The sequence below is a fragment of the Musa acuminata genome, chromosome BXJ2-1 (assembly GCF_036884655.1).
Source record: "Musa acuminata AAA Group cultivar baxijiao chromosome BXJ2-1, Cavendish_Baxijiao_AAA, whole genome shotgun sequence".
Classification (NCBI taxonomy): Eukaryota; Viridiplantae; Streptophyta; class Magnoliopsida; order Zingiberales; family Musaceae; genus Musa; species Musa acuminata.
The window spans coordinates 6,718,148-6,819,753 of record NC_088338.1 but is presented as its reverse complement, the minus strand read 5'-3'; the positions used below and the strand labels follow the sequence as shown (position 1 = coordinate 6,819,753).

Sequence of the window (101,606 nt, the reverse complement as noted above, 5' to 3'; positions counted from 1 at the left end):
AAAATATCATTATTTCGCATAAACTCAATTCGGTTTGGTTGGATCGATTTTTTAAGGATAATTTAAAAAAAAAACTCTATTTTTGTAAAAGAACTCACTATTTAGAATCCCTTCTTATTATTCACAACTTTTTGCTATTTATATTTTTAAAAAATAATAACATAATATTTTACTATTTTTGATCTCTCTAGTTCTATTTTTGCTTTTTTTTTTTCCAACCTCGCCTATGCATCTTACTACACAATTTAGAAAGGCACAAAATGATATTTTATAAGTTAATACAATTGACTTATAAGATAATATCTTTTAGGCTCATAAACATAATTTTAAAAATATTAAATCATTATAATAAACATCAAAAACTATTTCTCATATTTTCTCTTTGATCTAAGCTCATCTCATTTCATCGGCTATCATTTTTTTATTAATTAAGAGGAGGGTGAGATGGAGAATGGAGAAAAAAATGATTATAAGTATGGAGTGAAAAGATTTTACTGAAAATTTAAAATTATATTTATAAATATTCAAAATAAATAACTTAGGAATATTCAAAATTATGGATTGAAAGGATTGCGAATACTAATATCCTTTTTTAAAAAATTTATTTAGCACCCATTTTTTAAAAATTCTTATGAATTATTTTTTCTTTAAAATAATAATATTGCTCTTGTTAACCATTGCCTCCGATCAGTGTTGTTGTCCATCGCCTCCGCTCAGTGTTGTTGTCCATCGTCCTCGCCTCCTCTCCTATTACCCTTTACTATCATCCTCCCTCTATTAGCGATGATGGTAAATGAGAGTGAGACTATGGAGGGGATCAATGTTAGATCCAAATGAATGAGCAGAGAACAACATAGAGTGTTGCATAGGCTATAGGAGAGTCAAGGAGGGAACGAACATGACGATCAAAGTCCACCAATAAGACAAGATCAGATGAGAAGAGCATGGAGGCTAGGGAGAGGATTTGAAAGCGAGCTTAGGAGATGATCTCCCACCATGATTGCATAGTGCTTGATGTGGGCGCGTTGTTGCCTCCCCTATTAGGGTTTGACATATGATTGGTTCTCTATGATATTTGTAAGAATTTTTGAAAATTGATATGCTATACAGGAATTTATCTAAACTAGAGTTTTTTTCAAGAATTTATCTTTTTTTAAACTAAATTGATTATAGTATTTCATATAAAGTTTATAAAATTTATTATATGTACACATCCCTTTTCAAAAATCCATTGGAGTTTAATTTTATATTTTTTAATGACTTACATATTCATTGGATCAAGTCATCTATTTAAGACTAAAGCAAAACATCTTGAAACATATTAATTATTGATGTTTGATCATCATTTCCAACTTGATGTTCATGATTTTTCTATATAAAATAAATAAATAAATAAATAATTTCATCAATCATGCTCTGTAGAAATCGTCTAACGATCTTGATATTACAAAGATGATATTTATTACTCCTAAAATACTTTTAGTAATTCTTATATTACAAACATTATATGCTACTGATACATGAGAGTGTTTTTAAATCAAAGATTGATCGAGGATTAGAGCATAGTGTATAACCACAACTACATGCGACACATGCGTACATCCAATTAAGAGAAATTAGTCTGTGCATATATTCTACCAAATAGTCAATAAAAATAATTAGCATTGAACTATTGTGAGAGTGTTTTTATAATAGACTCTTGGACTGTCGTTGTGCGTTTTACTCAATCTTGATTGTGATCATGAAGCACCTTGAAAATTTTGTTACCAATGGAATGATATCATTCGTGAGGTAATACGTACTTATACATATTTTAGGAGAGATTTTCCTCAATCATGCACTCAAAGCATTCAAATATGTGATTGATTTTTAAATCAAAGATTGATAGAGGATTAGAGCATATAAGGAATGTAAAATTATTATTTTATTTTTGTCTCTATCATGATCTCTTATCATGATCCTACAAGATTAAGCTTTCATCAAGGATGCTAATCTTAAATCGAAACAACTAAAATATCCTACAAGCGAGAGACTTTGTGAGAGAGTCTACTAATTGGTTAAAAGTATAGACGTGAGAAACACATATGTGATATTTAACAATTTTATCTCTAACAAAATGAAAGTAGATGAGAATATATTTTTGTGAAAGTAGAACACTAGGTTAGAGCATAGGTAAGTGGCACTTATATTATCATAGTGTATTGTTGGAGTATATTGGGAGGTGATGCCAAGTTAGTGTAATAAATTGGTGATCGAGTTTAATTTTACACTGGCAATACCTTCGTATTCAGCTAAAATAGTGGATTTTGCAATTGTGTTTTGTTCTTAAAACTCTAACTAATTAGTTTGCTCCCAGAAAGATAACGTAGGCTGATGTAGATGTTTTATCATCAATGTTGCTAGTCATAGGTGCCCTACAAGCTAATCACGTGAGTGATGACACGTGTGACATGATACATACTTCTTTTGCTTATTATTATTTATTGATACTTTTCTCACTTTATATTATCTGTTGCATATATTATGAAATCAATGGATATGTACAATAGGAATCAGATCATGATGAGATCATGATAATGAGACTGATTCACCTTTAAACACAGACTTTAAAAATCTTAGTCGTAGGTTACTCGAAAGAACATCGAGATAACCAGATAGATTGGTGTGTTATATACATGTCCATATGATGGATGTGCCAAGTTTCATAGCTACTCATGTTGGACACCAAAGATACAGTATAGGTGCTTATTGGAAAATAGTTCACTGATTGATCTACTCATCGAATGCTAGATGGTTGATAATATCTCATTGTCAAACAACGATTCCGTCATCATAGTTGTGTATTTGGTATTCAGACTTGAGACACTAAGGATGCCTTATATGAGTACTTTACTCTTTAATATCAGACTTATTGGTCTGGAAGTTTCAGATCTAGTACAACTGGTCATCGGGAGTGGTAGCCAAACTTACAAGGGTAATTAAGTATCGATAAATGATCATATGCTCTTATGGTTATGAGAGAAATATCTTGTGTTATTGCTCAGACAAATCCCTGACCAGGGTTATTCAGATTGAGAGAGAAATAGTTCATTGAGAAAATCCAACTAGAGAGACTCAATTAGAAACCGTATGGGCATGACAATACCATGCCCGATATACGATCGTTGGGATATTAAATGGATAAGGAACTATAGATACATGGTAACTAAGGACAAACATGTCTAATAGATTGGATTCTCATGTATCATCTAGGGAATGCAACGAAGTGGCCTAGTACGTCCGTAGTCGATAAGTCAAGTGAATTATTATAAGAGATGATAATTCACCGAGTTAGAAAGAGTTCTGATATGTATGACTGATCCCTTCTCCCCCCTCCCTGCAACCTCCTATTCTCCTCCCTCCCTCTTCTCCTTAACTAACAGCCCCAGTTGGGGGCATATGGATAGCAAGAAGGGTTAATCCCTTCTCGATCATGTGATATGCGTGGAGAGAAAGATCATGCAACGATTTGAGGAGCGTCTTTGTCACATCTATCATATGGATCACAACTAGAGATAAAGATATATGACTTCCTTCATCCTCTCCTATAGATCTGCAAGTTTTCAGAAATATATAATCTCCCTAGGTAACACATCTTTTATATATACGTAGTCTTTGATTTTGTGGGTTTTTACGTACCAATCTTCGTATAATGACAATAAACCCTTTTATACGGGAAATCTATTATTTTATTTTTTTATTCTTTCATTGCCCATGTGATGCTACCCTATGTTTCTCAATAAGTGTTGTCTGTCCGATCAGCATTAACAAAGGCATAGAGATAAAGTGATGAGTATTTATAAAGAAGAAGTTCATGATTAAATATCCCTTAAAGATATTCCAAGACATATTTTAGTATAGACCAATGTGTAATGGAGGGCCAATGCATGAATTATGATAATTTCTTGAGTTTAAATAAACTATTAGAATATATAAAAGATAAAACACTAAAGAACCAATTACTTGTTAGTACTACATGAGATTCATAGTAGGGTAACCATCGTATAATTTAAATAACTCAATGGTAGAGAGTAGGGTAGCGACTTCTTTAACATTTAGTATAGTCGTCTTCAATAATAGATCTTAAATGTGCTTCTTTTAAGATAAAAAAAACCCTTAAAAGTTGTTTCCACTCCTAGAAAATAGTTCAAGCTTTCTAGTTTTTTACGAAGAATCGTTCTATTAATTGCTTAAAGAACTACTTGATTTCCATGAAATTATTGTTTATAATAATAATGTCATTAATATAAACTAGTAGATATATATAAATATTTATTTATTATTATAGGAATAAAAATGTGTTAGATTTAAAGTTGATGAAACTGATTGACCTAAAAAAGGAGTTAAGTTCGATATACCAAGCTCTTAGAGCTTGATGAAGTTCATAAATAGCTTTTTGTAATTTACAAGCATAGTTTAGATATTAAAGGTGGATGAAGTCAGGGGGTTATTACATAAAGATATCTTCAATTAAAGTCTCTTATAATAAAGTATCATTGATATCTACTTAGCATACATGCTAATAACCAAGCTTATGATAAGTTGAATTATCATTCGTTTAGCAACTGGATTGAAAATCTTTGTAAAATCAATACATAGTCATTAGTAAAACCCTTTAGCTACTAAACACAGGATCCATCTGGGTTCTGCTTAATTTGAAAGATCTATTTACACCTAATGATATTTTACGTGAGATGAGATAGTATAAGGGTGCATGTGATATTATGGAGTAGAAAATCATATTCCTCACATATGAATTTATACCAGTGTGGAGATTTTTGAATTTGGGTGATGATTATAGATTTAATATGGTCAAGTGGAGAGCTTATAGTATTATGAAGATTAAGGATTTGACGTAATTTGAAGATATTATTTTTTTAGCATGTTTGACATGTGATATCCAAGCTCAGCGATATTATTTAGTTTTGTTAAATGTATTAGAATTAAAGAGTTAGTGATATATACCTAATTAGGTTGATGCACTTTAGTGTCATTTGTGGTATCGAGGGCGTTGCTTTATCGACTATTATTGAGTGAGTTGGTAGAAAGAAAGAAATTATAGAGGAGGTGAGGTGCTATTGAATTGGAGTAATAAGAAGTACAAGTCTAGAGGAAAAAATATTTATTGACAGTGTGAGAGGTGCACTTGAGAGGGTTTGAGGTGACTAATATTAGTTAAAGAACAACAGTTCAGAAGAGAAAGGTGGGCTCGATAAAAATAGCATAATGTGATATAAAGACATTTTGAGTATGAGGGTCATAGTTTTGAAAATTATTATGTTCATGGGAGTACCCAATAAAGAAGCAATGCTTGATCCTTGGTGTTAACTTATGTAAAGTATATGGGCATAGCTAGGGATAACATAAATAACTAAATATTTTAAGTTTTTAAATATTTGAGATTTTATAAAATAATTTTTTAAATGATGACTGGTGTTGTAAAATCAAGATGAGTATATAATTAATGAGGTATATCGTAGTTTGAAATGCTACTAACCAAAAGATTAGTGGCGTTGAAGCATAGTGCAAGTGGATGAGATCGGTTTTAACTATATGTCAATATTTTTGTTCCATATAACCAACTAGTTGATGTATATGTGGTGGTGACTTAAGATATCATATACCACATGATGAGAGGTAAGTTATTAGAGCTTAGTATTCACATCTTCTATCAAAGTAAATTATTTTAATAGTGGACTAGAAGAATGCTTTATCAACATTAAAAAAATAAGTAGAGACAACGATGATTTCATATTTATGTTTGAGAGAATATAGTCATATATATTTAATGAAGTAATATATGAACATGATATAAAATCTAATATAATCAAAGGAATTGATTATGTAAGGTCCCAAACATCAGTGTAAATAATTTCAAGTGATTTAGTGCATGATATGAAAGATGTTTCAAAAAGTAATATGTAACTTTTGTTACTAAGACAAGCATCACAATGACTTAACTCTATTTGACTTAAAAGTTAAAAGGGAGCAACCAGAAATTAGTTGTTGTTGAATGAATAATAATGGATGATTAAGGCGATAATGCCACATATTGATTAAAGCAGTAACTAAAGCAAGAGTGATTTGTTGGGTGATTTATAAAATTGACGACTTCTTGTAGATGTATTTATTCTATCCTTGGATTAAGGATATCCTTATGCTTAGATTTTTTATAAGAAACGAGTTAGAAAAAAACTCAATAGAGATATTATTTTATTTATAGAATTGAGAAATAAAAATAAAATTTATTTTGATCTAAGATGCATATAAAACATCATTGAGTGTAAAAATATTTGTATGTGAATTGAATATTATGGAACCAATGTGAGTGATATGATTCCGTTATCATCACCAAAAATGATATCTTTATTGTCTCTATGATCGATATAAATGGATAAATTTTATAGGTTAAAAGTGATATGATGGAAAGCACCGGAGTTAATAATCCAATTGCTTATACGAGTAATCGTAGTAGTTATGATATTTGCTTACGAGCAGTTGAGTGTAGCATTATACTTAAGTCAAGATCGATAAACTTCTACTATTTATCCAATTTTGTTATAGAACTAATAGATGACTTTTTGCTGATTCTTATTATTGGGAATCAGAACTGCTGATAATTGTAATGATTATTATTAAAGTTATTTCCTTAGTTGTTTGGGTTAAAATTATCACTATCGTTGAAGAGTTGATGGTATAATGGTGGATGATGACTCTATGTGTTACCTATGTGTGTATGAGACATCTTGTTTAGTCCCTTATTTAAGTTTTTATTGCTTTGATCATTCTTTGTTTTGTATTTTTGATTAAATTGAGCTATAATAGTTGGTATGTCTTCCCCTTTTCTCATTTCAGATACATTTCATAATCAATTAACTTGTTATATAGTTCTTCAAATGCTATTGGTAAGTCACGTAATTGAGTTGCGGTTATTAATTCCTTATATTCATCTTTTAAGTCATTAAGAGTATGAACAATGACATTTTCATCACTTAAAGAGATGACATATTAATATCAAATCATCAATAATAATTTTTATATTTTATATATAATTAGCAATAATATTTTCTTCTTATGTTATTTTTATCAGAGTAGATAAAATACTAAGCATGCAAGTACAAGAATGATTCGCAATAGTAGTTTGTAACTTGGACCAAGCTTCTACTGCAATGCAAAGATTAGTAGTACTATAGAGCCAACAAATTGAGGCATGAATGACTTGTAGAATAAGATGATTATTTCGTATCCATAATTTATAATTAGGATTTACGATGAGTTCTTCTTGTATATAGATTTTTTTTATATGGATAACTAAGAGAGTCATCGATATAGCATAATAACCATATCAAAAAAGAAGATTGGTGAATTGTGCTCATTAAAATGCACAATTGCCATATTTAGAGAGCTTGAAGGGGATTAAAGTTTTTACATTAATAGATATTGCTATGTAAGTTGACATAAACTATTATTTTCAAAAAAAAATAATAATTGAAGCATCATAAAAGAGGAAGAAAAGAAGATATTATGATCAATAAGAAAATTTTAAATCTGAGAAGTGCACATAAGGGATTTGATCTGATGGGAGATCAAATTTGAGAAGTACACAAGTGAGGATTTAAACTGATAAAATATGTGAAACTATAAATCTGGGATATGTAGAAGGAGGCGATCTCTTTCTTTCCCTCATGAGTCTTTCTCTCGATCACGAGGGCTGATGGTACTATTGGAAGAATGGTGGAAGGTAGTGAATTATTGTCGAGAGGTCGATTGTAGATTCGATGCACTAATGAGTTTTGTGGTTGATGAGAAGTAGATGAGGATGTCGGTGAAGATGTTAGGTGATCGGTGGTAGCGTAGGAGTAGAAGGTACGTTGACAAAGCAGAATTAAACATAAATAGTAATGAAGGATCATTGAAGAAACAAGTCAATCAGTAGAGGAGGTTGATTAGATCAATAAGGTTGAGTAAATATACTATAGAACAGATCACACTAGGAGATCTATAGGGAGGAGTTATGCTTCTTCGTTTTCGATTCAACACTAGAATTTGAAAGTGAAAAGTAGAAATTGAGAGTTATAAAATAGTAACAAGGAGAGTGAGGCAAAGTGTGCCTTGTTTGAAGCAAGAAGGCTTTGATATCATAAAGGATTTGAAGAATTTATCGTGAAAGAGATGATATTATTCATTAAGGTAATTAGTATTTATACAAGTTTTGAGAGAGATATTTTTCTCAACATGTACTCAAATTATACATTCAAATCATATCCTCAAATCAGTGATTGATCCTTAAATCATAGATTGATTGATGAATATAACATGTAAGAAATACAAAGTTATCATTCTATATTTGTCTCTATTATGATTTTCTATCGCACCTAGCTCAATATTTTGATAATGATTTAGCTAATTAAGTCACATGACATCAAGATGTCACCCTATATGACCCAAAAGCATTGGACACATGTCATATACATGTCAACCTAGGTGATACTAAGTTGTCAATCACCTAGCATTATGTTGGGAAGAAACATGTTAATGCGAAATAATTCTTTTCCCTCTTTGTGTATCAAAATAGGTTCATCATCAAAATACCAACTTGATATTAAAATACTAATATCAATCAGCACAGCATAAATAATAGAGCAATAAATCAATCACATAGTGAGACCAAATCTTTTTAACGTGGAAAACTCAATGTGGGAAAAACCACGGGACCGTAGTCCACCTCAAACTTCCACTATCAATAATAATGATAACAGGTTTACTGTAGGTCTTCTCTAGAATAACTAGAGGATCAGAATAACATCAAGAACATAGATCTTGGCTCAAGAATAGCATATCTTCAGCACATAAGTGGATCTCCTCCAAAGAGAATTCTAGGTCTCACAAAGTGGATATCGTAGGAAAGTACATTAGAGAGGGTAAACTGTAGATCAACACCGTTAGGATTATAGAGTTTGCTGCAAGGATTCTCCACATAAAATTTGGGCCGAAACTGACAACGTTTGGCCACCGATCGTCAAGCAGAAAAACTCAAAAACCTTACTTTCTCTCTCTATTTCTGCACGCCGCCGCACGTGCAGGCTCTTACTCTAATCTGACCCTAATTTCGTTCTCTCTAATCTCCAATTAGTTGATTTGGGCTTATGGTTCAAATTGTCCAAGCCCACATATGGACTGGACCCAACACATTATTATGTTGGCTATATAGTGATGAGATGTTGGTAACATTCTCATTTTCATATCACACACCCCCATCACTTTTTAGTTTGTTGAGTGTAATGAGAGAGAATAATTGAAATGACTTAGCTTATTCCATCGATATTAAGATAAATTGTTCAAGTTATCAAGAGATAATACGTTCAAAGTTGTATCATTGAAATACGCTTTAAACCAACTTGGTCGTATGTCATTGGAATGTGTTTTAGGCTGATTCAACTATGCATTATTGAAATATACTTTAGGTTGATTTGGTCATGCATCATTAGAATCAGGCTACCTTAAAAACTTAGCCTCTTCTACATGCGTGTGTCATTTTTGCCCTAAACTTCGATGAGTGTATTGTTTTGGCAATTTGTTGAATTTTACAAGATTTGATTTGTGAAATTCTATAATGATGGCCTGACATTATGTTCGTATGATTTTTTATAAGGCATCCATGTGGTGATTCACTATGTCATCGAGGATTTAGAAGATCATCATGATTGCTTTGTATCACTCTTGAGCAATTGATTAATAATGATACATTACATCATCTATCATTTGAACCATTGGACGATTAGCCAACTGGGAGACCAAGGGTCATTTGACTCCTATAAACAATAGACCACTTTCGTTTGTTCTACTCATGCTTTCAAAGTATTTTGGAGCATTTGATAGATTTGAAACATTCGGCTCTCAGAGAGCTCCATACTTTTCTCTACTCCATCTTTACTAAAGGTTGAGATGATTTCCTCTTCCAATCTAACTCTTCCTCCCACGTATGGGGCTTTGATGATTTGTTGATTTTGACCATCATTAGTGTTAGCAAGAATAACTTTCCCCTCTAGTTAAGGGGTTAAAGTGTCTATGTCAAGGGAGACCACCACCCTTTCGGAGACAAGTTCTCGTATAGTGAGGTCTCATGATCTACGATGAGATTTTTTGACTTCGACTATCAGATCTCTACTTATGCCCTTAGCATATTAGGAAAGCCTTCAATATCCTGATCGAGCTTTAGTTAATTGCTCCTCAGCTAAGTAATTCAATATATATGTTGCATCGTTACTTTTACGCCTCTATTGATGCCCTAGAGGTATGACTCAAATTCCTCTCCATTTCCTTGCTAAAGTTTTCAATAATTGAAAATTATATCTTTCACATATGATGATGAACTCCTAGCACTATCTTATTGCTTGATATTACCCCATTGCTGACCTAGTTGCATGTATGCTGTAATGTGTGCCTCAAGAATTCAGCTTATTTCCTCTCTATTTGATCTTGCTACAAAGTCAAACAAGCTTCTTCATCTCACAAATGATAAAAGAAAGATATTCTTTGTTTCTTCGTAGAGGGGTTGGCCTGTCAACCTCACTTGAGCCATTCAGAAGCTATATAACGTCGTCCCAAAATTATATGGGTTAGAAAAATAGCAACATCGCCAACTTGCTCTTATCTTGTCCAAATCTACTATCATACTACAGATGAACAAGAATTGGTTCGTGAACTATGTTTTAGTCCTATAGATTGAGGTCAATGTCCGAAAACTCAACTTTGTGCCATTTTATTTTTATCTTTATAGATTTAACTAATTTTATTTTCATGCAAACATAGACCTTTATACGAAGGTCTTTCAGGCTATCAAGAGGACACAACAAAATGGGAGGAAGTAGACCATTTTCCACCCAACACTTTGACTCTCTAAGGCGAGGTAACTGCATGAGAGTAGATGTAGGAACAACCTCCACTTGAGAGTTAAGAGCCTTCCTAAACATCACTCACCGAGACTTGATTAGGCAAGCATCCTACGAGATCTCCACCTTTGTTATCGAGTTAGCTTGAGAGGGGAGGACGGCTCATCATCATCCTCATGACAACTCGAGTCCTCTCGAGCTAGGGGTTGGGCTTCGTGGATGGTGAGAGAATATAAGGTTAATGTGCTTCTCATGGTTCATTGATCGAAGAAGATTAGGACTTCAGAGGCTCGGGGCTAGAGTAGAGTAGAGGAGCATGACTATAGAAATATGGAATAGATGAAGTATACGATCATTGTTGTACCATTTAGGCTAGTCAGGGAAGGAAGAGGGCCTTATTCTAAACTATCCCTACCAAGACTTACACCTAATGAGTTAGATAATTGAGTGTCTCTATAGGGACAGTTATGATGGGAGCTAGTGGAGTTAGTTGTTAAACGAGTGATGGTATGTTAGCTGGTTGATCTAGAAACATACGATAAAAGTTTAAAGGTTTGAGAATTTGGAAGGTAGGATTTAATGTAAGCCTAACATTCAGGCCAGAAATGCTTAAGCTCGGGAGGATTAGACTAAGGAGGTTTAGAACTATACAATTTGATCATGGTAAGTTCAAATCCTCTTGATTGACCTAATACAAATCGATAAAATTTGTTCTGAGTCATTGAGAAGGCTCTCCTTATACACCAAGCTATTAAGTCATTTTATAATTATCAATTTTAAATTTTTTGAGTTGGAAGCCAATTTGATCCGTTCATCCAACTCTAAAGACGTTGAATCTTATAAAATTAAGTTAAAATATTTTCGACAAATACCTATTCGATATTTTAGTTAATAATTAGGATAATTTAGAAAGAGCTCTAAAGTTATGTTTAATAGAGTAGCAAACATATTTTCGTTATTTTTTTATAGTGGATTATTATGACCATTACTCCCATTGGAGAAACAGTTGCACGTTTTACTCAATATATGGAGCTCGATTATTTGATAACAATTTTACTAATTAACTCGATACAGAATATATATATATATATATATATATATATATATATATATATATATATACAAGTCAAAGTCGTCCGCTTTACTTAATTTTATGCATCATTCTATCCAACTAAATCATAGTTAATAATTACATGTGAATAAATTAATATCTAAGCAATCATAAAAAATTATCATTTAAATTGAAATAAAATCCTATGAATTTGATAGGTTACAAGATATAGGGATGCTATGAATTTTATGAAATATTAATGATATGAGTTTTATTAAGCAACAAAGATATCAAATAAATATTTGAATACATAAAATAAGAAAAATAAGAAAAATACAACCAACCATCTTTAACTCCCTCACAGTCGACCTAAGATGTGGAGGGAGAAATATCTGTTTTGGTACGTAGTTATATTTCATTTTAACTTTTATATTAACTGAAAATTAAATTATTTATTCTTTATTCAAATAATTTTAAACTAATAATTATTTAATGATTTATAAGATGTATTTCATATCACACTATAAGAATTTAGGAAGTAATTAATCTTTTGTAATGTGAGTACATCTCCGTTTCAATTGTGTTAGGAAAATAATTAAAGAGGATTGGATGGATTCTCCACAGGTAATGGAAATCGGTCCGCTTAATTTGGGAGGCCCAATTAGCCCCTTTGTTGTCCGAGTTCGTTCCAGATCAGTATTCAACGGCTCAGATCCATTTGCTGCGGGATCCGAGGGGAGGAATAGGTCACCTGGTTATCACGTGACATCCCGGTCTATTAGAGCCACGGGAAGCGTATTGGAGCCCTCGCTCTTTCTGCCCTCCTCCGAGAAACCCTAACCAGCTGAGAGACCACCCAGCGTCGACGACCGCCATGGGATCGAGGTCGCAGGAGCAGGACGGGGCGAGTCCAGCGTGAGTTACTTCCTCGATCTCTGCTTGCGCTTCGCCGTTCCCCTGCTTTTAGATCGATCTTGCCCTGACGCCTTTCGTTTCCCTCTCTCTTTTTGGCTGCAGGAAGATCTTTGTCGGTGGGCTTCCCAAGGACACAACCATGGGTTCGTTTGCTTCTGGATCCTCTCTTTGTTTCCATTTCGTTTGCTAATTGTTGCTTCTAGATCCTCTCTAGGGTTCCTCTGGCTTATTATTCTGCTCTTTTATAGTTAACTTCAAAGGATGATACCTTGTTTTCGAAGGCCTAATTGCTCACGTACTTAGGCTAAAGGTTTTTCATTAGGTGTTTACATGGTTGTGCTATGACAGGTCAATGTATTTTAGCTTAGCAAATATTTTTTTTTGTGCAACAACAACATGAAAGGAGGGCTTTGGTTATCAATCATTTTTAGAACAAAGGGGTGCTCATGTTACTTGGCTGGGCTCATCAAGTTGTTCGAGGAGGAGAAATGCTGTCTCCACCATGCAATCAAATAAGCACAATGCCTACACTCTGCTATTTGTATATATGCAAGCCAGTAGCATGGCCTTTCAAAACAGGGGCAAGAACTTGAATCAACAAGCCCGTAATGGATTCTAGAAATTAGCATTCAAACCATAGTTTTTGGAGTGTTCGTCTCAATTAGCCCATTAGGAACATGTTCCTTTGTTTAGCCATGTCCTAGAGCTTTGGATTGATATGCTGCTCCTCATCTTTCTTTGTTTTGATATTTTTTTTTCCATCCATGATGGAGGCATCATTTTTCAGTTCAGATTTTGTGGGTTTATTCCTTCTGTTTGGGCCTTTATTTCTGCCTTTTTTAATTTTTAATTTGGGTTATTTATTTGTCTATCAATTTTATAATTTTGATATACAATCTATCGTATTTGACTCTTGCATAATAAAGGGTCAGTCTTAGTCATCTCCTTGAATCTATTCTCGTTTGGCACTCTTCTTTTTTGAACTAACTATATCAATTCTTGGCACCTGTATAACCTTCATTCCATAACCTAACATAGTTTATTCATGACATCATATTCTCTTTGTTTTAGCTTTTGAAGTTTCATCTTTTTTTATGGATGTGTAGTGGTTGAAGAATCCTCTCTTTGTTGTTTATCATTCTTCATATTTATATGATCCTTGTGTAGCATCTGATGTAGGATTTGAATTTTTTTCTTTCACTTTAATTATTGTTTATATATATATTTTTTGGTCTGACATATCACAGCAACATTCGAACAACATTTTGAAAAGTATGGAAAGATAGTGGATAAAGTGATAATGAGAGACCGGAACACAAACAAACCAAGGGGCTTTGGATTTATCACCTTTGATGACCCTTCTGTTGTTGACAAGGTTATCGAGGACACACATGCTATCAATGGGAAAACAGTAAGTCTGTTGTCTTATTGTTTTATATGGTCTGCTGGTAACCTTCTGAGCTTTTAATTGTTTTAATGGGTTTGCTAGTTTTTAAACACATGCTTGTGCTGGCTAAGTGGTTCCTTTGTGTGGTATAGGGAATTACCTTTGTTTGGTCTGCCATTTTGTTTTTTCTTTTGAGACCTTGTTATGCTGGAAACAATATATCTGAATATACTGATTGGCATTTCTTTCATTTAGCTCTGTGCATTACTCAGTCTTTGCTTGCCCACTTTAAATTTTCTCCTCTTCAGCATATCTATGAACATAATTTAGTGTATAAATTTTATTAGAAGTTTCAGGATTTGTTGACAAGTTTCATAGACAAATCCATTATTTATTTTTTGTATGCAGTGTATCTTGATCATGTTTTCCATTGGCCTTGGATAGTACAGTATCATTTATTGTACAAATATTTTTCTAAGGGCAGTCTGCTTTCATGTAGAATGTAGCACTATCCCCTGTTTTGGGTTTCCTTCCGTATCCTTTTTGGGACATTCCTTGTCATTGCATTAGCTGTATTATGTTAATATGCAATATTAACATTAGCTGTATCCTTTTTATTCCTCACTGTAAAATGTTAATCGAGGAAAGAGGTTTATCTGAAACTAAAACATCAACTAGCGTGAGCATGAAATTTTGCAGTCTTTGATGGAATTTCTTTTTTTTGTTGTTGATTTGAATTAGAACCTTTTAGGTGGGATTCATTCAAATAATTTTTGGTTTTTGGCTACCTTGAGAATTAACTGAATGGCTTTACATTTTTATCTTTTAGGTCTTTCTTACTAGACATCTGCAACAAAGAACTAATTGAAGTTATTGTTGGATGGTGGTTTTATGTAAATCTTGCTTTCATATATTTGTTGTATTGAAGTTACCTCTGTGAAATCAATTCAGTTTAGGCTTCATTCAGTTTCATATTGATATGAAGAATTATGAGAAGTAATGTCCGATGGTTTGTTTGATTTGGTAAATCAGGGGAGCTTATTGAACATATACACGGTCTAGTAGAAAAGAGGATTTTGTCATATGCCTTCAATCAATATGCATAAATATGGAAGTGTACATCACATGTGAACCTCAACTTATGGCTATGTGAACTTCAATGTGTGTGAGTGATTATTATACATTGCAATATTGAAATGTTGTTCACATGAAGATGCATGGCAAGAACATATAATTAAATGTCATGTTATGTTGACCATATTGCAATGACCTTACTATGTATAAGTAAGCTGATAAATGGTATACCGCCCTATATGAAAATTTAGTGTTTATTTTTTTTAAGGTTGTACAGACTATATTAGTATTACATGAGATGGTACGGCAAATCGGTTTTAGGTGTGGTCCCAAAATTTTAAACTGGTTTGTGCCCTTAGCATTTAGTGCAAAAGGATGTGTTCTTATGAGAGCTTTTCTGTGGGTATAGTTCAGAGACGGAAGTTGTCTTTATGGCTCATATCTCTCAATGCCTTGAATTGTTTTAATTCATTCTACATGACAATGGTTTGATTGGTGATTCTTTGTGATGATGCTTACTCTTTTTGTATTTTTTTTTATAAATGCTGGTGAGAATTCTTCTGTTGATCATCTTAGTTGCCTGTTCATGATGTCATTGATCTGTATTTTGCAGGTTGAAATTAAACGAACCATTCCAAAAGGTGCAGCTCCTCTGAAGGATTTCAAAACGAGGAAGATATTCGTTGGTGGGATACCAACAAGTCTCACAGAAGGTACTTTGTGCTTACCTTTATGGATAGCAATTTGGCATTCTTGTGAACAACAATTGTCTTGAACATTTGCTTTTCTGGAATTGACAATGCGCAGATGAATTCAAAGACTTCTTCTCTCAGTTTGGGAAGGTGGATGATCATGAAATCATACGTGACCATACAACCAACCGTTCTCGAGGATTTGGCTTTATAGTATTTGAATCAGAAAAAGTTGTAGATGATTTGCTAGCAAAAAAAGGAAATATGATTGATCTAGCTGGTAGTCAGGTGAGCCTAGTGCAATGTCTAAAGCCAGAAGCTTCAAACCGTGCAAGCTTGGGCATGTTCCTCTACATGGAATATCATTTATTTCAAATTCTACTAAATTACTCCTTCCTATTATATTTGCCACTTATTTCTATATTGTTATGGTTAATGATATTGCAATATCATAGACTTCCATAATTGTTTAGTATAACTGGGATTAGGTTGATGTTTATGCTTTGTTGTAGGTGGAGATCAAGAAAGCTGAACCAAAGAAACCCTCCAACCCATCATCTGCTTTTGGTAGTGAACCTAGGGCCCGTCACTTTGGCGATAGTTTTGGTGGATATGGCAGCTATAGTGGTTATGCAGGTGGTGCTTATGGTCCTTCCTCTTATAGGACTCCTGGAGGTTTTGGTCCTAGACCTGGGGGTTATGGTGGTTATTCAAGTATTTCAGGTGATTTTGATGGTGGATATGGTGGTTTTGCTGGTGGCTTAGGGGATTATCGGACAGAATCTTCTTTTGGTTATTCTAGCCGTCTTGGTTCATATGGTGGAGGGTATGGCGGGGGATACGGTGGAAGTGGCTTAGGTGGTTATGGCCGTGAAGCTGGGGGTTATGCTGGTTCTAGCTACAGTCGTGGTTATGAATCACCAGGTGCAGGCTATGGCTCAGGTGGACTCTATGGTGGCAGGGGAAGCTATGGTGGCGGTGCTGGGCGATACCACCCATATGGAAGATAGGAAAAGATGCGGTGCAGGTCCCTTCTAGTCTTCGCAATCAGGTTGCACTAGTTTGCTGGATGTATGATGGTCTGGTAGACATTCATTTAGTACAACTTAAGTATTCTATAAGGATTGAGATCATTCTGGCTAGTTTATTATGTAGATTTCTATAAGGCACCTGTAAACATTTAGCAGTCTGAACTAGTACAGCCTCTATGGGTTTGTGTACATTGTCTGCTTTTAGATATATAGTGTGCATCATCTGATTATGAGACACCTGTAACATCTAGCAGTCCTAACTATAGAACAACCTCTATGAGACTATAATCCTGGTTTGCTTTTAGATGTCATTTCATTTAGCAGTGAGATTTAGTGAATGACCCTTTATGTTGGTAGATAGTTTAATAATTTCTTTAATAGCATTCCATTGGATATACACAGTAAAATTTTCAATTTCATCTGTTTGTTAGTGCATGCTGTCTTGCTGAATATAAGAACCCATGTAGCAACTCTACTTTTGTATTGTTGGATCTATTTTGATTTTCCTTCCTTCCTCTGGAGTTGTCATGGAAACTTCACTGGAACCTTTGGTTCCACATGTTCTTGATTTTTAACCCATGGTTAAACCTTTTGGCGAGGCCACGTCTTCAAACCATGTCTTGCTTCCGCAATAACGTGTACTCCTCTGAAAGATTAGCTTATTTTTTTGGGGGTTATGTTAGCAAATCCTTTACTGGCAACTGGCATTAAGACTGATGTTCTTCTGTGTTCCTCTTGCCCGATCAGATAGATTGTCCAATCAGTTTTCATCTTTTAGAAGATGCACATGTTATGTTGGTGCAAGATGGGAAATTTTCAGTGTCGCCGTATGACTTGCTTGTTTCTAATTCTATTTGGTTTATTCAAAATGTCAACAGATTGTTTCCGTTTTCCATTGGCACTACCAGGTTTTGGACATTGTTGGGTGTATACTTTCCTTCTGCAATTACATGGATGTTATTCCTGTATATATTCCTACAATGACATGGATGTTATTCCTGTATATATATTCCTACAATTACATGGATGGTACACCAGGTCAAAGATATATTAGGAAAATTCAGCCACTTATTTCCTGAACCTACATGGTGTGGTGCTGGCTCTATTTTTCTTGTGTGAATGGACCGACTGCCTATTTGTTGTTTACATACAACACAAGCCCAATTGAAGAAAACGAGAGGCACTTGAACTTGAGAGAACGCCAAGATCCTATAATTTATTGCTCGGGTGTTCCTCAATTTGGCTCATCATCATAATGTCATATCATTTCTTCGTTTCTTTTCGGTATGAGCTGCCATTATAGAAAAGTTTGTTGCAATTGCTAACCTCACCACCTTGCTGTCAGCTTCTCTTTTCAACCTCACTTAAATCGTCATTAGTTCTTTTCCGTCAGATTGGCAATGCCTTTTCTTTGTTTTTTTTCTTTTTTTGAAGATTTACCTATAGAGGGAAAGTTTTGCCTTTGGTATGGGGTACTTTTCCTTCTTTCACGGCAAAAATGCGAGGAGAATTCCTTGCGTTTCTATATGAACAATTAGTTCATGGCTATTTCTTTGGCTTTTAGGCTGCCTTACCCTGTTATTTTGCGCTTTTTTTCCTCTAATAAATAGGTTGTAAGATTATGCTTCAAAATTTATATTATTCTTTAAATATGATATTTAAAGAATTTTTTTAAATGTCATATTTAGATTTTTATATTTATAAAAATCATCTTAGAGTTAGCTGTATGTAACTCCATATCAACAAGTTGAACAATTCAGATACAGAAATACGTTTATATGCATATTTGATTTTATTAAAATTTAAAACAGTTGTAAATATTAGAGCTTTCAGGATTTTTTCTTGACATTTAAAAAGGTTTTGTCCTGAATTTTCCTTGTCACATGCGATTAATGTAGTATAAATTGTTATTGATATCGCTGCAATCACCTTGAAAACTCTCATTATCCTTGATATCACCATCGATCCCAAGCTTCTTAATGAACGTGTATATAATTTCAAGGGAGCGTTGTAATTTGTGACGGAAGGGTTTGTCATCGATTGTATATTTTGACTATAATGTATATAAATATTCTTAAACAAACCCGGTTCATAGAAACTAAAATTTTCTTTCACTCATTTAAATGTGTTTCTGAGATAAATAAGATGGTCAAGACTCTATGTATTATAAAATCAATTAAATATGCAAATGGCTACTCCAGGGTTATCTAAAGAACAATACGTAGTTACAATTCTATATAAACTCGAAGTTTAAGTGTGATTTAAATACACACAAAATCAGAATAATTCGTCAATTTTCTTTTTCCTTAATCCTATCAATTCGAACACTTGTTCTTCGATATTTGGAGTAACCCCATCAGATTAATAAAGAATTATTTGAAACCACAAAGTTATCTCGTCCGTCTGTTTCCTACTCCATTCATATAAATTTTGATCGTCATCCTATTTCTTTATTAGACTTCAAAATTGTATCATAAGTAATAATAACAGTAATGATGATGATAATAATAATAGTAATTTGGAAAGATGATCGGCGTATAGGTCGGTCGTATTCGACTTTTAAAATAATATTATTGTTTTTTTGATAAAATGATAATACTAATACTAATAACAACAACAACAATCGCAATAATAATAGTAATTAGTTTAGTGCACTTAAGCTAACAATACTTTCCCTACAGAGTTGTAACTCGAGTGACCTCGCTCGGATGATCAAAATTACTATCAAACAATAATAATAGTAATAGAGGTAATAATAATAATTAACTATTGTAATTATAATTATAATTCCTTGTAAGTCGACGCAAAAGGAGGCAGCCAACTTTGGCGGGCAAATGCAGAGGGCAAAGCGTGCGATTACATCTTCACCAGATGTTGGGTTGCCTTCCATCATTCCCACTCCGTCTTCTCGTCTCCCAATTCCATGCATTCTTATTATTGGCGTCGTCAACCCCACTCTCCCCAGTATAGTCTCCCAACTCCCATCGACGCTGATGCGGAGGCGGAGGATTGGTGGGTCCGTTCCGAAATGGACACTGCCGGGGATAGCAAAAGAGGGTTTGGGGAGTTCCAATCGGCGAAGGCAGCGGCATTAAAGGGGAGTCGCTCGAGTTCGGTGCGCCCTCGCTATATATCGGGGCCGGAATCTTGGGCACAGAATTATCCTCCCTTTGCAAGGGAGGAGGAACGGGAGAAGGAGACGACGGACATGGAATCAGTTGCCGATGAGTTTGCTTCCACTCACCCTTATTTTTATGAGGATGAGCCTCTCGTTGGTACGCCCTAATTCTCTTCTCCTTCCCTCATTTCCTCCGTAGCAGACCGAGAATGAGTTCTGCCTCATTTTTTTGATGTGTTCTTTTAGATGTATTAAGAAATGGGGTTTTCAGAAAAGATCAAGAGAAGAAGAAGCAGAAGAAAAATTATTCTTTTCTTTGGTTTTTTTTTTCTTTCTTTCTAATTTATTTGAAATAAATAACCTTTCTATAATAGAAAAAAAAGAGAGAAAGAAAAACAATTCTTTAGAAGATAAAGAAATCTCTCCTCTTTTTTTTTTTCTTTCTTTTTCAGATGTAGACAGAATAGATTATGCAAAAACAATTCGTTCTTTCTTGTGCTTATTTTAGAATAATAAAATATAGATGAGTATTGGGGAATGAATAATTATAAACTTGGATTTGCAGCCTTCAGATTGTAAACTTAGTTAATGTCCTCTCCAGCAATAAACATACTCTTGCATGTGAAATTGACATCCAAATCAGACTAGTGTTCAATGCCACTATTCTATTAAAATATTAAATAAAATGATTTTGATTTTGAAGTTTTAATCAATATATAAGTTTCTATTTGGTTGAAGTCAAATTATTAAGTTACTATGCATACAATTAGAACAGAGAGAGAGAGAGAGAGAGAGAGAGAGAGAGAGTAAATCAAATGGCTAAAAGGGTCAGAGACTGTATATTATCTTCTAGTTTTGAAACGTTTAATCTATTCCCTCCTTTATGACCTAATGAACGCTGTGGTGTTGGCAGAAGAAAGCCCCATCGAGCAGGTGAGGCTCACAGTCCCAGTCACCGACGACCCAACGCAGCCATGCCTGACCTTCCGGACATGGACCATGGGGCTCATCTCCTGCGTCCTCCTGGCCTTCGTCAACCAGTTCCTGGACTACCGCCAGAACCAAATCGTGCTCTCGTCGGTCTGCGTGCAGATCTTGACGCTCCCCGTCGGCAGGGCCATGGCCGCCACCCTGCCCACCACGCCCATCAAGGTCCCGCTCACCAACTGGTCCTTCTCCTTGAATCCCGGCCCGTTCAACCTCAAGGAGCACGTGCTGATCACCATCTTGGCCAACGCCGGTGCCGGCGGCGTCTACGCAGTGAACATCGTCACCATCATGAAGGCCTTCTACCACCGAAACATCAACATCGTCGCAGCGTTGCTGCTGTCGGTGACGACACAGGTCTCGGTTCCTCCTCCACGCACGATCTTTGTAGATTCTAATGCCTAAAGCTGAGACTCTGGTGTCCGTGATCGAAACCTCAGTTGCTTGGATATGGATGGGCTGGACTGTTCAGGAAGTACCTGGTGGATTCACCTTACATGTGGTGGCCAGGAAACCTCGTCCAAGTCTCCCTCTTCAGGTGATTCTGCAATGCATTTGTAGTATCCCTGCATCAAGCCATTGAATTCTCTGGTCTGCCATTGTGGGCAGAGCACTACATGAGGAGGAGAAGAGGCCCAAGGGTGGTGTGTCAAGGTTCCAGTTCTTCTTGATAGTCATCGCCTGCAGCTTCGCCTACTACGTCGTCCCCAACTTCTTCTTCCCTGCCATCACCTCCATCTCCGTGGTCTGCCTCATCTGGACGAAGTCCGTCACCGCGCAGCAGATCGGTTCCGGGCTCCATGGCCTCGGCGTCGGTTCTTTCGGCCTCGACTGGTCCACCATCTCCGGCTTCCTTGGCAGTCCCCTGGCTTCACCAGCGTTTGCGACCTTCAACGTATTGGCTGGTTTCATCGTGCTGGTCTACGTCATCGCGCCCATCGCCTACTGGACCAACGCATACAGCGCCAAGAACTTCCCAATGTTCACTTCGGGCTTGTTCGACGTCGATGGGAAGAAATACGACCTCAGCCGTGTTCTTGATCCGAAGACCTTCTCCTTGAACGTACAGGAGTACGATAGTTACAGCGATATCCGTCTCAGCATCATGTTCGCCATCTCCTACGGGCTCGGCTTTGCGACATTGACCGCCACTCTCTCCCATGTCTTCTTCTTCAATGGCTCGTGCGTATCTTGTTGCTCGATCTACCGCTATCCACATATCCATCTTCCGTGGATTCGATTCATATCTTTTGCTGGACAACGTGCAGGTACATCCTGACACTGTGGCGTCAAACTGCATCCAAGGCCCACGACCATTATCTAGACGTTCATGGGAGACTAATGAAGGCAAACTACGAGGCAGTCCCTCAATGGTGGTTTCATATCGTTCTGGTCGTCGTCATGGCGCTGGCCATCTTCACCTGCGAAGGGTTCGACAAGCAGCTGCAGCTTCCTTACTGGGGTGTCCTGCTAGCGATGGCCATGGCTTTCGTCTTCACGCTGCCCATCGGAGTGATTCTAGCGACCACGAATATGGTTCCTTCACTCTCTGCCCTCTCGACATTTACGTCTGATCTTACGTTCTGCTGCTCGGCGTAACATGCTTTGTTTCGCCGGCGCCGCAGGAACCGGGATTGAACGTCATCACAGAGATGGTGATAGGTTACATAATGCCAGGGAAGCCTTTGGCGAACGTGGTGTTTAAGACGTATGGATACATAAGCATGTCGCAAGCACACACGTTCCTCGCCGACTTCAAGCTGGGGCAGTACATGAAGATCCCTCCCAAGGCCATGTTTATTGCCCAGGTTAAATCCATACATCTGATGGTTGTTTGTTCTCTTTTTTTTGTGGCACGACATGCACGGCAAGAGTTGTTGGAATGCTGATCTGCTGCTGCTGCTGCCTTGGGAACTAATGTTCTTCAGCTGGTGGGAACCGTGGTCGCGTCTGCAGTCTACTTCGGGACGGCATGGTGGCTTCTCGGCACCGTCACGGCCATCTGCGACACCAGCAATTTACCGGAGGGCAGCCCGTGGACGTGCCCCAACGACGCCGTCTTCTACAGCGCGTCCATCATCTGGGGAGTCGTCGGCCCGTTGCGCATGTTCGGCCCCAAGAGCATCTACTCCTCCCTCAACTACTACTTCCTGGTGGGGATGCTGTTGCCGTTCGCCGTCTGGCTGCTGGCGCGGACCTTCCCCCGGAAGAAGTGGATCAAGCTCATCAACTTCCCGGTGCTGCTCGGGTCGACGTCCATGATGCCGCCGGCCCACGCCGTGAACTACACCTCCTGGTTCGTCGTCGGCATCTTCTTCAACTACTACGTGTACAACAAGTACAAGAGCTGGTGGGGGAGGTACGTATACGTGTTGTCCGCCGGTCTGGATGCCGGGACGGCCTTCATGGCGGTGCTCGCTTTCCTCACCCTCAACAACTACGACATCTACTCAGTCGACTGGTGGGGAGGGGTTGACGATGACTACTGCCCCCTGGCCAAGTGTCCGACGGCGGGATCCTATGTGCCTGACGGCTGCCCTGCCATTCAATGACGATGGCATAAGGGGAGGAATAAGAGACGCCAGGATTAATATAGATTGCCGATGACAATTGGTCGCTGTTATCGATTTCGAAATGCATGATGTGTGCAATCTTTATATTACTTATCTATCTATATCCCACCTCCTCTCTCCTGTATAAGAGAGACTTTATTGTGAGAGCGTGGGGAAAGGGAGAACAGAGAAAAAGGTAGGGAAAGGGAAAGGAAATTGAGAGAAAGAGACGGGCAACAAGAAAAGATAGGAAGAGGGAGAGGAAAAGGAAAGAAATACAAGATGAGAAAATAAGAGAAAAATAATAAAAAATAAGAGAAAGAAGTTTTGTTAGGATGGTAAGGGGGCGGGGAGAAAAGATGGGGGAAGAGGGAGAGGAAAAGGAAAGAAATACAAGATGAGAAAATAAGAGAAAAATAATAAAATGAGAGAAAGAAATTTTTTTAGGATTAGGGGGGGAGGAGACCTGTCGGTGAATTTTGTTAGTGCTTTAGAAAAATTTCAGTTTGAAAGTTTGACCAATGAATCTATATTGAAAATGTGATTAACAAAAAATATAAGTAAGGATTATAAGTAAATCAGTATTCAATAGGAAATCAAGGCAAAAGAAGTAATGTAAATTGATTTATAGTGATTCGATCGTCCTACGTATATTCCTGATTTCTCTTCCTTCGAGCCCATTAACTTTTACTACTGATCTTCTTTCAATATGTGAAGATCAATTATCCTTGTTAAAACTCTTTCTAATTTTCACATGTTTAAGAAATAACTCTTATACTCATTTTTTACGAAAGACCTTATATTCCTTAGAATAATTTTTTAAGAGTTTATAATATTTTAAAATCATAAGTTTGTCATGCTTGTCAAACAAGCATGAGAGAGATATTTATAGGCCTCAAATAGTTTTAGAAATGGAGCTAATAATTCAAATTCTCGGGTTGTTGGGGGCATTCGAGGTACCACCGCCTACTTGGGCAATACCATTACCTAACACAGCCTGAGAGACAATGTTTTGATAGTACCACTATGAGTTTGAGTGGTACTACCATTTTGTTAAAAGAGTACAAATCATATTTTTAAGCTTATAAGAGATTTCACTACTTGGCCCAATCTCCGGTTACTGAATTGGCCTTCCATTAGACTCAATTCAAGCATAATTCAGGCCCAATGGGCTCTTAATCAAGTTTGTATGGTTATACTCAAAACTAACTCAATTACACACTTAAACTATTTTAATCAAGACACAAGACTATAATCTTGAAGCCTATATTGTCCGACATATGATTAGTTCATCCGGCATTTTATTCGAACTTCCGGCATATCGTCCTTTCCTTCGGTGTATAACTTGATTCATCGGCATATTGACCTCCCGTAACATCTGATCTTCTTAGCGCAATGTTTGATCGTTTCTATCATGATGCCCGATTTCAGACATAATGAACTTCGACCCAACGTCTGATTCTCCTACTTCAATTGATATATCTTTCTGTGATGAAATTTGTCTTGTGTCATTTTTCTCAAATGCTCATTAGTTCGTATACTTTTTAATGATTTCATCAACCAAATCCGGGATTCAATAAATTTAACAAAAAATTTAATTTTCTATTAAATAAAGACATAATGTTCTTATTTAATTTGATATTTATTTAATAATAAATAAATAATAATAATATCTATTTTTGGAAGAATAGAAAAAGAAAAAAAGTATCAAAAATTATATTTTATGTCGATGATATGCGATGAGGATAATGAGAATAAGCATCCGATGATTCAGTCTATTTTACTTTTAAAAGTCGGAATGCATGCATTTGAAATTTGCTATTGTATATAATTTGTATGATTTACAAACTATTTTATTATTTTAAAGTATTGTAAAAGAATTTCAATGTTCATAGAAAAGCATATAATTTGAAGAGTTATTATTTTATAACTATTTATTGATTTATATCATCTAAATTTATATAAAATATTTGTTCAATATTATATTTAAAAAAAGATTAAAAAAATCTGATTATTATTAGTTTTGAAGGACATGATTTCACTAGATTTGAAATGATACGCAAAAAAGATTTATTGAAACTTTTAGTTTTACAAAAAGTAATAGATATATTATTTTTTATTATATGATTATTATATAATCGGTATAACTATAATTTGGATCATATCAATAAAGGTTATACACACACACAATTTATGAAAACTTAAACTTTATATATATATATATATATATATATATATATATATATATATATATATATATATATATATATACATATGTATATATATATATACATATGTATATATATATATACATATGTATATATATATATACATATGTATATATATATATACATATGTATATATATATATACATATGTATATATATATATATATACATATGTATACATATGTATATATATAAATATACATATGTATACATATGTATATATATATACATATGTATATATATATATATACATATGTATATATATATATATACATATGTATATATATATATACATATGTATATATATATATACATATGTATATATATGTATATATATATATACATATGTATACATATGTATATATATATATACATATGTATATATATATATATATATATATACATATGTATATATATATATATACATATATATATACATATGTATATATATATACATATGTATATATATATATATATATATATATATATATTTAAACCATGACTTATTAATAATATTTTTCAAAATAAGATACATTTAAATATATTTTCAGAATGAAACCATAGATATAACTGATATCACATATTAAAGGATAAATATTATAATGCAATGACTACTATTCATATAAATATAATTAATTGTTCATAACATAAATATAGCTAAGTTGTGCATGTAAGAGGAGAAGTCATAGTAGCATCAATGGTTATGACCATATTATATTATGTGATAAGACTCAGAAACATGTTTAAGCTATATGGTATAGATAACACATATATCTCTAAATCAAAGATATAAAAGAAATTAGCTTGAATAAATATTAATATTTAACCCCAAAGGTATGGTCCAAGTCATAGCCCACAATACATTTGTCATATCATGGAAAATAGCACATCATTTACTTTTTTCCAAATTAGGAATTAGACAAATCTTTTCATATATCTTTTTAAAGCCATATGTTTTTTATTTTTATTTTTTAAAAATATAATGCTAAATGAACATTTTCATATAAATCAGATGACATAAATAAATAAATACTTATACCATAATAAAATAATTGTTTAAATTTTAAAATCATCAACATATAAATCTTTTGGCAATGCTTTTAGATAATAAAATGACTTGTAATTGATGTAAATCACAAACATTTATGAACATCAAACGCATACATTACTATTTTAAGAATAAAATAGATGAAGTCATCTACCAAAATATTATGATCTTTTCTTCTCTTTTTTTTTCAATATTATCATTTTTCATTCTTTTATTGCCTTCATGATATAAACATCCAATTAATTAGGAACACCAAGATTCTTGGACCTATAATCTAAAACAGAAATTTATTAATAAGAATATAATAAAAAAATTATAAACAAACCTCATCTGATATGAAACAGAATCCTTTATGATTTGTTTTCTTAGTTTTCTTTTCTTTCTTTTTTTCTTTTTCTTTCTTTTCTCACTTCCTCACTTTCTCTTCCTCTCCTTGCTTGCACGATCCCCTCCCCCTTCCCATTTTCTTTTTCCCCCTTCTCTTTCTTTCTTTCTTCCCCGATCACTCCTCTCTCTTTCTCTCTCTCTCTTCTTTCCACTTCTTCATCTCTTCATTTCTTCTTTCTTTTTCTTGCACTCTTTCTTCTTCCGCTTCATCTCTTCATTTATAATAATAATAATAATAATCATCACCATCATCATCATCGTAAAAAACAATCACCGTTGTTATGTGTCTCGGGCTGGTTTCTGGGAGACCTTTTCAACATCAGTAGTAATAACTTATTCCAAAACGGGAGGGTAAATGCAGGCGATAAATGGAGTTCACTTATACTCCAACTGAATTGCTTGGTCGGCCTGCTTTCTAATACACCCAATGAACATACCAAAGCAGTACTCCAACATCAAACCACCCCCGAACAGCCTCGGCTGATCGTGCATTCATATTTATCCTTCGTTCTAACGACGTGGCGGTGCAGGATTTGTAGATTCATTTATTTTCTTTCGTGGTCGCTTCGTTCATGGCTGATAAGGAAAACGCATACGTATGATTTTGGGAAGGTTTTGCTGGAGGAATCAGAACCGAATCCTTATCGTGCGGTTTGATATCTACAAGTATCGGATTGGAATCACGAATTGCAAAGGAGGAGAAAGAGCGAAATGGGATCCGTCGCCGATGAGTCCCGGGATCTTGGAATTACTGGTACTCTTTGTTTCCTTCTTCCTCTTTCTTGTGGTTCTTTTTTACGTCGATTGAGGCTACGAGTGTAGAAGAATATATCTTGGTTTCGACTATGATTTGTGTTTGCGGATTATTGCTTTGGTGATGGCAGAGGAGACCTATGACAGCCCCATCGAGCAGGTAAGGCTCACAGTGCCGGCCACCGACGATCCGAGCCTGCCATGCTTGACCTTCCGAACATGGACCCTGGGGCTCGTCTCCTGCGTCCTGCTCTCATTCGTCAACCAGTTCCTGGGCTACCGGGAGAACCAGATCTCCCTGTCGTCGGTTTGCGTTCAGATACTGGCGCTCCCCGTCGGCCGAGCCATGGCCGCCATCCTGCCCACAACGCGGATCAAGATCCCGCTCACCAACTGGTCTTTCTCTATGAATCCTGGGCCGTTCAACCTCAAAGAGCACGTGCTGATCACCATCTTCGCCAACGCCGGTGCTGGCGGCGTCTATGCAGTGAACATCGTCACCATCATGAAGGCCTTTTACCATCGCGGCATCAACATCATCGCAGCGTTGCTGCTATCGGAAACAACCCAGGTCGGATTCCTCTATTCATATCAGGCCATGCATGCCTTCACGACATGATCCTTTTCTCTCGTACCAGTAATCTCATCTAACTCTCTAATACTCACACCTTGTGTTCGTTCGTGCGAAACCTCAGTTGCTTGGATTCGGATGGGCCGGACTGTTCAGAAAGTACCTGGTGGACTCACCGTATATGTGGTGGCCGGGAAACCTCGTCCAAGTCTCCCTCTTCAGGTAATTCTGCAATGCATTTCCCATATCCGTACATCAGCCTATTGAGTTCTGTTCTGTTGTCGTGTGCAGAGCACTGCATGAGGAAGAGAAGAGGCCCAAGGGTGGCGTGTCAAGATTCCAGTTCTTCTTGATAGTCATCACCTGTAGCTTCGCTTACTACGTTGTTCCCAACGTGCTGTTCCCATCCATCACCGCGATCTCCGTGATTTGCCTGATCTGGAAGAAGTCCGTAACCGCGCATCAGATTGGTTCCGGCCTCCACGGGCTCGGCGTCGGGTCTTTCGGCCTCGACTGGTCCACCATCGCCGGATTCCTCGGCAGTCCCCTGGCTTCACCAGCGTTTGCTACCTTCAACATATTAGCTGGTTACATCTTCCTCGTCTACGTCATCGTCCCCATCGCCTACTGGTCTAATGCGTACGGCTCTAAGAACTTCCCCGTGTATACGTCGTCCTTGTACGACGTCTACGGAAAAAAATACGACCTCAACCGTGTTCTCGATCAGAAGACGTTCACCTTGAACATCACTGAATACGAGAAATACAGCGATATCCGTCTCAGCATCATGTTCGCCATCTCCTACGGGCTCGGCTTTGCGACACTGACGGCCACTCTCGCACATGTCTTCCTCTTCAATGGCTCGTGCGTCTCTTCCTTCCTCTGCTATGCTTATATCTTTGCTCTTGTACTGTATTCATGCGTGTTGCTCGACCTGCCACAGGTACATCCTGAAACTATGGCGCCAAACTGCATCCAAGATGCACGATAATTACCTAGATATCCATGGGAGACTAATGAAGGCAAACTACGAGTCCGTCCCTCAATGGTGGTTCCATATTATTCTTGTCGTCGTCACGGCACTGGCCATCTTCACCTGCGAAGGATTCGGCAAGCAGCTTCAGCTGCCTTACTGGGGTATTTTGCTTGCCATGGCCATGGCTTTCATTTTCACCCTGCCCATCGGAGTCATTCTTGCCACCGCCAATCAGGTTCCTCCACCTCTGCCATATATAAATATATATATATATATATATATATATATATATATATATATATATATATATATATATATACACACACACACACACCTTAGCATAGAGCATAACGTGCTTTGTTTCTTTGGTGCTGCAGGAACCGGGACTGAACATTATCACAGAGATGGTGATAGGTTACATAATGCCAGGGAAGCCTTTGGCGAACGTGGTATTTAAGACGTATGGATACATTAGCATGACCCAAGCTCACACGTTCCTCTCCGACTTCAAGTTGGGGCAGTACATGAAGATCCCTCCAAAGGCCATGTTTTTTGTCCAGGTTAAATCTATTACTCTTTAGTTCATTGAGTCTCCATTGTATCTCCACGGCATGCACATAAACCTAAACCTAACTGCCGTTGCTTCAGCTGGTGGGAACCGTAGTCGCCTCTGCAGTCTACTTCGGGACGGCATGGTGGCTTCTCGGCACTATCACGTCCATCTGCGACACCAGCAAATTACCGGAGGGCAGCCCGTGGACGTGCCCCAGTGACGCTGTCTTCTTCAGCGCGTCCATCATCTGGGGAGTCGTTGGCCCGTTGCGCATGTTCGGCCCCGAGAGCATCTACTCCTCCCTCAACTACTTCTTCCTCGCCGGGGCGCTGGCGCCGTTCTTCGTCTGGCTGCTGTCTCGGTTCTTCCCCCAGAAGAATTGGATCAAGCTCATCAACTTCCCGGTGCTCCTCGGAGCGACTGCCATGATGCCGCCCGCCCACGCAGTGAACTACACCTCCTGGTTCGTCGTCGGCATTATCTTCAACTATTACGTGTACAACAAGTACAAGAGCTGGTGGGGGAGGTACACCTACGTGCTATCGGCCGGTTTGGATGCCGGGACGGCCTTCATGGCCGTGCTCGCTTTCTTCGCCCTCAACAACTATAACATCTACTCCGTGGCATGGTGGGGAGGCGAAGCCGACGACCACTGCTCTCTCGCCCGATGCCCTACGGCGGGATCCTACGTGCCCGAAGGCTGCCCTTCCTTCCAATGATTGTGCTTTGGATTGTCCTATTTTTACGTCATCTGCTTTATTGAAATATAGATTTCTTATATTTTGTGTGTACATTTTTTTTTTTGAAAAAAATTAGACTGAGTTTTAATGGTCAAACAAGTTGCTACGTGGTGTACTACCGCTCCCAACAAAAAGAAAAGAACGTTGGCATTGCAGTGTCTTGCCAAATAAGCTAAAGCATTTGTAAGGTTGTTGGATATTGATTGGAAATATTTTAATAGTGAATCATAGCCGATCAATTAATCGTGCATTGATGCACAAAATGAGATTGGCTATAGCTTATCGGCTATAATCCATGGGAGATTATTTGGGTATGACTCCCCATTTAGTCGGGCAAGACGTTAAAGAGAGATGTTCGAGTCATTATAGGGTGACCCCTCAACTGATCAAGAATAAAAGTTGATTCTTAGCATTGGCTTGGTTGATATTTTTTTCAAGAATGCTTAGCACTCCAAAAGGAACCTCGGACTGACTTGTGTGCAAGAGGAACCATATTGAAAAACTTCTCTCGATGCTTGTCTTTAAATAGGAAGCGCTCAGGAAATCAAACCCTTACCTCGGAATCACCTCAAGTCCACCTCAGAGCCACTCCAAGTCTACCTTCGAGCCATTTGAAGCACCTCGGAGCCACCTCAAATACATCGAGACCACTTAAAGGGGGCCTCGGAAACTCTTGTGCCTTCGGGTTTGGCTAAAGTCGGGCTAATTAAAACGTCGACAGTACTTTTCCTTAGCATGGCATTAGAAGAAGGGTTTGAATATCATAGAAATTTTCACCCGCTAACCCACTTAACAAATGCTCCAATGAGGAGGCTTTGCTCCAACCCATAATACCTTTACTTGAGGGGTAACTATCCGTCTTCCCTCATGTGGATGTGTCTACTTTTGCTCAATCACTGGAGCGTTATTGTCGTCTATTCAATGATCCATTCTTTCACCTCTAGGAACGAATACGAGCCACCTAATTATTCCTATCGAAAAAATCTTGAATCTCACCCACCAGGTACAGACGGTCACGAGCATGATGCAACCTATCATCCTACTCTTGCCACAACTAGCTCAATAAGTCATGCCACTATCTCAATCATGGTTGTTGTCTCACCCATCGTCGGCATCCCCATCGGGATTGCCCCAACCGACTCGGCATCGACAACTCAAGACCATCCCTAGCCCGTTAAGCTAGCAGTGAAAGGAGCACCCTGCTCACCGATAGTAGAATTAGTGCACTACCGCATTAGTGTCCTGCCTTGTTCAAATCAATGACCCAATTGATGGATTTGATGGATGACTCCTTGAAGGTCCAATTGCAACAAATAGACTAGTGCTTAAATGAGATGCTTTAGTTGTTCCAACAGTCTAAGAGAGAAGGTTTAGTTGTTGTCATCTCGGGTCACTCCCCATTCACTCAAAGCATCCAAGAGGAACTGATCCCGACAAATTTTTAACTTCCATCAGTAGAAGCCTTGGACGGTAACTCCGACCTAGTGGAGCACACTATCACCTTCATGCTCAAATGTCTTTTTATGACACCTCAGATGTTTTGATGTGCCACGCGTTCCCAACAACACTGAGAGGCTCGACCTGAGAATGGTATAGCCACCTGAAGCTACTTTCAGTAGGTTTCTTCGCTCAACTCGTAAAAGAATTCAAGCTCAACTTCTTTAGGAATATGTTAGTCATATGTGCCCTGCAAGCAAATCATGTGAGTGATGACACGTGTGACTTGACAAGCAGTCTTTTTTATTTATTATTATTATTTGATATTTTATCACTTTATATTACTTGTTGCTTTATTATATTGTGATGTCTATGGATCCGTGAAATGAGAATCAGATCATAGTAAGATTAAAATGATGAGACTAATTCACCTTTAAACACATATCCTAAATAATCCCGGTCATAGGTTACTTGAGAAGGACATCGAGGTGACTGGATATACTGGTGTGTTGTATACATGTCCGTATGATGGATGCAACTGGTCTCATGCTGCTCGTGTGGGGACACTAGAGATATAGTACGGGTGCTCGTTTGAGAATGAGTTTACTAATTGATTCGCTTATTGAATGCTGGATGGTTGATGATACTTTATTGTTAGACAATGATTCCGTAGTCCCAGTGGTATATCTGGTCCTTATACTTAAGACATCAATGATGTCTTATATAAGTACTTAATTCTTTGATACCGAACTTATAGGTCTAGAGGTTCCAGATCTAGTACAGCTAATCATCGGGAGTGATAGCCAACCTTACCAGGACTATTAGTGTCGATAGAGGATCATTCACTTTCGGTGTCATGAGAAGAATATCTCATGTGTTCTTACTCAGACAAATCACTAGTCAGGGTCATTCGGATTGAGAGAAAAAGAGTTCTCCGGGAGAATTCGATTAGAGCGAGACTCGAGTAGAAACCGTATAGGTCTCATAGCACCATGCTCGATATACGGTCATTGGGATATTAGATGGATGAGGGACTATATGTATATGTTAACCGATGACAGACATGTCCAATGGATTAGATTCCCTTGTATCGTTCGGGAACTGCAGCGTAGTGGCTTAGTACGTTCGTAGTTGATGAGTCGAGTGAATTATTATAGAGATAATAATACATTGATCCAGAAAGAGTTTTGAAAGATATGACTAGCTCGATATTGGGTCTAGAGGGTCATATACATATGATAGGTATTGCAATGAGTGGAGGTTGAAATATCCGTCGGAGCCCATATCTTATTGGATATCCAATAAGCCCATGAATTATTGGATCTTATAAATGAGATTCATTAAGAGTCAATGAGAGATTTTTAGATAGAGATCCACTAATTTAAGAAGCTTAGGTAGTTGGATGAAGATCTAATACCCAATATGGCTATATCCATTAGGGATATGTTGATAGGGAACCTCTATAAATAGGTGGGAACTAATAGTTCATTGGCAAGAGTCTTTTTGGGTTACCTCTCATATTCTCCTCCCCTTCTCCTCCTCAGATAACAGACTCGAAATTTTGAGGAGCATTGTCACAATCCTGCTGTGTGGATCACCACTGGAGAGGAGGACGCTTGACCTCCTTCACCCTCTCCTAGAGATCTGCAGGGATTCACGGATATACGATTACCCTATATAACACAATATTTTGTATACGCAGTTTTAAGTTTCATAATTTTTACGCACCAATCTTTACAGCATGACGAACACATCTTTTGGGCAATTAGGAATTTTATTTTTAATATTTTTCCACTGCGAATGTGATGTCGCCCCCAGATTTCCCTACAGAATATATGTATAAGGCTATCTACAAAGATACTATTCGGGCTCAAACAAGCGGAGGAAGAAATCCAAGGCATGCAGTAAGCCCACTCATCCTTCGAGATTCAAGGTTTTATGTTAGGCCTTAGGCTTGCTCACTTTTTCTGGTCATTGGTAGAGAGGTCATTGACGACAGTGCTAGAAGTCCTCCAAAGAGCTAATTAGTATCTAGTCGTAGAGGCAATGATCTCAAATAAGCATGAAGAAACTCACAAAATGCCATGGTAAAAACAACCATCTCTAACTCTGACCTCGAGCTCACCATGATGGAAGAAGCATGGTCGACATGAAATATCTTGCCCGAGATCCAAGTTAACCTCCATAAACATGATAAGAATCGAAATCTTCTTGTAAATAAAGGAAAAAGGATTCTTAAACGACCCTTCGACGATGAGGACGTCCTTAGAGAGGAGGAATAAATCAAAATATTATTACTTCCATCAAGATTATGGCCATGATATGGAGGAGTGTTGTGATTTGAATGACCAGATCAAGAAGCTCATTCATTAGGGGCACTTCGGGAGGTTTATTTGAAAACCCTAAAAATCTTCTCCCAATTCGCAAGGTCCAGTGGAAAGATAAATTTAAGTCATCATCAGTGGACCCATCTCGGGAGGAGACAGCTTCTCGATGCTTAAAGCTTATGCCTAAGCCACAATTGAAAAATGCCTCAGGTTAGGACAAGGCATGAAAATAACTTTCAAAGAAGAAGAGATGGGGTACCTCGACCCAAACTATGACGATGCCTTGGTGGTCTTCATAAGGATGATCAACACTTGAGTAAAGAGGATAATGATCAATACATGTAGCTCTATCGACATACTTTATTTTGATGCCTTTAAAAACTTGGGTTATTAGCTAATGACCACTCCCCTTTGGTGTCTTTGTAGACGGGGTTCACGAGTGACTGTATCTTGAGAGCGTGCGGCCCTCCATGCTATAATCTTGTGTTTCTTCTTGGACCACATTGACACCATCATTGTGACCCAATTGAGGTAGATCTAGCACCTTCAAAGATGGTTCTCAAGCAACTATTGAGGTCAAACAGGGCTCCACAACACTCGACATGGAACTAGGCTCCTTCCTCTTCAAGGCGTGTAGGTTCATACCTGGATATAATCCAAATCAAGATTAAAATGAAGCTCGAGCTAAATAAGGGAATGTTTAGGTCATACACCAAGGGGTCGGGCTGAGACCCGCATCAATCACTCAATCTTCATCCATCTTCTAGATTGTTGTAGAAGAGTAAAGAACATCCCTCAAGCAATGCACATAATCTGCTTGCTCATTCGATGGGAAGGGAGGGGTGTTATTGATATTGCACACTGACCAAGTGAGGGTAAATCCCCAGTCCTGGCTTGTTCTCACAAAAAAGTAACCTTCCCTTCAACCTTTGTTATTTAAAGGGGTGCCACTCACTTTCGAACCTTTTCAGGTAGCCAAGTAGTAGTCGCTCCTCCCTTTATATGGTCAAAAACAAGAGGCGAAGAGGGTGCGGGTTGGGATAATATTGGCATAGTGGCACTTCTCGATGAACACTATGAGATAGTACTTACTACAAATAGAACGCCATCTAAGAAGGCAAAATCCTCTATCATTAGAGGCAGGACACTATTCCTATGTAGAGGGGAAGATGGAGCCCCACCTCGAGGGTGTCATAGGACAAACAAAAAGCCCCTGAAACTAGGCTAAAGGGGTGCTGATAGGGTCAGGGAACATGTAGCTTGAAGTCTGTCGGGATACAATTCTGGGATTGCAGGCAATTCAGAAGAGGTGTGTTCACCACTAAATCACAATTGTAGGCATTCCTTATGGACTCTAGGTCCCGAAGAGCCCTTTGGTTTTTGAAAGATGCCTTCTCCAATGAGGATGATCTGACTTACTATGCCCTTAGATTGCTTGAAGATGAGGCACGAATCTCAAGCGATTAATGACTAAAGGACCCAGAAAAACTAGTGTGAGAAAGAAGGGACATCCTGAGCTAAGATAGGAGAGAAGAATTAATACCAAAATGTGAGACTTGAAGACCAACCCGCCCTACCGATATAAGGTGGGGAATGCTCCTATGAAGATCTTGGGGGACGAGACCAAGAGCTCTTAAGATTTTAAAGGCTTTGGACTCTAAAGGCTTAGGTGAAGAATGAGTCCTCTTTCTTAGTACGCTGGGGGGAAGGGATTTAAGAAAGAGTTGTCGATCTCTCTCCACTCAAGATTGAGATTAGTGTTGCCTCAAGGGTAAACCCTTGAAGGTTCCAATGATAGAAAAGTCTGAAACTCGCTATGATGGAGGGGAGCCTTGAGATCCGCTACAGCAGGAAAGACCAAAATATGCCATGGCAGAATGGGACTTTGAGATACACTATAGCAAGAAAGCCCGAAATACACTGCAATTGATTGAGACTTTGAGATCCACTATGATAGGAAAGCCTGAAATCCATCATGACGGAGTGCAGCTTTAAAATTCGCTATGATGGGAAAGCCCAAAATTTGTCACGGTGAAGTGTAGCTTCGAGATCCACTATGGTGGGAAAGCCCAAAATTTGTCACGGTAGAGTGGCTTTCAGACTCGCTACATTGAGAAAGCCCAAAATCCACCATGGTGAAGTGCTGCTTCGAGATCTGCTATGATAAGAAAGCCTAAAATCTGATAAAATATGAAATGTAATTACAGAGTGTGTTTGAGATAATGAACTTGATGACTATTTATACATATTAGCGGAGAGGATTTTCCTCAACTACTTAGAGATTTCCTCATGCAGTTGAGGAAATCTTATATGCTATCATGCCCCCGCAAGATTGAGCTTCTATCAAGGATGTCGATCTTGGACCAATACAATGAAAATAATTTGCAGGCGAGAGGCTTTGTGAGTGAGTCTACTAGTTGATCAGCCGTATGCACGTGAGAAACATGTAGTTGATGTCTGACAACTTAATCTTACACGAAGTGGAAGTCGATGACAATACTTCAGTAGTAGGGGAACCTTGTGAAAAAGGGAGAGGTACAATGGAGGGAGTGAGGAGCTGCTAAACCGGGAGAGAGTGTGGATCCTGAGGAGAATGACCGGGTGGTGTTGTGGGAGACTCGTTTGTTGAGATCGATAGTGTACTCCAGTGATGTATAGTTGTTGGAGAAGGGCGCACAGTATGTGACTCAAGGTTTTGAAATGGAAAGGTAGACTCCACAAAAATAACATGATGTAATATAAAGATTTTTTGAGTTTAGGGTTCGTACCATCGAAAGACATTATGTTCAAGAGAATATATAATAAAATAACGAGGCATAGGGACGTAGCCATATATAACATAAAAAACCAAATGCTTTGAGTTTTTGAAGGTTTAGATATTTGTGAAATAGTTTTTCAAATGGTGACTGGTACTGAAGGACTAGAGTGAGCATACGAATGTTGATGTTTGCGTTCAATAGAACCAACTAGTTGAAGAGTATGTGAGGGTGACTTAAGGTATTGTATACCACCAGCTAAGAGACAGGATATGAGGGATTGATTTTCAATGCCTCCGTTAGAGTAAACTATTTTGATTATAGATTGAAAGAAGTTTTCGATCAACCATCTAAAGTTAAAAAAAATTATTGAAACTTCAGATTTATGATAGAGATGGTATAACCATGTATACTTGGTAAAGTAGTCTACGAAAATGACATAAAATCTAAACTTATCAAAAGAAGTGATTAGGGCAAGACCCCAAACATCAATATAAATAATTTCAAAAAAGTATAGAGCATGATACGGAGAATATTTCAAAAGAGAATCTATGACTTTTATTGCTTAAATAAGCATCATAATTAGATATAATGCTATTATTTTTAAGAGTAAGTTAAAAGCTTTCGGAGCTCCGACCGTAGTGCTAGCATCGCTGCTTGAGGACTTTGCAAGTGTAGCGGGAGCGACGACAACAAAGACCACAATTTCTCATCGACGAGAAGATAAGTATTGCTCTAAGCCAATGACTTTGATACCATGATAAAATATGAAATGTAATTACATTGTGTGCTTGAGATAGTAAATTTGATCGTTATTTATACATATTAGCATCCTCAACTGTTCAGAGATTTCCTGCAGTTGAAGAAATTATCTGCTATTAATATCCACCATGACGGAGTGTGGCTTCGAGATCTGCTACGACAAGAAAGCTAGGAAAATATGACTATGGTGAAAACCTCAAGCCAAACATGCGCAGAACATGTAAGTTAAGAAAATATGACCCATGTAACCAGATCCACTACGACAGAGACCATGGCCTAAACATTCCCGAGACGTATGAGTTGGAATAACCCGACCCATGCTATCAAATTCGCATGGCTAGAATCTTTGACCAAACGTGCCCGAGGCATATGAGTTGGGAAAACCCAATCAATATTATCAGATTCACCACTGTGAAAGTCCTGGGCTAATCGTGCCCGAGGCGTTTGAGTTAAGAAAATCCAATCCATATAACCAATATCTATTACGACAAAGATTTGAAGTCAAATGTACCCGATGCTTATGAGTCGAAAAAACCCGACTCGTACCATCATATTTGCAATGACGAAGACTTCAGGCCAAACATGCTCGACGCATGTGAGTTCGACCCATGCTATCAGATCTGCTATGGCGAGGACGCTAGGCTAAGTATGCCCAGATAAAAGTCGACCCGCGCCATTCATATCCACCATGATAGATACCATGAGCCTAGCATGTCTGATATACGAGGATCAAAAAGTCTGAACCATGCCTAAGGAAAAGAGGACGAATTAAGTACCGCACTTCAAACCAAACCCCACAACATATCTTTCGAAAGATAAATAATAAAAAATATTTTGATAATCAATCATCATCTATCAATAATTGTCTTAAAAGGCGGTCTCAAAGGCGTTGACGGAAAGAAAGTCTCCGATCATCGTTCACTTCTATCACTTCATCTCTTCTTTCTCGTCTGTTTTCACAGCCGATCCTTTATTTCTTACCTTTTCATTTCTTTTCCATGTTCTCTTTCTTCTTCCCCTTCTCTCTCTCTCTCTCTCCTCCTTTCTCCCTTCTTTCTGCCCGATCTCCCCTCACCCGAAGCCCCTCTCTCGTGCCGTTACGCGAGAAGAGAGACGGTGGGGAAGAAAACCGATTTCTGATTTTTTTTTCACATTTTAGTCCCTGAAATTATACTTACTATTTGATGATGATGATGATAATAATAATAATCATAAAAATAAATCCCGGTGTCTCGGGCTGGTTTCTGGGAGACCTTTTCAACATTAGTAGTAATAACATATTCCAAAACGGGAGGGTAAATGCAGGCGATAAATAGAGTCTCCAACGCATTCTAATGCACCCACTGTACTTACCAAAACAGTTATCCAGCATCAAACCACCCCGAACAGCCTCGGTTGATCGTTCATTCATATTTATCCTGCGTTCCGATGACGTGGCGGTGCAGGAATAGTAGATTAATTTATTTTCTTTCGTGGTTGGTTCGTTCATGGCAGATAAGGAAAACGCATACGTATGTTTTTGGGAATGTTTTGCTGGAGGAATCAGAACCGAATCCGTATCGTGCGGTTTGATATCTATAAGTATCGACTTGGAATCATGAATGCAAAAGGAGGAGAAAGAGCAGCATGGAATCCGTCGCCGATGAGCTCCGAGACCTTGGAAACACAGGTTCTTTTTTACGTCGTTTAAGTCTACGAGTGTAGAAGAATAGATCTTGCTTTCGAATCTGATTTGTGTTTGTGGATGAATGCTTTGGTGATGGCAGAGGAAAACTATGAAAGCCCCATCGAGCAGGTAAGGCTCACAGTGCCGGCCACCGACGATCCAAGCCTGCCATGCTTGACCTTCCGAACATGGACGCTGGGGCTCGTCTCCTGCGTCATGCTCGCCTTCGTCAACCAGTTCCTCGGCTACCGAGAGAACCAGATCTCCCTGTCGTCGGTTTGCATTCAGATACTGGCGCTCCCCGTCGGCCGAGCCATGGCCGCCATCCTGCCCACCACGCCGATCAAGATCCCGCTCACCAACTGGTCTTTCTCCATGAATCCTGGGCCGTTCAACCTCAAGGAGCACGTGCTGATCACCATCTTTGCTAACGCCGGTGCTGGCGGTGTCTACGCAGTGGGCATTGTAACCATCATGAGGGCCTTTTACCATCGCGGCATCAACATCATCGCAGCGTTGCTGCTATCGGAAACAACCCAGGTCGGATTACTCTGTTCATATCATTCCATGCATGCTTTCAGAACATGATCCTATTCGCTCGTACCAGTAATCTCATCTAACTGTCTAATACTCACGCCTTGTGTTCGTTCGTGCGAAACCTCAGTTGCTTGGATTCGGATGGGCCGGACTGTTCAGAAAGTACCTGGTGGATTCACCGTATATGTGGTGGCCGGGAAACCTCGTCCAAGTCTCCCTCTTCAGGTAAATTCTACAATGCATTTCCCATATCTGTACATCAGCCTATTGAGTTCTGTTCTGTTGTCGTGTGCAGAGCACTGCATGAGGAAGAGAAGAGGCCCAAGGGTGGTGTGTCAAGATTCCAGTTCTTCTTGATAGTCGTCACCTGTAGCTTCGCTTACTACGTTGTTCCCAACGTGTTGTTCCCATCCATCACCGCGATCTCCGTGATTTGCCTGATCTGGAAGAAGTCCGTCACCGCGCATCAGATTGGTTCCGGCCTCCACGGGCTCGGCGTCGGGTCTTTCGGCCTCGACTGGTCCACCATCGCCGGCTTCCTGGGCAGTCCCCTGGCTTCACCAGCGTTTGCTACCTTCAACATATTAGCTGGTTACATCTTCCTCGTCTACGTCATCGTCCCCATCGCCTACTGGTCCAATGCGTACGGCTCTAAGAACTTCCCCGTGTATACGTCGTCCCTGTACGACGTCTACGGAAAAAAATACGAACTCGACCGTGTTCTCGATCAGAAGACGTTCACATTGAACGTCACTGAATACGAGAAATACAGCAATATCCGTCTCAGCATCATGTTCGCCATCTCCTACGGGCTCGGCTTTGCGACATTGACGGCCACTCTCGCCCATGTCTTCCTCTTCAATGGCTCGTGCGTCTCTTCCTTCCTCTGCTACTATGCTTATATCTTTGCTCTTGTACTGTATTCATACGTGTTGCTCGACCTGCCACAGGTACATCCTGAAACTATGGCGCCAAACTGCATCCAAGATGCACGATAATTACCTAGACATTCATGGGAGACTTATGAAGGCAAACTACGAGGCCGTCCCCCAATGGTGGTTCCATATTATTCTTGTCGTCGTCATGGCACTGGCCATCTTCACCTGCGAAGGATTCGGTAAGCAGCTGCAGCTGCCTTACTGGGGCATCTTCCTTGCGATCGCCATGGCTTTCGTTTTCACATTGCCCATCGGTGTCATTCTTGCAACCGCCAATCAGGTTCCTTCACCTCGGCCATGTATATATATCTATATACACACCTTAGCATATAGCATAACGTGCTTTGTTTCTCTGCTGCTGCAGGAACCGGGACTGAACATTATCACAGAGATGGTGATAGGTTACATAATGCCAGGGAAGCCTTTGGCGAACGTGGTATTTAAGACGTATGGATACATTAGCATGACCCAAGCTCACACGTTCCTCGCCGACTTCAAGTTGGGGCAGTACATGAAGATCCCTCCAAAGGCCATGTTTTTTGCCCAGGTTAAATCTATTATTCTTTAATTCATCGAGTCTCCATTGTATCTCAACGACATGCACATAAACCTAAACCTAACTGCCGTTGCTTCAGCTGGTGGGAACCGTAGTCGCCTCTGCAGTCTACTTCGGGACGGCATGGTGGCTTCTCGGCACTATCACGTCCATCTGCGACACCAGCAAATTACCGGAGGGCAGCCCGTGGACGTGCCCCGGTGACGCTGTCTTCTTCAGCGCGTCCATCATCTGGGGAGTCGTTGGCCCGTTGCGCATGTTCGGCCCCGAGAGCATCTACTCCTCCCTCAACTACTTCTTCCTCGCCGGGGCGCTGGCGCCGTTCTTCGTCTGGCTTCTGTCGCGGTTCTTCCCCCAGAAGAAGTGGATCAAGCTTATCAACTTCCCGGTGCTCCTCGGAGCGACGGCCATGATGCCGCCCGCCCACGCTGTGAACTACACCTCCTGGTTCGTCGTCGGCATCATCTTCAACTATTACGTGTACAACAAGTACAAGATCTGGTGGGGGAGGTACACCTACGTGCTATCAGCCGGTTTGGATGCCGGGACGGCCTTCATGGCCGTGCTCGCTTTCTTCGCACTCAACAACTATAACATCTACTCCGTGGCATGGTGGGGAGGCGATGCCGACGACCACTGCCCTCTTGCTCAGTGTCCGACGGCGGGTTCCTACGTGCCCGAAGGCTGCCCTTCCTTCCAATGATTGTCCTTTGGATTGTCCTATTTTTACGTCATCTGCTTTATTGAAATATAGATTTATTATATTTTGTGTACCCTTTGTATGTTGAAAAACATATTAGATTAGTCATTCTTGCGCTATGTATTCGTTAATCCTTCTCTTATTGTAATCAAATCATTCTTTTTACCTGCCTAAGTATCCGAAATGAAGTTGCAGTTAGCGTTATTCATCCTTCAGCAATAGTATGAACCTTTCTTATGTCATGCAGTAACCAAAATATTCGTGTGATGCTTGCCTCAATTCATCCTACATTCAAGGGTTTTTTGTGAGCACAACTCTCATAAGCATTTCTGGAATATAAGTTTTGTTTCTGATGTCACTTATAAATAAGTGAATTAGAAACTCAAAATCTTATATATATATATATATATATATATATATATATATATATATATGAATAACTACTATTGTTAAAAGCATTAAAAAGAAATTTATGCAATTTAAATACCTGGCATAATTATTATTTATAGTAGTAATTATAACAGTTCTAATAATGATAATATAATGATAGTACTAGTTGATGTAGTACTAAAGAAGGTTGGTAAGGATTGCGGACAAACATAGTGTGATTCGTTCTACATTGGCTGTCCATTAAACACAGCGTTTATGGCGCCAACTTGCGTTTTATTGACGTGGCGTACTATGATTGGCGAATATTGACAGAAAAGGAAATATAGGATTTCCACAATGTCATTTGGGTTTATTGCGGAATCAAGGGGGAATCACTGTTGCTGCGGTGGGCTTTCTCTATATATCGTGTGGAATCATGACCGCTGATTGATTCCCTAAGAAGAGAAGCGGAGCGACATGGGATCCGTCGCCGAAGTGCACCATGGTTCCGGCGACGAGTCCCTCGCTGAAAACACCGGTAAAGATCGTCTCTTTTTTGTGGTTCTTTTTTATGTGGTTTCGGTCAGCTTTGCTTTATATGATTGGTGTTGGCAGAAGAAAACTATGACTGTCCCATCGAGGAAGTGAGGCTCACAGTTCCGGTCACGGACGATCCGAGCCAGCCATGCTTGACCTTTCGAACATGGTCCCTGGGGCTCATCTCGTGCGTACTGCTATCCTTCGTCAACCAGTTCTTGGGCTACCGGGAGAACCAGATCAGTCTTTCTTCGGTGTGCGTCCAGATTCTAGCGCTCCCCGTCGGTAGGGCGATGGCCGCCGCCCTGCCCACTACACCGATCAAGATCCCGCTCAGCAACTGGTCTTTCTCCTTGAACCCTGGGCCGTTCAACCTCAAGGAGCACGTGCTGATCACCATTTTTGCTAACGCCGGTGCTGGCGGTGTCTACGCAGTGGGCATTGTCACCATCATGAGGGCCTTTTACCATCGCGGCATCAACATCATCGCAGCGTTGCTGCTATCGGAAACAACCCAGGTCGGATTACTCTGTTCATATCATTCCATGCATGCTTTCAGAACATGATCCTATTCGCTCGTACCAGTAATCTTATCAAGTGTCTAAGACTCCCGCCTTGTGTTCGTTCGGTTAAACCTCAGTTGCTTGGATTTGGATGGGCTGGATTGTTTAGGAAGTACCTGGTGGATTCACCTTATATGTGGTGGCCAGGAAACCTCGTCCAAGTCTCCCTCTTCAGGTAATTCTGCAATGCATTGCCAATATCCAGACATCAGCCCATCGAATCCTGTTCTGTTGTGTGCAGAGCACTACATGAGGAAGAGAAGAGGTCCAAGGGTGGTGTGTCAAGATTCCAGTTCTTCTTGATAGTTATCGCATGCAGCTTCGCCTACTATGTTGTTCCCAACGTGTTGTTCCCATCTATCACTGCGATCTCCGTGATCTGCCTGATCTGGAAGAAGTCCGTCACTGCGCATCAGATCGGTTCCGGGATGAGGGGGCTTGGCGTCGGGTCTTTCGGCCTCGACTGGTCCACCATCTCCGGCTTCCTCGGCAGTCCCCTGGCTTCACCAGCGTTTGCGACGTTCAACGTATTGGCTGGTTTCATCGCCCTGGTCTACATCATTGTCCCCATCGCCTACTGGTCCAATGCGTACGACTCTAAGAACTTCCCTTTGTTCACGTCGTCCCTGTACGACGTCCACGGAAAAAAATACGACCTCGACCGTGTTCTCGATCAGAAGACGTTCTCCTTGAACATCCATGAATACGAGAAGTACAGCGACATCCGTCTCAGCATCATGTTCGCCATCTCTTACGGGCTCGGTTTTGCCACCTTGACTGCCACACTCTCCCATGTCTTCCTCTTCAATGGCGCGTAAGTCTCCTGCTTGCTCTGCTACCACGTTAATATCCTTTTTCTTGAACTCCATTCATACATTTTGCTCCACCTGCCACAGGTACATCCTGAAACTATGGCGCCAAACGGCAACCAAGGCTCAGGATAATTACCTAGACATTCATGGGAGACTAATGAAGGCAAACTACGAGGCCGTCCCTCAATGGTGGTTCCATATTATTCTTGTCGTCGTCACGGCACTGGCCATCCTCACCTGCGAAGGATTCGGCAAGCAGCTGCAGCTTCCTTACTGGGGCATCTTCCTTGCGATCGCCATGGCTTTCGTTTTCACATTGCCCATCGGTGTCATTCTTGCCACCGCCAATCAGGTTCCTTCACCCCTGCCATTTATATATATAGATCCCTTTGCATATAGTATAACTTGCTTTGTTTCTCTGGTGCTGCAGGCACCCGGACTAAATATTATCACGGAGATGGTGATAGGTTACATGATGCCTGGTAAGCCTCTGGCGAATGTGGTGTTCAAGACTTATGGATACATTAGCATGACCCAAGCTCTTACGTTCCTCTCCGACTTCAAGTTGGGTCTGTACATGAAGATTCCTCCAAAGTCCATGTTTTTTGCCCAGGTTAATCTATTTTCTCTTGTTCGTTGAGTCTCCATCGTACCTCAACGACATGCACATAAACCTAAACCTAACTACTGTTGCTTCAGTTGGTGGGAACCATAGTCGCCTCTGCAGTTTACTTCGGGACGGCATGGTGGCTTCTCGGCACCATCACGTCCATCTGCGACACCAGCAAATTACCGGAGGGCAGCCCGTGGACGTGCCCCAGTGACGCCGTCTTCTTCAGCGCCTCCATCATCTGGGGAGTCGTCGGCCCGTTGCGCATGTTCGGCCCCAAGAGCATCTACCTGTCCCTCAACTACTACTTCCTCGCCGGGGCGCTGGCGCCGTTCTTCGTCTGGCTGCTCTCGCTTCTCTTCCCCCATAAGAAGTGGATCAAGCTCATCAACTTCCCGGTGCTCCTCGGAGCGACGGCCATGATGCCGCCCGCCCACGCGGTGAACTACACCTCCTGGTTCGTCGTCGGCATCATCTTCAACTTTTACGTGTACAACAAGTACAAGAGCTGGTGGGGAAGGTACACCTACGTGCTATCGGCCGGTTTGGATGCCGGGACGGCCTTCATGGCCGTGCTCGCTTTCCTCAGCCTCAACAACTACGACGTTTATTCCGTGGCATGGTGGGGAGGAGATAACGATGACCATTGCCCCCTCTCCCGATGCCCTACCGCGGGATCCTACGTGCCCGAAGGCTGCCCTTCCTTCCAATAATGATGACACGCTCGCTTTATATGCCGTCGCATTTTATCTTCATATGTTTCATGGGACTGTAGATTGCTTAATATTAATATTTTATGGTGTTTGATCTATTAATATTTGGCACTCAACTCGGTAATTCCCACATTTAATATTAAGCATTTCTAAGAAAATAGTTTTTTGATTTAGTTTCACATAGAAAACAAAACAAATATATATCTTTTTTGTTCAAGATATGGTATGATCATTTCACTTATGGTTTGACCATTGACCTATAAAACCATACCTTTATTGGGTTGATTGATTTTGATGTGAAAATTCATTTTTTATTTCGCAAAAAAATTAATAAAGAGCATGTATTACCATCAAAATCAATTATTAATAATTTTCAAACCATGCTACTTATGAATTTACAGTGGAAAAATATGTTTATTTTCGAGCTTTTATTTAAATTTATGTAAAAAATAAAGTTTCTGCATGCATATTAATCAAGTCTGATAATTAGGATCTGATTTAAAACTATTTATTAAAAATAATATATTGTTTTACAAATGCAGACGATATATGGGAATGGCAAACTTGTAAAATAATATTGATCCTGTTATGCAACTACTTGGGCACGGTGCGGATCCAATCCTTTGATCGATACCCGAATCCGACGGCCGCGTGGTTTCTGGAGCCCTCGCTGGAGCCAAAACCCTAAACCCGACTCCACTTCCTGCCTTCCTCATCTTTGCCCGATCGCGGCGTTGTGGTGTCGGAGAGAACGATGTCGCCTAAGGTGTCGGCGCTGGATATGCCAGACGTGCCGATGGGGCAGCTTCCGGAGCACCTTCACCTCCAGCGGACCCGCGTCGTCTGTAAGGCCGACGCCCCCATCCATGTAAGTGCAACCGTAATCACATCCATCACTCCCTCGGTTCATCTCCCTGTATCGATGCCGAACAATCGCGAGTTTTATTGGTTTAGTGTACGGTTCTCATCGATTATGGCGGGTGGATGAGTGGTTATTTCCCTCTGCATAGCGTGAATTTTGACAGCAAATGGCATTCTTGTGGGATTCCATGTGATGAGGAAATCTTTGAGGTAGCTGCACAGCAATTGGGAGCAAAACGGATATCAGCAAGTTATTATAATACGAGTTAACGAGCAGCGTCGTTAAGCATATCAAGCGATTAAAGTGGTGAAATTTTATGGAAGATATGTTATTTGATGTTATGTTTGACTGATATTTTGATGCCCTGGAGTTCTTTCCCTTATTCTCCGAGCTACCCGATAGAACCTTGTGTGACATAATGAAATCCTCTGGCCTCAAAGCGTAATACAGATAAAATTTGAAATTTGCTGACGATTGCATTGACGTGACTCCAGCAGAAAAATTAGCCACATGTAGTTTTGTTTTCAGTAGTTGTGATCTTTTACTAGCCTTCTGCTCCTGGATTTGAACTTTCTTAAAATATGTGCATGATTAAATAAATGCAAAAGAAAAGAAACTCCCAGGTAATGAGATTCATGTTCTTTGCTTTGCTTTTAGGAAAAAATCTTTTATTAGATTCTGCATCCTCGTTAGTGGTGTTTAGCCATTTTGTAATTTTTCTTTAAACCTTACCTTATTCAACGTTTTGCTTCATTCATATACTTAGTATTTATTCATGTCCTGATCCCCTCTATTTTGCAGTTTTCCAATTCCTTTGTTGCTGGTTCCTTGGAATTCAGAGAACTTTTTTGTTTTTAATAGTTGGCTTTTTGGAATATGTCTTTTGAATCTTTAAGAAAGTTAGCAAAAGTAGTTTCGTGTTACTTGCACCTGTTATTGATAATATTCATAAATTAAAGTTTGATTTGTTCGGAGTTTAAGTTTAGATTTTACTTTCCTGTTCATTTTGTGATTATTACCTATTTTGTTGAATCACTGATATTTGTTGCCTCTGGAAATTTTTACTTGCATCTGAAGACAGAAGGTATTCAGTACTCTGGTGCTTATGCATCGATTGGAGTTGACAATAGTGTGGGTGTGGACAGTTTCTGCAAGAACTTTAAGGTCAAAGTTGTCAGGCTTACTAACGACGAGATTGAATTTGATATGATTGGCATTGATGCTTCATTGGCTAATGCATTCAGGAGGATCCTTATTGCCGAGGTACAGTGACAGAAAACATCCATTGTTACAAATGACATGAATATATTCTTAGATTAACAAGAAACTTTTTAACTCATTTATTTTGTTTATTTTTGTTTCTTTAGGCATCTCAACCAATTTATTAAGCCTTTATATTATGTAGCTCGTGTTTAGTTTCTTGGTGTTGATGATTAAATAATCTGCGTTAAAAAAATTGTCTAGGCTAAACAACATCTGATTGTAGCCAATAATATTTTACAGGTCCCTACTATGGCCATCGAGAAAGTCCTCATGGTCAATAACACATCCGTTGTAGCGGATGAGGTGCTTGCCCACAGGCTGGGTCTCATTCCACTTAATGCTGACCCAAGGCTATTTGAGTATCTCTCAGGTTTGTATAAGTAACTGTATGCTTTCAGTTTGGCATTCAGGATATCTCTGCTCTTTTTAAATCGGATTGAATTTCTTTTCCTTGTAGAAAATGATGCTCCAAATGAACGGAATACTATTGTCTATAAGTTGGATGTGTCGTGTAAAAAAGGCAGTCCACGTGTTACAGGTATTATTTTGTTGGCCTAGTGAACATATGTAAAATTTATAACTTCTGTTGTTCCTGTAAAATTTGTTGTCCTACTGTGGGATCTGTGTCTGCACCTAGTGTTCTGCATACACTTCGGCTTGTTTCTGCGTGTTCTATTCTTCTCTAGAGATTGAATAGTTCTGATTTCAACATTTCTCGCGATGTTCCTGATCTTTTGTACTATGCTCTTGTAGATTTCACAGTGTTTGAAGTTTCAAGTATTGTTGGTCCTGTTTTTTGTTGATTACAATCTTTAGCTGTTGGAGGTCTAATAATAATTGTTTTGGTTATCCAGTTAAGTCAGATCAATTGAAGTGGCTGCCACATGGCAGTGAACTTCAAATGGATTCCCATGACATTTCTGCGAAAGCAAAAAGCTATACCTCATTCAGCTGTATTCAAGATTCCCTGCCAGAATTTTCAAAAAAGCCACTCGGTGTGAAGTTTGATGACATCATTATTGCTAAACTTGGGCCAGGCCAGGTACTATTTCGATTTATGGATGAGTATCCAATCGTTGTTGCATGTGAATTTTTTCTCTTCCATGTTTAAATATGTTTCAGATAAATTATTGATATTGTACAATATGGCAGTGAGATGATGCCTGCTGATAGTTTTGTAGCATTTCATCAATTGCCCTCTGATTATGACCTTTTTGGTTTAGTTTTAATTTTCTAGTTGAAGAAATTGCGTATTTTCTTTCAATCCGCATATACTGGTATAATTACCTTCCCAAGGCCGAGAATGTGAAAAAGTTAACATGCATAACTTAAGTGGGTTAATAATGAAGTATTTCATAACTTCACCAAAATTTATTTTGTGTTCCTCTCATATTTGTTAAAAGACCTTCTTGGTAACTGGTTCATTTCTATCTTGATTTAGGTACTTTGAGAGTAAAAAATTGTAGGTGGTATAAATTCTCACACACTGCTTGTGACACTCTTCACATGGTATTTGACTAGATACCTGCCTGATATATGACTGAAATTAATGAGGCTAAGATAATCATCAAAATTTTCCAGCTTGTTTTAACGATACTGCCCTTTTGTTTCACAAGTGACATTAAACAAGATTTTGAGAGGGAGCAGAATCATTACAATTGTCATTTTGAGAATTTTTGTTGTATTTTGAATTTTGAAATCTACATGTTATTCATGATTTGTACTTCTTCAATCCGTGCATTTTATCATATTTGTGGTTTGTTTCCACAATGTCTTGAAACATAATTTGACCACCCGATGTGTTCCCTTCTGTTGATTTCTTTTCTACACATTCCCTGACTCGTATAGTTTTATGACTTTTGGCTATGATTATGCAAGGCTGTGTTTTGCCATGCAACTTGGAGACCAGATCTGGAAATATTGCAATGTTTAAGCACATGCAACTATGCTGACATCCATTGTGTCTGATAGTAGTTTGGTAATTGATCTTTTACTTACCATTTTGAAGGTTAAGCTCCAGGTTGGTGTAGTTTCTCCTAGAAATTGATTTGGATCATTTTTCAAAGCTGAGAATTGTCTGTTATCTTTATGATAACGTTGTGTTTTTTAATTACAAATGAGGTGAATTGTTTTGCTTGAAAGAACCTTCACGAATGAGGTGAATTGTTTCTGATGACTCCTTGCTTACAGGCAATCGAGCTTGAAGCTCATGCTGTTAAAGGCATTGGCAAAATTCATGCCAAATGGTCTCCTGTGGCTACAGCTTGGTACCGGATGCTTCCCGAGGTGAATGAACTTTTCTTTATTTTGACTTGCATTTGTAATTGATGGATGCTTATTAAGTTATCTTTCCTACTAGGTTTCTCTATTGAAAGAAGTCACCGGTGATGTTGCTGAGAAGCTTGTAAAGAAATGTCCAGTTAATGTCTTTGATATTGAAGACCTCGGAAATGGTCAGTGCACTACTTTTTTTTTTTTGTCAATTTTGATTCTTATGTAATGGGTTCTTGTTGGTGAGATATGCTATTAGTTCTTTGCCTATTATCTTTACAATAGATTGCTTTTGATTGCTTTTCAGTCATTCATTGTTGCAATACTTTAATGGAACTGAAGAAGACTTGATAAGTTCAGTCTATCCTGTTTCCAATGGCACCAGATTTAAAAGAGGACAAGAACTGTGTGATCTGGAACATAAATTATAAGGGCAAAAAATGTTTCATATTTGTTGTTCATACATCATTTTTTTTATTATTCAATTGTCAATAATTTTGATCCTGTTAGCTGAACTCTTAGTTGCCTCATGCCTGCGCTGCAGTTCTGCTGCAATATATACTAACATATTTCTTGGCTCATCTTTAATGGTACTCAGCTCAGCTTTAGTATATATGGCTCAGGCTAGTGCTCTGAGATGATTGACTCAGCATTGTTTAGGTTCATTAGCCACATGGGCTTTCTGAATGGTTAATTAAAGACTTACATGACTATCAACCGGAAAATCTGTTACCGAGTTTTGAAGTCACTCCCGTCTCCTTTTAGTTTTCTCTTAAAAGAGATCATGCATCTTGGTTGTGTTGTCTTTTCTAGTTGGTTAACTACATCCTCCTCATTCAGCTGTCTATCCAGTGCCATTGAACAGTCATGCTACCAAAGGAGCTTACTTTTCCTTCAACTGCTATGCTTTAATAATTTTTTTCATGATTATTTCTTAACCAAGCAGTTGATTTTTAAAATTTGAAATTCGTAACCTTTATTAGTCCACTCTCAATTTTGCACTTGGTTTATGGGAGTCTCTATTCCTCTGACTCAAGAGTGTAGCTCTCTCTTCATATTCCCTTGATTACAAAGATACCTGGTCTACTGTAGTTATCATGTATTCTAATTATGATCTTTGGTGAAGAAAAAAACCTAGTTTTTGATACATACTCAAGTGCTCTGACATCATCATATCATTCAACAGCAGAAAGTTCACTGGCTACCTAGTCCTCTTATGCAGGAACTTGATGCCACCATCATGCTTGACTAAAGTGCACAATGGATCTGTTAGGTTTCCATGGACACATCCAAGTGAACTTGCGAATCTTTAATATCATTTATGCATCCATTTCATCTTTTATACCCAATTCTGTTATCCTTCATAGAATCAAGATATTGTACAAGTTTTTTTTTTCCTTACACAATCACTTGGATGTAGCTTATATCATGTTTTCTGTGTTTTCTCTTCATCTGGTTGTATGTTTTGGCCTCACAGCAGGTGGAAAGAAGGCAGTGGTAGCGAACCCGCGTGCCTGTACACTGTGCAGAGAATGCATTCGGGGGGTAAATGAAGAACTAGTGGAACTAAGACGTGTTAAAGATCACTTTATCTGTAAGCGCTGCAACTATTTTCAAGATTATATGCTTTTAATTTCTGGGTTATTTGATCTAATGTATCTTTCTTGATTGTCTGCAGTTACTATCGAATCCACTGGGGCTTTATCACCAGAAGAGCTATTCGCTGAAGCTGTGAAAATATTGGAAGACAAATGCGACCGGGTGATATCTGAACTCTCTTAGTACATGTATGTTCTCCTGGAGAACCGAGAAATGTAACAATTGTGCTAAAATTATATTTAGGGAAACTTAGTTTTACTTCTGTAACCTTAGATATATTGTAGAAGTAAATCTTTAGTTCAATGAACTGAGTGATTGCTCTGTAGTCTCTGGATTTATATGTGCAGTATTAATTTGAAAGAAGAAACTTTGGCAACTGAGACAAGGACTGGGCACAAGGTTCTGCTCATCATGGTCGGACTATAGGATGAGAGTTTATTGGAGTCAAAATTTGTATATTTTCTAGTGGCCTACGTTGCTTTTTCTTTTTCTTTTGACGTAGCATTGCAATATACATTTGAACAAGTGTTCTTTTCAAAGTGCTTAGCTATGTCACTCACTGGCCGAGACAAGCATCTGCATCAGTGTACTGCTTTGTAGCAATTTCTTTGCATCATCTCGAGGGAAACGAAGAATGTTTTGCATCATCATGCTAGAGTCATGCAGAAAATGCAACGATGAATAAACTGAGATGCTTGGGTACAGCATTATTTCATGTGATGTCACAGGTAAATATGCCATAAGAATTTAATTGAAGATTTGCTCCTATTCAACTACAAAAGTGGAAAGTTGGAAAACACAAAAGTTCCATCTTGCTTAGCATTTGAGTGAAAATATTTATCATGACGTACTAATCCTGAATTTTTCTTTTCTTAATAGGCACCTTACAGCAACTCGAGGGATAAAATAAATCCCGGGTGAGTCATCCCAAAATATAATTAAATTATTTATAGTGATGATGATGAGCGTCATTAGATGATTAGAGTTTGCACCACTGACAAGTTTAAATCACATATTATTACCCTGTTGTCAGCATATAATCCTACTAAAGGAACCATATCAACTTTATACGAAGTAATTGGTTTCCAGTCTTTTGTTTGGAACCTCCATTGATTTGATGTACTACTGTCAGGCAGAAGAGGGCCATCAAGCCTCACCGAGTTTATTCTCCATATGGCAGCATCATTTATCTGATACTGATCTTAAGACATTGTTCTTGAACAGAATTGAGTTCACATGTTTTAGAATAAGGCACCCGACGACAGGAACTCTGCATCTGTTCTGAGGGGTGGAAACGTGCAACATTTTTTGGTTCCTATCGTTGTTGTGGAGTATGTCTATTTTAATTGAAGTTATTTTCACTTACTAAAAGTTATTTTTAGTCTTTAAATTTGTTCTGTCACTAACAAAACTTTGTTTCAGGTAATGTTAAAGAATAAAGAACAACACATTATTCTGTCTATTATTTTCATCGGATTGCTGAATTCCATTTCCAGAATCACATTCCGGCTTTACCGGATGCCATTGCAGAATCTTTATCCATTTCCTTTTGTCTTCTATGTGCGTTGAAGTTTAGGAGAAGAGTGAAACCTGTTCATGCCCTCTCTGATGGAACCTTATTTTATGCCTTTTAAGTAGAGAACAATGACATGGCATGTATGCCTCTTCCTAAGACAAGCATAATGTATTTTTGTTGGTCCAATTGATTCATTAAAAAAAATGATTGACTGCCATACTTGCTGGGGGCTGACATGATTATTCCACATACAATTTGCACTATAATTTTTTCTTTTAACCTTAGTCAAATGATTTTTTTCTTCATTTTTTCAAACTTCAGTTAATATTTAATGTATTTCTTTCTTTTAAAAAAAGAAAAAAAAATTAATTAATACAATAAAAAAATAATTACAAGTATCATCAAATCGAACTTTATACTAAATTTTCTTCATAATCCAAATTTATGGTTAGCCACACCAATTTTTTTTTCCTTTCTCTTCCTAGTAATATTATTCCTCTGAAATCTAGCTGATCAAAATTTGAGTCTCCTTAATAAGTAGTCGAAAAATATAAGATATATATATATATATATATATATATATATATATATATATATATATATATATATATATATATATATATATATATATATATATATATATATATATACAGATTTTAAGTTATTGGATGATGATAACGAGAGAGAAACAATTCTACTTAATAATTCACTATATATATATATATATATATATATATATATATATATATATATATATATATATATATATATAAGGAACTAGCTATTGTCCATGTAAAATTATGTCTTTTTGCAAAAGAGAAAAAAAATTAAATAAATACCTACCATGCAAATCACTGGATCACGCAATAATAATAATAATAATGTTGACCCTTTTTTTGATGATTTAAAAGCATATTCCTACAACCATGAAGGCCGAGTCATTTGACTTTGATGGATGCGCAAAGCTGATGTCAACTATTCCCCTTGTCGAAAGCTTGTCAATCCACGAAACAGAATCTATACTTTATTTTTATTATTATTGAGTCTTTGATGTTTATATTATAATCCATTAGTGCACCCTAATTTATTTATACATGAACAAGTCTAAAGTTCAATTAAAGCTGCCATTTTATTTGACTTCATCATCATAAAGCCACCCATTATATCTTGTATTTATTTAGTTTTCCATCGTCTTCGATCTTCAATGTTTTTTAATAAGTCAACTTTAAAGATGCTAACTAGATAATATTTTGATTATTGATGATAAGATATCGATATCAAAGCCTTGTCTACGTGTTAGATTACTTATACTTGCCAAAAAAAAAAGAAAAGAAAATTCACCTTAGAAAGAAAAGAAATGGAAATCATTTCCTTTATGCTCTTCTAAAGAACATGCAAATGCCACCACATGTTGTGGTTGGATCCTTTTGGTCTCCTAATGATTAAGAAGAAGGCTAAAGCCTTTTGTGACTCCCAACTTCCATCTACATACGAAAGAAGAGTCTCATGTACCTCACAATTGCTTGTGGCTGAGAAAATGTAGTCACTTCTGTTATTTCCTCGGCATTCATCGGAATGTTTATACCTTTGCACTTTTCTCTCTCTCTCTCTCCAAATTTTCACTAAACTTTTCTCTGACCATAATAAACGAATTATTTATAGATTATCTTTACCTTTAACATTCTAATATCTATATTTTTTAAAAATTATATTAGGATCTTTATAATTATTAAAATAAAATATTTAATCTTATTTTTCCTCGTACTATCGATTGTACTAACGAAAATATTGCATATGCTTAATAATAAATTAAAGTTAAGTAGAATCAACATATACTTAGTAATAAATTTTATGATATTTTCGCCAGTAGAGTCGATGATGTGAAAAGAAACAGAGTTAAATGTTTCACTTTCATAAATATATGAATCTCAATATAACTTTTAAAAGTATAAGAATTAAGATACTAAGGATAGTTAATTATAAAGGATAGCACTTATTAAAACTAGGTGTGATTCATACATCAATAAAACTTTTTAGCTCTTATTAAGTGTCGTTCTTCTATATCTACCATACGAGAACCTGTAAATTTTATTATAGTTAATATCGAAAGCAAAGATAATATTAAAAAATCAATATATATATATATATATATATATATATATATATATATATATATATATATTGCTAGCTTAAATTAATGTTAATCATGATTAGAAGTGGTTAACAAATTTTATTGTGTGTGTGTGTTATAAAATTTATAATAGTGATATTCTACTTTGGAAATAATTCCATTAATTGGTCAGATAAATTTTAACAATAAAATTTTAATAAGTGAGTGATTTCCATAGTTAACCTTCTGAATTAAGATTAGCACATACATATTCTTTCGAATCCTATAAACTTACATATATAAACCAAAAAAATCTGAACACCAAAATATTTAAAAATAATATATATTATCTTATTTGATTAAATAAACACTAATCATGATTAGAAGTGGTTAATGACTTTTGTGGATGCATTTTAATGAAGGTGACATACTCATTTTTTAGGGTTTTTTTGTATATGCTATATTGAAATTTATAATAACACACTATTATCAAATCTTGCAAGAATTTATAAGTTTGATTGAATCTTCCTCTTTATTGGCTGACCAAACTTTGAATTGGCACAATCCAATCACAATTTGAGACCCAATCTCACCAGCCACTTGCATTTGAGTCTAAAACCAAATCCCCAAACCTTGAATTTGAGTCTAAAACTTTGAATTGGCACAATCCAACCCCAATTTGATCGAGTCCGATCTCACCGATCACCTCGATTGCGCTGCAACTCCTTTTTTCTAATTATTAAATCAATCTGATAAATGATATTCCCAATTGCAACCAAATTAAAAAAAAAAAAAACCTTCGAATAAAATAATACAATTTAAATCGATTCCACCATTCCAATTTAAAATCCGTCTCGCTCGCTTTCTCGATCTATAAATGTGTTGCATAGACCGAGATGAGCGTTAAACGAGGAGGAAGCCGCTCTTCCTCTTCTTCTTCTTCTTCTTCTTCTTCTCCTTTGCAGCATCCACTAGAAATCCCTAATCATAGACCAAGTGCCACTTTCGTCCCCACCCGATCCGCCCCGGGGACGATGGGGATCGCCTCCCAGGATGCGATCAAGCAGTTCTCTGCGCTCGTGGCCGAAGGTCCGCGCCTTTCCTCCCCTATGCTGTCCGTTTCGTTTCTTTCGTTTAGTTATGGGTGTTTGGGTTCGGTGTGTTACGTATTGACGTTCTCTGGTTGGAATTTTGCAGTGGACGAGTCGTTGAAGGCTGCGTTTCAGGTTTGTCCTCTGCGACATGGTAGATCTGTGTGGACACTGTGTTGGATCTATGCGTTGTTTGGTGAACTTTTGATCTTTGAGTTGAGTGATGACAGTATTGTTAAATTTTGGTGGAGGTTTTTGCCTTGTGGACTGGGAAAGTCGTGCTGAGAACTGAGCTCTTCAGTCTCTTCTTTTGGGTTCTTCGAGTATGATGCAAACTGGTTTTGACTGTCGGTGAGATCTTTCGGGTAGAAGGTCTCTTGATTGGTGCTGAGATAAGAGGTTTTGATTTATTCTTCGATCAGTCGAGTGCCCCCTTTTGAATCAGCGTCATTGCTTGAAAATGGTACACGGTCTAGATTCTTCACTCCGATGTTAGTCTTAGGGTAAAAGTGAGCTCAATTACTCATAAGGCTACTCCATGGACATTTTTATCATCTTATTTTACATCAAATGGAGTATGGGTTGCAATTACATTATAAAGTCATTGTGGGTAATCATGGCAAAAGAATTTTATTGCAAAATGGTAGTTTCTGTATTCATACGAACTCATCTGACTAGGGCTGAACTTCTATTAGTTCAGTGCCTCCCCCAATATACCACTGCACATTCTGTAATTTTTGAAGAGGACTCGGAGAGTATGATCCACCATAGTTTTTTATTGATACTGGTTTGCATTTTGTCTATCCTGTTGATGCATCATATATCAGTTCATCTTCTTACCTGAATATTTAGTAACTTTTACTTAGATAAAAGATGCAATTTGTCTATCCTGTTGATGCATCATATATCACTTCCTACCTCAATATTTAGTAACTTCTCCTTCTAACTCCATAAATGGCACATTTTTTTATCTTGATCTGTCAGCATTCTTTCTCGCAGTGTCCTTCAAGTTCAATTACATCACATGTTTCACACGAAGAAGGTTAGATAATCAAAATCGTAGAAGCAATTCTGAGCCGATAGTTACAGTTAGCTAACTTAGCTCTAGACTGTAAGTAGCCACTGATGGAACATCACAATAAATGACATTTTTTTGTATTTTGGAGAATGATATTACATCTCAGAACATCCTCTTCCATTCTTCAATTTTTGATTTGATGTATGACCTCTTTTGGCTCTTTTCTTTGTGGTTCTGCTCTGCTGCAGCCCTTACAATGATAAAAATGCTTCTTTAGTTAATTTTGTGTATCATGCCCCATTATGTGCTATCTTGTTAATTTGCAGAATATCCACCAGGGGTATCCAACTGAAACATTGGTGCGCTTTCTTAAAGCTAGAGAGTGGAGTATTCCTAATGCACATAAGATGGTATTCTGTATATTGGCCACTTGTAATTGTTTCTGTTTTGAGTGCATGAGGAAATTCCACATTGTTTATTCTGAATTTTTAGTTATCTGTCTTTTGCAGCTGTTGGATTGCTTAAATTGGAGGATACAAAATTGTATTGACGAGATATTGGCTGTGAGTTTCTCAAAAATATTGGAGTATTTTTTTGGTCAACCTAATTTTTGGTTTCCAATATATCCTCTGTGACATAGCAGCATATGATTTAAGATAAACTTTTGCTAATACATATTTATTTTCTGTCTCTAGATACAAGTCCATTTCGCCCTTTAGAACTAGCAAGAAGAACCACCAATTAGTGTTGACACGAATTCATTCTTTTATAAGCTCATATATTTGATTGGCAAAAAATAAATTTTCTTGATAAGGAACAAGGAAAAGTATGAAAAAATATAAAGCTGCTAAAAATATTATTAGAGCGAGATAATAAGCATGCTAGTTACAGCTTTTTCATACTTTACAGACTCTTATGTAACAATTTTGTAAGCTCAATAAGAACCATAAAATGTTGCAAGTTAACTTTTTCACCAGAGGACTTAAAAGTGCCAACTTCATTAAATCTAACTATGCTGTTTATTGTTTTCTAATGGCTTCTTGTCTCCATGCAGAAACCTATAATTCCAGCTGACTTGTATAGAGGAATTCGTGATTCACAACTTGTAGGATTGTCAGGATACACAAAGGATGTAAGGCTTACAAAGGAGTTTCTTTCTTCATTTGGTTCTTATTCTGCTATCTGCTTTATAGTACCTATTTTCTAGTTAAGACCTGGTCCTGTCTCAATGATTGTTGTAACATTGTCAAGTGTATTTCACTGTACAAATGCAGCTTCTGCTGAACCTTGAAACCAACCAATACCTATATATTATATCAGTTTATTTGTATTTTGCCCTTGAATAAGCTCTCTTGTTCGATAAGTGCATAATGCCTTCATCCTATGAATCTTATTAAACATGTTGGAAATTGCATTTCCGTATAAATCATTATTATGTAAGCATGTAAAAAAGTATGGTACACAGAAATATATTTTTGTTGTCTTGTTAATTTGTGCTGACATCATTTTAGGCATTGTGAGTAATATATCATTGTTATGTAGATACTCTAGCTTGATTGCTATCTAATTCTTCTATTATCTTCCTCTTGAATAGGGTCACCCTGTTTTTGCTATTGGTGTTGGCTTGAGCACATACGACAAAGCATCAGTAAGTTCTGTAATATTCTTTTTTATATATCAATCTCTAGATTAACGGCTGCTAAATGTTCAAATAAGACTGGCAGATGCAGGGATCTCTTAGTTGATCATTTGTTCTTCTCCATATCTTCAAAATTCTTTTGTAGGGAAAATATTTATTTATCTGATTCCTTGTGATTTATTTATTGAAAAGATAAGAAGGGATAGTTGAACTAACCTAAGAGATTATTTCTTGTCCACCATATATATAACTCATATGTGGATTATATCCTTGTGATTTTTCATGTATATACGAGGCATTTATGCATACTACTTAGATGATTTAAGTAAACCAAATAGGGAGATTAAATGTGGAGAAATACAGAACCCTTCTGACATCAAATATTTAAATGTCAGTCATATACTGAGTTTGATAACCAGTTGGATCAATATGGTATTGGTATACCTGATTGTATGCTAACTCAAATCACCTGGTCTCACCATAAAAAAACTGAAAAATTAAATATCAACTGGTATAAGCTTATATAGGCCGGGACATTCCTTGGACCAATCAATAATGGATGATACCATTGGTACTCCTACTTCTAGGTGAAATATGGTGATATTATGGCCAAAACACAAACTAAAGTGTGTTAAATGAGTAGCCATGTAACGGAAACTAAGGTTTGGAAAACCAATCAGATGGGTACATAGACAACCATTTCTGCTGTTGACTGTCAACAATCGTCCTCCTCCCCTCTCTCTCTCTCTCTCTCTCTCACTTACACGCACACACATTCTCTTTGGTGTATCATGTGTCAGTATGCCAGTACATACTGAACCTATATTGGTACAGTGGATTGAAACCTTGATAGAAATAGTGCCTATGCTTATCTTAATTACTGTTAGTTTGGGGCCAGTCAATGTATTCCATATTAGAAACTCTAGAAACGCATACTTGCTACACATGTTGATTGGTGAGTATTAAGTAAATATAATACTTACTTTCTGTCTTGCTAGAGGATGATAATTTTTGCTCAATATATGCACATGCAAATTTGCATAGTTATGTATGTAATTTATAGCAGCTGAATCTTTTTCTAATATTTCTATTTATCTATTTTTTCAAGAAATTCATAACAATGAATCTTTCTCTATTCATTCTAATTTTGTGGGTATCACTTAAATATAGGTTAACTATTATGTGCAGTCACATATTCAAATGAATGAATACCGGGATCATGTAATCTTGGTGAGCTATAATTTCAACAGTTCACTACCTTCAATCAATCAAAGATGAGCTGTTTCCTTATTGTTTACATTTTTTTTCCTTGCAGCCTGCTTCAACCAAGAAATGTGGGCGACATGTAGCCACATGTGTGAAAGTTTTGGATATGACTGGTCTAAAGCTTTCAGCATTGTGCCAAATAAAGGTATTTTCTTTGTAATTTTTATTTATTGATTCACATCAACTTTTCTGGACATCTATTCTTGATGCATATAGTTATATGATATTGAACCTATCACTATTTAAGTTGTTGCATGAACAATGGCATGTGATTTGTATTGCAAATTGCAATATCTCAAATATATTGAAGATAAGCAAAGATTTATATTATTGGTTATGTTGAGATTATCTATTGAAGATAATCTATAGAAGTTCAAAAGTTAATCCACCTACTCTTTTTTGGATTTTTTTTTTTTCTTGCTGAGACCTCTCTAAAGCAGGTTACTTGATTAATTCACTAAATACGTTCCGTCTTACGTGGTTTAATTATTGTATGCAGTTATTAACCATCATATCAACCATTGATGACCTAAACTATCCAGAGAAGACAGAGACTTATTATATTGTGAATGCTCCATGTATATTTTCTGCATGTTGGAAGGTAATCATAATCTTCAAATATTATCTATTTATAATTTTTTCTGTTTGATTGATCTCTTCCTGTAGTAAGCGATAAGCATATGAACTTTATGAATAATTGGATTTCTGGCATAACTAGGTTGTGAAGCCTCTCTTGCAAGAGAGAACAAGAAGGAAAGTGCAGATACTGCAAGGTTGTGGCAGAGATGAGTTATTGAAGGTAAGAAAATTTGATATCTTTTAATCTAACAGCTGATATATCGTATAATGTATGTATCTGTGGGTTATGCGGTAAATTGAATATTTAGGAAAAGTATTCTAACTTCTGAATGCTCATATATTATCCTCTTGTTGCTTTTTCTTGGACACTAGGAACCTACAAGGTTCGTGTTTTTGCCTCCTGACCATTGTAATGCACCAAAATATGAAGCAACTAAACAAGTTTTTCTTGAATTTACTTTCTATTCCATGATAGAGATCCTCGCTACAAAGTGGAAAGAGTTAAGCAACTTCTGTTTCCTTCTTTCTATCTGTAACTTGTGTTTTTTTCCTTTAGTAATCAACTCAAGTATTTTTCTTACCGTCTGTTTGCCCACATATCAGAGTAGTTTTTTTTCTTTTTTTTCCAGATGAAATGGTATGCATTTCAAAGTTTTGTGCCATTCATACTGACAGCTCTTGTCGATTGGTTAATGTAGATAATGGACTACGCATCTCTTCCCCATTTCTGTAAAAGAGAAGGCTCTGGGTCGTCTCAGCACTCGTCTTCGGGATCTGATAACTGCTTCTCCTTCGACCATCACTTCCACCAACAGCTCTACAGCTACATTAAGCAGCAATCACTGGGTCGAGAAATTGCTGCACCACTGAAACAAGGGTGTTTTCACGTAGATGTGCCTGAACCCGACCCCAAAGGAGTCAACATTGTTAAGACGGCCATCGAGTCACAGCTCCATAAAATTGGGGATCGGAACGGGCTCAGCCGCTCCTTGAGTGGTCTCAAGATCAACATTGCGTAAAGCTGTTCTGTTCAAATATTATCTCCATCCTCTCTGCTGCGTCGCAGAAGTCTAAGCTAGCTGATCACCGGGTGAACAAGCCATAGTTTTAATGTCTTGAACCCAAGTTACATTGGGGTATAGAAGCAAGTTCTTGCAATCTCTCGACGCAGGCTTAGCGCCGAGGAAGTTGAGTAGCCTAATTACGGCTCGAAAAATTTTCATCCATGTAAAGAAGGGAAGAAGCTAGAGATCACAAGTAATATAATTGACTCGAGAGTTATCTAAAGAACCTCTCGCTAGTCAGGCTCTTGAAGTTGTTACTTAAACCTACTAGTGGCATATTTCAATTTTGTAATGGAAGCATTAAAATTGTGTTGAGGACCTGATCTTATATCTGGATATGATGTATCATCGATTAACATGTCCCTCCCATTGGCATAACTTTAATAAAGATTAATATTACATAGACTAATTTTTGTAAGTGTGTTTTCGTTTTGAACTTTCTAAACTTTTTTCAAAAATTTAAAATTTCTATAGATTTGTTTTTCATCCGTAACGAATTGAAACGACTTGATCATCAAAAAAATTTCAGAGGATGCACTCTGGGTGTGTAGTCTTTTGCACTAACGTTGAACATATTGACACAAGATATTTAGACTAAAACATATAGCATTTTCTATAAAAAGAGATGCATTATTTTTATCAAGCATAAGGCTACCTACCTTTAGGGTGCAAATAGTCTTGCACGCCAATGTCAATATCAACATTCTAATGTCTCTACTTTCCTAATGACTAACTCTATGAGGGAATGCTAGAGAGTAGCACTTTTTATCTTCCTTTGACCTTTGGGTAACTTATGAAAGAGTTGGAGCTTCAACTTTGTTGGCCATCCGACTAAGGCAAGAATAAATTCTTTGCTATATCATGAGGTGTAATAATGAGACTTGATATGTAGTTGATCCACGTGCTACTCTATACTTCCATCAACGACGTCAAGTCATAACTTATCCCAAATAGTGAACCGATACTCTAAGAATATCGAAGCCTTCATGTCAAAAAAAAAAAGGAACAATACTACCAAGCAGCACATTGAAGCCTTCATGTCAAAAGGAATAATACTCTTAAGAATATCGAAGCCTTCATGTCTAAAAAACAAAAGAACAATACTAAGAAGCGGCACATAGACAAATGATCTTCTTGACCTTAGTGTTTGTTTTGACAGGATATTATATGCCGAAGACCAAATCTCATACCAAAGTTTTTTATAAAAAATACTCTTATATTCTCGCCCGCTACAACCAATCTCAAGTTAGTCATCTCATGAAGATCATCGTACCCTCATGTCAATTAAATATTATTCTTTAAGATATAGATCCTCAAGTTGATAGTGTCTTCAAAATGATTACATCTAGTTATATTCGTAAATTAATTACATCCTTCAAGACGGTTATATGATTAAGTCAATTATATCTTCAAAATGATCACATCCTTCAAGATGATCAAAGTTAATAATATCTTTAAAAAAATTTACGTCTTAAAATCAATTACATTATCTAAGTGTCTCTCTAGCCAGTTTATCCACATCTTTTTAAGATATTTATATCCTTAAATTCATCATGTCTGTGAGGGATCAGAGAGGGTGATTGCATGCTCATGTCAATTTCTTATTCAAGTTTGCCATACATTCAAATTGAATGTCCGTAGCACAACATAATAGTGAGGAAGAAACAAGAGATAAATTTGAAGCTTGGCTTAATGATGGACAAAGTGCAACTCCATCAAAAGACCACTACGAATATTATTTTAGACACACTTATAAAGGTCTCTTCAGATAGCCAAAAAAAAAAAAAAATTGGACCCACTCAAATCGAGCAAAAAAATTTTGACCCACACTCTTATCGAGTAAAAATTATTTGATCCACTCTCGTTAGACCAAAAGAAAAAGTCTAAATCACTATAATCAGACACAAATGCTCGATCTACTCTTCTTGAGCAAAATTGCCAACCCAATCTCGTTAGATCATATCAATTTTATCATATCAGTTTGATGACCAAAATTAATCATAATAAGATTTTACTTTTAAAATATTAATTCAGGTATTTATTTTATATTTTATCTTAAATGCGTTTGATAGATTACGGTAATGTTACAAACTCCAATGTTTTATATTCAACCTTATACAAAATTGAATATATTTAAAATTAAATATATTTTTGGACGAATGCTCGAAAAAAGTCTATAACTTTGGCTTTTTTCCCTTAGAACATTCCTAATTTGAGAAATACTCAAATAATGTCCCTTGATGAATTATTTTACCTATTTAACCTTGGATAGCTAAGACTAAAGTTTTTCTATCCAAAATAAGAGTAATAGGTTTGGACCGCAAGTTTAGTAAGACTTTATCGATCGATTCAGATTGAAATGGTTAATGCTGGCTTAATAATTTTTTTTTTGCTACGGCTGCTACAGTATATGGTGGTATTACTGTCCTTAGTATTGATAATGATATTGATGAAGAAGCAAAAAAAAAAAAAAAAATTCTTTTCTCACTTTTTATCTCTTTTTTGTCGGTCTTCTTCTTTGTTCTTCGTGTTTTTTATTTTCTTCTTGAATTAAGAATTAAAAAACATCATATAAGTATATGATCGATCATCTACTAATTATTTAGATAAGAATAAAATATGTATATATTGTGTATTCATGAATTTTGTAGTACTTAAATTATCTTTGTTACTGTTCGATCATTTAATAGTTATCTAGACACGCATATATATATATATATATATATATATATATACACGGGCTTTCATAAAATAGTATGGTATTTAAAGCATTTTTCCTTATTTAATATTTATTATTATTAAATCTGTGAGCATGTCAAGAAATATTGCATGTATCATGGGTTTTATATTATATTTTCATGTAAACCTACTGCATAAAATATTGTATATAACTCTATTACTGTTCATTAACTTTTACCAAAAATAATATATCACATATTAGTAAAAAAAAATTTATGGATAAATTTTTAGTAGGTGTTTGGGACCTAACTAGAAGGTCAAATGTTAAAAATTATTACATGAATACAGGATATTTTTTAAAAATTAAAAAAATGGAACACTATGTAGGATATGAATAATTCTAAAAAAATTTAAAATCTCTAAAATAATAATAATAATAATAATAATAATAATAAAACACTGACATATGTCCTGTTATGCAATGCATTCATTATCTTTGGATTTTGGCTAAAATAGTATTCCACATATTAGTATAACTTTTTTATAGCCAAATGTTTACCAAGTGTTTGCACCTAATTAGAAGGTCAAATATTAAAAAAAAGATTATAGGAGTGCATGATATTTTTTTGAAAATTTAAAATAATATTTAAAATTTTAAAAATATTAACATATTAAAAAATTTTCAAATAGAAAAAAACTTTGATATATATCCATCCGGATCAAATTCAAAAGTATCCTAAAACTTTGAAGATAATTTGATAAGTCTTAGATGCATTATTTTTCTATTTTGACTAAAAATAGTGCATTGCATATTAGTAAACCTTTTCTAATGGTCAAATTTTTATTAGGCATTTAGGACATAATTAGAACATCAAATATTAAAAACTATTACATAGTGCATGACACTTTTAAGAAAATTTGAAAAAGTATTTAAAAATTATAAAATGGCACACTATATAAGATTTAAATAATTTTGAAAATAATAAATTAAATTAAATTAAAAAATAATGACATATGTCCATTTGGATCCCATTAATAGGTATTCAAAAACTTTAAGGATATTTTAATAAGTTCTAAATGTACTATTTTTAAATTTTGGTTAAAAACAATGCATCGCATATTAGTAATTTTTTTTTATAGTCGAATTTTTAGAAGGTGTATAGGACCTATTTAGAAAATCAAATGTCAAAAAACTTACATAAGTACATGATATTTTTGTAAAAATTTTAAAAAAATTAAAAAATAAAAATGGTACAATGTGCATGAGCGAAATAATTCTAAAAATATCAAATAATTTTTTTAAATAAAAAAATACTGACATATATCCATCTCGATCAAATTCAAAGACATCTCTAAAATTTTTGGATATTCTAACAAGTTCTATTCAAAGACATCTCTAAAATTTTTGGATATTTTAACAAGTTCTTAAAAATTTTATAAAAAAAATAAAGAAAAATAGAAAATAACACACTACCCATAAATTTAAAATATAAAAAAATTAAAAATAAAATAAAAAAACACTGACATATATCCATTCAAATCTTATTAAAAGATATCCTAACACTTTCAAGGTATTTTTAAAAAGTATTGTATTAAAAATACTTTTAATTTCATAATCTAAATTGAGATTATGGAATTAAAAATATTTTTATTGAAACTAAACTAAATTCAATTAAATTATAATTTAAAGTCGTCGCTGAAACAAAGGGACCATTCCCGGCTCAACCAACACGCCGAGGATGCGTTCGACGAAATGACCTCATGTGGACTGCGCTCCGACCCCTTCGACGCGCACACTTCCTCAAAAAGTTGCGATCTTTGCGTCCATCGTCAGCCGCAAGCCACATCCGTTGTGGATTGAGGTTTCAGGACTAGAATTTGTGAGGGAGGAAGGAAATGGGGATTGGGGTTTGATGAGTGGGGACGAAGAGGACGAAGAAATGACATCGGAATGTAATGGAGTTCCCCGTTCTGTACCCGGCCACAGTGAGGTGTCCGTGCTTGTGGGTCTAGTTCGCATGTGGGTCCAATAGATGAGACGGAGTGTCCGTGAGGATGCCACGTATGGTGAGAAAGTTTTGAGTATCGTAAACTCCGTCCGACCGAAAGAAACTACAAATAGCCCCCCCAGACGTCGCTTCACCTCGCGCCTCAGGCGGCGATGGCTCGAAAGAGGCCGTCCGAGGCGGCGCCGGCTCCGCCGAACCTGGACTTCCGGGCGCCGGGGGATGACGCCTGGTACGAGGTGCGGCTCGCGGTGGAGGAGGACGTGGAGGGGGAGGCGGCCCTCCGCGTGATGTACTGCAACTTCTCCGGGGCGTTCGACGAGCTGTACCCCGCCGATCGGTTCGCGAGCCTGAGGGAGTTGGAGGAGTTCGCGGGGAGGTTCCGGCCCACGTCGGTCCAGCTCCAGGACGAGGAGTGCCGGATGGTGGTCGAGGGCACGGAGTTCTGCGCCTCCCACACCTTCGGCGACCGCGATGTCCGGTTCTACGACGCCGTCGTCGAGTCCGTACGTGCCTCTTCAATCCCACTTTCTCATCTCGATTCCTGTCTTATTTGCGTTCCCCTTTCTTCTCTGAGTGGGGAATCGCAGCCGCATTCCTTGTTCTTTGTTATGTAATCGAGCAAAAATCTCTTGTTGGTAATTCGTGTTCTTAAACGGTTTTGCAAATTTCGATCCCGGAATCCTTATTGTTGCATCAAAGAATGATTTTTTGCTTCTTGAACTCGCAATGTTGCATGTCGAGGTTGGTTTTTGGGGGGATTTAGCTCCGGAGAACGTTTTTTGCTCTCTTTTTTTCACGCAGATTCGGCATGTTGCTCGTTGGTTCTCGTGATCCTGCTAATTTGGTGGTAATGATCTTTCTTTATTATGATTTGTTGCCCTGCCAAATGTCTGGTCTGTTCGATTCCTGTAAGAAACGCCTCAAACAGTGGATTGGTGTGAGTTCGTCCTTTTTGTTTCTTGAATTTAAACTTCGGCAATGTAGTTTGTTTGTTTGTTTCTATGCGCTTTCATGCGCTTTGTTGGAAGCTTGTTTTCATCCTTCTATTCCTAAAAGAACAAAACTGCCATTTATTTGAATTGGACGCATAGAAAGAAGAACGCTCGGACAGTATTTATCAGTCAGCTGTCTTCTCATTCTCTTTCCTTAAGCTCCCTGGAAACCTCTCCCGCTTCCTCCTTCCCTCTCCTGCCCTCGCAGTGATTGCCATCTACACATGGATTCAAACACATTTTCTATGTACGCATTTCTTCTTTATTAATTGAGTGCTTCATGCATTATTGAGCTTCTAAAAACCATATGTTAAATTTCTTGTTTGCTATTTGGATGTGCGGCGCAAGAAAATGAACTATGAATAATTCATGAAATATATATTTATTTGTATGCTCAAATGGCAGGTCAGGCGTTCAAAGCACAGATCAGTTAATGGTGAAGCCATCTGCAACTGCACATTTGAAGTCCTCTGGAAGCATGGCCCTTTAGCTGGAGAAAGTACACCAATTAATGTGCAAGATATATGCATTATGGAGCAGAAATGGCCACAGAACCCAACACTGGACCATTTCCTGGATATTGCAAGAAATAGGTTCGATGGAAATGACAAGACTTCAAAGCAGGCGATCGATCCGGAAAGATCTCCACTTAAGCCGATGTTTGGAGAGAAAAACTATTATGCTTTCTGGATTGATAATCTTGAGAAAGATCTATCACCGATGACTATGAATGATTTCATATATGAACAGACATCCTTGTCCTCTCAAGTAGAGCTATCTTATAGTGTTTTACCAGTGATGTCTTGTAGTGGAATGGTCCTCTTAAGGACTGAGAAAGATGCCAAGAAATTACTCGACTTTCTACTTGATCCTGCTCACATTGTGGTCTCCTCCAGGGGAAGGTGAGAAGCAATCTTCTTTTTGTATAATGTTCTTGCAGACTAGAAGTTTCGTCTTATTTTTCATGCTTTGCTTACGGTGTAGATATATCTTTAACATGATTTCTAAGGATTTGTGAGTTGACTGTTCTGTTAACAGTGTGACGCTGATATCGTAAATTTTAATGACCTAAGCTATCTATTCTACATGTTTGGTGCCTCACAACCCAACTATCTAAGCTGTTTTGTTTGTATTAAATTGGTGAGAGTTTTATGTTCAGGTCTCATGTTTTATGTTATTGGCGTTTAAATCTATGGCCTTTGAACAAAACAAAGTCATGTTTCTGACCGATCTTTTTTCTGGTTTTTTTGTAGACCCTGGTTTGTCAGAGATGATTGGTGTCGAAAATTTGAAGGCGCAATGCCGAGATATGAGGTCAGTTTTATGGTTTAATGTCGATTTAACATCGTTCCTTATGCTTTAGGTCTATTGAACTGTGCTAATGTTGTGCACGACATATGACTCTCATGTCACGCACATGCACAATGTGACACTGAACTCATCATTCCAATGACCATCAAAGGTGTGGTCTCTTTTGATGACTCCAGATATAAACAAATTTAATGGCCTATACCATGACACTGTCCTAAAAATTGTAAACTTGAAGTGGATATGTGATTTGCTATCGTGAAAATGAACTTTGATGTATCAAGAAGATGCAAATTCAACTGTTAAGACTTTGAAAGTTTGCTTTCTACTATGTTGAGAATATGGTAACATGTCTAGGTTTTGAAATGGTAGCTCTTTTAGCACAGGTCAAAAGGTCAAACAGAGTTCAACAAGACTCGAGCAAATTGAAGTTGGCGTACAAGGGAACCAAAGAATACGAAAGAGCCAAGGAATTGCAAGGCCTACGTTGCGAGTTTCACAACCATTTAGAGTGCATATACCGAAGACTGGAATCAGAGGAGAGAATACTTCTAACCGGGAGAGAATGAGAATTAAGTTACCAATAGCTTCTTGATGGTTTCACCAAGCGTTTTGCAATGTTTTGATGATTGGCTTGTGAAGATACCGATGATGGCCTGTGAATCTCTAATATTATATTTGATTGTATTATTGCAAAATCGTGCTAACAGCGAATTCATGAGCTTGTATGTGTGGGGTTGCAGGCAATGCAACCCTATTAGTTTTTTGTTGCCAAATCCACCATGGAACAGGAGGAGCATGTGTTGATTTCGTTACCTGTTGAGAAATCCACCATGAAGAAGGGGAAAGCTTTGGAATGACAGCCACTCTGTCATCATGCACGAATCAATAAAAAGTTCGCAGAAGCAATGGTTTGTTGATGTACGTACCCAAGTGGTGCCTGGAAAACAAAATGAAAAAATGGCTCCTGTTAGCCAAAAATCATGTCAGAGAAGAAATAAAGAGATCAGTCACCTCATCAATCCCAGTCTCAAAGTGCAGCAAGTAGAATGGTCTCTGCAGCTGAACTTGTGTTGACTTGAGATCATCTGACAACATACACAGGAAAACATGGTAACATGGCAACAGTAAGAGGAATCTGAGAGAAGAATCCCTAAAGCTTATTGGTACCCTCACAACTAATGATGAAGGCCTACGAGAAAATTATAATTGAGTTCATATATTCAACTACATAAAAGCAGCTACTGCTACTTGCAAACTTTGGTATCAACATTTCATGTAAAGCTCATAGGCACTTGGAGATTTGGAATTACATAAATGAATAAACGATGTAGGTATAAACTAAATTGTTGAAGATAATTTAAAGGACACCCAGATATTGAAATTTATGGACATCCAGCTGTGAACTTTATTGATGAAATATAAGTTAAAGAGGAACAATACCTCTTGCCTAAACAGTACATGCACATTCTCTTTCTTAAAGTCAGGTTGGAAGATTTATGCTAAAATATAGGAAAAATACAATAGTACATGAAGGATGTTTGGTAGGCCTTCTTCCCCTGAAGATGACAAATGCATACTTGAATTGTCCTGCAATCACACAGTTAATTCATCCACAACCATGGCTCACCAGACAAACTACTACAAAAGTTCTGTAAAATATAAGTTGGTCTATAAAGAGGAAATATACATATGACGAAAGACTTGTAAATTGATTACAGACTTGGTTCACAACAATGAACGCATCAATCCTGCATGAGACCTGCAAATGGGATAAACATGATGATGCAATGGTCAAATGAAGTTTCACATTCATAATGATACATTAGCCTACTAATTTCCTTTAGTTGCAAAGTAGAATTTAATGAAGAACGAAATCACTAGTTAAAGTCTGCAAACTATAAAACAATGGAGCAATTGACACATGAATATGAACCCTAAATTACATATTTACACCTCCATAGTAGCTATGCCATTGTAAACAAACCCTAAATTACACCCATGTCATCAAGTTTCATTACTTTTCATTGCTTTAGTTCTTATTGATGTTGGCTATATAGAGGGTTTACATTAGCCAAAATTCAAAATATTCAAATTCCCTCATCCTATTTATACATGTTCCAATTTTTCCCAATCACTAAAAATCAAAGAAGAGGAACATAATAAGGAGAAACGAGAGGAAGGTATGGAGAGAACAGGAGAAGAGAAAGAGGAAGGAAAGAGACATGGTAGTGCATGGAAAGAAGAATGGCTACTAATAAAAAGATAATTTTTTTTGGTCAACGATCATTATTGAAACTGCTACGTTTGTTGCACTTGTCAAAACATAACAGGTTTATACATACAATATATTTAAAATTTTTAAAATTTATATATGAAACTATTATCATCCGGAAGGCTCAAAATGCAATTTTTATTTAACAATAAAACATAAAGTTTCCACTAACAATAAAAACAAGAAAAGATAAGAAGAGTAAAAGCTTCTAGTCTAAAAACATTGTCCCACCTATCTCTGTGTTTCAGTTTTTCTTTTACCTTATACATTGTTTAAATTTCATAATCTTCATCATAAATTATCCTTTTCTTCTTTTTGTTTAGTAATACAGGAAATTTCTACCTAATAGTCTTTGGATGGTAGCACGTCCAACCTCAATAAGAGCAGAACTTATCTTAGACACACTTCAGTGTATTCTATGTATAAATTTTTAATTTTCTGAATTCTGGCTTGCTAAAACTTCTGGACTTGACGACACATACAAGTCGCTTTTTTTAGTACTCGCACATAAATAAATGACACTGGATGTTACAGAATATACAAGACATTCATACAAGTATATTTTTCATGTTTCAGTTAACAAAATGATGTTCGACATTACTAGCCAATGGAATTCAGCATGCTTGTGTTCCTAAATATTCTCCCACAGAAGTGATCAAGAGATACTGAACCTTACCAAACTTGAAAATGCTTACACGAGCTCTAAGACAAGTGCAGAAGCCCCCCCACCACCATTGCAAACACCAGCAACTCCAATTGTGCCACTTCTATGTCTCAGAACCTGTTAATATAGACAAAGTTCATAAGTGTCCCTTCTTAATACCAAATATATGTACGTGACTAGAAAAAAAAATTCTGTGATAGAAGCCCAGAAAGCTCATGGGTGTTCTTTTCTGATAGCTACCACAATTAAATTTTAAAAAAAACACAATTAAATTATTAGTATCTGAAAGTTATTATAATTATACATAGAAGAAAATTACAATTACTGATGTTACAAGAGGCATATTTAGAAATGAGAATATAATGTCAATTCAAGCTGCGAAACATACCCCCAGCAAGGTAACCAGAATACGAGCTCCACTGCAACCTAGAGGGTGCCCCAAGGACACAGCTCCACCATGCACATTCACTCTCTCCTGCACAGAAGCATTAGACAAAATAAGCCATTCAATGATGCAACATATAACTAATCCCTAGATGAATCTAAGAAGGGTAAAATGAAGCAACAGTAGTTGACTGGCCAATGTTGCTGGCACAGATTTTCAAAAGAAAATAAAAGCTAATGGTCAAAAGGAACCATGGTCCAAACACGAGGCAAACAATTAAGCTTACAGAAGGAAGTGAGAGAAGCTTCTGATTTGCTAGGGCAACAACCTACAAATAAAGACAACATTTTAGGCTGCAGGTAACGTGAAAAAAGAGGCAGGAGAAGAAGTTAAATATACTTGAAATCTGTAGACCCATACTTACAGAGAAAGCTTCATTAATTTCATAATAATCTACTTGAGAAGCCTCCAAGCCAGCACTTGAAATAGCTTTCGGAATTGCAAGTGCGGGTGTTGTTGTGAATAATTCAGGGGCCTGCATAAGAAATATCAATATCCTTTTATCATAGCAAAACCTTTTTAAATAAAAAAGGGGGCATCTACATAATTACATATTTCTGCAAGTTCTCAAACATGGAGAGAGCACCCATGATATGCATTAAATATGAAAAAGGAGTTTCTGATTTCTCTGTCTATACCTGAGCAGCATCAGCATATCCTCTGATCTTTGCAACCACTTGCAATCCTAATTCAAGAGCCTTCTCCCCGCTTACAAGTACCAAGGCAGCAGCACCATCACTACAGCACAGATATTTGATCAGAAATTAGATGCCAAATTATATCTAGTAAAGTTCATAAACTTATATCACAATGAGTTAAAACTCAGAATATGCATGAACTACAACAAGTGACAATCAGATATAACATATTTATACAACATCACATAAAAAGAGAGAAAGAACTTTGGCCAATATGTTAATTATGCATATAGAGTAAAATGTGCAATATACTAGCTATCAGCAAACAAATATTAGTAGTTGGTGGAAATTCATAACATCACTTAACCCAAGTTTCAAATCTAGCAAATGACCCAAAAGAACAACAAACAGCACCCAAACAGTAGCACGTCTACTGAGTTTAGATAGTAAGGTCTTCATGAAACTAAACATTTTTAAAAAAAGGTAATGAACTAAAACATGCTATAAATAACAATTCATCTTTTAGCAAATAAGAAAAGGCACAAGTATTTTAGCCCTTAGAAGTAGAACAGACATCATAACATTGATTTATTACCCACATGATAATTGAGATACAATCTACAAATAAGAAAAAAGATGGCAGAGCGTCATGGCAAAAAAAAAACATAATCTAAATCATCAAGAAGATTCTAGTTACAGATATATCACATCAAGGAAAATGGACCAAAATTTGGATTGCTTGTTTCAGTCTTTACTCAGAGGCAACAATAAATGACAAAAATGGGTACAATTAGAGTACCTTATACTAGATGCATTTCCAGCTGTCACTGTACCACCATTCTCCTTGAAACTTGGTCGAAGCTTCCTTAGTTTTACAGGATCAAACTAGCCAAATTTAAGAAAAAAATATTCTTATTATGACAGTCATTGGAAAATTTACACAAAACAGATCTGGCATCCAATTGTAAAACCATCCTATTATTTCTAAAAGGTAAAAGAAAAAAGATAAGAAACTATGCCTAAATATGTACAGTTAAAAAGAAGTGAAGAACAATCATTTCCTTATTTCAACTTCTTTGCCTTCAAGCAGAGATTTTGCTTACTGAGCCTGTTTTTCTAAATCAATTTTCTTTATTCTTTTTAATGATAGAATTGCTTCAAAGGGATTAACATAATAAGCTTATGTTAGCAAAATAGACTACAAAGTCTCATTATCCCTATATTCTTAATTTGGTCACACCGGCGGAATTTAATCACTGGTTGTCACCTAATATGAGATAAATGATTATTGATGCAAAACACATCCATTTTTAACAAAAAAATAAAATTATTTTCAGCTGTAACTGGTCACATTCATATTTTGTACAAGTGCAGTGACTTACCTAATTCTTGCTTACATGTAAATTAAGACAGAAGCTATAAAATTCTAACAATGCCAAAAGTTGATAAATAAGCATTTTCTTTCCACTGGCATGATTAATTGGCCATGGATCATGTTAGAGTTATTTGAGTATTCAACATTCTAACAGAGATATTGTGCTTCAATTTTCTTGCACTAGTTGTGGAGGCCCATAAGTTGTTTACATAACAAGCTTAACTATGTAGAGCTTCTCTCAACTAATAAAGGAAATGGATTCCACAACTGCACTACAAAGCATGTAAAATGTTGCCTTGCATTTGAATGTATTTGGCCCCACTTCTTAAGAATCTTACTTTTTCAAGACTTTCATCCTTGTCAATAACTACTGATGGCTTTCCTCTGCCTGCAGAAACTTCAACCTGCAAAGCATGATAACAAGCATCCTTAGTAAACTTTTGACCGGTAGATTTCCAGTCCCATTTATCAGAAAGAGAGAATTCTAACTGGAGCAATTTCCCATGTGAAGGCACCACTGTCCCGAGCAGCTATTCCACGCTCATTGCTCTTAATAGCATAAGCATCCTAAAGAAGCATAAGGGAAAAAAGGTCACACTTAGATGAAATTTAGATGTATAAGATGGATCATATAATCATATTATTTAGTTGGAAGTAACTAAAACATACCACCAAGTAAGGACAAGTCAGGCATCCAATTAACTCTAGTGTCTAGAGTTGTTTAAAATTGGCAAGATTTTGAGCCAACCCTGCTAAACTATCATCTTGACCATATAGTGATCTTAGAGACAGTGGACAAGTTAACAGAAAAGGTAAAAATGAATGTGTCACATTCTAGACATATTAGAAGATAGTTAATTTTTTGGCTCTTGGATAACAAAAAAACCACTTAATCCTAAGAAAGTATGAAACAAAGTTAAATATAGTTCCTACAAATGATTATATTATTAAGTATAGATGAAATAATATCTTATTAAAAGAGATAATAAGAAAAAGATGTGTGAGATCAGTATCTCAGAGCCAAGGATTTATGCTGTAGTAATCCACAGAAATGTACAGAATAAGACATCAAACAGCAAATAGGCTATCTGATTAGGAATGCCAGCTGCTCACCACTTGTTCTGGGTGGACGTCCCTGCAATGTGTCCAGCCCAGTTTTGGTGGAAAGCTTGGCCCTTTGGGAAGGTTTAAAGAGAGCTCAGTCAATGCCAATCTCCAGAATTCTAATAGTACTTGATGCTCAGCAGATCATTAATTTTGTCAAAGGAGCTGCTGAGGTTCCTTGGTTTCTTGAGGCTTCCATTTCCAATATCTGAAGCCTGCTTAATTAATTATCTACTGTTGACTTCTCTCACCTGTCTAGAGAGCTCAACTATGTTGCTGATAGGCTTGCTGTTTTTGGTAAAACCCACAGCCCATCCATCTTTTGTAATGCAGCTGATCCTGCTGCTATTCAGTTTTTGAAGTAATAGCATTTACAGTTTTCCATTTCAAAAAAAGCAAATAGGTAAAAGGTTAGAAATATTTTGGATTTTGGATAAACAACAACCACTAAGCATATCTGACCTGTCCTATATTGGAGAAACTGATAGTGATGGTTGTAACTATGATAAATGGAATAGCATGTTAGCGTCAGGTAAGCCAAAGCACGTGAATAAGCTAGATCAAGCCAACCTAGCAAGTTAATTCATTAACCCATACTGACCCATCCTCTCATAACTCACCCACAGATCAGGAATTTCAGATTGTAAAAATTTACTTATGCAATTTATCTTTTTAATAACCGCAAGAGAATATAACGGAGTGTAATATCAAGATTCTTAAAAAAGAGAGGTCAACTATTGAAATACAACTTTTGATATTTTTAGAGGAGCCTTCAGCTTTCTTGAAGCAGTTCCATTCCCATTTGGCCTTAGAACTGATAGAATTAAATCTTGTTGGCCCACAATTTATCTGTTATATACATATTCCACCATGGCCTGCTTATTGAATATATTCATCTCTGAATATTGCTAAAAGTTTTCTTGTGTTCCTTCATTTAGAATATGACTTGACTGGAATCTACAAGAGTTACTAAAACAAAAACCTTCCACTTGCTTACTATGTTAGTAATGTCACCTGTTGACCACCAATATGTTTTCCCACCACATTTCATCGCCGTAAACTCCAGGACTCATGTATTTTACTTATCAGCATATTTCTGGTGTTCTGTCTTTCTATTATCATCTTATTTATTCTCCATATGTTTCAGGAATTCTAGAAAACTTGTTTTGCAATCCAGCACAAGCCAAAACAGGCTCATCTTATTTACTATGACACCTGAATTTGTTACTTTAGCACTTACCTAATGAACATTAAAAGTTAGGAACACTTCAGAAAAAAAAGATCATTTGAAACATTCAACTGTACATGTTGCCATGGAATTTATAGGATTACAAGATCTCTGTTACTCTATATGTTAATACAATCAAAATTTTACATCACAAACATGATCACATGCAAGTCCTATAAAAGAAAAGATATAGAATAGCCAATTATAATTTCTCTGGTAAAAATTTGTTCAAACTTCTTGAACTTCTTACAAAATAATAAAATATATATATACGTAAGAAACAGGATATATGCTTCTCAAGAAAGAATGCATCTAAGAATCTCACCTGTTCTTCTCTTGTTATTGAATGATGAACGGCACATAATTCAGCACAATTTCCCATGGCAAAGTCATTATATACATCCCATAAACCATCCTTAAGCATCCCATCAACAATAGTATCATGACCAAATCGAGATCCTTTTCTGCATATTTACAGATTGCAGAATAATTATTGGAGCCAAGATTAGTCATATTAAGGCTAACTAATACCTGCTATTCCTTTAAACCAAATTGAGTAAAAGTTTTGCCACAATAGCAACAGTGCCAGATTAAGATCAAGAATGTAATTTGTTCAGGTCTAAATGCAACTCCTATGACTTCTAATACAGAGAAGCTCTACATGCCAATTCATACATCCCATCTTTCTGTCACTATAAGTGTATATGTCTACATAAGATCAAATGATGTTTAGCACAGGTTAACACTGCATGAGTTGATGATAGAACCAAAGAACATGGTAAAGAGCATGGAAGGAGGTTGTGAGACCCACATATCTGACCCATGCCCAACCATATTTTTAAACCTGGAATAAAAGTTCTGAAGAAGAAACATCTGAGAATTTAATATAATATTTTTCTTTTTTGTTCTATGATTCTCATATACCATCTTTCACAGAAACAGTATATGTAAGAAACATCCCTTATTAAAAGAATCAATACGTTATATTTAGTGATTTCCCTGTTTGTCATACAACACCTAGAGGTAGTTCAGAAAACATTATTAGCATTCCTCAACATTAGCAAATTATGGAAAAGCAAATTTATACATAAAAGAAAAAAGTAAATGCAACAGAGGCCTAACACCTTGCTTCTGCAATATACTTGGGGGCATTCGACATGCTTTCCATGCCACCAGCTACAACTATATCATTAATACCCAGCTGGATACTTTGTGCTGCCAGCATTGCAGCTGCAATTCAAAAATATAAATATGTTATTCATGACAATTGTCAAAGTTGTATACTAAATATGATTAATTATACCCTTCATTCCAGATGCACAAACTTTGTTTATGGTGGTGCAGACAACTGTATTTGGTATTCCAGCGCCGAGAGCAGCCTGCCTAGCAGGAGCTTGACCAAGATTCGCACTCAGGACATTGCCAAAAAAGACTTCTTGTACAAGTGCTGGATCAAGGTTTGCCCTTGCAAGAGCATCTATGTAATCAGGACAATATTTCAGTAGGTCCAACACGTAAAGAAAGTAGAGAAAACAAAAAGGTCAGAGAAAAATTAGCTTTGATCATACGCTTGATTGCAATAGACCCAAGTTGTGTTGCAGACAAAGAAGACAGAGCACCAAGAAACCCACCCATAGGCGTACGCGCAATACCGACAACACATACATCTGCCCACAAGATGAAAGCAACAAAAACAAGATATAAATGTCACTCACAGGGATAAGGACCAATCGATCCCCTGACATATGCACATACGACACATACACACATGTATCACATATTATATATATATATATATATATATATATATATATGTCAAAATTAGCATACTCATACACTCTTAAGAGACTACCTGAAGGTTACATCAGTTAGTTTGATCTCTTTGCCTCTATCCAAGCAATGGGCCTACTTATATAAGTCAAGCAATACATACTCGTTTTTGTTGCACAAATTGCAAGTGACCCTTCGTCCTCTGACCAAAAAGTATCTGTTTTGGCCAAGTAATCAGTTTTTCTCTTACTTTAAAAACATCAATCGTAAAAGTTGCTCAGTTGATGAGGGTTTTCCATATATCTACACAAATTCTTATTATATATTTAGCCCCTAAAAACTTATATATCACAAAGCAGGCTAGAATCTTGTATTCCATTATTGTTAATTAAGACTCATTAAGTACGTACTATCAGTACTACGCAAATGACAGTACTATGGGATCTATCTACTGTCAATGATCGAAGTACTTTATCATTATATAATAGAAAGAAAAAACAAAAGATGAATGCAGAACATTGGAGCTCAAACTACAGCAGGAATAATACATAATACGCAAAGCACGTATACTATCTTTTCACGCAAGATGTGCATCCTACAAATCCTGAAGCATAAAACATCAAGTTTCGCTTGCACCTACTAAAAGGCTAAAAGGAGATTTTGTTCAGCAAAAGGTCACATACTGAATCCCTGATTCATCTAATGGTGGTTTGCATCATGACTCCGGCCAATTTTTTTTAAGAAAGCTAAGAGAAATACTTTACAAAAATAAAATGTTTTCAACAGCGTATTAAGTATCAAAACTGGTGTTTGATAGATTTATACCTCTTGGCTTTATCTGCTCTGAAGCCATTTTATGATGCCGTGAAAAAATCCAAAACGCGACCAACTAAGCAGCCTAGCAAAAAAAGGAAGCCCAAAAAAAAAAGGTCAAAGATCAACGTATGACTGATGATCAGGACAAGCACCACAATTTATTAATGCAAGAAAGAGTCCCAGGAAACCAACTAAAAGCAATATATTAACATACAGAAATCTTTGGGGAAAATAGTCTAAAACGAAGAGACAAGCGAAAGGCACGAATCGATTTACCAAACGAATCTCAGTCGGGAAACTTCGAACAGAAGGAAAGAGAGGATCAAGAATCAGTATTCTCCTCCTGACACCGCACGATAACAGATCGAAAGGGCAAGGAAACAAAAAAAAACAGATTAGATCGCGGCCTAGATAGAGAACGGACGGTGCTATGGAGGAAAAGAGGAGGGATCGATCGGGGTTTGGTGGAAGAGGATACGACGCGAGAGGGGAGGAGGAGGAGCTCACCTGCCGCTCCTCCGGTTATTTCCGGGCCACTCCTTGCAATGGGAAGAGAGAGCGGAAAAGACGCAATGAAGGCTTACAAATAGTGGGTCGGTGCGGAGTACATTGCATCATTGTTTTCACATTTGCACCCCACGCATCTTATAATTACAAAATAGGGACGGAGTTATTGGTTTCTAATTAAGGATTAGTTAGCAGCTGATTTGGCCGCTGGTTGGTGACGTCATCAAATTAGTTTTTGTTTAACAAATAAAAAACAGTTCTTACATCTCTATCCTTTCAAAAATTTGACAATAGCATAGTTATATTTTCAAAATTTTAATATATATATATATATATATATATTTAGATTTTATGCTATCTTAAACTCATTTAGAATGAAGATGTTATATGCATCCTGTAATATTTTTTATTTGTAAAGTATTTATGATATTATATTTTTTTATATTAAGTGATTTTATATTGGAGGATTAATGTTAGGGATCTCATTATGAATATTAGAATTTGGATATGACTTGTGAAAGTTTATGTGTTAAGTAGATGAGAAAAATATGAAAAAAAAAAGAGAAAAAAAGAGAAAGTGAATTATACATGTGTCACTAGCTAAATAAAAGAGTGTCACCCATCCTTGCTAAATTGTTAACACCTATGCCTCATTATTATGTGCTTGTCACATTGTGATATCTTGTATTACTTAAATACTTGTAATTAAAGAGCAAAAGTAAAAAACAAAAAATTATCAAGTTAGAACATCGCTGCCCTCTACTAGTGTAAAGGAATAAATGAAAGGGAGGAAAAATAAGTAAAATATTCTTATCTTATCTTGAGGATTTTGGACTAGTTCAACACTTTTGACAATTAGTTTTTTAAGACAAATATTTTATCTCATGTTTCTTATTTTCATATTTATGGATAATTTATAAAGCTTCGCCAATTTCTGATAGTATCAACCTCAATTGAGTTATAAACTTATAATACTGAAATCTTAAGAATTTTGACCTATCTATTTTTTTTTAATTATAATATTTTATATAAAACTTAAATTGAGTAAACTCTATTTTATTTAAAACTAAATTCTCATATATTTTTGTCAATGTGAATGATGTGAAATATAATTGTCTATCCAAATATTTATTTTAATTAATATCTTGAATTCTATAAAATATAGATAAAATAATTTGATCTATTTGTCTTGTTTTGATTATAGTGTTTTGTACAATATTCTAAATTAAGTAAAAAAAAATTGATATAAATCAGACTCTTATATCTTTCCTTTAGTATCCTTTCAAATGATTTAAAATAAAGATCATGAGCATGACATTAAAGATTATTATAATTTGAAGTAATATATTAAGAATCTCTAAAAAAGGAAACTTAATTATTATATACATAGGGTTTGAGAACCTTGCCTAAGACCGTGGGGGTCCTGCCTTCGACAAGACGATATCCCTCGTCACGATGACTTTGACCCTTCATTGGAAGGGGAAGAAATGGAAGCTAATATCAAAGGTGGTGATGTGGCCGGAGAACTTATGACAAAATGTTAAAGATAAACTTGATGAGGATGTCATTTAAACCTATTAAAACGTTGAGATGAGTATTCTGAGGGCAAAAGAAGACCTGAAAGCTTCAAACAAGTTTGAGGGTCAAAGAGTTTCAAGAAAATTTGAAAATGTGAAGGGCATTAATGGCCTGGGAGCTATTTATAGTGCTTGAATGATATTTCATCTAATTATCTCATTGGGCAATGTATCGGCTAATAAGATATATGGGCGATACTGTTCTATTGGTTGAGGATGATCGATTGAAATCATCGTAATTCTTCAAATCCCGAATGGTGCACATAAGCCATATATGGATGCTCCTAGAGACACCATGTTGGTAGTGTGACAATCAAAATGATAGCTTCGATCAACTGTATCAGGTAGCCAAATCGATGCACCAGTCGAAAATCGAGGTAAGATCGATACACGTAGATCTACATGTCACAATCCCATGAGGAGAGAGAGGATGAGGTGGCTGTCAAAAATTCGGACACTCACCTTAGACATTGAGCTAATCAACTAAAAGATCGAGGGATACACCTTTCGACCCAAGAGCTAACTATCCAAATGTCATCACTCGAGCTTTTGAAATGATGAACATCACGCCACACCTTTTTTTAAAAGGTCACACGATCTCCTCTCACAATCAACAATCTCGGATGTAGCCATGCTCGAACCACATATCAAAGGGACCAACCCCAAGGTACGCATTTTACACATTCACTTCTTCGAGTTCACTAACTAGTCTAAAAGTCTGACTAGTCTAGAATTTCTAATTACAGGAGTTGAGTTGATCGTCATAATGACATTTATTGGTAATGTCTCCGACTCCTGTACGGGCGGTGCATTGGGATCGCAACGTCTTAGAACAAGTTATGAATGGATCCAACTAATATCTTTAGCTGGACCATCAAAATTTAACTTAAAAATATTCTTTCTCTTAAGTTCGATTTTCTAAGGTAGCAAGAGTCTCAGAGTCGTCCATATTTGTCATAACTATTAATTTTTGAGGAATGATTTTTATTCTGATTCTACTAACTTGATTTATCTGTTGGGTGAGTTTCTATCATTCTGTAACGATGTCACGGTTGAGCATCAAGGAAGAAGTGAAAACTTCTATAAACAAAATAATTGTCTTCCAACTTTGATTTGTTTTGGAATGTACACAAGAGAATCCAGCCAAAAGAAAAAAAATATTAGTGTATGTAGGAACCTACCAAGTCCTTTTACTACCGTCAGCATACAAATCATCTTAGTATCAGATTAAACTAAAAATTATAACTCCTCTCGGTCCTCCAAAAATAATTTTATTTGGATGACTCAGTAAAATTGACCAACCAATTAATCATTCAAATGTCTTCTCTAAAGACATGTTGAATATGTATCAAACATTTATAATAAAAAGTATATTTGATTATACTCAAAACATTTAATGAAGTTGATGTATGTGAAACACTGTCTCCAAATTATATTCTATTTGTTTCATCACTACAAATCAGCGTTGAATGAAGTTGATAGTACAATTACTCCTTTAACTTAGATCTAACTGAGTAAATTAATGTGAAGGTGGACACGATGTTGGATTTTACTACAAATCTCAGTAATCAAGATGTTTATTGAGTATTTACTGAGCTAGAAATCTTAAAATAGGGAGAAACATGTAAAGTGTAGCTTCCTAAAGATGATGATAATTTTGTATCTTCATATGCTTAGAATTGATAATAAATCAAAAAAAATAAAAAACCGTAACGTCCAATCATATGATATATAATTAATAAGTATTTGATACGAGAAATATAACAAGTGATAGGACAATTAACAGTAAAAACAAATACTCAATCAACAACCAAACCACATGAATAATATATCAAAATAACAATTCAAGTTGGATTTTATCCCTTCTATATGTATTACAAAATATTTTTCTTACTTGACTTGCTATAAAAGGTTACGTTAGGCATGGTAATCGATATCAGTTGTCATTTATTAAAATTATTTAAATTTTGTCATGTCGAATAGACCATGTCGATAACTCACTCGATATTGAACAATTATCAATTTATGAGTGAATGTTCAATAGTTGATTCGGATATTACTAATATTATTTTATCAACCCTCAGCGCTAGATTGACCATGATGATATAGTAAGCATGGTACTGATAAGGATGACATACCACCTAAGCATATCTACTTAACAATCTTGGGAAAAAAATATTCTTTGTTAATATCCCACCTCATGGCCTGTCACTAAGAATGCAAACCTAAGAAACTTCAGTTTTACGAGATCGTTCGACTCCACTCTTTTAAGAGAGGTGAGAGGAGGAAGAGAAGCTCTTTGGCTGAGGTTATCACGTGTATCACATGTGCGGGATAAACAAGTAGTAGTTGAATTAGATCACCGTATCGGTGTCCCCGTACAGCCTCGGTGATCCACTCACTGCTGTAATCTCCAAAACAGCAAATCATAAAACAACATATAGTGACCGTTCGATATTATCACCTGATAAAATGAACGGTAAGGATAATGTAGTTATAAACTTTACGTTATGGTCTGACAGCTAATCAACCCACAGATCTACTGTAGCGGCGACTCGGTCCCCGGAAGAGTGTCATCCATCAGACCGTGAATGCTCCGCGGAAATCTTTTAACTATCCAGATCCATTGCATCATCGAAACATGGACGGCCAGACGCGACGCAAATGATCATGGAGCAACTTAGTTGAATCAGTCCGGACGATCATTGGAAGCGCTGTCGCTTTTTAACGAGAGAACCAAAAAAATAAAGAGAAGCAGCTTCTTCTCTTTTTCCTGCCTTTGGTAAGCACTCGAAGATTAGGGTTTTGTTGCTGCATTCGGGTTGGAAAACCTAGCCGGAGATATTCTTTCCACCGATGGAGCACGGTGGCGATGGCCACGGCGGAGGCGCCGGAGGTGGAGGGTTCCACCGCAACGAGGCGATATCGGCCGTCCAGGACGAGGAGCAGTTCTACGGGGAGGACGACGACTACGACGACCTCTACAGCGACGTCAACGTTGGCGACGGGTTCCACCAGAACTTCCAGGGTGGCGATGACGCGGAGGGTTTTCAGGCCGGGGACGAGCGGCGGAGCGAACCCCAACCGCCGCCGCCCCCACCGTTGCCTATACCGGCACCGCAGCAGCCGGTGGCAGAGACGTCCGAGAGGGTCCAGATCCCGGGCATCGCCGGGGAGCCGAAGATCGAGCGGGTTGCTGATAGATCCGCCGGTTTCCAGGACCCGGGGTTCAGGGGAGGCGCCGAGCCGACGGTTGGGGTCAGACAGGCGGCACCGCTACCTCCACCGCCGATGCCGGTGGTGACGAGTGCAGGTAGGACTGACCTAGGCCAGGCTTCCGGTAGTTTTAGCCAGATCCAGAGCAATAATCGGAACAATAGCTTCCCAAATGAGGGCTTTCAGAGACAAGGAGGTGGCTTTGGGAACGAGGGTTTCCAGAGGCAAGGAGGTGGTGGAAGCGTAGTTGTACCTGCAGGTAACGCGAATGGTGGAGGGGACGCAGGTGGCGGAGCTGGAGCAGGGGTTGGTGGGACTACACTTTTCGTTGGTGAACTCCATTGGTGGACGACTGATGCAGATCTTGAAGAAGAACTCTGCAAATATGGGCAGGTAAAAGAAGTGAAATTTTTTGATGAGAGGGCGAGCGGAAAATCAAAAGGATACTGTCAGGTTGACTTCTATGATTCAATGGCTGCATCTGCCTGCATGGACGGTATGAATGGGCATATTTTCAATGGAAGACCTTGCGTTGTTGCTTTGGCTTCACCGTACACTGTTCGGCGAATGGGTGAGAACCAAGTGAACAAGAACCAGCAGGCAATGGGCCAGTCCCAGCCGCCAGCACCTGCACAGAAGGGTAGGGGAGGTAGCGGGTCTTCAGCTGGTGGCAATTTTGGACGTGGAGGAGGTGTCGGCGGTGGCAGTGGTGGAAATTGGGGAAAAGGTGGTGGAATGGGGAACCGAGGGCAAATGGGTAATATGAGGAACAGAATGGGTCCCCTCGGTGGAAGGGGTATCATGGGTAATGGTGGGATGGTTGCCCCACCACCGCCTGTGTTGCATCCTGGAGCTATGCTCGGTCAAGGGTTTGATCCCATGGGCTATGGAGCAGCAATGGGTAGAATGGGTGCTGGCTTTGGAGGCTTCCCTGCAGGTGCTGCTGGTGCTCCTTTTCCTGGAATGATGCCTTCGTTCCCACCTGTTGTGGCTCCACATGTCAATCCAGCTTTTTTTGGGAGGGGACTGGCACCTGGTGGCGTTGGTATGTGGTCTGATCCGAACATGGGTGGATGGGGAGGTGAAGATCAGTCAAGCTATGGGGAGGATGCTACCTCAGATCAGCAGTATGGAGAAGGGAGCCATGGGAAGGATAGGATGGCTGAGAGGGATCGTTATGGTGCTCCAGAGAGAAGACATGAAAAGGAGAAAGATATGGGTTCTGGACAGGAGTGGCCAGAGAGAAGACACCGTGATGAGAAGGAGAGAGAGACAGGGAGAGATAAGGAACCGGGCCGGGAGAGGGACAGAGAGCGTGAAAGGGAGAGGGACAGGGAAAGAGACAGGGAAAGGGAGCGGGAACTTGATTGTGAACGTGACAGGTATCGAGATGACAGAGACAGACATGGTGATCACTATAGACACAGGGATCGTGAGCCAGAGCGTGATGATGACTGGGCTAGAGGAAGATCATCTAGGCCTCGCAGCAAGTCACACGAGGTTGAACATTCAAAGAGGCGTCGGCCATCACATGAATGATTTAGGTCCTTTGCAGCTTTCTCAAAACAGGAAGATGTTATCCAGATGAATCATATGTTTCAGTAGCTGCTTTTACTTCAAGTTCAAGATACTTCTGGTTGAGAATTCCTGCAAGGGCCCTGCTTAGTCATCTGACTGAAGAAGTAAGCTAGCTTTCTTTTTGTTTCTATTTCTCAATGTTTATGGTATCCATGCAATACTTTGATAGGTGATACACTTCAGCAACACATAACTTTCAGGTAATGTTTTTTTTTTATCATATCCTGATTGTGTAATGGAACTATTAGTTCGAGTTGCTTGACTATTAGTGTTTTTTGTTATTAAAGCAATTGAGGCATGATATGCTGAAAGTCTTGGTGCCTGAGTTTCACTAGAACAATAAGAACAAAAATATTGTTCTAGTTTATTTCTTGTAAAAGCATATATCGCTGGCTAACGTATTTCATACATTACATTTCCTGCTGCCTTTGTGTTCTTTCTTCGACCGCGAAAGAGTTTGGGTTCCTGGTGCCATCTAGAATGGAAGTCCTGTTTCACTCTTTTTCAGCCTTGGGTTCGAGCAAATAGGTTAGTTTTCAAGCCATTTGCTCTCTGATCAAGCCTTCAGTTGTACCTTTCCCAGTTGGAGTTACAGTTGCTGCAGTCCTTAGGGAAAGTAGTTTTCAAGCTTTGTTAGTATGACTACAAATTCTTTTCATATCTTCTTTATAAATATAGTCAATTTCTCCATTTAATGGAACCTCTTTGTCAACTTATTAATAGCATTATTGTCAAATACCCTACATGACCACCCTGAACGCATCAAGAATCCTGATATTTCCATCAAATATTTCTCAAGATGTGACAATGTTAACAGACAAGTACTGTAACTCATGGTGGTGTTCACTATGCTCTCAAACTTTATACATGTGCTAGGTATATGGGTGACCAACTTGGACTTGTATACTTAGGACTGCAGGCACAACATATATGAAAATGCACTAAAGTACTACCATGCATGGCTGAAGTGTGCACCTAGCTTTGCAAGACTGATTAGTCCCTATCTGTTCCAGCCAATCCAAATTCTCATTTGTTGTCTCTGGCCCTAACACATTTATAGAGAATCAGGGGGAGAAGTATTGACCAAATTCCAAGGAATCCTGACTGATACCGGCCAACAGTTGATCTTTTCAGTCCCAATGGTCCCATCAGTTGCTTCCAATCAGTAATTTTACTTGTTTCCAGTTGGTCCCAATGATCTTGATAAACCCAACTGACACCTGAATGATCCCAACCTATGAGTATGTTACACACAACAATAACATCCTATCTTACATATGCTCTTTAGGCTATTACTGGTTTTTTGAAGTGCTATTGGGAATGATTCAAGATGTTCCTTATGTTTTTTTGGTTAGTTTGGATTGTGGGGAGTCATTTTTTTTCAGTTGATTAATTGTTAGATACTTGTATATTAGTTATTAGTTATTATTTTTAAGTTGTCCAAAATCTGGATTGATTAGTTTCAAGTGTATTCTATTTCATTATAACTGTAGTGCTAGGCCACTCAAAACCCCATAGAAACATTGTAAAGGCTTAGGGGAACCCAATTGTGTTATCGTGAACTAATGTGACCAGCCCCTTCATTGTGCTGGTTGAACAAATATAATCATCTTATTTTCTTTATTACTTTTCTCTTTCTTCACAGCTAGCAGTCACCTGTAACTCACTCATGCAACCCACATATCTTGTCTATGGCTCGCTATAACCACCGCATATCTGATTTGCAAGTTTTTCTCATCTATTTGTATCTTCTGCAACCAATGAAAATTATCTAAATTCTTTTGATTTCTTCAAGTTATCTTTGATGTCGACTATTTGTTCTTTAAAAAGAACAAGGATCTTGGTATTAGAATCATTGTGTGTCCTTGGGTCTATTGGATGTTTCTCCAAGTTTGTTTGGTTTTTTCTGTTGTCGCCTTGTTATGAAGCATTAATGGTTATGTAGCTAGTTCACCGAAATAGAACAAAAGGGTCTTTCTTAGAGATGTCGTGTGTACTGGGTCTGCCTGGCCTGGTACGGTTTGGGGTAGGCATGACAGTATGACACTGTTGCTGCCATGCTGCCTTCAGCCCAAATTTTATTTGGGCCGAGTCACACCGGACTAGAAATTCAGATCCTTGGCCTATCATGGCTTGTGGCCTGTAGCCTATCCAAAAAATGAAAACAATATAAACAAATTGGTATTTATTTGAAGTTGAGAACTCACTATACATTCTGGCTTCTAGGTTCACTAACCTGCTAACTGTATTTATAAAAATCAGAAAGCCATCGGGGCATTTCTCCTGGCAAAATGTCTCCAATGCGTAAGTCATAATTGATCAAAAATTAAAAATACATGTAGATTAGAGTTAAAATCCATACCTACAGAATGTCTAGTTGTTGCCCATGGATTTGTTCCGGTCCCTGACGCTCACCCTGATTGATTCTGTATCTCATCCTTGAATCATGCAAATGGCATTATTATAATTTTGTTCCGGTAAACAAAATTGCATTCCTGATTTTCTCTGTAGACATAATGATTCATAATCCATCTTGTTCACATCATGCACATTTAATATTAAAAAACCTAATTAATGATTTTGATTGTTGAATGAGAATGTTTACAGTACCATTATTACTAAATACATTTTTTAATATAAAAGATAGCCATATAGCCTGCATCAGGTCTGCAGCCTGCTAGTCCCACTACAGTAGCAAGATTGTCATGCCAAACCTGCCCTAAATCATGATGAACTTAGGCCGTTTATAGATTGGATCGAGCATATTATACTTGTAATCATTTCATGTAACTACACAAGGTACATAGAGCAAGCTATATGTATAACCATACAGGGTCATCCTCGTACACCTGTTCCCATCATCAAATACATACACAGACATTTATATATGTTGATCCCAAGTTATTCTTAGTTGCTTACTCATAGGAATAAAAAGAAAAAGGATGGCACGATACATGAATCCCCTGCCATTCTGGGTTCTAATTACGGAGCTACAAATGAGTGGCAAAAAAATTCCTTAGGTTGCTGAAATGGGGAGAGTTAACTTAGAAAGCAATTCTAAGATTTGAGTTGGTTGCACAGTAATGTTATCTATGATACTGGTTAATTCCTTGAACCATCAGTCTTATCTTTAACATGAAACTCTGGTTTGATCCTGTACTTGGTAGCTTGATCTGGATGCAACTTCTAACTTTCTCACTCGTTTGTGCATGTAAACTTATTCCATCAACTTGGTTCTTTGAAATCCTTGATGAATCCTAGGATAGAATTTCATGCAATATCCTTGCCTTTTTAGTTTTCTGATAGAATTTTATGTTCAAATACATGTTGACTCTATGTAGTTCTATGTCTGCAGCTAGAAGATGCTCGTATCATTTAAGGTACAGTTTTGGCGACTCTTCCTCCTGGTACCGCTGATCCTCCAAGCATCAATCTAGACTCACATCCTTGGTGCATTATGTTAAAATTAAAAATGAACTTCTTGATGAGCAGCTTTGAAATGATGTTTGGGACTTTAGTAGTGTGATTATTCTCCTGAGAAAACTTTTAGCTAAGTTACTCATCAATTATGCTCTACAATCAGTCATGGAAATGTTGTCATGTTTTTTATCATGGTGTCAAAGCTGCATACGGACGGTAATGCAGGTTTACTGAAAACTGATAAATGGGCCACAGCCTGTTGGCTCGTAGCGCTGGTCAAGGCACACGACCCACGGGAATGAAATGTTTGATTTGATTGTTATTAATCACTGTTTTGTTGTCTTTTTCCTGTTGTAGGGTGATTCCCAAGTCATTGCATATATATGTGTCCGCTATATTTTTTGTTCTTGTTGTAACTGCTTGGTAGGTTAGGCCATACCCGAGTCAATTTCTTAGACTTGGCACTGATTGGAGGATTTTGAAACAATTTCCTCCATTGTACATTTGTTCTCATGCCATAATGAAATGCTGATTCCTCTTTTCCAAAATCTCTCTTGATGTTTTCTGGTTGAGTCTCGAAAGGATAGATTGTGTTAGATGATGCTGATCTTTCATGCACCGGTTACAATATGTTTTCTGGAGAAGAGTATATACCTAAGCTTTTTTTCTTTCAATGCAAAATTGTATCAGGTTGGATGAATGAGTTGTATCATGCAATAGTATATATAAGCTGTATCATGCAAAAATATTAAAGGATCTACTAGATTGAGGGATGTGTTGAATTAGTTTTTGGTTTCTTGTGGGATTATTGTGGAGTTTCTATTAAGAAATTGTATCAGGCTGGATGAATGAGTTGTATCCTGCAAGAGTCTGTATAAGCTGTATCATGTAAAAATATTAAAGGATCTACTAGATTGGGGGATGAGTTGAATTAGTTTTTGGTTTCTTGTGGGATTATTATGGAGTTTCTATTAAGATGTTTGCTGTGATGATTGATAAGATGCATGATAGCTATTGTACAATCTGTAATGTTAAGCCTCAAATTCTCATCTGATATGATTCTGAATTAGATGTGATGGTTTGGTGCGTGATACCAATGTATGCTTTCTGACTGTTTCTTGGATTAGTATGTGGCAGAGTCGTACTCGATTAGCCAACTTCGATGGCTCGATTACTATGGGCTCTTACGCCCATGACATCACAGACACAACCCAGCGGCGCCAACGTGCGTGCTCGTGTTGGCCGTCACCGACTTGCACCGTACGTCCACAATTGCGGCCGGTGGCTTGCTCTTCTCGTAACATCGAACCTCTCTGGGGCCTACCACGCCGAGCTGGTGACGCTGCTGCGTAGACAGATGGGGAACTCGTGAAGCAGCGAGCTCTTACCCGTCACTTATGCTTCGGCCAACCCACGGGCACACCGGGTCCATTTCCTTATAAAGGCATCGCTTCCGCCGGCGAACGCTAGAGCGGTCTCCACTTCCACTCGTCCTCTGGTTGATCCCCTCCTTCCTCGACGTCCACATCGAGGGAGCCGCACTGCCATGGTGACGCTAGTAGTGGCGACTGCCGCCGACCCGGCCTCCGTCGGCCCCGCCTCCTCCTTCCTTGCGATGCCCGGGTGGAACCCTGGCCCTTCCATCGCCGTCCGTTTCGTTCCCTTGCCATGATTGGGAACTTCTCTTTTCGTTCCGTTTCGATCGTTAAATGTACGTGTTGATTCTTGATCTGGGATCTCTGGCGTGATTTTAGATCGGGATGGAGAGCTTCGCGAACGGGTCGGTGCGCCTGCTGAAGCACGAGAGGAGCATCGTGGCCGAGGACGACCTGGACCGCAGGTGGGAGGCGGCCACGGGAGAGCCCGTCGATGAGGTCATCTTCCTCAGCCGCCACACTGCCGTCTCCAACCGCCCCGCGCTTACTGTCCACCCCATCGGTAGTACTACAATCTTTCCTCCCCCAATTTGATACGATCGGTGACCCCGACCGATCCCCCGTTCGCCAGTTCGAGTACTAATGGCTTTCTTTCTTGATTTATTCTCTTTCTCTCTTTGAAGGCGTGCCGCATATACGGGAAGGCGAGCCACTCCCGCAGGGAGGGCGGCCCTGCTGGGCGGGGCCGCCAAACCCCAGGGTCGGCCCGTGGTTACGTCTCATGAAGAAGATTGCCGAAGCCAACGGTCTCATCCCGGAGTTTGAGGTAACTTTCCTTTTTCTTTCTGTTCTACTGTTCTAGGTAGCTATCTCACATTTTATCATCTCGATCGGCCATATTTTGGAATAATCTAATCCATCTATGTCTAATTTTCGTTCACTTGCTTTTGTTCATGTCCTATATTTCTTTTCTTTAGGGCGAAGTTGTTCTCCTGCAATAAGAACGTGAAAATTAAGTCGTTGTACTGAATAAGATTGAGCGATTTTTTTAGAATGTTTATTTCATTTAGTGCAGCTACCAATTTTATACTGCATGTATACTTTCGATGGAAGTATATGTTCCATCCGTAAGTACCATATTAGAAATATTCTTTAAAGAACACTTATGAACCTTAGAGTTGTCGAAAAATATTTCTAAAAGATAAGACAAAACATAATTGGATTATGTTGAATTTGGATCTATGCATTCTTAATTCCTTGGTGTATCCTGCTTTATTTCCTGGGCAACTCAAACACAAGAACAACCTACCTCAAATAATATTCACAAGGATATTCTGTTATTTTGGGAGATAAAAATATCCTTCTCATTTTTGTCTTATATACTTCCTGATTACAAATATAAAATAGATGAGGGGATCATTGGATTAACATCAACAAATCATGATTTCTGTACAAAAATACTTTTGCTAGGAGAGCAAGGAACAGAAAGAGATTGTTTTTCTTGTTTTTGGTGCTTGAACTCCATGTTGCCATCCTGTTTGCTACATTTATTCGAGTAGTGTTACGCTACTAGTGCTTCCTACACACCTAGACATTTTAAAAAAAAATTACAGGATAATGTATCATATACTTTATGAGTAATAATTTATGGGATGATGTTGAAAAGGTTATTTGGTTGAATAGAAGGGATGGGATGGTGTTGTAAAATGTAAAGGAGTATGTTCATATCATGGGGTGGATGTTGGATAGGGTATCGGACTATCTGTGCATACAAGTCATTTCTCGGGTTATGATTTAAGTTCTTGATGTTTTCTTTCTTTTTGCAGATTACTTTGGAAGCAACTCATCATGGACCAGTGGTTAATACACCCACCATGTTCCTGGAGATTGGTATTGTAATTTCTTCATGATTTTGGATGGATGTAGTAGATGATTGGTTTGGTCAGTCACTTAGCAGGTCTTTTTATTAAACAATTACCCTGATGCCAATTACATTAAAGGAATTGAGTTATTAATAATTAAACATTTAAAACCTATAAGTTTTTCACATTAGTATTGATTGCCTATGTGGCAAAGAACATAGTCGCTTTATTATAAAAAATGCCCAAGGTTTATCCTAGGTGTTGGGATCAAATCAAAGCTGTGAAATATGAAGGTGTAACTTTTGTTACACGGTTTTGAGCTTGAAATTCAACGATGTTCTGCTGTATTGACTGAGATGTGCCAATGTAGCTGTTGGCTTGTGGCAGTCAGAATAATCCCAGCATCACTTTTTTTTTTAGCACACGGCATGATGGGTAAAATTAAAATATATGGTTATGACAAGTGCAAATGTATGCCGAACGGTCACAAAAAATGAAAATCGAAAATTACCAAGATATTGATGAAAGTAGGATTGTGGATATTAAAAGCTTTTTATTGATAGTACAAGAGCCCATCTTTTTTATGCACTCCTGTAATTCTTGTAGGGAGCACAGAGGAATACTGGGGGAGGCAAGATGCTGCTCAAGCTATTGCTTTAGTTAAGTGAGCTTTTATTACCTTAACTATTTCCAAGAAGATTCTCCACATGTAAAAAATTGATTTTAATATTTTGCATAAAAGTTTTCTATGACCATTTCTCGCTACATGATTTTTTTTTTTTGAGTAAAATTGACCATTGCAGTGATTACTCATTGTACTTTTTGTATACCATTTTAATTAAAGTTCTGATTGATTCCATCCAAATTTCTAATAGTTCCAAAATCATTTTATCCTGATATTTTGCAGCTTCTCTGGGAAGGACTTGGTCTTGGAGGAGGTTCTGGTGTCGGAAACTGGAGCAGGTACCATATGGTGGTAGTGTACGTTATACAAGTAAAAACTATGTATACGACAATATTGATTACAATCTTTGGGGCCAGAATATTGAAAAGGGCCTTGCTAGGACCAAAATATCTCATATGTTTGCTAGAGACAGGACTTGAGTTTGTATGTCTTGACTCTTGAGGTATATGCATGTAACTTAGGTTTCTTGTGTAACAGATGATAACGCACAAAAAGTTGCTCATCTTTATCCACTATTTAGATACATGTTAATATGTTATATGCATTAAGTTGAATCTTGAATGTCCTTTGATGCAGAGAAAATAATGGTGACAACGTTCTCTTGGGGATAGGAGGTGGTCATTATGTGCCTCGTCATATGGATATCGTTTGGTAAGCAACAAGACTCTATAATCTTACCATAACATGGTGTTGGAATTTTACAGTGTCTGATCGCATAGAGTTTCTAAAGTTAACCATAATTTCATTTGAATGAGTACCCTTCTGTTATTTCTGTTTGGTTGTGAAGACTGTCATGGCAGAAATCTACAAAGAAGCCTGCTTGCTTTGTTGATATCTGTTCCATCAGACTATATCTAGAGACCTTTAAATTAGTCATACTGCCTTTGACAATTAATGAATTGGTTAGGAAGTATCCTGAAATTAGTTTGATTGGTTAATCTTCAATATGTTCTCTATCATAAATGTAGTTGTCAGTTAATAATGGATTCACAGATCTATTATTTTGTTCAATTTTTTTTGTCAAAATTTTTAACTCATTTAAGTATGCATCTTTCTGATGATAATTTTGCTTGTCTGAATTTCGTCAAAACTATCTTGCAAGAACACAGGATCACATGAAAGTGGTAGGCAATTGTTTCTTCTGAAGTACCAGAAGACTCACAATTTCTATTCTTTCTTTTGACATATACGTATTAATAGCACTTACTTCCGAGAATATCAATTTTGTGTTTTTGCATATATGATTCAGTATTATTTTGTTCAAGTTTCTTATTGCAGCTTTTTTCACTGGTGACATGTAATTTAACTAAAATTTCAAAATAAATCAGGATAGTTGATTTCTACCTTCATGCAAATGTAAAATTCAACCATCAACTTTTGATTCCAAAGCTCAATTAGGAAAGGATGTATGTCAGTGGTATTAATTATTATTTTGGTTACTTACTGCTTGAGTCCCGGTGGTGCTAACTTTCCGCCGGTGTTGGTTTGGTATTGCATTCTTTTTTTCAGAAAACTTTGATGCAGGGAATATATAATTGCCACATTTTACTGATTTATGAATTATAATATAAGTTCAGGAAAGATGGTGTCTGGGTAGGTCACCTGCTATCCGGATATTCTCTACCAATGGAAGATCCTAATCGGCAAAAAGGAGAAAATGGTGAGAAATGTATTGGAGGTGCATGGAAGCAAGCTATCAAAGTTTCATATGAGGCTACTAAGTTGGCATTTCCAGGAGGAGAAGTCATAGCACATCTTGATCATAAGTATGTATGAGTGATATGAATTATCGAAAATCAATATTCTCTTTCATTTTTTATTTATTAATTTCTTATTGGGCTTGTATTTCATCTCTGCTTGGTCTTTTATGCATTTCAATACTTGATGCACCCAGGTTTTGTTTAGTTAATATTAAGTTTAGTTTGTATAATAACTTAAAATGAAAATTTCCAAGTATTTTACCTTTTTTACCAGAGTCCGTTGATGTACCCATCTATGTTTCCTTCGTTTCAGAAAGGTCTTTTGTGCAAGTGATAAGAACTCAATGTGGTAAATAGAATACAAGCTATAAAGGCTCGTCGAGGACAATTATAGATTTAGTAAGAACAGCTCATGAACAAGGGATGAGTTGAATGGGTTATCTTGATGAAGCTCAGAAGGACATAAGAGCCTATATTGTGGACCTATTGCCTGTTACCAGACTGACAAGCCTTGAAATCTATCTGAGCATGAAGGAGATGAAGATGGTTGTGAAGATCACACCAAGCAACCTAGCAACGGATTAAAAAAAGCAATGTAGGCTTTATGATCCAATATTTGCAAGAACTAAAAATCTAAGGACACCAATCTCTTCCAGCACCCACCATGATCAAGATCTCAAAGGATGTTCAGACTTAAGCAACGATGGTTAGCTTGCTGGTTCCCATCATGATGAAGAGCAACATGCAATCTGCAATCCTAAACAAAGGATGAGTTGAAAGGGTTATCTTGATGAAGCTCTCAGAAGATGGTTAAAGCCTATTTAGTGGACTTTTTTCCTTACCTGACAAACAAGTCTTAGAAATCTGTCTGAACATGAAGGAAATAGAGATGAAGATGGTTCTGAAGATTACACCGAGGAACCTAGTGTGTGAAAAAAAAAGAAATAATGTGATTTAGGTTTAATCCAATATGTGTGAGGATTGAAAATGGATTGGGAACAATGTTCAGACTTTAACCAATTAGTAAATTTGATTTAGATTGAGCAATCATGGGAATCCAGTCATTATATGAAAGAGTAAGATATTCTTGAGATATAGAAGACCAAATACATTTTTTTTTGTTTTCATCATCTTAGCATAATTCATCTGAAAATGCATCATGCTTGGATTTCGTTAGCATTGTGAATGATATGATAGTTCATCAAATCCTTATGTTAACCAGGCACCTCTAATGAATTAATTAAGCAGTAAAGCATTTCCTGAAATTTTTTCAGTTTTTCTTATATACCCATCTATCTTCTGTTATTATGGTGTGCATCTTTTGGTTGTCAGTTCAGTTTTTTATGGCAATCATGGATGTTAAAGCAGCTTTAGGAAATTATTAATTAAGCTACTTTGGTTTTTTTGCTAATGTTGTCTGCTTTTAATCTTCGTTTTGTTGGATTCAATATCTGAGAATAGTTTGGTTAACATAATGATTGTTTGAGAGTGCAGGAGCTTTAAAGGCTGGCAGAAGAATGCAATCACAAGCTTTTTGACAGAGGAGAACATAAAGATTGGAAAACCGCAGGACTTCTATTAATTCCTTTCATTCGAGGAAGCAAAATAGTTGGTTTTTCTTGTCAGTTGTATACCTCATTTCACCAAGATCTATAGTTTTCATTGTCCCACATTACGATGTTGTTTCTTAAGTAACTTGTAATTCATGAACCAGAAGCAGCGACTCGTAAAGGGGAACCTTGACATTCTTCTGAGAAATCTAATGTACACCATATGAAGGTCAGCTTTACCTTTTGCATCACTGGCCTTGGTTTCTTTGGTTCATTTCCTGCTGTTTTGCTGGTTTATGGTGCATGGTTCATAGATCAAGATATGTCAAATAAAGCTTTAGGTTAGAAGCATAAGTCCTCTTTGCTAGGGGAATTATGTCAAAAAGTTGCGTATATTCAACTTTTTGTGTGTTTGGTGATGTGCAAAGATAATGGTCTGATCCAGAAGATAAGCTTGGGGGTGGAGCCCAGCCTCAGCTACAGGATGTTATCTTCTGCAGCAGCAGGTGACTCTCGTCCCTTCCATCTTCCACAATTCATTGTCCGTAATGTCATCTTGCTTAGGTTTAAACATCAGAGGACACAAGTGGTCGGTCCTACTGCTTGAAGATGGCTAGTGATGTCCTCTGCAGTTCCTTGATGTGTCTGTGTGCATGTGAACTTTACATGTCAGTCTGTGGGTCAGTGATGTTGCACCGTGTTTGCAAGTGCTCAAGTTTGAGTCTGCAAGACAAACTGATGGAGTCGTGTCTTTTAGGTGCAAAACCTCAAACTTCTTATACCTCATCATCCGATATAAAAATATCATATAAAATTATTATGAAAAAAAATTAGATCATCCTTCATCCGTCTATCCACGTAGATAAAATTTCAAGACAGGCCATTTGAAGTTATTTTTCTTCTATCACCCAGGTATACAAAATATCAAGAGGGGAACGTTGGAATGGTTATAGGTTATCATCTTCAAGGCCAGGTATAAAGGTTAATTTCCAACGCTATGTTAAGGGGGCTCTCTTCCTAAGAAAACCCCACACCCACTTAAATACCTCATTGATTAACTTGAGGTCGAAGAGACTAGGTCAAGAAACTTTTTTCGACCCTAGTTTTAGTGTAGGTGATGCCTTCGAAGCTCGGAGCTTCCACCTTGGATACTCCTGTGCCCTCGAGTTTGGACTATGTCGAGTTAACTCAGATGTCGACGATGATTTCTGCTAACATTTTGGCGCTAAAAGGAGGGTCTGATATTGCAAGAATGTCCGTCGGTCAATCCTTCCAATGAACACTCTAACTACCTCTAACTCATAATAGCACTTTTACTCAAGGGGGACAGTTGTCATCCTTCCCTCACGTGGTTGCATTTACTTCGACGCAAACATTGACGTGGTACTGACTTCTATTCAATAACCCAAGCCTTCCGTCATGAATGATGACCTCAAACCACTTACTTGTCTACGTCGAGGTGTTCTTAAACCTCACCCAGTAGGTGTAGACGCAAACGGGTAAGATGTAGGCTATCACTGACCAACCACTTAGGTACTAGCGATAATGAAGCTATGTTTATATTTCCTAGCGCATGTGATACATGTGATCACTAACCAACCACTTAGGTAGGTTCTTTCTTGATTTAATGTCTCGAGGAGACTATTGAGATTGTTAGTTAAGCTGGACAAGTTCGACATCTGATACATGTTAAGGATTATCAATATTTTTTTACTTTATATTGCTTATTGTATATATATATATATATATATATATATATATATATATATATATATATATATATATATATATATATATATATATATATATATATATATATATATATATATATATATATATATATATAGTGTGATGCCCATGGATCTGTGCAATGGGAATTGGATCGTGAACATCAAATATCACTTTCTAGAAGTATGTCCCCAAAGACTCCTAAAGAAATGATAGACATGGATAAGATATTCGATACCTCAGTGGTAGGATTTATCATTTATGCTATGCTATGTACAAGGCCTAATATAGTACATGTTTTAAATGTTACGAGCAAATATCAGGCGGATCTAAGTTTGGAATACTAAAAGGCAATAAAATGTATCCTCAAGTACTTAAAGACTAAGGATCTTTTACTAATGTATGGAGGAAGCAACATCAGAATTGAGGGCTACATGAACTCAAGTTTCCAGTCTGATGTTGATGATAGTAAATCTAACTCAGGGTATGTGTTTACCCTAAATGGAGGAGTAGTATATTGAAAGACTTCTAGCAAGATACAATTGTTGACTCAACCATAGAGGCAGAATACATTGCTACGATAGAAGCAGCAAAGTAGAGAGTTTGGATGAAGAAATTCATCATAAATCTGAAAGTTGTGTCAGGCAGCGAGGAGCCAATTCCCTTATATTGCAACAACAACAAGATGATTGCTTAAGCGAAGAAACTCAGATCTCATTAGAAGTCCAAGTGTGTTTTGAGGAGGTTCTACCTAATCAAAGTGATCATGGCCCATGGAGATGTAGTTGCAGAAAAAATTTTATCCGAAGATAACATCGCAGATCCATTGACAAAGCCATTATCTCATATTACCTTTGAGCATCACACGGGTTTGATGGGGATCAGACACATAAGTGATTAGTTTGTTCATACACTTGCTTATTTAGACCCTTTAAGATAAATCTAGCACCTCCCCCTTCTGAGGTGGCATAACCATCTGTGAAAAAAGTTCATGCTATGGAGGTGTGATTATCGGTCTCAAATAAACAAAAAGATTGCATGTCATGTCATATATGTCATCACTCATTTGATTAGTTTGCAGGGCACCTATGACTAACAGAAAGGTGACTAATGGTTGTAGGGTCTAGCCTATGACTCATGAAGCTCCAACTCATATTTATAGAGAGCTCTTGTTGCTAACCATAATGGATCTGTCTTAATGGGTATTGGATCTCCATCTAATAACCATTGGCTTAATGGATATTTGATCTTCATCTAATAACCACTATAAGCTCGATTGTGTCTCACTTAATGAATCCATTAAAAAAGGGGCTTATTGGATATCCCATATCCAATCCTCTATTTCTTGCGTTGTCCACCATATGCATGTGATCTTTTGGGCTCAATACCGAGCTAGCCGTGAGTTACACTTATTAGACCTCCTTTTGACTTAGTAAATTATTATTCTCATAATAATTCACTCAACTCATCGACTATGGATGTACTAGGCCATTATGCTATAATCCCTAAATGGTACGTGAGAATCTAATCTATTGGACCTGTCTATCCTCAATTACTATGTATCTATAATTCTTTATCTATCTAATATCCTAGAGATCATATACCGAGCATAGTGCTGTCAAGCCCATACAAAATCGATCCAAGTCTCACTCTTATCATATTCTCCCGGATAACTCATTTTCTCCCATTCCGAGTCTCGCTCTTATCAGATTCTCTCAATCCGATTGACCATGGTCAGGAATTTGCCTGAGTGAGAATACATAAGATATCTCTTTCAAGATACCAAGAGTGGATGATCCTCTAATGACACCAAATTACTTTTATAAGGTTGGTTGTCATTCATAATGACCATTTATACTGGATTTGGAACCTTTCGACCTATCAATCTGGTATCAAAGAATAGAGTACTCAAATAAGACATCATTGATGTCTTAAGTCTAGGGACCAGATACACAATTGGGACTACAAAATCACTGTTTGACGATGAGATATCATTAACTATTCAACATTCTGTAAGCATATTATTCAGTAAACTCATTCCCCAATGAGCACCTACATTACATCCCTAATATCCCCACATGCCTCTATCATATGTATGATCATATAGTACATCGATCTGTCCGGTTATCCCGATGTCCCTCTCGAGTAATCTATTATCAGGAACATTTGGGGTTTAAAGATGAATTGATCTCATTATCATGATCTCATCATGATTCAATTCCAATTGCACAGATCTATGGACAACACAATATATATTCATCATATAAAATATAGTGAAAAAATATCATTATTAATGTTAACGAAAAGAGATTGTACAGCGTATATGGCATATATAATTAGTAAAATGTGTGTCTTTCGATGCCGTAAAGGGACATGTTATAATGGACCTATCAGATGAACTAAACGTCACACTTTGGACCTTTCTAATAAGAGCCCCGAAGCATATTTTGGGAGGGACAAATAATATAAATATATTAATGACTAACCATCATCCGACAAATAAGTGCCATATGGAAGGAAAAGGTCCAATCACCTTTTGTCCGTTTGCTC

General features: G+C 37.4%; 11 protein-coding genes across 19 annotated transcripts; 10 read left to right on the top strand and 1 right to left on the bottom strand.

Annotated features, from left to right (window-relative positions):
- Window positions 1–12,797: 12,797 nt before the first annotated feature.
- Window positions 12,798–17,385, top strand: LOC103993647 (uncharacterized). The gene is made up of 6 exons (XM_009413794.3): window positions 12,798–12,897; window positions 13,000–13,040; window positions 14,145–14,308; window positions 15,972–16,071; window positions 16,166–16,338; window positions 16,563–17,385. The coding sequence occupies exons 1-6, from the start codon at window positions 12,857–12,859 to the stop codon at window positions 17,058–17,060; spliced, it is 1,017 nt and encodes a 338-aa protein (XP_009412069.2). The 5' UTR covers window positions 12,798–12,856; the 3' UTR covers window positions 17,061–17,385.
- A 2,841-nt stretch (window positions 17,386–20,226) lies between these two features.
- Window positions 20,227–23,860, top strand: LOC135598051 (oligopeptide transporter 5-like). The gene is made up of 7 exons (XM_065091571.1): window positions 20,227–20,356; window positions 21,113–21,543; window positions 21,627–21,724; window positions 21,796–22,368; window positions 22,455–22,722; window positions 22,812–22,994; window positions 23,115–23,860. The coding sequence occupies exons 1-7, from the start codon at window positions 20,290–20,292 to the stop codon at window positions 23,736–23,738; spliced, it is 2,244 nt and encodes a 747-aa protein (XP_064947643.1). The 5' UTR covers window positions 20,227–20,289; the 3' UTR covers window positions 23,739–23,860.
- Window positions 23,861–28,277: 4,417 nt separating this feature from the next.
- On the top strand, window positions 28,278–30,972 carry LOC135598049 (oligopeptide transporter 5-like). Its single transcript, XM_065091570.1, has 6 exons — window positions 28,278–28,724; window positions 28,849–28,946; window positions 29,016–29,588; window positions 29,668–29,935; window positions 30,078–30,260; window positions 30,349–30,972. Exons 1-6 carry the CDS (start codon window positions 28,278–28,280, stop codon window positions 30,970–30,972), a joined length of 2,193 nt encoding a protein of 730 aa, XP_064947642.1.
- Window positions 30,973–40,034: 9,062 nt separating this feature from the next.
- LOC103995509 (oligopeptide transporter 5-like) lies at window positions 40,035–42,675 on the top strand. Its single transcript, XM_009416106.2, has 6 exons — window positions 40,035–40,481; window positions 40,606–40,703; window positions 40,774–41,346; window positions 41,429–41,696; window positions 41,781–41,963; window positions 42,052–42,675. Exons 1-6 carry the CDS (start codon window positions 40,035–40,037, stop codon window positions 42,673–42,675), a joined length of 2,193 nt encoding a protein of 730 aa, XP_009414381.2.
- A 987-nt stretch (window positions 42,676–43,662) lies between these two features.
- On the top strand, window positions 43,663–46,276 carry LOC135598048 (oligopeptide transporter 5-like). The gene is made up of 6 exons (XM_065091569.1): window positions 43,663–44,096; window positions 44,219–44,316; window positions 44,383–44,955; window positions 45,038–45,305; window positions 45,384–45,566; window positions 45,653–46,276. Exons 1-6 carry the CDS (start codon window positions 43,872–43,874, stop codon window positions 46,274–46,276), a joined length of 1,971 nt encoding a protein of 656 aa, XP_064947641.1. The 5' UTR covers window positions 43,663–43,871.
- Window positions 46,277–46,976: 700 nt separating this feature from the next.
- LOC103993655 (uncharacterized) lies at window positions 46,977–52,647 on the top strand. Of its 3 annotated transcripts, XM_065092841.1 has the most exons (10): window positions 46,977–47,144; window positions 48,216–48,401; window positions 48,642–48,771; window positions 48,859–48,939; window positions 49,256–49,443; window positions 50,592–50,687; window positions 50,761–50,854; window positions 52,150–52,266; window positions 52,351–52,459; window positions 52,598–52,647. In XM_065092841.1, the coding sequence occupies exons 1-9, from the start codon at window positions 47,031–47,033 to the stop codon at window positions 52,452–52,454; spliced, it is 1,110 nt and encodes a 369-aa protein (XP_064948913.1). In that variant the 5' UTR covers window positions 46,977–47,030; the 3' UTR covers window positions 52,455–52,459; window positions 52,598–52,647. The 3 variants fall into 3 exon arrangements, with proteins under 3 accessions (XP_064948913.1, XP_009412082.2, XP_018685544.2); XM_009413807.3 differs by having other exon boundaries at window positions 52,153–52,266; window positions 52,351–52,647; XM_018829999.2 differs by having other exon boundaries at window positions 52,351–52,647.
- Window positions 52,648–56,752: 4,105 nt separating this feature from the next.
- LOC103993664 (SEC14 cytosolic factor) lies at window positions 56,753–62,874 on the top strand. Its single transcript, XM_009413819.3, has 11 exons — window positions 56,753–56,986; window positions 57,095–57,123; window positions 58,333–58,416; window positions 58,516–58,569; window positions 59,061–59,138; window positions 59,601–59,654; window positions 60,816–60,875; window positions 60,961–61,056; window positions 61,411–61,512; window positions 61,630–61,710; window positions 62,189–62,874. The coding sequence occupies exons 1-11, from the start codon at window positions 56,794–56,796 to the stop codon at window positions 62,507–62,509; spliced, it is 1,152 nt and encodes a 383-aa protein (XP_009412094.3). The 5' UTR covers window positions 56,753–56,793; the 3' UTR covers window positions 62,510–62,874.
- Window positions 62,875–67,276: 4,402 nt separating this feature from the next.
- Window positions 67,277–70,250, top strand: LOC103995526 (uncharacterized). Its single transcript, XM_009416130.3, has 4 exons — window positions 67,277–67,745; window positions 68,640–69,136; window positions 69,488–69,548; window positions 69,929–70,250. Exons 1-4 carry the CDS (start codon window positions 67,395–67,397, stop codon window positions 70,109–70,111), a joined length of 1,092 nt encoding a protein of 363 aa, XP_009414405.2. The 5' UTR covers window positions 67,277–67,394; the 3' UTR covers window positions 70,112–70,250.
- Window positions 70,251–70,920: 670 nt separating this feature from the next.
- Window positions 70,921–80,447, bottom strand: LOC135598671 (acetyl-CoA acetyltransferase 2-like). Of its 7 annotated transcripts, none has more exons than XM_065092837.1 (16): window positions 80,365–80,447; window positions 79,867–79,939; window positions 78,840–78,938; window positions 78,575–78,748; window positions 78,396–78,501; window positions 77,597–77,735; window positions 75,429–75,506; window positions 75,278–75,343; window positions 74,364–74,449; window positions 73,565–73,664; window positions 73,291–73,401; window positions 73,153–73,194; window positions 72,870–72,956; window positions 72,513–72,598; window positions 71,233–71,304; window positions 70,921–71,132 (listed from the first exon to the last, which is right to left on the bottom strand). In XM_065092837.1, the coding sequence occupies exons 2-15, from the start codon at window positions 79,892–79,894 to the stop codon at window positions 71,271–71,273; spliced, it is 1,236 nt and encodes a 411-aa protein (XP_064948909.1). In that variant the 5' UTR covers window positions 79,895–79,939; window positions 80,365–80,447; the 3' UTR covers window positions 70,921–71,132; window positions 71,233–71,270. The 7 variants fall into 7 exon arrangements, 6 of the variants coding, with proteins under 6 accessions (XP_064948909.1, XP_064948911.1, XP_064948907.1 ...); XR_010481666.1 differs by having other exon boundaries at window positions 71,029–71,132; window positions 72,494–72,598; XM_065092838.1 differs by lacking the exon at window positions 70,921–71,132 and adding an exon at window positions 80,134–80,200 and having other exon boundaries at window positions 71,182–71,304; window positions 80,365–80,443.
- Window positions 80,448–84,694: 4,247 nt separating this feature from the next.
- On the top strand, window positions 84,695–90,344 carry LOC135598670 (uncharacterized). The gene is made up of 2 exons (XM_065092834.1): window positions 84,695–86,839; window positions 90,091–90,344. The coding sequence occupies exon 1, from the start codon at window positions 84,798–84,800 to the stop codon at window positions 86,694–86,696; it is 1,899 nt and encodes a 632-aa protein (XP_064948906.1). The 5' UTR covers window positions 84,695–84,797; the 3' UTR covers window positions 86,697–86,839; window positions 90,091–90,344.
- Window positions 90,345–91,485: 1,141 nt separating this feature from the next.
- LOC103993711 (D-aminoacyl-tRNA deacylase) lies at window positions 91,486–97,579 on the top strand. Its single transcript, XM_009413883.3, has 9 exons — window positions 91,486–91,803; window positions 91,910–92,093; window positions 92,215–92,357; window positions 93,358–93,421; window positions 94,000–94,052; window positions 94,301–94,356; window positions 94,655–94,729; window positions 95,656–95,844; window positions 97,273–97,579. The coding sequence occupies exons 1-9, from the start codon at window positions 91,702–91,704 to the stop codon at window positions 97,358–97,360; spliced, it is 954 nt and encodes a 317-aa protein (XP_009412158.2). The 5' UTR covers window positions 91,486–91,701; the 3' UTR covers window positions 97,361–97,579.
- The last annotated feature ends 4,027 nt before the right edge of the window (window positions 97,580–101,606 follow it).

Coding starts and splice junctions, on each gene's coding strand:
- LOC103993647 (XM_009413794.3), top strand. CDS start 12,857: ATGGGATCGAGGTCGCAGGAGCAGGACGGGGCGAGTCCAGC. Junction 12,898..12,999: donor CAGGACGGGGCGAGTCCAGC/GTGAGTTACTTC, acceptor TTTTGGCTGCAG/GAAGATCTTTGTCGGTGGGC. Junction 16,339..16,562: donor TTGATCTAGCTGGTAGTCAG/GTGAGCCTAGTG, acceptor GCTTTGTTGTAG/GTGGAGATCAAGAAAGCTGA.
- LOC135598051 (XM_065091571.1), top strand. CDS start 20,290: ATGGAATCAGTTGCCGATGAGTTTGCTTCCACTCACCCTTATTTTTAT. Junction 21,725..21,795: donor GTCCAAGTCTCCCTCTTCAG/GTGATTCTGCAA, acceptor CATTGTGGGCAG/AGCACTACATGAGGAGGAGA. Junction 22,995..23,114: donor AGGCCATGTTTATTGCCCAG/GTTAAATCCATA, acceptor AATGTTCTTCAG/CTGGTGGGAACCGTGGTCGC.
- LOC135598049 (XM_065091570.1), top strand. CDS start 28,278: ATGGCAGAGGAGACCTATGACAGCCCCATCGAGCAGGTAAGGCTCACA. Junction 28,725..28,848: donor TGCTATCGGAAACAACCCAG/GTCGGATTCCTC, acceptor GCGAAACCTCAG/TTGCTTGGATTCGGATGGGC. Junction 29,589..29,667: donor GTCTTCCTCTTCAATGGCTC/GTGCGTCTCTTC, acceptor GACCTGCCACAG/GTACATCCTGAAACTATGGC.
- LOC103995509 (XM_009416106.2), top strand. CDS start 40,035: ATGGCAGAGGAAAACTATGAAAGCCCCATCGAGCAGGTAAGGCTCACA. Junction 40,704..40,773: donor GTCCAAGTCTCCCTCTTCAG/GTAAATTCTACA, acceptor TGTCGTGTGCAG/AGCACTGCATGAGGAAGAGA. Junction 41,964..42,051: donor AGGCCATGTTTTTTGCCCAG/GTTAAATCTATT, acceptor CCGTTGCTTCAG/CTGGTGGGAACCGTAGTCGC.
- LOC135598048 (XM_065091569.1), top strand. CDS start 43,872: ATGGCCGCCGCCCTGCCCACTACACCGATCAAGATCCCGCTCAGCAAC. Junction 44,097..44,218: donor TGCTATCGGAAACAACCCAG/GTCGGATTACTC, acceptor GTTAAACCTCAG/TTGCTTGGATTTGGATGGGC. Junction 45,306..45,383: donor TTCTTGCCACCGCCAATCAG/GTTCCTTCACCC, acceptor CTGGTGCTGCAG/GCACCCGGACTAAATATTAT.
- LOC103993655 (XM_065092841.1), top strand. CDS start 47,031: ATGTCGCCTAAGGTGTCGGCGCTGGATATGCCAGACGTGCCGATGGGG. Junction 48,940..49,255: donor AGGCAGTCCACGTGTTACAG/GTATTATTTTGT, acceptor TTGGTTATCCAG/TTAAGTCAGATCAATTGAAG. Junction 49,444..50,591: donor CTAAACTTGGGCCAGGCCAG/GTACTATTTCGA, acceptor CCTTGCTTACAG/GCAATCGAGCTTGAAGCTCA.
- LOC103993664 (XM_009413819.3), top strand. CDS start 56,794: ATGAGCGTTAAACGAGGAGGAAGCCGCTCTTCCTCTTCTTCTTCTTCT. Junction 59,139..59,600: donor TGTCAGGATACACAAAGGAT/GTAAGGCTTACA, acceptor CCTCTTGAATAG/GGTCACCCTGTTTTTGCTAT. Junction 61,513..61,629: donor TATTTTCTGCATGTTGGAAG/GTAATCATAATC, acceptor TGGCATAACTAG/GTTGTGAAGCCTCTCTTGCA.
- LOC103995526 (XM_009416130.3), top strand. CDS start 67,395: ATGGCTCGAAAGAGGCCGTCCGAGGCGGCGCCGGCTCCGCCGAACCTG. Junction 67,746..68,639: donor ACGACGCCGTCGTCGAGTCC/GTACGTGCCTCT, acceptor CTCAAATGGCAG/GTCAGGCGTTCAAAGCACAG. Junction 69,137..69,487: donor GTGGTCTCCTCCAGGGGAAG/GTGAGAAGCAAT, acceptor GTTTTTTTGTAG/ACCCTGGTTTGTCAGAGATG.
- LOC135598671 (XM_065092835.1), bottom strand. CDS start 79,894: ATGGCTTCAGAGCAGATAAAGCCAAGAG. Junction 77,736..78,395: donor AAGTATATTGCAGAAGCAAG/GTGTTAGGCCTC, acceptor GTAAATATGCAG/AAAAGGATCTCGATTTGGTC. Junction 73,402..73,564: donor GATATGCTGATGCTGCTCAG/GTATAGACAGAG, acceptor TTTCTTATGCAG/GCCCCTGAATTATTCACAAC.
- LOC135598670 (XM_065092834.1), top strand. CDS start 84,798: ATGGAGCACGGTGGCGATGGCCACGGCGGAGGCGCCGGAGGTGGAGGG.
- LOC103993711 (XM_009413883.3), top strand. CDS start 91,702: ATGGTGACGCTAGTAGTGGCGACTGCCGCCGACCCGGCCTCCGTCGGC. Junction 92,094..92,214: donor GCTTACTGTCCACCCCATCG/GTAGTACTACAA, acceptor CTCTCTTTGAAG/GCGTGCCGCATATACGGGAA. Junction 92,358..93,357: donor GTCTCATCCCGGAGTTTGAG/GTAACTTTCCTT, acceptor TTCTTTTTGCAG/ATTACTTTGGAAGCAACTCA.